The sequence below is a fragment of the Daktulosphaira vitifoliae genome, unplaced genomic scaffold (genome assembly GCF_025091365.1).
Source record: "Daktulosphaira vitifoliae isolate Bord-2020 unplaced genomic scaffold, ASM2509136v1 Scaffold_4, whole genome shotgun sequence".
In the NCBI taxonomy this organism is placed as follows: domain Eukaryota; kingdom Metazoa; phylum Arthropoda; class Insecta; order Hemiptera; family Phylloxeridae; genus Daktulosphaira; species Daktulosphaira vitifoliae.
Window position 1 is genome coordinate 24047513 of NW_026099575.1, and position 106668 is coordinate 24154180.

At 26.1% G+C, this 106668-nt stretch overlaps 4 protein-coding genes and 1 long non-coding RNA gene across 11 annotated transcripts in view; 1 reads left to right on the forward strand and 4 right to left on the reverse strand.

The window, feature by feature from the left end:
* Positions 1–41367: 41367 nt before the first annotated feature.
* On the forward strand, positions 41368–64189 carry LOC126904001 (activating transcription factor 3). 2 transcript variants are annotated; one of them, XM_050682618.1, is made up of 4 exons: positions 41368–41503; positions 59477–60111; positions 60286–60393; positions 63522–64189. In XM_050682618.1, exons 2-4 carry the CDS (start codon positions 59710–59712, stop codon positions 63948–63950), a joined length of 939 nt encoding a protein of 312 aa, XP_050538575.1. In that variant the 5' UTR covers positions 41368–41503; positions 59477–59709; the 3' UTR covers positions 63951–64189. The 2 variants fall into 2 exon arrangements, with proteins under 2 accessions (XP_050538575.1, XP_050538576.1); XM_050682619.1 differs by lacking the exon at positions 41368–41503 and adding an exon at positions 45808–46012.
* Positions 64190–64994: 805 nt separating this feature from the next.
* Positions 64995–74733, reverse strand: LOC126904014 (zinc finger protein 182-like). 2 transcript variants are annotated; one of them, XM_050682639.1, is made up of 11 exons: positions 74477–74733; positions 74191–74304; positions 70354–70719; positions 70161–70263; positions 69983–70102; positions 67504–67650; positions 66597–66766; positions 66110–66297; positions 65848–66019; positions 65593–65711; positions 64995–65486 (listed from the first exon to the last, which is right to left on the reverse strand). In XM_050682639.1, exons 1-11 carry the CDS (start codon positions 74531–74533, stop codon positions 65276–65278), a joined length of 1767 nt encoding a protein of 588 aa, XP_050538596.1. In that variant the 5' UTR covers positions 74534–74733; the 3' UTR covers positions 64995–65275. The 2 variants fall into 2 exon arrangements, with proteins under 2 accessions (XP_050538596.1, XP_050538595.1); XM_050682638.1 differs by lacking the exon at positions 70354–70719 and adding an exon at positions 72187–72552.
* A 2359-nt stretch (positions 74734–77092) lies between these two features.
* On the reverse strand, positions 77093–81795 carry LOC126904015 (uncharacterized). The gene is made up of 2 exons (XR_007703649.1): positions 80552–81795; positions 77093–77460 (listed from the first exon to the last, which is right to left on the reverse strand). It is a non-coding gene; the product is annotated as an uncharacterized LOC126904015 (long non-coding RNA).
* A 5222-nt stretch (positions 81796–87017) lies between these two features.
* LOC126905194 (synaptic vesicle glycoprotein 2B-like) lies at positions 87018–99024 on the reverse strand. 5 transcript variants are annotated; one of them, XM_050684690.1, is made up of 12 exons: positions 98821–99024; positions 93509–93580; positions 93033–93171; positions 92609–92770; positions 92379–92541; positions 91934–92052; positions 89087–89325; positions 88495–88646; positions 88161–88423; positions 87842–88001; positions 87265–87392; positions 87018–87194 (listed from the first exon to the last, which is right to left on the reverse strand). In XM_050684690.1, the coding sequence occupies exons 4-12, from the start codon at positions 92724–92726 to the stop codon at positions 87139–87141; spliced, it is 1398 nt and encodes a 465-aa protein (XP_050540647.1). In that variant the 5' UTR covers positions 92727–92770; positions 93033–93171; positions 93509–93580; positions 98821–99024; the 3' UTR covers positions 87018–87138. The 5 variants fall into 5 exon arrangements, with proteins under 5 accessions (XP_050540647.1, XP_050540644.1, XP_050540648.1 ...); XM_050684687.1 differs by lacking the exon at positions 93033–93171 and adding an exon at positions 95353–95395; XM_050684691.1 differs by lacking the exon at positions 98821–99024 and adding an exon at positions 95353–95395.
* Positions 99025–104572: 5548 nt separating this feature from the next.
* The window catches only part of LOC126905208 (uncharacterized), a 10354-nt gene continuing 8258 nt past the window's right edge, over positions 104573–106668 (reverse strand). The window contains exon 4 of the mRNA XM_050684721.1: positions 104573–104586. The gene's annotated coding sequence lies outside the window, so the exon portion shown is untranslated. The remainder of the gene's footprint in view (positions 104587–106668) is intronic.

Sequence of the window (106668 nt, forward strand, 5' to 3'; positions counted from 1 at the left end):
ATTTTGATTTACAACAAAAGCATGTCGGGTTGTTTTGCAAACGTTACGAAACACTGTTCCGAAAGGACCTTAGGTCGTTAAAAAAACAATGAATAAAATGCCCAACAGAACTTCTGTTGAAAAATAATGCACATTATTGTGATTTTTTTTTCATAAGTAAAAATTCAAATTGTTGGCAAATAAAACCATTAAAGACATGTGTTCCGATACCGCCGTTAGATCTCAGATGGGTGACCATTTATGTATTTCGACGGCAGCGTACGCAGTTTTTTTATTTTTCCTCAGACTGGGAAAAGATGACCCTCAAACGCTTGCGCCAAGTTTACTCATATACAACCAAATGTTCAGTACACCGTTTATTTTTCAGCAAAGGGTACAATAAAATACCATACGCCATAAATATAAGTTATTTTATGATATAAGTATTTAAATGTCATGGGCACTTAACATGAGTTTTCCTAGTACAAAAACTTTAGGTGTATAAATATTTTCTAAATTAAACATTTAAACGTAAAACTTGTGTGACTCATTTCATAAATTCTCAACATTTTGTTCTAGATCATCATCTTGATATCAGTAAACAAATTTTTTTACACATCAATGTATTTCAGTGGTGTATGCAATTTTTTTTATTAAATATCTAGTAGACAGAAGTAATTCCGAATTTTAAATTTACGGTTGCACTTAAGCATTAATTAATGAGTATGAGATGTTCTGGTCACACACTTTGGCTACAAAAATAAAAAATATTTGTGGCATTTAAGGTTATTTATGAACTATAATTCAAACGCCGCTATATGATATGCCGGTAATAGATCATAACAGACAGTACACGACCCTTGAAAAATCACAAAATATGATAAATCACATTGTTTTTACTAATTATACGACTAAAAATAACTTGTGATGAGATATATCGAACTATTCGATAGTTATCCAAACTATTCAATAATCTATCAAATAAATATAAAAACTATTTTTTAAATATTTGGTAGTTTTTGAAAAATATTTGAAAATGTCTAACTGTAATAATGTAAGAGATATAATTATCAGTAAACATAGAATTTAAAAAAATACATAAATACTTGAAGTAAATTTAAATAAAATGTCACTGAAATTAACTTTTTATTATCTAATTATTTTATCATAATTATAAAATTCAAGAATAANGACCTTTGATTGTATATTAACCGAACGAGTGATAATAGCATACACTAAAAATTTTTAAATAAATATGTAAAAAAACCTTTAAAATTTACTATAATTTTTTGGCTTACTGTAGTAATGGGTTTTTATTGATAAAATTTATATACCTATTAAAAATCTATTATCTAAAATTAATTTCTCAGACAATATATCAATTTTATTTACTTAGATGAAGGAATTTCACATTTATATTTATATATCATACTTTGACTTAGAATTTTATCTTAATTTCAAAAGTTCTTTAACTAGTTATGATGTAGAATTATTATTCAAGAATTGAATTCAATTAAAAACATTAAATACATCTTATTAACAAAACTTGTAAGTATTTAAGGAATCGCTATTTTTAAAATAAAAACGTAAACAATTTGTTATATTCGTGTTATTAATAAACATGTTTAAATGAATTCTCTAAAAATAAACCGTTAGTTAGAAAATTATGAAAAAAAAAACACATATATAGACGTATTTATAACAGTTGTGATGCTTTATTACATTTATTTACAGAATTCATTAATGATAAATTATTTGCATGATCATCATAATTATGCTTTATTATATTAAAATTCAGTAAATTCTTTGTGCAATTGCGTTTCATGTGATCAGATTTATGCTTGTATGGGTATAATTTTTATTGTAATGGAAATATTTCATTCATAAATTTCATGTAGTAACTTTTTTATTACAAGCCATTTAAAAAAAAAATACTAACGTATATATAATTTCCAATTGTAGCTTATATATTAATATAACTAGACTGCTAGACTTGGGGTAATAACATGTATATCACTAGCAAAATGAGTTTGTTAAGTTTACTGTCGTTATCAATAAATGTATCTGGAAATCAATTATAACTTTAAATACTGAACAATCAACACGTGCCGGAATGGCGATCCCGAAACATAAAGCTCATTAAGTGCTTCGTTTGTGTGGGATATAAGAGTTCAGATTGATTTTCAAAAAACATGTGGAACTGAATACTTAGAAAAATTATAGTTATCAATGTCATACGTCCTACAATAATCAATGTGAACACTTATAGTTGACATGCTCTAATTAAAACGTAGACATTTAGGTACTTAGTTATTCAAGTACTTCTAACGGAAAATTCACAAATATTTTAAAAATCATAATTGGTCACTCGGTTTGAAAGTAAAAAAAAATCCCAATTAAAACATGAAATAATTTTCTTACGCAAAATATACTGTTGTTTTAAGCATCAAAAAATACAAAAGGCCATTAAGTTATTTTTTGTTTTTGACTCCCAAAAAACTGTACCGGGTCCATGTAGGCTAAGTGATCTATCGATAAAATTTTGATGACATTATTTTGGGATGTCTCACAAATATTTAGGCTTAACTGTTATAAATGGTATAGGTACATCTGGAAAATTATAATACTATGATAAAGTAATTAGTAAAAATATAATATAAACCGTAATCTACGACTTGCGTAATTTATAAAACAGCTCAATAAAATAGGTAAAGTTTACTTATAAATAACCCTTAGGTTTGTATGGTGTTTATTGGAGACGATTATCAAACAATTTTTAAACGAATATAAGGTGATAAAAATTTACATAGCTTACATCGCACGTTATGCTATTTACATTGAGGTGTTAGATTTGTTTTGTTTTTTGCATTGAGTTCATGTGATTTATTAAATAATATAAAATGCATTCTATGTGCAAAAATGGCCTTGAAAAAAGGCGCCTACGAGAGACAGCACTTTTTAAAATCACTGACTCAAATTCAAAAAAATTAAAGTTAACAAACTTATAAACATGTTATCACCAAGTGTTTTTTAAATTTATTTGTATTTATTATATTATAAAGATAAAAATATCAACAAGTTTTTTGTTTTTAGCAAAAATGAAAAATTTTATTTTAATATTGTTGTTTTATTGCTTCTATAGATAACATGAGATTTTGATCCTTTCCATAAATATGAAACCGAAGAGTAATTTTCGAAAAGAGTAAAAATAAAAAATTAAATGATGAGCAAAAAAGTCATTGAGGAATTAGGTGTGAATGGATAAAAATCTCAACGGATCCTTTTTTCTCATTCGGTGATGAAATGTACTAAAAAAATACTAAGATAATTTTTCCGAATTATTGAGCTTTAATATTTTATTTTTCCTGATTTCGTTTTCCCAGGTTATTTTCTATGTACAAAACTACAATTTGATACATTTGAATCCTCACAAAATTATTTATTTGTAGGTAACGATTTATTGGTAATTTAAATATTTAATCATACAATTTTACTAATTTTAAATCGGAACAATGAAGTGAATAGTTTTCACTGGCTTAGGGATGTTATTTACTTTGAAAAGGAATGGTGTGATCAATCTGGTGTCTGAGCTGTTATCAGGTAGCTGTTGGATCGTTTCCACTTACGTATATCCTCTAAATGACCTTTGATTGTATATTAACCGAACGAGTGATAATAGCATACTAGTAATCCATCTTGGTAAGTGTTTCATGTATTATTCAAGTCGCAATGATCAAACATAATGTTACTTAGGCAATAATATCTACACTCAAGTATGTTTAAATGCAAAATGCTATAGTATAGGAACTCCGTATCAGTACACTTCATCAGAAAGTTAATGTAATCAAAAGATCATCCATACAAAACCGTAATTCGATCTAACAGAATTATTTATGTAAATCTACCTTATTGTATTTTAATTGAACATACAAAAATCAATTTTTGATTTGATTTGTTGGAATTCAATTTAAATCGTATTCATTATTTTGAGCTAAATATTTAATTAATTAACAGTACATATGTTCATATTATTTATTATTTTCGTTTATAAAATAGTTTGTATGGCTAAATGATAACACTAATTGTCTAGCAAATTTATGTTTGTTTAACTTACAACAAATGTGTAAAAATGTTTAACTTGAATTTCATGTGCAACAATATGTATTAAAATTGCCACTACTCGGTTAGACCGTTGAACTAAATGAGTATGCACAAATGGTACACATATCCTGAATGTATTGCAACGATAATATTCATAGCAGTTTTAACGAAAAAATTTGCCACGAACATTCTTTCTAATTACAAGATGGGCTTAGGTAATTATTAAAAATAACAATCTTGAATATTTACTCATAAGATTACGATGAAAATATGCAAAGCCATTATGTTAATCGAAACCATAATTTTTATAATATTTTCAATAGTTAGTCGAATATTATAAAATCGATTGATTTTCAATTATGAAAAATGACATTAACTTATTATTAACATTTATAATTATTCCTTTCGATCGAAATTGAACTGATTTTTAGTTTAATGAACTTAAAAAGCAAATTAATGTTCCTTAACTAGCTCGTTTTTTTTAATGGTTAAATTTTATATAAGAACAGTATTATATTACAATTGAATAAAGTTATTAGGAGACATAAAAAAAATTGCATGAGTTATTTTACAGATTTCATTTGAGAATTATAGTCATTATTCAGATATATTTTATCACATAATATATGAAAAAATATTTCATGGCTTCGTATACCACCTTGGGCTTTGGCTGACTCTTAAACTTTTTAGCAAATTCAATAACTGAATTACCCATTTACATAATAAAAAATGTCAGCTATTTTACACACGCTCTACTACGGATGATTATTTTTTTTATTACAAGTATTTACTATTTCATTGTTTCGTAAGTAAAATTATCATAGGTGTTGCTATTAAGAAATTAACAACAAATTATTACTAACTTGAAGGGCAACAAGAAGATTCTTGATAAAAATTAATATTTATAAGAAATATTTTTATGTATGTAATTAACTGCTTTTCTTATAATTTTATTCAATTACTGTTTTTAAACTGTTTATTTGTCACCTATTCATATATCTTCCATACATGAAAATACTTAATAATTCCACAATTAATAGAATATTGATCAAAAATAACTGAAATTAAGAAAAAATTTGCCGATTTGTAATTTGCAGTACTAAAAATTTACACTTATACGTAAAATTATTTTAGCGATTGCCATAAATTAAAATAAAAAAAAAAAGATATTTATGGTAAATATAATAAAATAATTCAATTTATTTCAAAATAAGGACTTTTATAACTTACATGTCTCATCATATTAACTTAAAAAATTTTTAAATAACAAATGTTGCAAATCATAAAACGTTTAAAAATATTTTTTAATAAGTATTATTACAAAATAATTGTTTATGTAATTATTTATTACGTTTTTGTATAATATTTACAAAAACGAAGAGTTTATATTATAAACTTTATAAATAAGTAAATATTATTTTATACTTCCCATTTAATTAAAAGAAAGTATTTACTTTATCTAAATTAACTTGAATATTTTCCTAGTTTTTCTTATAAGATATTGAAAAATTCTTAGCATATTAGAAATAAAGCTAATTCTCTGAATTTTTTTATTTTGTCATGTGCATTCACAAAGCTTAATAGTTTCTTTATATACTTGACTCAAAAGAAAATTTCAGAAATTCAATTCTATTTATTAGAAAGAGTTTTTAAATGTGAACTATCACATAGTAAGTAGAAATGCAAGAAAGCTTATAATACTTTTAAATAAATAAAATTATTAATAACATACTTCATTTCTGATGGGCTAAATAGAAGAATCAATATTTAAAATTACATCAAATGTCATATTCAAAAGAATTCTTATAGAAACCACTACTTCATGACTATTAATATCTGCTACCTATTTTAGCTGTTTTTTTTTACCTGTCAAAATGCGTGTGCATTACAAAAGATTTATTTTTAGTATTAACTTTTACAATGATACTTTATTTTTTATTCATTTAAATTTTTCTTATAAAGGCCAATATAAAATAAATATACCTACATGTTAAAATTATGATTTAATTTATGGATTCTTTTTTTATTGTGTTTAGACGACGAAGATCAGATCAATACGTATTTATATATCGATGAAGATGATGACCAATGGTCCGATAATTCTACTGATAACGAAATGATTGATCAGAGCGATTTTAGCGATGAAGACTTGGTATCACTTTACAGGTAAAAAAACCATATGTCCACCAAAATAAAACTCAAAGAAAGTTAAAGAAATCGGCAATTCGTCGTTTAGTCAAAGGGCGTCATGTTAAATTATCACAATCGTCGGTGACGATAAATAATAATACAGATAAATTGTCATCTCCATGGGAGAAAAATGAGTTTTTCAAAGCCTATTGTGCTATTGATGATTTATCTTCAGGCGTGGATGGCGAAGATTTTGTCGATGAAAAAAATTAACGAGAGCCTATTTTATTAGAGTTTATTCAACAACAAAAATCAGACGAAAACAACAACAACGCAACAAAAACAACAACAGATAATCCACATGGATGTTATCAGTTATCAGTTGATATAAAAACAAACTGTAAACAAGTTTAGACGACAGTATAGTTACAACCACGAACCTCTAACTATCGTTTGCTTGTGAAGATGGACTCCATCAACAAGTCCAAAATGTCAGCCCAAATATGAAAATATCGATATATCTGTAAACATTTCAAATAATAATTATTTTTATGATAATAAAAAATAATTTTATTGGTAAATAATGACAGTTACATTTTAAGTAAGGAGATCATATTTTCTTATTTATTGTGTGACATTTTTATAATAGAAAATACAACTAAATAATATTATTATGCAGTTTTAATATTATAGGGCAGTTCATCTATCACAAACCCATTCATTATTTACAAAATAAAAGAAAAGTCAGAATTTTTTTGGCTTTTTAAGTTTTAAGTAATTTTTTAGTTCATCTATAACCTTATAAGGGTATTAACTTTATTTTTTAGTGGCTAAATACTAGTTTATAAAATAATAAATGGTCAATTTATGGAAATGTCCAACTTTTGAACTAGTATTTCGAAAGTATTTATCTATTTAAAATAAAATGTTGGTGAGATAAAGGTTTTGAATTTATTTAAGGTATCAATTTTTAAATTATCAAATGTTATATCAGTCATAAGCAAATTTTTTTAATCTTAATGCTCAGTCATATTTTTATATTAAAAAAAGTTTGATGTAGGTGACATAATGTAACATCTACATATTTTCGTAATTAGAAAAAATCGCAATAAAATTTATATGTAGTTGTATGGTTATGAATATATTTTTTTAATAATAATAAAATGCCCATACTAATGATAATTTAATTTCTCCATATGTAACATATTTAATATATTCATTGCTTTCGTGGTATTTAGTAATAACTATTTTTAGTTTTGGATCACTCTGTAATCCGCTGTAACCGGCTTATGAATTATTTATCAGAGCATTTAATGATGTCACAATTTTTACAAATATAGTACGTTTGTACATACCTCAAGTCAACTATTACTTCAATTATCTTTAAAAATCAATATCCTTTTGATCAAAACTCAAGTTCACAAAAACTTATTATTAACATAGTATCACTGTAGTTTATAATTGAAGCGCCTATAGAAGCACCTCGGATATTTTATTTTAATTGTTATTATCTTTTTATGAACAAAGCAGGATAATTGGTTTAATTTATATCTAGTAGTATACATTATTTCTAAGATAATAATCAATGTTAGATAATTATCATACCTCGTTATCTTTCAAGAGCTAATACTTATTTATTAGGATAAACAAGCGTATTATTCTGATGTTATAGCTTTGATGAAATGTTTTTATTTATGAATTATTTAACGACTAATCAATATCATTTTTTTATACAAAAATAATACCAACACTGTTTTTTCGGAAGTATTAATATTTATTGTTCAACAACCATAGACTTCTAAACTGAAATACATCAAATACATGTCTTTTAATTAATTGATAAAAATTCATCCCAGTACTTACTTTAATTAAAAAATACCATTTCATATCTTTTTCGCATAAATTATGTAAGTTGATCTAATTTAATGTAAAAATGAATTTAATGATTTTTAAAGATTTCTTATCTTGATAGTCAACCAACATTAATTATAGTACCTATCAAAATTTAAAACTATATTCATGATATTTTTTATTAATAAGTGGGATGATTTATCATTAAAAATGCTCAATGACACTGTTTTTTTTTTAAAATTAAGTTCGTATTACTAGTATTTTTGAGCAATAATGATTTATTTTTGAACAATTATATTTGTAAATCTTCGATGCAGAAGGTTACAATTATTCACAAATATCTTATGTATTATCTGTCATATTAGCTTATTTTTTACGTACATATCAAAGCTGGTCACGATTTATGATTATTTGTCGGCAAACCGAACATTATTAGGTAGTGGGCTATGAGTGTTGTAGTTTATGCTTTATGTCTTTGCTTGAAGGTTTATAGAATTCCAATATATTATGATAACTCTATTATATTAATCGTAAAAAATATTTTTCAGGTTTAGATAAAATATATAAATTAAGGGAGCATTCAATGCATAAGTGTGCCCGTGTATTTACACTTGATAGGTTTAGTAATAAAGTATAGTCAACCAAGTCCATTCATTTTTACAGAATGGTTATTTTTAACAGTAAAGAAAAACTAGAAAACAGGAACATGTAAAAATATACATAAATTTAATGATTATATAATAAATCATTCAGAATACCATAATAGTTGTTAATATTATGGTTATTATTATTAATATAAAGTTATTAATATTATTTGACTAACTATCCATTTAGTAATATTATCTGTCTTTGGTATGGTTGTCATAGATTTTTTTTCGTGTATATTGTACATGATTTATACATTATTTTAAATAAAAACTAAAATGAAATAACCATGTTGTCTATTAGATTACTTTTGATTTTTAAATTTTTTATTCATAAAATCCTGAATTATCTCAAATAACTTAATTTAATGTATAGTAGCTATTTATTTTGAAAGCTTTTAATGGAAATCTATACACAATATCTCAGAAATAATATAGATATTGTCACTATACTCATATGATTTACAAAAAAAAACACAATGTGTTCTATAATATAGTACAAAGATGTATGCACTCACACCTCTACATTAGCATTTGTACATGATACACCCACAATAACTTCGAATATATCAGATAATAATATTCAATATTAGCACAGCCTCTTTGAATAATGGAGATCAATTTATGGAATCTATAAACTGTGATTCACATTAGTGAGCTTGTCATGATCCCGGATCTAAAGACGAGCTATGACTCATAGTAACCGCTAGTTCTACTACTAATACTACGAGTAGAGTTAATAGTACTCTGCAGAGAATATTAGCAACATTGAGTTGAATCAGATCTACATTTAGTGGTACATCAGTGTTATTGTACAGCATCATTAATACTAAGTCAGTGCCGACTAGTTATTTTTTTTTTTAATTTGCTGGTCGGGCAGCATTTGGCCGGTCACCAATTTTTTTTTGGTGAATCATTTCTGGAGACCCGACGGCGACAGAGTTATATCGCTAGGGTACGATGGGTATATGTTCATTATTTATTAATAGAGTTCTCTATACGATTTTCTCTCTAAATTTCGGACACAAAATGTGTCCCTGTTAGTTTGTTCAGCATTTATATTCAATATATATAAATTATACAAAAGTATTTTCAACAGTAAATCATCTTTAAACTACAAAGGCGTACTGTCTCGACAGTTCTGTAAAATTTAAGTACACTGTGATAGTGATTATCAGACAGAATTAAAATATTTGAAGAATGTGTCGAAAACAATACGTTTTCTTTGCTATACTTAGTCACGTCATTTTTGTAAAACATAATAAATTTCAATAAAATAAGTAAGTGAAAAAGTGTGCCAAAATAAATGTATATATATATAACCATTTTAACAATTAAAATTATAAAATTTTATTGTGATGATCTTATATTTTATAGTAAGATTTATGTTTAATTTCAAAAATAAATAGAATAACTCGTGTACATTTTATACATATTTAAATTTTTTGTTGACAACTGTCATTCAAATGAAAATTTTAGAAGGAATTCCATCAATTTTACCATAATGTATTCAAATTTACGGGTTATTTAGTACTATGATATGTTTTAGCGAAATAAATATTATTTTCTCCAATAGAAATACCTAACGATAAATATAATTTCTTAATAACTCGACTATTTAAAAGACTAGTTTATTTTAAATAAAATCACCACGTGTAAATTATGAAGTGACGAAATCATTAACGTCTAAGTTAAATTAATCATAAATTCATACATAATTCTTCGAGTTATCACAATATTATGATGTTCATTTTTTAATGCATTAGTTGTGTTCGTTTTTATCAACAGAAACGAACTTAATAAAATGAACTCTTTGGTGGGCATTTTATAAAATACTAGACTGTAATAATGTTATTCATGTAGAACATAGTAATCGATAATATTATATGATGTCCGTAAATTTTTAATTTACTTGAAAACATAATTTATGATGGCAGGTGGTAAAATGAGAATCTACAAATGTATGTATTAGCAATAACAGCAGTGATATCAGTTCAGGGGCAGTGTTATACCGAAGACAATGTGTTCAACAGAAAAAATTTCAACAATAGTGTACAATACATTCTAACATAATTATGAGCATCGACTAAGAATGGTCACAGTAAAATTTTATAATGTATAATAACTATGTTGGCACACAAATGAATTTCAAGCGATAGGAAATAAATGAAATTATTGTACCTTGGAATAGTCACACATAATTTATGAAATCAACAAATCGTGACAGTAATCAATATCCTTTAATAGCTAATGGTCCTACTATATTATTTTCTGTAAAATATTTAAAAGCCATTGTATCACAAAAGTCAAAAAACATTAAAATACTATTTAAAAGTTTGCTCGAAAAGTTATTACATTTACAATCGAGGTCTTTTTGATTTTCCTTGTTATTAATTGATTTTTAAATATACTAATTCATTTAGATGATTCAATTTTTCATTAATATTTTTATGTTTTTTTTTTTTCTATATCCTCTATGTGACGTTCATTTTATCTTTACTTCGTAATGAATTTATTACAGTTCCTACCATTAGTTAGTTAGTACTTTATTTGTGAGACTCTTAGAATCTTCCAATTAATTTTTCAACTAAGCGTAACGTTTGAGAGATTGTTTGTCCTCGTTACTCGTATAAATGAGATTTATTTGACGCAGCCATGTAAATTGAGCTGCATAATGAATTGGCCGTGTATAATAAATACAAACAATTCATTCATAACTGCGTCACGAAAAAATAATTATGCTGTTTATTAATATATTAAAATTTTATGAAAAACGATAAAAATTTTTACAACAAATTATAACTAGCATAGGCTACTTTTAAATTGTCATTTGTGTTGATTCGCTAGCTATTATGATACTACTATTGAAATATTCTAATACACTATCAAACATTTTAACTTATTAACTATATAATTATGATATTTCATTAAAAAACGTCTTTAATTATATTAAAATTATTTAAATAAACTATCAGTTTATTATTATCTTGAATATTTATAGTACAGTATACTACAGTATTTCACAATAAAATAACTATAACAATATAATTGGGATCTTTTTAAGTAGCTTAACTTTCCAGACGTTCGATGAAATATTTTGTAAGGCGATGTAAAATTTTGGCTCTTAGTATTCAAATATTTTACGATTCATTTGTTTTTTAAATATTATTATTATCACTGCGATAGGCAAAGAAAGAAAACGTCGAATTCAAACCATTCCAGTAATATAATGTATAAAAGGTCGACGTTACGATGATATACGATTGTGTTCGTTTGGCCTTTTTGGCAATACATTTGTGTTTGGTAAATCAAATGATTACATGTCCTCCAAAAAAATATATTTGAACAGCATTGTCTGTATTTATTTAGTTATTAATATTTATATATTTTAAGAAAGGTTGTAGTAAACAAATAATTATTGGGTTTAATATACAGTGCGACTTATTAAGAATAGTAAAATCCCCCGTTATTTTCATTAAATAATGATTTTTTTATAAATAATTACAATTTAGAATTCAATTTATCTTTATGAACCTTAGTATCAAGTTAGTTATAAAAAAATTTTACACGTGGGGTTAGTCCCTTCAAACCCTTTCTGTACTTAAGTTTTTCATTAAATGATCGCAAAAAGCAGACAAAAGAATACTTCTTGGTCCAATATACTCTATTAAAATTTAATTTGGATTAATTTTATAACAATATTTAAAAGTATTTTTCTAAATTTAATTTTTTTTTCGATTTTCGTCGATGAAACATAAAATTAGATTAAAATAGGGTTTTTTTGACGCAGAAGTAAATAAAATCTGTCCAATGAAATCTGAGAATTTTAACGGACAGATATGAAAAACACAAAACCAAAACCACTTTAGCTACGCTCCAAAGAAAAAAAATTATAAAATATTACATAATAATATTTTTGATTAAATAATTGACTCCTCATTAAACAATCATTCTATGTATCCACAGGGGTGGGTTGTATTTCAAATAAAATTATTTAATATACGTAGTAATGTAACTAAAGAATATTTTTAAAAAAGTATTCTTCTGCAAATTACTATGGGACAATATATTCTTTAAAAAATATATCTGAATAATTTCATTAGGAGTATTTAATAAAAATTGAAAATTAATTAAAGTAATGAATATTTATTAGAACTGTATCGTGGCAAAATAATCATCTTTTACTTGATTAATAATAAAAATGTACATAATAATAAAAATATCAAAAATCTTAATAAATTATTTAAATAAAAAAATGATTCTATGACTTCTTAATATTTTTTGTATTTCTATAGACTTAATATTTTTTCATTTCTATAGATACTTCATTTTTTTCAGATTTGTATGGCTTCACAATTATTTTAACTTTTCCCAAAATAAATACTTCAGTGTAGATACAATTGAAAAAATATACAATAACATTTAAATATATATTTTATATATTAAATACATTGATTAACTAAATTTTGTATTTCATATTTAAATCTATTATTTCAATTATTTAAAAATGAGTATTTCTTTTCATAATATACAAGCTCTAAAACATATTTGCAAAAATAATTAATAATAATTATTTTTGTATTTAAGGACGCTGGGCCTGACTAGAATAAATTTAGATAAATTTCTGCATTTAAGCAAATAAGTATGATAACAATATCAACCTTTAGTAGTATTGCCAATAAATTTTAGTAATTGTAAAAATAAAATAAAATATTTTGAATTTCAAAAATTTTTTTTTATAGTATATTGTTTTTCGTAATATTGAGTATTTTACCTATTCCTGAATATACAGTAAAAAAAATTCATACTAATAAAAAATGTTTGAAAAAATCACGCGATTATATTTCCAATTTAAATTGAACAAATGTATCCCAAAAAAAGGTCTTTTATAAAATTGCCTCTCATTTCATAATAACACGTAGTCACTTTTATTTTGAACTACTATTATTTTTCTCGATGTCCGATTATTATAAAAAGTCTTATTTCTTTACCAAATAGTACGAGCATAGTATTTTCTTCATAAAACAGTCTAGTAAATATCACACGTTCCATACCTACACTTTATTTAGTTTCATGCAAGTGCATTATAAATCCATACAATGTTTTATCAAGCTAAGAAACTTTTTTTCTATATTAAAAAATAATATTAATCTATACAGTATTTATAAATAAAAAAAAAAATTCATAAAAATGTATACATTACTTACAAAAATAATGTTTAAAATGCCGCATGATTAAAAATACATAGATACTAATCAAATAAAAATACTTGAAATGTTAGAACTAGTAGTTTTATGTTTCTAATTATCATATAAACTTGAATTTTTTATGGTCTTAACAACCTGTTAATTCGAGAGTTGTCTCGAAAATAATATTTGTTGCTTGTATGTTTTACCAATCAAAAATACCGCGTGGTAGTTAAAGGAATAATTGAAAAATAGCGGACTACAATTTTTTAAACGTATACTTAACTAGTACACGCATGTGTTAAATTTTAGGTGCTGTTTATTGAGAAATATTTAAAATATTAAAATAACTGAGGATGGTGTTTGGTGCAGAACGCCTTTAGCAAATATCTAGTAGATATCATTTGCTACAAACATCGTTGATTATATCATGTCGTGTGACGGCTGATCTTCAGCGTTTTGCTTTACTTGCCCCTTTGCACACCCAGCACGGCAAATCGATGACCTCAGTGTACAGTTCACCGTCGTAAGTCGGTCAGTTTTATTATGTGTTATTCTTTTCTGTAGCAAGCGCCTCCGGTTGAATGATAAATTGTTCGGCCATTGTACGCCGTTTGTTTCTTTCACTTGTTTATTGCACCCTCGTGCTCAAAGTTTTCGTGTCCTTGCGCGCCACTAGTGATTGGGCCCTGGCCATCACTAAATATCTTCATTGCCGTAGTCGCTTTTCCGCCGTCTCTCCTCGCCTGCCATTACGTGCCTGGATCTACACTCTGACTGGTGATGTTCGACACCATTACCACAAGATCTCGTACAGTCCACTCACCACTATCAACAACTTCATCTATTCAGCAGAATTTTGTAATGTTATTTATTTATTTTTTAATTGAGATCAACTATTTTGTTTTATGCCGTTTCGCCGGCCGTTAGTATTCAAGGGCCCCCGTTACCCCTTAAATTTAAGATACTACCGTCATCCCCTTGGTGACTCACTCCCGCATTAATAGTAGTGATTTAAACAGGCTTAAGGTAAAACGGTATTCTAGTGAGGTGCACAACTAGCCGTCCTACGGTCTAACTGCCTCGTACAAAACGGATGGAATAAACCATATGTTGTTAAAAAAAATTGGTTTCTAAGCATTTTAAGTTTACCACATCATTTTGTCTTATTTCTTAGTTATACTTCAACCATGATATCTATCGGAGTAGTTATGGAGGGATTGAAAATTCCCAGATCTTCTTGCATTAGTAAATGCTTTCACTAAATAAATACAAATTGCTAGTATTACTATAACTATTAGAATGACAATCGTTTTTATTTTTTTTTTATTTGAGATTACATGCAATAGCTCATTAGTTTATGTGGTAACCGATAGAATGTTTCCGACTTACGACTCCATAAAACAGTTTTCGATAGGTTTGACACCAATGACGATACTCATAAGACACATTTTAAACAAAATATTAAGTATATATTTAATTGTCTTTAAAAAATATGCGATGTTAATTACAGCTGCTATCGAGATAAATTCAATGATATAAAAAATATATTTAAGTATCAAAGTTAAATATACTCTTATTTTTTGTTTCTTTCGTATAAAACGTATGAACACGTTTTTATTCTGTTATTATATTATACAATTGCTTATATCTATTTTTTTGATTGAGAAATATAATAAATATTAAAATAATATTTTTAATTAAAAAAATTAATTCACCTAGACAGCTAAATTTGTTCTTTTTTGATTATATTTAATGTGGTTCATGTATAAAAATTATTCTGTAAAATGTATTCTTCTGTACGAAAAATACATTATGCATTCTTTTAAAATATAGTGCTAATAATGTTATGATTCACTTAGATAATTTTCTCAAGAAAAGAAGTAACAAAATTTGGGGTTTACTACGTAACTGAAAGTTTATTAAGCTATAAAATTTTCCTGGCCTTAAATAAATTTTACTATTGTGAGAATATCTACTTTTTAAAATAAATAATAGTTAATGCATACATCGTAAGGTAAATAATTAATGAGATTGAACATGTAACGTATGATTTATTATTATTAATGTTATGAAACTTGGAGGAACGGGTAGGACACCTGTGATACTTTTCATAGAATTTTTAATATATTCTCACTGAGCAACATTCGAGTCCCCTAATCTACTTAGCTTAAAAAATGCACTGATAGTTCTTCAATATGATTTTGAAATGAATAGCACTTAACAGCACCTAATAATACATACGTCAAAAAAAATTGTAATTATGTTTTTCCTATCTTATTGTAAGCTAATTCTTTCAGAAAAATCAAAATTACAAAAAAGAAAAATTTGGACATATGCCTTTTTGCAACTGGATGTCTCAATTGTCTTATACTTTTCAAAGACTATGTTCAGTATGTTGTTCAAGATGTTTTTCCATCATAAAAAAACATTGCCAGATATATTAACAAAACACACACTGTGATTTTAAAAAAGGGTTCTGAAAGTATGTACGTGCCGATTGCGTTTTATCCGAATGTCAAGACCAAATATATGTTTTGATTGAAAACACCAGTGAAATTTCAAGCATATATTAAACGAAAAGTCCTTTTAAGCAAGATTGGAAAATGGCAATCAATAAACCTGAACATATCTCAATTACGCAATTATTTTTTCGCTCAAATACTCGAGTGTATGACAAACACAAAGGAGCATAACATATTTTTCAAATTTGTTTCATGCAATAGGCCTCAGTGCTTTATCGGATTGATAACTACTTTTACAGACAGATATTTCAGTCACTATAATTTTATATTATGCTGATCTTGATAATAGGCTTATTTACGCTAAAATATTTAGAACTTATAAAAGCAAATATTGTCGGATATAAGTGTAATAACAGTATACAAGTGATGCGTGTGTGTGTAAGTACGATTTATTTTAGAAACCGCAATCCCAAACGGAATATTAATCGTGACCCTAGGAGGTCATAAAGGTGTGTTGTGTATACCTCTGTTGTATGATGATTTTTCACTCTCGGCTGTATGTACAGAAACGCATTTGTTTGCCAGTTGGTTTACGTAGGTATGAGGGTAAGGAGGGGGAGTTACATGGTCTAAAGTGGTAGTGATGGAGATCGGGGGAGTATACTCTATGATAGCAGCCACTGATTTTCAACGCAATGTAATACTTCATAAATCAGCAGATCACGCCTTGTTTTCCTATACATCCGTACCATAGGTCGGACTTCCATCTACAGATAAGTTAAACGCTCAAAATCAATGAATTTGGTTTTTATTTTTTTTCAATACTGTTATTGAACACTTTCACATATCGTTCATGCGGGCGGTGCGTACGCGATACACAAGTCGAAGGTTTGTTATTTCGACAAAATGAATAATTACCGAAAAAACTGATAATATTTATGGATAGAAGATGAAACAACATTAAATTGTATACTATCCATTGAACAAATGATAGCTGATAGCCCATCGAAAAAATTCCCTTCTAATGCGTTCAGTTGAATATAAAACAAACTCAGTTCCAGGAAAAATACAAAAACTCACAGTGAATATGCAATATAAAATTTAAACAGAACAAGCTCACTTGAATGTTTTCAACAATAAAATATCCCGAATTTTTTCCATATAATTTTTACATGATTATATTGACCTAAACATTTTTTTGTTGGCCGACTAATATACATATATATATAAATATGTATTTTTGCAATTCAAACATTTCTTGTTAATTCCAGATTTTTTTTAATTTGATACAGATAAAGTAAAAACATAATGAAAATTATTTTTATGTTAATGGTGTAAAATGTTTATTTAAGAAGACTATTAATCCTCTTTTTTTTTTTATTTTTAAAAAATTAACATTAAATATCATTAATTAAGTTTATTTTTACGTCTTGCATGGTAAAAATTCAACCAATCAAATCTTCCATTTACATTCAAAATATTTCTCTTCCAAAATTATACAGTAAAAACTTGTAAATAATTAGTTTAGATGTAAATATGTTTTGTTGCATAAAACTTAATTGATTTAATAAGTAAATGGTGTAACTTGAACTTTGTTTGAATAAATTCATCGTTAAATTAGGAATATAAATGGTCCACTTAAGCTGAGCATTAATGAAGCAGACATTTATATGATTACTCGAAATAAATTTTGTGTTATTTTAGCATATGTACAATTTCCGTTAAAAATCATGTAATAAATAATTTTTTTTTGCATTAGTTGATCAACACAATCGTACTACAATTAATAGTACCAAGCAGAATACAGATGAAAACGGCAAGTCATTCCTGGGTTCTNCAAGCAGAATACAGATGAAAACGGCAAGTCATTCCTGGGTTCTATTAGGTGGGGGATTAACTTTATCCGCCCATTGAGGACCTTATAAACAATATTATAATACCCCTCTCCTGTTATTTATTTTATAGTGAATATATTATATAAATATATATATATATTTATTTACATATATAAATATTAATTGAAAACAAACCAATTTCATAAATAGCATCAAAAACTTTACCTAATAACCCATTAAGAAGGTCGAGAATAAATTGATTCAGAAATCTATTCAAGATTCATTAATGAATCATAATTTTTGATAGGTGTTTCAACTGTATACCTATCTCAAAAAGTCCTTATATTTTTAATTCTATTTTAAATTAGTTAACTAAATTACTTATTATAAAAATTAGTATAGAGTATAAATATTTTAAAGTATATAAAATAAAATAAAAATAAACAGCACAGTAAGATTGCCACTGTCAATAACATAATGTATTATCATCATAAAGTAGTCTTAAAAAAATTTAATTTGGTATAGGTTAGAAATTGTCATACTTCCCAAACATTTTCAAAAATCGAAAATAATGTTATTTTTGAATAATTTGTAAATTTTCATTATTTTACAGCCGATTTTACATAGTAGAACAATCGTTGGAAATTTTTTTTTTTTTTAATATTGAAGTATACTTCAAATGGCTTTAAGTAAATATAGATTAGAAACTAACAGACCTTCCAAAACATTTTCAAAAATCAAACTAAAAAAAATGACACAAGTTAGTAGTCTTTTTTATACTCTACCTGTACTTAAGTTTCTCAACGCACATTTTGAAGTAGTATACCAAAAAAAAGCTTATTATCTCTAATATTACATATTAATATTTTAAAAAAATATAACAATTTTAAAATGCAGAAAATTTTTTTTGAAAATGCTATTTTTTACTTAATGTAATTTTTAAATATTTTTTTAATTTCTAAATATGAGGGGATTCTCAAATTTTTGGTGCTATTAAGTTCATTTAATTTAAATTCAGGTTCCTTTAACATATTGATCGTTAAAATCAATACAGTAAAAGTTGAGTATTTTCATGGAAAACAAAAAAAAAACACACACACCATTACAAAACAGATAAAAATCTTCTCAATTTTACATCAAAGTTGAAAAAAGTATTAATGAAATTCTTAATAAGTCACAACATTTTGAAAAATTAAATTTTCTAATGTTTACTTTCAGAGTATAATGAATTATAGTTATTTTTCACAAATTTAAAAACTAAACTTGAAATAAAACAAAAGCCCCGAAAGGAATTTTGTATTTTGCCAAATAATTATTATCTACTTGGATTTCTGCTACAAAGATCCTTTGTTTATATGCCTATGTGTTGGGCATTTTTAATGATCTTCTACTTAATAATTCACTATTTTGGCCCAAAGTCAAAAAATGTCGCTCTAAAGATTATTTTGAGTAATCGGGAGCTTCTAAAGCTGATAACGCAGAGATTACATTTTTTTTTATTATTTTTTACTATTGCATTCTTTTGCACGCAAAATGTTCAATGATGTTTTATGTTTGGCACATCGATGTCATAGAATAACATCTAAAATTCCTTCACTATAACGATGATGACTAACATTTAATGATCTAATGAGCTGGCACGTTGTTTCTATGCTGGAACGTAAATTATTTTATTATTTGAGATTTTATTCCTTAAAAATTATATTAATATTTATTAGAGGATTAAATAGAATTATTTTTAAAAAGATAATGAAAAACTGAAAAATATTATTAAATTGCTCAACCTTTATACACATAAACTGCATAATACAAATATTTAAATCGGATGAACGCGCTAGTCTTAATAAAGAACATAATTAGTTTCAAAACATGATTTAATAATGCGAGCCACGTGGATCGGAACATTTCACCGTTAAAAGATAAAATTGAACTTAATAATGTATTGAAAAATTTATTATTGAGAAATTAAGAAATTTTTATATATACTAATAAGAGCATTTATTCGATCATCCAAAATTATAATTTACTTTTTTCTTTGTGTATCCAGTAGCATAACGGAAGCTCCATCCGTTTAGCGTTTTGAAAATATTGTTTTTTTCTTTTTTTAAATCATAATAGTAATAAATATAACCATCAGGACCATATAAATTAAATTACCGTAACAATGATCATTTTCCACTTAACTGTTCAATTTATTATACTTAATCCAAAATTTAATCTTGCATTTTTATTACGTTAATTTAGAAATGGCTTTCGTAACCTTTTTTAAATAAGCGTTGGCATATGCTTTAAAAGTATCTGTACGTTACGATCATTCGTTTTCATTCCAACTTGTTCCAAAATTACTACGAGCACTTATGACAGAATTTGATGCAGTTTTTAAAATAATCCTTTTTCTCACGATTTTACAACACAGAAAGTCGCCAGTAGATTTTTGGGTATTATATTTTAAACCGAGTTTAATGAAATAGTCAACGGTTTTTGAGCTTTTATTAAGTCGACGTGGAATTTTACTATTTGAGAGTACAATTTCCTTAAAAGTCATAATTTGATTTTTCATCTGTTAGTGGTTTTCCTCTACCCATAGTAATTTACACTCAAAAAAATTATAATATTCATTTGTGTGTATTTCATCCTACACTTCTTATGTACAGTGCTAATTTGACATATCAACAAATACTCTGGTAATAATAATAAAAAAATAATGCTTATAAAATTTTGCTAATTTTTATAAACCAAGTATTTATTGTATTTCTATAGGTTTACTAAATCCTTAATTTGTAAAATAAATCCTATCAATCAATTATATAGCAATATGAACAGACTACATAAGTTATTTATAGATTTATCTTAGAAAATATACTACTTTTATAATTTTATCATGCAGTGTACACAATATGCTAAAAAAAAATTCAGATTTAATATAACCAGCAATTTTTGAATCGCGCACAAACCATAGTCACCATTAAAAAATTCCAATTCACAGAAACTTTTCATTATAATGAACTAGGAACGTTTGAAATTATTCAAATAAAATTTATTAATGATGTACTTATTTAATTTTTCAGTAAAAAATGTTTTGGTGTATTAAGTTGCGTGATATTTTTAATGTACTACGTGAATTTAACGAAAACAATGAATAATCCAAATTTATGTTCTTATTAAGTTCAAAAACAACTTCATAAATTTCGGCATATACTTTTTATTTTTATTTGACGTTTTGTAAGTGGATTTCTTGTAAATGCACTGATCAAGTGAACAATACAGTAAGTCATAAATTTATTAAGGAGACGTCTAAATTAGTTTCCGTATAAAAATTTAACACGAAATGATCGTATTTGTTCGAAGTCAAGCTTAGAGACAAGAGTAATTTACGTTTATGGTATTTATCAAAGTATTTATGATAACATTCTGTATACGTAATATGTTCTCATTCGAACACCACTTAGTGAAACTGTAAAAATAAATTCACTTTTTATTCAAAATATTAACTAATAATAAATATAATATTTATATAAATTAACTATATATGTATTTAAAACATGATTGTGCAATTTAGCAATACTTATTTCAATAGCAGTCAGAAGTTTGTTATAACTTAACAGTTTATTTCTTTAGTTTTTAGAAAATATGTTATTTAACACTTCTATGGCTAGAACATTGATTGAGATTGACTGAGATGTGCTTATCTTAAATTAATATTCAACATCAACACAATTTTACTGTAATAATTAAAAACAAGGTCGTTGAAAGTGAATTTATGTTTTGATTTTATAAATCATTTGTCCTTGAGTAGTTTCGGTATAGATTATAGATGACTGCTCCGTTGAAACAAAGATCGATGGATCGTGACATACTAATTTTCTATCAATTAAGCATGAATTTACTAAGGAAAACAACTATAATGAATATCCCCGGCAATTGGTGGCCATTCATAGCTTTTTACAGATAACTGTAATTATTGTTATTAGAAAACAGCAGCTATAATATAGCTGCTGCTTTTATTATAGGCACAAACGAGGACCACTTTAATCAGGCGCATTGTTATTATAACTCCTAAAAGTTAAAGTTAAAATTGCCACCTCCAAAGCAAGTAAGTTTTTTTAAAGTAGTCGAGTCAAATAAAATGACCTCAATGTTTTTTTTTTCTTTCCGTTAGTTTTGAAGACAAAGCGGGTAGGCTGGTCAAGTAAAAAAGCATCAATTAAAGTGCACTCAGAGTATACGGGCGTAAAATTGAATTGAATGAAATAATAAGGTTCGCGCATTTACCATAATCATTATTGACAAATTATAACGAATAATGAAAAGGCTAATGTTCATTTAATATATTGTATTGGTGGGTTTAATGATTTTTGCTTAAAACAAACATAAAGTGTACTGTTACGGTTGACGGTGCGGCATTCTTTCGTTACTCTAGTGGCCTCGAACAAGACAATATTTTATTATGTCGTGCTATAAAATTGAACTTATCGAGGAAAAATAATACAACCGTAATATATGCGGTCGTCCTATTTTACATTTTCACACATTCCCCACGAATATTAAAATAATAAATAGTTGTAAAGTATAATTACATTGATATTAATCGATGTCGAGAGTATTCAAAGAATCATCGGTGGAATATGTAAAACAAACACCGCCGTCATGTACTACCCGTTCACTAATAGGTATACCTCTACGTAGACCACCATGTTGTGATGGGTCGTCAAAGTTCAACTGCGCGTTGTTGAATATGTTTAATTATCGGCAATTATTTTCATCGCTGCCCAACGCAAATTAATATTAATTACCAGTACGTGACCGGTCAGATGGGCAAAGGCGTACTATGTTTCTATGGTTGTTGGGTTTAACATTTGGTCCTCACGAGGTCACAACGCACCAGACGTGGGTCCGTGGATCAAACCGTACAAGCGATTTCGTATAAATATATGCGTTCAAAAGAATACAAGGTTGATCGGTTTGCTTAATCTGGATGTGATCGAAAACCGCTAAATTTAGGAGTATGCCATTTATCGCTTTCATTGCTTACCCATATTGTAAGATTTCGGAAGTTTGATCTCTCGATAGGCTTTAAAAATTAAGCTTCTAGTTAATTACTTCTAATTTTAATGGTGTATGTTTACAATGTTATCTTGAGAATTATTTTCTTGATTCCCCTTTTGTTCTACTTTTATATTTCAATTTATTGAAGAGACCACAAGTTTAAAAATAAAATGTTTTTATGTGAAATTCCCAAAACTGCAGTGAGCTTGTAAAAATGCAAAGCTTTCGTATATTTTTCAAATGCGTATTTCATGTGTACGTTATAATACAGATATTAATAACTTCAATGGCTTATACGGAGACTTGAGTTTTTCTATTAAATTTGTATATTTTTTCGGTAGTTCAGATATCATGTTTAATTAATAAAGTCATAGCACGTTTTTATTTTTGTATTCCTGTACTGGTGTAACATTATACTAATTAACTATTTTTACATTGAAGCAACCTATTACTTATGACAACAACATTTAAAAATATATACAATTATCAATTCATATTATATAAATAGAAACAACAGCAAAAGTGTTTAATAAAAAATTAGGAGTTTTATTATGATATATGCGTTTCCAGGAAGCGTATAGCAACCGCTGTGCAGTGATTATTGCCCACCCGCTGTGTTAAATGTCTATGATCAGAAAACACCGTTGTTTTTTATACCACGAAAATATATAAAATATTTAAACTTATCATGGATTAAACACGGATAAATATAATTTATGATTTCATAAAATGTAAATAAGCAATAATTGGTCGTCAGAGTACACTAATTACTGCTAAATTATTTGTGCACCCGTATTTGGACGGCTATTACAGTCGCTTACGTGAGTAATTAGAACTGCAAAACTTGTGATTTAAGTTGTGACGTGCATCAGATATAGTTGAAGCAAGTTGAGGCTTAAGTAGTCATATGCGCACCTGCATGCTTAAAGGGTATGAAGCTCTACCTCAACGCATAATTACCGTTTATCTTTGCTACATGTTAAACACGATGTGCGTAATTATTTAATATATTAAATGAATATCCTAACAACAAAATGTCTTTGTAAAGTTTAATATACGATTTTTTTTTATAATATACAATCTCCCATTACCATACGCCATAATAATTACTAAACATTATACCTAACTAAACTTTCCTCATCTTGTTCAAAGATAATCATGTATAAGTCAACGGCAGAAAATTGAAATGTTAAAGCCAGAGACATTTTTAAAAGTTGCAGTAAAACAATTGATTCTGTTATTTTAAGAATAATAGGTAATGTAAGGTTGCAATGTAGCATAATCGTACAACTTCTGTTTTTAATTTGATTATAATATAACAATATTTCTTGAACAAAATGAGTATAGTTGGGCATCAAATATAGTATTAAGCTTATTCGTCATTTTCGTTCATATTGAAAACATTTTAAATTAACAGTGATTCGATATGTACACATTACTAAAAATAGCACCTTCACCTCATTTATAATACATAGGTTTTTATAAAATCTATGTTCAGAGTTATCATTAAATATACCATTTTTCATTTAAAGATTATATTGTGATTTACTAATTATTTAATATCTATTAATGATAAGTTAATATAAGTCAATTAACATCAACAGTAATAAAATTGATATTTTTAAGAAGTTTAAGGCCATTAGCATTGATATTAGTTAACTTTTAACTCTTTTTTTGAGTTGAGAATTTTAGTCCTTAGTACATTGGCGTCGTTGGAACAATGCGGATCTAGTTTTTTAAAATATATTCATTTTAAACTCTTTCGTTTACTCAATTTAGTAAAGGACTTGTAAAATATTAGACTCTATTAAAATTTGAAATGATGCTATCACTAAAATTATTAGCTTTTAGCATAGTGGTATAGTCTGACCTTTCGATTTTTCAAGTATTTCGAATTAGAATATTTTTTAATTGACAGGACACCACTTAATGATGTTTAAAAATTTCTCAATGCTACATTATTAACTACATATTACAACATAAAGTAATCAATTTATTTCATCATACATTTAAATGCTGTAAAATATTTAAAAGTAAAATTCGCGTAAACTAAATTACATACCTTTCACTATAATTTTAATAATATTAAAGTTAATATAATAATAACTTAATAGTTTCTGTCTATACGAAAATTCCATTACACTGTTTTTTTGAATCTTTAAATCTAGTCTACTGTCTTGAATTAGCACAAGAGCCTTGAATAGTTACTTGTTATGTATTTTTAAAGGCAATATGTTGACCTACAGTTTATTACTGTTGCAAAATTTAGCGTAATTTTGCATCAATCAGAGCTTTTGTTAAAAATTATTCCACTTGACAAATCACATACGGTTTCTTGTAGATTATATTTGAGGTTATTAGTCGGCTCTTGTAATCTCCTCGGGGTATTTACCAAATTAGTTTTGTTTTAATAAAGATTATTCGCCATATTTTATTCGTGATTCATTCTGGATTACGACACGCAAGGATATTTTCTTTGTTTTCCTTTTTACAATTTTTGTCGGCTCATTGGTGCAACCTCTTTTTTATTAGATATTGAAATAAAAAATATTTGTTCAAACTATTTAAATCAAACTATAACTCTTCCATGGGGCAAAAGCTTAAAATTATATTTTTCAGAATGAAAATATTTAGTCTTCTACTAGTTTTCCTTGCCTTTTTTTTCAACTAATCAGGGTTGATCACCCTTATCCCAAACTTCAGTTTGATACGTTCTTTCACATCATCTACGCACATATCATTAGTTCTTATATCGCAATCAATAACATCCCTCCATCTCTTTTTTGGTCTTCCTCTACCTTTTCTTCCTTCAACATTTGTTTCCATAACTGTTCCAGTTATCGGAAGATTATAGCTTCCGATTCCTTTTACCTCATAACATGACCAAACCATAAGTTTATTTTCTTCATCTTATCTATGATTGATGTTACACCTATATTACATATATACTCTTATATATTCGTTCCTTGTCCTATCTTCCACTCATCCATCTAAGTATTATCTCATTTCTGCTCTATTCTATTGTCAATCTCCTATAAACCCTACATCATAGCTGATCTCACTACAGTCTTATAGAACTTACCTTTCAACCTCATTGGTATTCTCTTATCGAATGACACTCCAGACGCTTTTCTCTACTTCAACCACCCGCACTTAATCCTGTGTCTTATTTAATTAATAATTTAAATACATTCTAAGCTCTATGTAAATTTTTCTAAATCAAAATAAACTATTATTGAATCAATAAACATAATTAAACCAGTAAAAGTATTGAAGACTTTTACTAAATATCTGTGTTTATTAAGTTAATAATTTTGAATATTATTAAAAAGTCACTTCAAAAATGATCTTAACTTAATTTTTGAAAAAGTTAACTTTAAACTCAGAATATTATTATTATCAGTATTATTATCTATAGTGACATAACTAAAGTTTTATTTTGGGTGGTATATATATATAAGCAAATTTTTAACTAATCCCTTCAAAACCAAAAATCTAAATAAGTAGTATCTTAACTTTTTTGTTTTTAAGGAATCTATCTAACTCAAATCTCTTTAATCTACTTATCAACTTTGAAATACAAAATTGTATTTAAATTATATGTTTTGAAACTCAATGTGAACTGTAATTATTAATCAAGTATAGATTTGTTTAAAAGGCAGTTTATAGATAATTTAGCTTGGATGAAATGTTATAATCTGCATTTTTATTTAATAAACATTTTTTTATGATTTATAATTAGGTTGAAATATTTACATTAGCTAGTCTTTTCTAATTTTTTTCATACAATGTTATCTAATTATAAATATATACAGGGTGTTCAGTAAGTCAGGAAACGGGTTTCTATTGTTCTCATTGTTTGTAACAATGAGAACAATAGAAACCCGTTTCCTGACTTACTGAACACCCTGTATAATATCTATATATATACTGTATAAGTGCATGTGTAGTGTGTAATATAATATTAATGTTTAATATTCTTATTTGTAAGTTATTGAAATATATTGTGTAAATTGAAATCATATATTTTATAAGATATGTTCTAAATAAAATTTATATAAAAATAAAGTATAAAAAAGTACTTAAGTTTCAGTATAAATAATTTATGAAGTACTTAAATACGTAATCCAAATACTTTTTTATAAAGTACCTGTAACTTTATTTAAAATACATTTTCTACGTATCTGTTACAGATCTTCTATTGTTTAATTATAACTATATTTTGTTATCAATATTCTTTTCAATTTAACAATTTTTCAACTATAAGTTGGTAGTTCTTTAAAAGTTTTTGCAATAGAATAACCGCTATAAACCATTAGTTCATAGCATAATTTACTTAACGTTATATATTCTATAAGTAGAACTATAGTTACTTTGTCCGTGTTAACTTTTATATGAACTTTGACAGGTCTGATTATGATTTATGAGTGTTAAGTAAAACTTTAAGTACTAAGGTATTCTCTTAGTGACATACATTTTTAACGTATATTTTTTTATAGCTATATTAGGTCTAGTACTTAACTTAGGTAACTTTTATCTTGTTAATATTTGAGATACTGCAGGCGCTTCGTAAACACGAATGTAATAGATATATTTTTTATTTCCACTTTATTTTAATAATATTGTTTTGAAAATACAATAATAAACTATGATAGATTTTGTAAAATTCCCAAAGGGATTTTCTATACTTTAATGTTCAACAATTTAATCCGACAAACTCACTACAACTTAAAAATTGTTTTTTTAATATAAGTTAAAGCTATTCCAATGTTAACCCATTTTAAGATTATCATATACATTACAGTGATATGTATTTTACGATTTATTCTAGCTGCAACAATTTATTTACATTATCTAAAATATACTCAGTACAGTAGTATTTACACTAGTAATATAAAAATATTGAACTCTTGTAGTTAATATTATTTAAAACTTAAAATGTATTAAATCTAAAAAATATAAAAATAACTAACTTAGCTAATCACAAAAATTACGAAATATTTGTAGATATATATTTCTGAAACAACGTTACCATTATATACGTATATATATATATAATTTTTTCCCTGTGGATAGGGGATACGAATATTCCTCTACAAATCGTAAGAGGCGATTAATGAGGTTGCATCAGGTCTACAGCCAGTGTAAAATTTTTGTCAAAAAGTATGAAGAGCCCTGAACAAAACTTAGGCGGATTGTCCCATCTCGGATGTACGCAGGGATAAGTAAGAGGAAATAAAGTAGTTAAGACACAGGAATAAGTACGGATAGTTAAAGTGGAGAGAAGCGACTGGTGTGTTATGTGATAAGATAATTCCAATGAGGCTGAAAGATAAATTCTATAAGACTGTAGTGAGACTAGCTATGATGTATGGTTCAGAGTGTTGGGTAGTTGACAAGAAAGTACAGCAGAGAATGAGTGTAGCAGAGATGAGAATGCTTAGATTGATGAGTAGAGTGACTAGAGAAGATAGGATAAGGAACGAACATATAAGAGGAAATATAGGTTTAGCGTCAATAGTAGATAAGATGAGGAAAAATATACTTAGATGGTCTGGTCATCTTATGAGGAGAGAGGAATCGGAAGCGGTAAGAACAGTTATAGAAATGAATGTTGAAAGAGAAGAGGTAGAGGAAGACCAAAAAGAGATGGAGGGATGTAATTGAATGCGATATGAGGATGGCTGGCTGATGTGAGTGTAGATGATGTGGGAGATCATGTTAAGTGGTAGCTTAGGATAAGATTGGCCGACCCCAAGTAGTTGGGATTAAGGCGAGGAAAAAAAGAAATATATATATATATTTTATTATATTTTGATTTTGTCTGCATGAATAATAAAAAAGTGATTCAATTAGCATTATCAGTTCATTATACCATTACAAATTTACAACATAATTGTACAAATCATTTTAGTAAAGTATGCATAAGATAATATCTAATATATCAATCATTATATTATAAGGATTAGATTTTATTGGTATCATACACAATTTTACGACTATAACTTTAAAATAAATACTTAGTAACTTGATTTACAAAGGCCAAAAAAAAAAAATGCTATTATGCGTGATAATTAATCAAAAATTAAATCATCAAATCAAGATAATATAAAAAAAAACAGAATTTAATTGAGAATGTTATGATAGCCAAGTAATTCTAATTTTAAATGTGCCATATTTATAACAGCCAATGAATACACCATACATATAAAAATTTGTATGCATCGTATAATAAAATTAGGTATTAATTATATATTATGTATGTATTACTTATTATAAATTAAATTAAAACTGTCTATTTCCGTAACTAGAAAAATAAATAATTTAAATACAATCATTTTAATTGGTGCAAAATCGGTCAATGAAAAGCTCTTATGTGAATATCAATTTTATTTTTTTTATCAAACATTCTAGAGCTTCTTTGAGTAATAAAATTTTTCTAAGCCAATATTGTGAAATTCATTTGAGTTAAACGAGTTTTATCGGTATAACTTACAGCATAAGTTATGTAATATTTGCTTTGATATTTTACAAATTAAATTTATATTATAATTTATGTATAATCTTTTACAAAAGATTTTCAAAAAGTTGACTATTACAAAACACATTCTACTTGAAAATTATTTAAAAACTGAATAAATTTAATTTACCTATTTTTATTACATTATGATAATTAACTTGTGAAACTTTTAATTATAAAATTATTAGATAAACATATTTCAAGAATACATAAACAAATTTAAATTTTGTTTTGATAAACATAAAATAAAATTATTAATATTACAAAAACATATAGAATTTAAATTTTATTTAATTTTTCGTATATGCTAATGATCTTTATTGCCAATATTTTATTTTATTTTTTGTATTATTAGTAGAACCATATTTATATAGGGGTACTAAATGAGACCGATACTCAATACGAGATATTTTTTTATTTAAAAAAGTTACATTCTAGGAGAATAATTTACGTAATATTTTATGCACACGTTGCTTTGATTTAAACTGACAAAAGTATCCAGTGTCAATTGGGTAGAAACGCAAAAAAATATCTTTCGTGCTATAAACAAAAGAGAATTTTTTAAAAATAACTTTCTAAATGAGAATAAAAATAAGCGAGCAATATCCATAAGTTAATTCAACACCAAGAATAATTATATTAATGAGTCATCGATTTTAAAATTAATTATACATATAATATTAAGACACATAACAATTTAAAGAATATATGAAAGGTACACGGAAAAATCAAGGAAAGTCAACTTTTTCGAAATTAAGATTTTGGTGACAAAATTGACGATATGTTATAATGTATCTTATACGGTGCTGGACAAGTAGAAAAAGTAGGTTTTTTGATAATAATAATCCTTTAAAATTATGTTGTACTGTAAAATAACATTGCGTTTTGAAATTTAAAAATTGATTTTCTCCATTTCCAAAAAATTGGCTAATCTTGTTTTTTTGTGTACCCTTCATATGTTTTTACTGTTCTGCTAAATACCACCAACATAAAGAAAAACAAAGAAGAATAAGATGTTATGTCACTCCCAAAAACGATTATCACACAAAAAAAATTCTTTCTAATAAACAAGTATATATCTGAAGAACATTAAATTATAATTTTTACATATTATTTGTATTCCAGGAAAACAAAAGTTTACCTTAGGTATATGATAGTCAAACAGTATCATGACCTTCCTCCTGTATCATAGATATGAATGATATGAAAGTCTTTCAGGGTAAAAGACTACTGTGTGCATTTTTTTTTTGTGTAAAAAAAATAATGAATATTGTTTAGTTAAAAATATTATGGGAAATAAATTGTGTTATTAAATCAATTTCCGTCGTTTATAAACATCATAGATGCAATTTTCAAAAATGTCTATGACTAATGAAATTAAAGCTGCATACGTATTTTTAAATTTGGTGACACCATGGCCTATTCCAAGTTCAAATAAATTTTACAGCCATGGCATTGAGTTAAAAACTCAAAGTCAATTTTTGTCGCATAACTAATAATATTAGAATACTTAATTCTGTTTTTACTGAGTAAGGGTCATAAATATAATTTTCACATCAGTTGATGAAACAATAATATTATTAGGTTAACATTTTGTCAGTTATGATCAAAACGATATACGTTGTCGCCTACCCACTAAACATCAAGTTACAGTAGAAACAGTAAATGCAATGAAGGTATAATACACGATATGATGTCTTGTCTCACTAATCTCGAGGGTACCTGCTGATATACAATCGGGTTAACCATCGTACAACCTGTATACACTTCATTGTTGCTGTTATTGGATCATAAAATTGTAATATTGAACAAAATTCTCATAAATAACGCCTACGAAAACATTACAGCAAGAGTATAAAATATAATATTGTTAAACGTACAATGCAAACAATTTACAATACAACTTGTGGTGGTAGTTGAAGCGATAGCAATGTTATATTATGAGCATATGCGGAAAAAATTTGTAATTGCATATTAAACATACGCACGAAAAGACCTTGTACAGCGACCGGTATCTGGTCGAAAAACTAAGACCATCCATAGTGAATTATTAGTCAACAATCATAAAAATGACTCTACGGGAGATCCATTGGTGAAATAAAAATAATAATAAGGTTAATAAAACGCTTTATGCCAATTAATCCTGTTATAGGATATGAACTTTTAAATTCATCATACACTTCTCTGAGGGCTATTAGTCAGTACTAAAAAATAACTCAAGTCTTACACAATTTTAACGATTGGTTGAAAATTACTGAAACATTATAAGAAGTATAAAACTATTTAGGAAAATTATGAATATTGATTTACAGTAGGCTTAACCTTAATGGAAGTTAACTAAAAAATATTAAAACTCACTTATTTTTAATTTTATCTTACTGGATTATTATTAAACTACTTTAATTCAATACTATAAGTAACAGCAAATAGATTAAAAACTAGACAACATTATATCTACAACATTTTCCAGGCACTTGAAAAAAATTTGCTTCTTACAATATCATGACTGTTTGTTCATTGGAAAATTAAAATTTGCAACATTCATTATTTAATTAAAGTTTTTATGTTAATTAATTATTTAAATATTTTTGCATTAAAATTGTAGACAATTTTCCAGAGAACAAATATTAATTATTTATATGAGTGTGAGACCAAAAAAAAAACATAAAAGATGAAAAACTCAACTATTCAACATTGTTGAAGTCGCCCTAATTTAGTGTGATCGCACTAAATACATTGATTGATTGATTATAATTATTGATGATAAATACATTTTAATTTATATTTTTTGTATTATCAAATATTTAAATAAATATTTTTGTCTAACAATTTAAATAATTTATGTTTTTACTAAATTAGAGTTAAAAAGTTAGTTTGATATTTATAATGGACAATCGCATAATAGGTTACCATGACTACGCTAACCATATTATTCTATGACAGCAGATTAATAACTGATTATAAAGTTTTCAATTTATAGGCATTGATTTATTAGATTGACACGTGCAAAATTGAAAAATTTAATTTAAATTATGTAATTTTATATATTTATTGTTAATAAAAAATGAATAAAAATAAGCTAATCCATAGCCATATAAGTTAACAATAATTTTGTCACACCAATAACTATAGTACGTAAATGAACTTTAGTATTTAGAATCATACTTAAATAGCGTTAATAATAAGATATTTTTATTTAAAACTAAGATATATTCAGTTATTAATATAGACTGAGTTTTGCAATTTTAATGCTTAATCATTAATAACATCCTAAGAAAAAAACTAACATCTTTTTACCGATCAAACATATTGTAATCTATAATATACAGATTTATTGTGAAATACTTTCTTATAAAAAAATGTACAAATTTACACATGCATGTCCTGGAAGTTTTTAACTCATACAGCATAAGGGAAAATGTTGATATAAAGTGATAAAAATTTTATATTTATGTACGAATGTGTCAAAACTTTATGTCAAAATTACACTTCTTATGTGTAAACTTAACGTGCATATTATATAAAATTCAAATACTATAATGAGATATATGGAAAAGAAATTAAATTATTTTTTATTAAAAGGGTGTTTCAATACTATAGAAGGTTATGAAGTGTTATTAGTTATAAAAAGTAAAGTAAGTAGTAAGTAAATATATTTATGACTATGTTAATGTTAATACTCTAATGTTTGTTAAATAAAAAATTCCATTTCTTCACTGTAAGAAATAAAATTTCCATAGGTCAGTATGATACTTTTAATATGAACGTTTTAAACACAAGTAGTGAAGTTTCGATATAAAGTATCAAAAATTTGTATACAAATTTAATATTTTTATCAAATTTTTTCCTTAAATTGTATGTGTTAAAAGCTTCGAATCATGTATGTGAATATTCGGACATACTTTTTTTAAGTTTTAGATCGTTAATTTAAAAACATCTCAAATTAATTAACGATTCATTTTATACTATATTACACAATTTTCAACTCTTTCTTTGCAAAATTAAAAATTATTAAAGTTGTTAACCTATGAAATTTTTATTTTTATAAAAATTGTCATTTTCACCAAATTATTATTAATTTTAACTTATAAAAACGTGGAAACTTTTTTTACATTTTAGTCTAGAATAATGTAATAAAATCAAATAAAAAAAATTTAGCAGATATTTTTGTTATTTTTCCTTTTTTGAAAAACAATTTAGAGTTGAATGACGTAATGAGACAATTTAAAACATAAAAATTGAATAATAAATAATAATTTATAAACCATATTATTCGTGGACATGAAATACATCTTTCATCCAAATCAAACTAGGCCATATATATTTTTTTAATAGCTTACTAAAATTTGAATGTATTGTACAAAAAAAAAAATGCATAAACTTAATATTTTAATTAAAATAGAAACATCCTACGATATTAAAATAATAGTAATGACAATAGCTGTACCAACATTTGTAATAATTAATTAAAAAAAGGTTAAAGGTTGACTTTAACCAAAAAGTTCATAGCTTGATTATTATTCACTAAATAAATATATTTATTTAAAAAAAGTGACCCATGAGGTGTGAAGGATGTGATGTATTGTAATTTTTATGAAAGCTACTTATTTATATTTTTTATAACAACTATACTTATTAATGAACATGACAATAACAAAATAAATTTTATTGAAAGATAAGGTTTATTTTTCAATGATTAAAAGTATAATCGAAACATTAAAATAATGATCCGATAATTTTAACTAGTATGGTTGAGGAATTTTATCCATTTATAAAAATTTTTTTTGGATCACTTCAGAGACATTATTTCGGAATATATTTTTTTTCTAGGAGAATGATTCCTCCTACGCTTCCTCAAAAATAAAATTGTTATACATATACGTTGATTAGGATTAAGAAAAACAAAAGGGAATATCTATTTATTATCGATATACTCAGGATGACTAAAATTAACTTTATAAATGCATAATTTTCCGAGCTCTATTTAATTAGTATTGAATTATATAATAACATTAATTTCATACAGAATTCAAGAGTTCTTTTTTTAATCTAAATCTCTTCATCCATTAAGTATAAATATATTTGTGCTTATTCTTAAAACTGATCTATAAACCTTCTATTTGTAAGGAAAATAATTTAATTTAAAAGATTATATGAATTATTGGTAATTCCAAGGTAGAAATTTGCAAGATTAGTAAACTTTGTTTTATTAATTTTTCAAATGATTTCTATTATGTGCAAATCCACTTCGATGCTGCTTTTTTTTTACTTATATCTTCATAAAAAAAATTTATTCTATTTAAGAATTTGTTATTTGTCAAGTTTAAACAAGTTATAACTTTTTAACCATAAATGATTTTAATTAACACTAAATATTTTTTCCAATTCCAATATAATAAAAACTTTAAAATTGTTTAAATTTGTTAGAATCATTATTATAATATAATAAAAAAAAATTTCTTTTCAAAAATATAAATATCTAATGAAATATTTATAACGACATTTTGATGAATAATTTTACTTTTAATATATATATATGTATATATGTAGTAATATCCTACTCAATAATATCACTAATTTTATATAAAATAGTGTTAAAAAATATGAAGAATCGATTTTTTCAGTATTTTACGTAGTTTATTGTTTAATGGGTCATTTATTAAATGTCATTGTTATTATTATTATTATTTTTACTCTGCTGATATCAGCGTAAATAAACATTATTTTAATAAGTTATATTTCATTATATTTCCAATAATAATACTAATCAATTACCCTCTCATGCTCCAAAACCAAGTAACTATTTAAAATTTTAGGAAATAAATAATTATATCTGACAAAAATTGCATTCAGTCATATTTTATTTTATAAATGAACACATCATGTTTACCACATTATGTGTTTTTTTTTTAAATACAGAAATGTATCAAAAATATCTATTAAGTCATTTTTATGAAGGTCTTTTGATGAGATTTATCAAAATGTACGTAAAATAAACGAGGCCAAACTATGATACCGATCATCGACTAACATAAATCCAGATTTGTTAAATATTTGGAGATCTTTTATTTGATACACATTGCGCCTAACGTTTTTATACCTTTTTACATTCAAACAATATCGATATTTTTGTTTTACACATTGCTGATTATTTTACCCTAAAAATTATAAATTAATCAAGGAAGTACAAAACAAAAATGATTTTGTCATTTTACGGATTTTAATCAAATTAAAATTAGCGTACATATTTTAAAACTAATGATTTATTATGTTACTTTATTTAATTCGTTTATTATTAGTACGACGAAATTAAGAGTATAATTAATTTATGTTTTGCTTCAGCATCAATCTACTGGTGATTAGTTTGGATTAATAAAAATTTGCAATGCATTCGAATAATCTGTATTAAAAGAAAATATTGATTGAAATCATAATGAATTAATAAGTCACACAACATTAAACGATTGAATCATTTAAAAGTTTAAACAATGCCTATTTACTAATTATTATGACTGTTGAATTGAAAACCCTGTCAAATTAAATGAATTACCGCTTATTCAATTTTTAGATTACTATTTAGTATTAACGAAAAGGATAATAACATTGTCGTATAATACAAATAATTTTTATCATTTACATTTCTATTTAAATGTAAATCATTAATTATTTTATCAATAGTGAACAATTTGTTTAACAAAATCATTACAATGGAAAGTAGCAGATGTCCATATAAAAAAAATAATTAAACATTTTTCTCAGCATTCAAGTACTCCTGCATTGTTTTTATTAAAATTCTGAAATAAAAATTTTACCCAAGAATTAATTTTTTATTTCTGAATAATACGTAAATTTTTGACTTTTCAATTGTAAAACTTTAATGTATAATTTTTATTTAGAATAACCTGGAGCAAGGTGACGCATAAGTTAAGATGACTTAGGAGGGAATCGATATAAAGGCAAGTAAGTAACTATGTAGTAGAGATAAAGGCAAGGAAAAAGAAGAAGAAGAAGAATAAATTATCTTACCTATGCCGTAATTAATGTTGAATCCATCATTTTAATAAAAAAAGGGCACTTAATGAGAAATTAGATCTATATAATAATATATATTACTCTCATATTTTACAGGAAACTGCAGCTCCCTGAAGTATAACTGAATTCAGCACTTGCCACAATAGATACATTCTACTAAGTACATCTATACATTTCACCATATTAAGAATATTATTTGAAAAATCACAATAAAATAATACTAATACATTGAGTTAAAATTGTCAAAACGTGAATAAATTATAATTATAAGCGAATGATCATGTTTTATAATTTTTTACTTAACTAAACATTTTTCTAAAATTTTTTCATCATTTGGGTTACACTTAAAAGTCGGTGTGCTTGTAATGTTATAAGCTTTTAAGTTTTAACAATGGAAAGGAATTCAATGTGCCTAGACTTCCGTTGGATGTTTGCTCTTAGTAAATATCTCTCAAAACCTATCAACATATATTACTTGGAAATCCTTGTACGATGAGTACACCAAATTAACAAAATATATTTTAATATCTTATAAAATAATTTTCTACTGTCATTAACTGAATTAAAAAATCAAAGTTCAAAAAAAGTATACAATTTTCAAAATTAGGTTATCATTATTTTAATTGAGATTATATAAATCCATAAAACCTTTTTAATTGCTTCAATTAATATTCCTTTTTTATATTTGTTAATGCTAACAATTTAATAATTTTTATAAAACTTATTTTATATTAAATAGTTACATGATTTTGTAATTTTATTAACCCTAAATAAAGTTAATGATAATATTAAACTTTAAGTTTTATTATAACATAAACAGTTACTTTACTTAATAAATGTTAAGTATTTAAGATATATTATTTACAAAGTATATGAGAGGGTTATGATAACAAAATCACCCTGTGTATTATTTTATGTACTAAAATTACCGTACGTAATTATCATATATAATGTAATACTAACAAGGTATGATACCAAAAACCTGCTATTGTATATAAATTTGAGTGAATGAAAATAGTAATTTCATAAGAGACTGTACTTTTGTTCAGCAGAATTATTTAAAGAGGGTACAAAGAGATTTATTATTTCTTCAAAAAAACATGACTGTTTTAATGGAAGAAATTCTCGGTCTAAATAAAATTAAAAGATTAATTTAAATCCATGACAATCGTTAAATAATAACTAATTATTAGTTAATGACTAACAGCGGTTATCTATTCGTAGATAAACCAAATAATTATATTTGATGATAGTTTTCATTTTAAAAAGTGATGTCGTATAAAATGAATTATTTTTGTGTAAACAGAATAAATAAATTATAAAATACATGTGCAGAAATCTTGTTGTAGTTATGGCGAATAAATTGCTGAATATTGCTTTAAGTTCTTTGATATTTTGCCACGTGATATTTTTATGATAAACAAGCACAACTTGAACAACCTAATTTATATTTTCAATTATATTATAATATAAATTTAAAATATGAATTAATTCATTTTAATAAATTTAATATAAATTAAAAACCCACAAAAACATTTTAGGTACTAAACATAATTGTTTTTCAAGCGAATCGTATTGAATTAATTTTTATTAAACAAAGTCTAATATATGAGTAAATGGTTTTAATGTATAATTAAATTATGTTGGGCGGTGGACTCATTTTATAACTAAATTTGCTTCAAAAACTAATTGACTTTTGCTGAAAAATAATAAGTACTTTACAAGAACAACCACTTCACTTAAGAGTTTTAAGAATTGCTTGGAAAAAAATATTTAACAGCAATTCCATACCGCTCCAAGTTGTACTTCACATAACATACGTCACACAAAGGCCATTGTCTGTAACAGTATTTTAATAACGCGTAGTGTTGAAATATGCAAACAACAATTAATAGCCAATGATTAAACTTTCTTCTTTTATTCCATAAAACCATGTTAACCTAGTAGCTTATTTATCATTTAAGATCATAAAATAAAGTACTTTGCAAAAAGAGGTGTTTCAACTTTAATTAATAGTTTTAAATATATTGATTTTACATTGATAACTTTATTTCTGATTCCATGTACGTTTATATTATAGAAATTGTGTATTCATTTTATAATATTTTAAAAATTTAGTTGAAATTATTTTGAAAAATTCATTCGGAAATCGCGTGAGAAAACCAATAAAAGATACTTATTCTTAAGTCTATAAAATTTTAAAATAATTGTATAAATAGTACAATTATTTCTGCAAAACTTAAAAATAATGAGATACATACGAATTATTATCTAAATTTACTATTTTGAACATTTGCAAGTATCACTAAAAGTATAAAAATATTAAATTACAATTCAAAGTCATTTGTAGAAGGTACTTGTTATTAAAATATAGAATAATATATCATTCTCAAGTTTTTAACACTATATGAAGTAATATTATACGTGTGTACAAATTTAATTGTTATGCGGTTATTATATTATCAAACAAAATTATATTTAATGAATTTAAAAAACTTGATTTAATTATGTAATAACAACATTATACTAAGGACTTGCACTTACCACTTGAATATTTATTTGGTATTATAAATATTGTTTATATTTTCGGGTTGGATTAATGTTATTATGCATTTTTTGGGACATTTTTTAAAATGTATAACATTCTATGACGTTTCCAATATATATTAAACCATAATTAGGGTTGTAGCAGTCATAAATTAAAAAAAAAAAGGTTAGACAATATTTTTTAATTTCAAGAAAATTTTGTAACACGTATTTTTTTCTGTTTATAATGTTTCTAAAAATACTATTTTTAGGAAAAATTAGATTGTTATACGAATTCTGAGGAAAAGGGAATCACACCTCTCTAGACATTGGTATGTGGACAATTGCCTCTATGACTTAAACTTTTGCACATATGGGTAATTTTTCTGCGGGCGTCCATGTTTAAGTTCATTTAATGAGGTACACATTTTTTATCAGAAAGGAAAACATTTTTATTTATTTCCCTTAAAATTTACATATAAAAGCTTGACATTTTTTCAAAATTTGATATAATTTTTTAAATTCTACAATATTTATTAATTAATTTTAAACGTGATTACTAATTAAGTAAATTAAAAAGTTAGATGAAGTGCCGGGTTTTCTCAATTAAACACTTAAATAATATAGTATATTATGTGTATATATATATGTCCTTATCGCTGTATTATTTAATTAAAACACTGATATAAACAAGTTGTAGTTTAATCTTAAGATAATAATTTAAAATATATACGTATATGTTAAACTGTTCATTACATATGCGGTTTACTCAAAATTATTTTGAATAAACCGGAAAGTAATATTTTTCGAATTTTATATTTTATAGTTAATATAAAACACTAAATTCGAAAAACATCATTGGAGTTATTAATCATTCATATATAAATTTTTATATTGTTGTTATTGAAAAACAGTAAGCTGCATCAATAGGATTTCCAATATTGCTAGGCAAGCAAAATAACCGTTTTGCCGGAATATTAATCATAATATTAAAACAAACAAAAATAATATATACTACGGTTAAGTGATGATTGATTTATTTTTTGCCTTAAAATGAATACGACAAAAGATAAAAAAAATCGACTAAAAATTCTAAGAAATAGAGCATACATAAACTGGGAAGACCTCGCGTCCATAAACAAAAAACACGAATTGTAGAAAATATTACACACGATCGCACCTACTTAACTTGCACTGTCAGATTCTGATCGAAATTCAGCGTCAGATGATGACATCAATTTGTAGTTTTATTGCTAGCAGGACATCTCTTATTATAAATTATAAACAAGTTATAACATAGCTACTGATAAANCTCGCGTCCATAAACAAAAAACACGAATTGTAGAAAATATTACACACGATCGCACCTACTTAACTTGCACTGTCAGATTCTGAAGTTATAACATAGCTACTGATAAACAACCAGATGAAATGAAAATAAATATAAGCTTAAAAATTGTATTAAAAATGTTTTTCAATCTTATAGATAAAAATCTAGACAGTTATTTTAATGAATTGGCTCATCACAGAGGATAAATGATATCGTAAATCATTTGTCGTATTGGTTTAATGAAAGCTATTCTCCTTAATTGTTTTTTAGGTTTCTGATCTATTTCGCCTTCTGTAAACTTTGAACATAATTAATTGTTCTATTTACCACCAGTATTATTTCCTGTGTTTATTTTTTTCAACAAACCATAATTTTAAGGGCAATTTTTAGACCCTCGACGCCTACGCGTCTTCGGAAACACATCATGTAAACAAATTACCACCGAACAGGTTTTGCATTGCCTTTAATAAAATATACCGCTATATCAATACAACTCTGTGTGCGTAATATGTATCACATCTGTGTTTAAGGCGCGCCAACAACAGTTGCCGGGTATAGTACACCACGTGACAAGTGACAGTGGCGGTAGCAGTAAAATCGAATTTGCCCGCCAAACCCCGCCGAGCAATCCGACCAATAACGACGGCGGATAGTGATATCCTCCGACCAATGAGACGGCTGAATTTTGACGTCACTACTAAAATTAGAAACGTTCGAGTGCTCGCGTGTCAGCCGGCGTCCCCGTAACTTGGCTTAGGCAGTGGAGTTCCGCGATGGTCCGTAGACGTCGTGCGTTACGTGCTATTGTACCGACTGATTTATGTGTGCACGTTTAGCACGAGTTCTTATGAGTTTAAGGTGAGTTTTATTATTATTATATCTTTTTTGTAATAAGCTCGAATTTTATCAATTATTTCCTGAGTATAATATATTTGGTCGCAAAATAAAACATACCCACCTGCAATTAAACTACTCTCTAAGATCAGAAATATCTAATAAAATTTAATTATTCATGTAATTTGTAAGGATAAAAAAACTATTTAAAAATTTACCCCTTCAATAATGTCTCTTTAATATTTATTACGCAACAGGTAGATGCATATTGTACACAATCATAAACTACTCGAAAAAAATGTTTAGTTGATAAATTTACTAATAATTATGAGTAGTGTTAGGACAATCAAAACTGATTGTTAATAAATGTATAATTTATTTATTTATTTTTGAATTTACATGAATTAATATACTTGTATGACACAAATGTCGGCGATTTATTGTTTAATTAATAACTTATTAAATTAAATAACACCACACATTAACATTAATATTACTTGAATATATAATAATATAAGTATTATGAATCGATTTACAATTTACGTTGGAAATATTATAAATAAATACTATATGTAATTAAATAGATTTTTTTTAAGTTATATTATTTTAATTGAAATTCAAATATTTTCATGCATAAAAAAAAATAAAATTCAACTATTGAAATTTAAACAATATTTGTCTAATTACTTAATAAAAAGGGAAATGATATAATATCAACAAATTAATTATGATTCACTAAGGTAATTGTTCACCATTTGTTAACTCTAAGGTAATAATATTTTAATTATTGAAATGGGAAAAGTTGTCAGCAAGTTTAAGGGAAAAATTATAATCTTTTTTTATCATTGATTATACTTGAAAAAATATTTACTCTCTATTGTTATAGGGTCAATTAGAATCTCTTAATTATTTTATATACTTCTTTTACTTTGAAATTGAATGTTTATATGTGAATTGGTAGATAATCTTTCCACGTAAAATGAGTTTTTAGAAATCCAAAATATATTACTTTAGTTATTTGAAAAATTAATAAAAATTATTAATATTATTATATACCAAAATGTATGTTCAATCAAACATACTTCTTACTCTATTAATATTTTATAATATATAACTATAATATAATATGTTAAGTGCTCTAACACTTAATTAAATAACTAGTAATATAACTATAGGTAGCATACTTTTACACAATCACATAATAATTTACCATTTTTATTAATAGATCGCTAAATAGTACTATAGTCGAGTAATTTCATTGTGTTTTATCTAAAATATTGTTTAAAGTAAAATTTAAAAGCTTCAAAACAAACGCGCTATCTGATACAGTATAATACAAACGTTGTTGAGTACATGCAATTGCACCTCGTTGTCATTTCACGCCCACGTCCAATCCAAACTGAGACGTTATCGGTTCATCCTATTACTTTAATAATAAAAACTTGGGTCTTTTAGTCTCTTAACTATCTTCGGGCTCAAAGTACACATTTGTATACATTTTTATTAGACTGTATTGAGACTTATTATTTGACTCTAAGCAGTCTTTCACTGATATTGTCGTAAAATACTGTTTTTTTTTATTATTTATTATTGTCGTGATAAAGATTTAATAAATACTTCTCAATTGAAAATCATTAAAATTTTCTTTTTCATTTTAGAACCAAAAATAATAATTTCGATATTCCATTTCAAATAATTTTAAAATATCCTAAATTATAAATTTTATTTAAAAAAAAAAATTAATCTTGCTTAATTAATTAAAAAGTTTATTTATTTGTTATAGTTAGTTGATCTTCAAACTCAATTCAAATAACACCTTATACTACGCTAATTTCCTTTCGTATCGTTGCACTCGAGATTTTTTTGAATTAACTGCGTAATATCCGTAGTAATTATCAATAGTTAACAGTATTGGAATAAAAAAATTACAATAATAAACGATAACTTTTTAATTATATGATAATAAAAGTGATACATTCTACTACAATTGTTTCAAGAGTTTTTACTTTAGATAGTTTTAGAAGAAGGCTAAAAATAAACATTAAATGTGACGAGTATTTTATTAAATCTATATATGTATTATTAATAATTGCATTAAACTTTATAATATTTTAGTATAAAAAATGCAAAAACATAAGTTTAACATAATAAAGTTACCAAAAACAATACCAATACGGTTTAAATGAGCTTTTTTAATAACTTTTATATTTGTAATGTTTTTATTTTTGGAATTTTGGTGATTTACTTGTATTTTTATTATATATTTATTATGAAGAATTTCAAATTTATTTATGGAAAATATTTTTCTTATGAAAATGAATGTATGAATTCGTTGAGAATTTTCATCGGTGTACTTATGCAAAAATATTCAATAGTTTTTCCTTTTAGTTGAGTGTTGCACTTTCAAACTAATTAAAATGTTTAATATTATTATAATGAAAAATAAATATTCAAATTTATAAAATTAAACAGATCTAAATGTTCAGATTTCATTCATTGTTAATTCAGGGTGTAGGATAAAATAATCATATCAACTAAGATCTTATTTTCCAAGTGATCATTATAAAATTTCTATGTTTCAGTTTAAGCCGAGTAAAAAAAATTACTTAATAATTTCAATATTATTGAAAGTGTACGACTTTCGTGCTTGAAATATTTTTAATTTTATTTGATAAAATAATTAGTCTCCAACACTCCGGCAATCGTTGTGAGTCCCTCAAATATTTTTCAATAAATGGGTCCTTGAGATTGCGCTTCCGAGTCAAGGGATAAAGTTTTTATTATTTTATCTTCTATGGTAAATTTTGAATAAGCTGAATTTTTAAATACTGATGTAAAAGCCCAAGCATAAACCGCGCTAAACATTATACTTAATATTTTAACAAAAAGAAACTGTAATATTTTTTAAAACGAGCCTATTCTAATTTTAGAAATATATTTTTTTGAATTAATTTTGTATATATATTGTATACAGGATGATTGCATTATTATAAACCACTCAATTGCTTCAAACTAAATACAATAATAAGAAAAAAAAAGTTTGGTTTGTTTTAGTTACATAATCTTTTGATTTATTAGCTATTATTTGTTTTTTAGAATCATCACTTATAACTTACAGGAATGTCAACTTTATTTCATTTTTAAATGTCAACATACATATTTAATTAACTTATAAAATGGATAATTATTTAATTATGATAATTACCGGTCGCTAATAACTTTTCGATCAGTACTTCGGCAGTTATTGTAATTTTTATATCTAGGCAGGTTGAGTAAGACCAGAAAATGACTAGTCCACTAGTCATAGAAATTTATATAACTACATAGTTTCTTGTTACAACAAGAAATATATATAACTAAAAAAACCAATATTTTTTTTCTAATATTGTATTTATTTTGCGAGCAATCGAATGGTTTATAACAAACCGATGACTTTGCGTACATAAATTTTACAATATTATTGTAAAATTGTTATTCATGGAATTTAAAAATCTACATTTCGTTAATAATACTATTGATTTGCACATTTTTAAATTTTAGATAAAAATTGTCTTAACATAAATACTTCTAATGAAACTGAATGATACGCATTTTATTTACCATAATTAGTTAATACAAATTAATAAATTTTAAATGAATAAGTAACGTCTTTATGATGATCAAATATAGCTTTATTCTACACATTGAACTGATAATCTTTGTCATTAATCAAATGAACTCTGTAATCTTTTATAAATTCAAACAAAATATCGATTAGGTAAATGTATTATATGTACATTGATGCAACTATTCTACATGAATTTAATGGACTTCGTTTAATTAGGTGTTTACCAGAGACGTATTTAATTTTTTTCTGCATAAGTATAATATATTTTCAACATTCATATTCTCTTAAAAATTCAGTTCCTCGATTTTTAATTTATCTAAATACTTTTTTTTTTTTATGAAAAAAAATTCATTTGCTCCTAAATACGACACTGCGTGTTACCGATTTAATCGATAAATTTTAATTAAGCGAAAACCCAGTTAAGATAAAATAATTATAATAAATTTTTAAATATTTTACTATATAGTTCTTTTACATTATTCTATTCTTTCAAAGTTTATAATTGATAGTAGAATAAAATAGTTATTCACATATGTTTTGTATTTCAAAATAAATGTGCTGTCAATTTTATTATACTATAGCTATTAATTTTATTTTCAATTTTTTAAAATAATTTACCACTATTAACTCAGATTATACTACTTTTTTTTTATTATTATTCGAGCAAATAATAGATGAATATTTAAGAAACATAATAATAGTCTGACGCTACAAGTAGAAATGGTACAGTTCATTATTGAATTACACGGCGAGATATCCAAAATCGTCTGTTGTATAATAACAGTGTAATTTAGGTGATTAAACGTTATTTTATTGCTTTCTATGAAAGACGTACTATGCTAATATAGTGTGTGAGAATGTAAGTGACATTTCGCATAGGACATTGGACCACACATCTTCGAAAATAATATAGAAAATTAAAATGTGTAAGTAACTGTATATGTTATCATCTATAATGCTTTTATAACTAATATTTTATTACCACGTGGGAGATTTCTAACTTAAAAATTAATAACTAGTCAATAATAAATACTCGGCTGGTCGATCAAAACATAAAAAACTTAAAACGATTGTATAATCTTACTGAAACAGGGGATTAACTGTTTTATTGAAAGCAGACTTTTATTACAAGCCCATTTAAATTGCGACAGCTATGATAGTATATCGTCGTCGTATCTGTGTCAATTTGGGCCTTCATATTCTATAGTTCTCTATTATGAATACGAATATGCGGTTTCAGTCTTACTATTTTTTTTTTTAATGGTGAAAGCAAATTTGAACAGCCGACAAAGAATGATAAATCGAATAGGTCAAGAATTTTAAGAATATAATTAATATGAATAACGAAAATTTTCTTCATATTTTTTAAAACAATAGTCAATATGTATTTGAATACCTTGAAACTAAAAAGTATTCAAGAACATGCTACATATATGAGTATGTAAGTTATAATTGTTAAAATATCAGGGTCCCACATTTTTAGTAAATAATATAAAGAAAATAAATAAAAATATAATTTTTTACCTTTTCTCATGATAATAGAATGGCAAATAATTATTATTTTAAAAATTGCTAGAAATTTTTAAAATGGTNTTTACCTTTTCTCATGATAATAGAATGGCAAATAATTATTATTTTAAAAATTGCTAGAAATTTTTAAAATGGTTAAAAAAAAATTTTTATTTTTTAATCATTTAATATGTTGTACATCGGCACACTTATTCGTTGTAATATTTGTCAAAAACACTTGGTTCTTACTTCTTGGCAGTGCACGTTTGGCTACAATTCTTTTTATGCTCATACTATAAAAATAAAACTATAATTAACATCCAACACCTGCCATTTAGATCAGACACTTTTAATTGAAAACAAGTTTATCACTAATAAGTTCTGTTTCAAATAAATTTTTTTAATTAGTTCATGTTCACTGAGCTATGTATTTAATTAAATTGTTTAAATTAAATTAAAATATTTTAAGAAAAAATTTAGTAATTCATTAAAACAATGAAACAGCATTATTATTTTGTATTTTATATATATATACATTTTAATTGACATTTGTTTTCGAGGGCGAATTTATTACACTTTGACGACTTCAAAATGAACATCGTTGGAGTTTTGTTAAAATTATGTGTATACCTATTTATATATTAAGTATAAAAAAATTTACTTTTAAGTTCAGCAGAACCTAAGGTTAATTAATTTTTATTTGACATAAAAGTATTATTTTGTATCTTTTTAGTAAAAATTTCTAAAATTATTTTAAAAAAATCGTTAGGGGTGTAAACATATACAGAATGTTCAGTGAGTAAGGTAACAGATTAATAGTTATAAACTCGTTTCATTACTTACTGAGCGCACTATATACCGACACAAGGATACTACTATCTTTAAGATAAGGATAGTAATAACCTATGGAGGTGTTTGGCCCTCCCTAAAAAATGTTTCTGAAAATTTCTAAAAATACTTTAAATCTAGAAAACATTTCATCAATGTAGGGCGTTTTTAGTTATAACATTGATACCAAACTCACTGTTTTATAGTATATATTTCGAAATTGAAAATGATGAAAAATAAATTATTAAGTACGTGTTTGGGGTAAATATAAACGAATGGTAATTATAAATTCTTTTTTTTATTTTAGAATATTTAACAGATTTTATTTTAGATGATGTAGTTATATGTGTAGAGTAGTGTATGTGTTGCTATCATATCAAATATAAGTTCAAATTAAAAACTTGTGCATTTATCTAAAAAAATGTATTTACACCCCAACTGCTGCTGTGTAATTTTATAAAACATTTATTTAGATTTTATACACACACATGTTTTGACATCCTTTCAAGCTTTGTATTGTCAAATGATATTTTATAATCAGAATCTTTTCTGATGTTTAAAACTTCATAAATTGTGTTTACATTCTCTTTTGTTTGTTAGACGACATATACTTATTCTATTTAATATTTAACGTATTATATTTTTATTTTATCGTATACATTCCTGCAGTCCTCTACGCCTTACAAAAATGGCTTGACACGCAATTTACCCAATTACGGTTACTTCAAAAGAATGTAAACATAAAGTAACATTAGTGACATTGAGATCCGTATCTATATACACTATATTGATCAAGCAAACAGTATGTACTTGATGTACCTATACTTTTTTAAGCTAATCCCAAAACTTATTTATTTATTGACGTTTTGAACCCATCAAAACGACTGTGGAATTTCCTCCTATTATTGAAATTTAAACGAATGAATCAAGCAAACTCCTGTGAAAAACTATTTTAAACTGCCAAAACGTCTACTTTTTTTTTAATGTACGTCTTATGTTGATATAAATTTGCCGAAGTATTAGAGGCACATTTAAAACTTTTTTAGCGCACGCGTAACTTTTATAATAGTGGGAAGTGAGCAGACCTTCTCGTTGTTTGTCTATAACAGATACGACAAAAATAAAGATAGAAAAAATATCGAAGGTCACAAATAGATTAGAAGTTTTGAAAAAATAATATCGTATACTTTTTAAACGACGAGAAATCCAAACTAGCCGTTATCATTTGCCACGAACACGACAATGAAGCCGTTTCCTGATTGCGTACAAAGCCTCTGTTTACCGAGGAATTTCAGTCAGGTCGCGCCCATTGAGTTCTCATGAACCGTTCTTTCTCCGCATTTTAGCGTTTCTGACGCATTGACAACCTCAACACAAGTACAATACAAACACATTCGATACCTTGCCGTTGCAATATTGTGTGCGTGCCGTATCGGTCACGATAATCGCGGGATAATGTTTTTTAACTGGATGGTTCTCGGTAAAAGTGTATAGGATAAACAAATTTGCGCAATAATAATTAGTTAATGTTCGGTAATTGCGGTAACCCATCGCGAATGCATACACTAGGTTAGCTCAAACTGCACTCTATGAGTACAAAAAACTATTACGGGCGATGCAACGCGAATGGCGTTATCTCGTTTATGTTGTGCCTGGCGTGGGGTAATGTCAAACCAGACGCTTAGCATTTTTCTGATATGCTTATGAATGAAAATATTTTGTAATTAACTACTTGGGTTCGGACTATTTTTCTAGAGGACTGCCAGAAAGGAAAAGTGCATCGGACGTGCGGCCTGTCTCAGAGGATTTAAATTGGTCGCATACACAACCGCATCCCACAGCTCGATCGATACATCACTTATTATTTGACTCGTTTTTTGGCTACTGGTCCAGCGTATAGTTAAAACACTGCATGATTAAGAATGATGACTATATTATATCATAACGTACGTTTATCATCCATGACAATCGCTATTGTTGTTGTTGGTAAAAAACGAGGTCGTGCATCTAAAATGGTTCGTTACTTTGGACGGTTTTACGCTGAACTTTTTTATTGGGCATTTCCATAATTGTTCGAACCATATTGGTACTTGTGAAATAAAAAATCACAGACCTCTCGCCGTATACACTCTTGCACGCAATTATAAACGACGTTTTTATCTTTACTGTTGGATCGTGACGATAAGTGATAACTACACTCTCAGGGCGATTTACCAATGAAATCGATCGATAATGCGAATGTTATCTGTACCGAGTAAGCGCGAATTTCTAGTAACTGCTTTTACGAGCACGTGCTGCTGTGATTTACTGGTGTTTGGTGTGATTGTTGATTTTAGACTTAAATCTTCACTCGTGTACGCATTTATGTCTTCAAAAGACAGTCGGCTGACCAACAACAACATCAACCTACTGGCGACGAGATATTCAGCCGTGGCAGTTCTTACGCACAGACAAAAGACGGCTATTGGACCTCATCCAAGTGTACAATAACATTGTTGTCGTTCTCGTTGTCTATATACGTTATCATTATTTTTTTTAAACTATCATTACAACGACGGATTATAGCATGTGTGAACCATTAATTCGAGTTAACATGCTCATACGTCTGCACAAAGAGTCGTACCGAAAATTATTTATGACGACCATCGCTCGATCGCGGGGAATCGTCTCTTTTAAATTGTTTTTTTTTCTCATTTTTTTATTAGTATTGCTTTGGCGTTCATCGTCACACGTCGTTCCGGGAATTCGAATCGACCGATTAACGACGACCCAACATAATATACGTTATATTATTGTATAAACAATACTTGTGATTATGCACCGGCTAACTGTCGCTGTTACATGATGCGCTACATACCATATAGGTCCGCATAACAAAACGATAAGTCCAAAAAAGGTCTGCAAATTTGGGATATTCGATATGTTCAATGTATTATATTTAAACCATTACAACAATGTACACGTGTGATAGCGTTTTTAAAATAGCTAATTTGGTATTCTTTGTCATGAGAGGTCCTTATTAATTCAATAAATCTTTTTTTTTTTTTTTTAAAAAAACAAAAGATTATATTCGTACTTATAATCTAAAAATTTGTATTTTTTTAACGATTTATTACATTGCTCTAAAACCATAATAATAGAAACATACACAGGATAATTATTTAGCATGTTTACTTATTATAAATAAAATACTATGTCGTCTACAAAAATCTTACAAGGCGCATCGTCCACATACCTTTACAATCTATGAAAATGCAATTACTGTACAATAATTATTTATGTCTGCATATGTTTTCTCGATCTGCGTAATTTTAAGTATTTATTTTGCAAAAAGAGCGTATCGACAATAAAATACATTTGTACTGACAACTTTTAAAAACCATTAATAGTTCTTTATTAAATTAATTGTTGTTTTGAAGATATTATTAGTCTAAATTAGCATATATTATTAGTCTGAACAAATAAAACAAAAATTATAGCACAGTTCATAGAGTGGACCACGGAAGAAACTACGACTTAAGTTCACTAAAAAAAATTTATTTTTATCATGACAGAAAATCAAGTATAAATTAATATTAAAAGTAGGTCGTTTAACAAGAACGCACAAGTGTACTGGAGGGACAATGTATAGAACGTCTCCTATTTGTACCTGTCTCACGTGGGTCCATTAGAGTAGGCAATAAAGTAACAATCGGTATAAAATACACAAGTATAACAATACATAGATAATAATTTACCTTTTGTTTACTCGGAAATCCAACATTTTTTATGAGTAACAAATGATACTGTCATTTTTTTAACTCCAGTAGACAAAAACCGTATTGTTACAAACGCTTCTTTTACCAAATACTTGCGGTCGGTCATCCTTATCCTAAACTTCCACTTGACACCATCTCTTATTATCATTTACGTACACATCAGTTGTCCTCATATCGCATTCAATCTCTTTTTGGTTATCCTTTTACCTTTCTTCCTCCACATTCATTTCCATAACTGTTCTTACAACTTCCGATCCCCTCATAACATGACCAAACCATCTACGTCTATTTCCTCTCATCTTATCCACGTATGTCGTTCTTTGTGACAAACGCTACCTATCAAAAAACATATATGCAAATTAATCTCTAACGAGCTAATAATATTATATTTTATTACTTGTCTCAATGATTGAGACAAATCAGACGTCTTTAATTATTAAAAATATCGTTATCAGCATATAAGTGGTCAAAGTGTTTTAATTTCTTTTATATTACTGTTTATATTACTTAAAAATATACTCTAAATTTTGCGCGATCTCGATTTTTTCACTCTTTTATATAGTTCATTCAATAACATTTAATGTAATCAATTGTTTTTTAGGTTCTTTATTTTTTTAATGTTATACTTAAAAAATAACGAAAGTATTTCTTCTGGTGTGCTATTTTACTATTATTTGAAGTTAAAAATTAAAATATTATTTTTATTTTTAGGATTATTAAAACCTTTGTTTTGTGTCTATCTATATAATATCTAAAGCTTGAATTTTTATTTTGATACTGTTGTTACGCCTTGTAATATTTTTCAGTTTAACGTGTCATTGCATAAAATAAATAAAAAGCTGTCGTACTTGTATAAAGTACTAACGACTTTGTAAAGAAAATTTTAATATCTCATTTTCTGTGAAACAATTTTACTAATGTCTCTAATTGCACTTGTTTCGCCCTCTCCACTTCAATCATCACGACACTTTGATATTAAAATATCCTCTCGAGTATCTGTTAAATTTTAATAGAAATTTCAAATTACACACTGTCTTAACACACGAAATTGGTAAGTGTTGATTTTTTTGCGCTTAATCTTTCATATAATTTACACAATTTGGCACATTATAATACGAACCGACCGACATTGTTCTTCCTCTGTACAGCGCGTTAAAAAATTTTATGAACATCCCAAACACGGTATAAGTGCTTTTGTCTAATACTTTTTCATCACTATAAAAATGTATAACTATAAAAACATTCAAATCCAGTTTTTGTCTTCGACCTCCAAGTGTTTTCATACATCACAGTAACGCGTGGATAAATAAAACTTGTTTTGTTTTTATTTTATCAGTATATAGATGCATTTCTATGTAAGTAAATTTAAAACTTGTTCGTTAAAATTTAGCTGCAATAAAACTTTAAACAAAAAGATGGCAATAAACAGGCTAATTCTAGTAAAATGAAAAAATGGTTATATAATTATAAAATCGATTGTGGAAAATGTTCAGTTCACGTGATGGAAAATTGTACATAGAAAACTCGTTGACAAACGTGAAATTTGCTGTTTTACTGTTTGTGAATTTTCAAAATACTTGTTAAAGCCGTTCACGTTAGTTTTTAAATTTGTTAGTGATCATTAATATTCTGGTTTATAATTACTAAATTATACAGTACTAACTTAATGTATTATTATTGAAATCATCTTTTTTAGTACTAAGCAGTCGGTGAAGGTAATATTTGTCTCTTGGCCTAAAGTACATTTCAGGTTAATATTATTTGACCTCTCCGATGGGACATTCATTTAAAGTATACGAGCACGTTTTGTTATTATCTGTAAAAAAAACTTGTACTGTTATCGCGTGGCTATTATGAGCTAGACTTGTCCCTTAAAAACCTAAACAGCTCGTTTCTAATCTACCTTAATCACTCTACCGGGGTGGTTTTCGGTAACTAATGGATCCGAATCATCCTTGGCCTCTAAATGGATGTTTCCAGTGACTTATTCGTGTAACACATTATCCGTTTAATTTCCTCTGTGCACAAAAAAAAAAATGTTTGCTGCCACTCCGTACGCGTCAGCTCTGTTGCATGCAGATATTCGTGAGAACGCTGATTCTCTTTCGCATTTGGCTCTACGGAAGATTAATGGGCAATTTGGTCGGTAATGAAAATTTTCGCAATACTCCTGACGGTTATGATTGGTCGCGGAGGGTCCAAGGACGACACGACGCCTCGTGACTGCTGATACATACTCAACTCGTGTGTGTAAAATGAATAATACACACTGTATATGTTTAGTATTATCAAGTATACGACAAGTGTGTATAGGTATACAAATACAAATTCAAGCTCGTCTTGTCACGTTGAGGCTTTTTGTCTGATAATCGGGTCACACCATTCGGCTCTGTATTGTCTAGGTGCATAGATGCGTGGGAACACCATCGTGGTAAACGATGGCTTTGACACGTATTCAATAATAAAACAAAACTATTACCATATTNACACGTATTCAATAATAAAACAAAACTATTACCATCAGAATTATTAAGGCAACACTAAAAGAGTTGTGTGTGTGTGAGTGTAATTAGTTCATGATCTAAATTACTGTCGTGATGTTGAGATTCGTTGTACCACATCAAAAAAAAACTTTGCATTCACTGCCATAATATTTAATTAGTGTATAATTATTAAGACTTGAGCAATTTCCTTGTAGATATTATTTGATTATATTACCAGAAAAAGGTAAACTCACATTATTTTTAAAGCATTACACAATTTTTTGAGAAACCAAATTGTTAATCAATCCAGAAAGTCATTACTGTATTCATCTTTTGTTAGTAGATCTATGATGGACAAAGCTTGTAAAAGTTTTAATATCTTTGACGGTTTATTAATGTGGTTCATAAAATATTTAGGATAACCAGCGGGATATATTCACTACACAACCAATCACCAATAAATAATAATTAAAAAAATTCTCATGCATAAATTGTGCACTACCTTAGAGTTATCTAATAAATTCAGATGTTATCCATCAATTAAACGACCATTGGCCATTCAAGTGGTACACTCACACCAACAGAAATTAAGTGATTATTGCCAATTAAAAAATGTTTACACAAAGTGATAATTTATTGTCTGCGTGTCTTTTTCATTTAAATTAAACCCTCTGCCCCGTCGTGTTTTTTTTCAATATGTCGTTTTAGTTATAATTCTTGGGAACCCGCATAAGGCCTTGTAGTTTTATTTATTATAAACAGTTATTTTTCAGCAATGTATTCCATTTTTTTATATCTAATAATACAAATAAAAATTAATATTATTTAAAAAATTCATTGATTTTATCTTGCAATCCACATCCACTCTGCTGCAGCCATACTTGGCTACCATCTAACTTTTCTTATTACTTTGATATTAAGTGACACGAAAATATATTCTCGTTTTGTTATTACATAAGTATCCTTAAGGCGTGCCGAGACCCTGAATTATTGATTTACATAACTATACCTACTATATTTAAAGATTATAAATAAATATAAATTTATATTTAGAAAATTTAATAAATGTATACATTCACATACATATTAAATATTTATTATGTTCATTTAATTATATTTAACAATTTCAAATTGCGTCTAATAAATAGTGATTTTAATGAGTAAATCATATAAAAGTGTCGTATAAATACACGTACTGAACTGAAAACGTTTTACGGCGGAAATCTATACACTTTATTAGAAATAAAAACTTTATAAAATTATTCACTTAATGAATTTCGATCAAATATTGCATTCAAATAAATCAAAAGTCATACCTTGTCCGAGAAAAATGTTTAAATTTTTAGAAGTTCTATACCACATAAATCGAGTGTATACCATTGTTTTAATAGTGTGATTAAAAATAAGTTAAAAAATATTCTTATAACTTTTCTAAATTTAGAAATATTTAGACAATTTTTAATACGTTGGAAATATTGAGAATTTTAAACGCGTAATTACTAATATTAGGCACAAGATAATTAAAGAAGTCTATAAATTATCTATATTTTTAAATACTGTGCTACATTTAAGACTAGGAACCGAAATAATTTCGAATTTTGGCAATGTTTCTTCTTATACCTAGTAAATAAGTTCATCTATATAAAATTTTATTTATTAGTTACATGTTGAAGAAATTATTACAGACACCAAAAGTATAATGAGACCGCATTTGAAACCTTAATCGATTTTAAACTTTATAATGTAAAATTTTAAGTTTGGTTAAGATTTTAAAAAGTTTTTGCATAATACTTGTGTTTACAACAATTCTTAACCTTAAAAATTGTCGAACACATTTGAATATAAATCAACTAACTTACGAGATACCGTAAAATTTTTCGAAAACCAGAAATCATTTCAGCTCTTAACCCTTGTTACAGTTTAGATAAAGATCTATATTTTTGTTGCCTTTCATTGATGTAACTTACAGTCATATTGCGAACTACGTCTTAACATATAGAGTATTGTTATGCATTTGTCTATTTGAATAGACTTTAATGTAAAAAATGTACTTTTAACATTCGCAGAGCATTTACCCCATGAAAATGTGTCTATCAAAATCGACTTCTCCGACTAACATACACATAGTGTAAAATAAACTCATGTGAGCGTCATTGTGACATTGTAAAACCGATGCGGCAGCACTTTGTCACATGTAAAGTGTCATGGGATAAATAAATGATCGTTAAAAAAACCATTCCATCATTCGGCCTATTTTTTTTTCGTTCCTGGAATAAAAAGCCAATTAAACAGGCGCCTATTTTATCGTAATAGTAGTAGTAGTAGTAGTAGTCCATGTGGTATTTCCTCGACACAAGTCCATTATTGCAACTTATGGCAACGCTATGTGTGTGAATGCGCACATTATTTTTATGTGCTGGTATAGACCGCGTAATTAACAGCTTACGACCCTGGTGGGATGGCATTACATTGACCGGAAACTAAGAGTCTGTCTTGCAAAAAGAAACGAAACACTTGCTGTTATGTGTTATAAAAACATTCACACGACGATTAATGTTCCATGTTGTTGCAGTAAAACAATACAAACAAATATCGAATTTTATAGATTGTGTTTGTCAAAATGTCTCGGCAGACAGTAACCTTTTTGTGTGGGCGATTACAAGTTATTGGCGATAACTTTGTAATCCGCTGTCGGCTCTCGTGAAAACTTTTCTATAGGAACGTCGTCGCGTGTGGAGACTGTTAGATACTGTTGTGTACACACATTGTTTACGGCTAATAGAAAACAAACGAAAAATAAACTACTTTGTATGACAAAAAATTGTAATCTTAACTCTTTCTCGGTACCGAATACTCGAGTATTTATAGTATCAGAGAAATGCGACGTTACGATTGGACGATATTGCTAATCCTCTTAATCTGTTCGACTTGGGGCACGTAAGTCGCAAAGGATGAAGTGATGTGTTAAGAGACCGCGTGAAAAAATGCATTGCAATGTCATGTACACACCTACTTGTGTTCGTTGCACTTGGTGTATTATTATTAGTTCTAATTATATTTTATGGAGACTGATTAATTATCATACCGAACTCGAGAAACAATATTTAACGCCAACACTTTCATTCTGTAAGCGGCCAACATATATTATCGTTTCGATGTACGATATCATAACTAATAAGCTAACGACTGTTGAAAAATTGTAAATATGGCGCGAGATGATGACACTCTACACTAATCATTGTTTGTATTGTGTTATCAATATAATATTTGAGTGTTTCTCTTGAGTAAACAAACAGACGGCACTCCATAACAAATAAAATATACTTCATGTACATCAGCCAGAGCACTAACGTTATTCATATTTTCAAAACGGAATCCTTAATGAATATCCGGTGCTCAATGGAATAGTTCATTTTCCACCTAACAGACGTGTGAAATGGCATTTTTATTGGTTTCTAATGAAATATTAATCGAAAATACACGCGGCTGATTCAATAGTTATTACATTATAACAGTATACGCCACATGTAATGCCTTCATAATTCTTTTGAAATTCTATTAAACCGTGTTGTGAATCATTATCTTTTCATTAAAAACGAAAAAAAAAAAGGATAAAAAAAAAATAATAATAATTTACTCGAAACAAATAATAACATGTTATTGTATGCTGCTCATGTCGAGTCTCTGTTATTATGATGAATGTAACTCTTGTTAATTTCTTTAAATTGTGTTTAATTAGCATAATACCTGAATTAGGACAGTGCGCTGTGATTTATATTCATTTCGCTTATCGATTTAAAGATAACCCTGCCCTTTTGATTAATCAACAGCAATAATTTATCATATTCTAATGAACACGCTAATTTCTATTAAAATAAAAGTTAACCAAACATGAATAATAGTCCGTTAAAAGGTATTTTATTTGTACCCATAATTTATATCTTTCGCGTGTAGTAGATTTTTTACTGAATCTGAAGTAAATAGTCCAAACAATTAATTGACAGCTGGATACACGATCGCTTTTAAAAATCAAAACATAATCGTTCACTTATTTTGTTATTAAGTTATTTAAACAACAAAAGAAGAACTTAATATAAAAAAAAAAAAACATTAATAGAATCAAGCTATGAAATTCAGTAAACTGAGTATTTCGTGTCTCGATTGAAATAATTTTAACAAATACGTTAAATATTTATTGTATGTGTTCTAACGGAGTTTGATCAAGTATACTAATAAAATATAATGAAATATGTTCTATCTCATGAAAATAATCGAGTGTAATTCTATAAACGCTCGCGTAGTGTAAAAACTATTTAATAATACATTCTTTTCAGAATTGCAAATTCAGATTGAAATTCGATATCTAACAACTATACAAATAATTTACACGTTTTCGACTGTACGCCGTTTTTGGCTGTTTTCCCATGTTACTGTACATAAATTCACAGACATCACTTCAATATATGTGTAATGTACAAACATTCGATTTCCTTATGCGGAAGTTATTTTTTTGTATATTTTTTATTTAACTTAACGAACAGCTCTACGACAAATTTGTTTGGTTGGACAAATGGCATAGAAAATGAAAGTTCAGTGCATACGTTTGAATGATGACCAGTTTTAGCGAAATTTTTATCTACATAAGTACTTGTGTACGACAATCGTGGGCATTACTAGGGAGTGGTATACGATGATGTTACTATTTTTTATGATACAATGATATTCCTTAAGAAAATATATACATAATTTTGGGTACATATTATTATTAGTATTGGTGTCCTTTTGCTTTCGTAATGATTGGTTTATCGATAATTTTTCAATATCTATCGACATTACAATTGTACCAACTCGCATTTGAAACGATTTAAATTCAACGGCACATGATAACCCTTGTAGTATCTAATACACTATATGATTCAGTATCTTCCATATAAAGGTTAAGTGAAGGTTTTTTCATATAATTTTCATTTTTTTATGTTTTTAACTACAGCTTCAGTTTATTTTTAATATTTTTCAAACTGATATCGACAATCAATCATATAATCGTTTGACTCTAGTATTTTATGATAAAGACATGTCTTTTTTATTTATAGTTTCATACCATGTAATTCTATACATTTTTACCGAATACCAATAATACTCAATATTCATTGCTTTTAAGTAAATTTAAATTAGTAAATATTTTTAAGGAAAAAAAATACTAAAATTACCTATTTGATAATATATTCTACAATCAATTCTAAGAATTGATGTACATTAGCATACAAAATTAAAATAGCTTATGTTGACATTAAAATTTATTTTATATTCAAATCCTATTTTAAGATTAAAGTGAAGTTTACAACATTCTGCTATGACTGATTAACTATTTAAGTACAATTCTTAGATATTATAAATAATTCAATATATCTCGTGACTTATTCAGTATGACATCTTGTTTAGATTCCATGCAGTGATGTCCATTAATAATTATTGTTCCAAATGGACAAATAATGTGTGTAGTTACCCGAAATTCCTTTTGAAACAATTTGAAACTTACTGCCTATATAGGCAATAAAATAAAAAGTGTAATGACTGAGTTAATTCTTTATCATTGTTTCTCTACATATGTAATCATTAAATTTGTACAAAACATTAGTAGACAAACTACAATTGATATTTTATTGTTAAGTAATGTTAGACTAATGGATCTTAATGTTTTTTTTTTAGGACCAAATCTGTGTGTGTGTGTATTCAGTTGGTGCGTTCTCNACAATTGATATTTTATTGTTAAGTAATGTTAGACTAATGGATCTTAATGTTTTTTTTTTAGGACCAAATCTGTGTGTGTGTGTGTATTCAGTTGGTGCGTTCTCATAAATAAATCGTAGTGTGATAACAAATTCTTCCATTTTACCTCATTTATAATATAACGTTTATAACGTTGTCCAAAGCATTTGCCAGTCACCAGATCTCTGTTTTCAAATACAACTAGCAGGCACCACTAGAGCGCTGTAATAAGTGTTGTACTGCACTTCATCAATTGAAAATTTAATAAAAAAAATCATGTATTCAACGTCATCCAACCACCAGGCGATAAGTGGGGTAAGTGGTTGTTCACAAATCCCCAGGACTCCTGAAGTGATCAACTCTATCATATCCATGATGAACCCGTTCGACAGGTTTGCCAGTTCACCAGTGTCCGAAGACTCCTCCAGTTCGTCTTCGCCCATATCTCCGCCGAGGATGCAAAACATTTGCTCCAGTCTTCTCATTAAAGAAGAACTTAAAATGGCTATCCGACAAAAACAAAAGAACGCTGTAGTGCAGACCGCCGCTACGTCACCTGTCAGCTCTGTTTCTGCTGGTAGTTCAACGGGATCTTTGAATAGTCAAGTCAAAAAACGCAGACAAGACGAAGAATCACACGGCGATGATGACGATGACGTGTCTTCTTATGGGGAAGGAGTAAGTAGCTGTCATTTGCATTGTAATAGTTACAGAATCATAAAATATTAATTTATTTTTACATCAAAACACTTTTTTATAAATGGTTGACATTAATGATAATAGTAATTCATTGTTTTTTGAGTAATCGCCGTTTACTTTTAATATTAATTACATCATCTTTGCTTTTTGTAGTTGACAGCAGAAGACGAAGAAAGGCGGAGACGACGAAGAGAAAGAAACAAGATAGCAGCCACCAAATGTCGACTAAAGAAACGAGAAAAAACAGTGAACCTGGTTCAAGTTAGTGTCTTTTCTAGTATTGTATTTTAACTTGCATTTTTTACGGTCATTGAAGCGATGGCTCGATGCCAAATAGAAATTGTACCACGTGCACGTGTTTCTACTCTTAATATTTATGGGTATCAATTCGGAAAATTCCTAGAAATAGAATAAACAAAAGCGTTATTTAGGCCGTTAATCATGGTCAAAATAGAGGGATCGACTGCCGATAGAATTATGGTATGGAAAACAAAGAAGCAATAAAATAAATTATATTTAATGACAAAACCAAAAAAACTTTGAGATATGTTGTTTATAAACAAACAGATGGTAATATGTTATTATACAAAATTGCTCATACTAAAAAAGGTTCGGGTGTAGTCCATCCCTCCTATCCATTTCTAAGTATGTGCCTCTAAAGTACCTCCTCATTTCAAGCCATAAGTACCATCATTATGCATATTTTTGTAATTTGCCACTGTCATCTATCTACACGTCCTTTACACTCCAATTTGAATGTTTTAGGTTAGTAAAAATACATTTTTTATAATATTCAGTAACATGGTTGCTGGGGATTGATAGTAAAATTTAAGGCCTTCCACTTGACGTTTGACGGCTTTTTTTAATATCGTGTATATATATTCCATTTGCGAGATTTTAACAGTTTGGTTTATCCTTATTAATTGGACGTTTTTATAGTAAACCATTAAAAGTTATAAAACTGTACAGATAATTTACTTTAGGCGTTTATTAATTTCAACTTAAGGTTAGTGAAATAGTTTTTTTAATTATGTAGTTCCATTCACTTAGTAGCAATATAAATAGTTTTATGAAGTATCCAATATACAAGGTGAATCTTTAATGTTTTTATTTGCAATATGATAAAAATTAAATGTTTCATAAAATGTATTACAAAGAAATATAACATTCTTGTTAGACTTTTTAACATTTTATTGAACTATTTTATTATTAAATTTTTATTTATTTTTACCTTAAACAATTGTTATTTTTGTGTATTATTACATATATTACACCTACAATAAGTGACTTCCCACTATTGACTTGCTCTTAAGTCAAAATAATATTTGACTGTTTTTAGTGGACATTTTTGTATATTTTATATATTTTTTTTACAAATCAATTATCTTATATTATTAATTTGTAGTTTAGAACTAAGGAATGTACTATATTTTTTGTTTCTAACTTCATTTAATGGAATTTAATTTAATTGCAATTTTTCTTCTTGTAAGTTTTACTATTGCACAGAATTTTCAAGTATACAAATTTTAAACTTCTTATTTATTATTATTTTTTTAATGAAAAATTTGGAATTTAATAGTTATAGAAGAATTTACTAATTGAGATAAAGACATTGTTTAGTTTATAATAAATTCTGAAGTCAATGATTATTTACATTATACTTGGAATTTAAAACACAGTCACTCGCCGTTAATAATCAATGAAGTACCTTTCAATATTACTTTTATATTACAAAGTTCACTTTAAATAAGATCCAAATTGAAGGTCATAGGTATTATATTATAATTATTGGTCTCGGATGAGCTGTTAAAACAATTTCATACAAAATTTTTGTTTTTATAATAACAATTTGTCTTCCAGAATTCGTTTTTCGTAAGCTGTTTATACATTTTTTCCTGTCAAACTATCAATATTATTCAGTTTATTAAAGAATATAATGTTCTATATAAATTGATTTTATTTATTTGTACGCCAAGTGCAATGCAAATGTTGTTTGATAACAATTTGAGATTTCCAAGACGAACAACAATTTATCATGATAATATTATTGTCGACACGTACACTGGAATATTTTTTTAGTGTAAGAAATCATAATTACCGAACGTTTCCGATCGACAACATTACTTCTATGTAAAAACAATATTTCTAAAATATTACTGACGGTGCCTAATGTACTTTCCAGTAGTTAACTTAAGTGTTTTCTGTTCCTTTTAAATGAACTGTATTAATTATAACACGTGCGTTATTTTATGTTATCTGCTGGCCGCTTAAGAAGATAGCATTTTTCTCAGAATCCCGTTTACTCGATAAAGTAGACACAAAGGAGAGTTCGTTAAACTTACACAAACAATAATTGGTTAAAAACCTGTTTTTAGTTGGAAAGTCGTATTATAGTGTAAATTCTGAAACCGACAAATTTATAAATTTTATTTCGTGGGTGTGGTGCATTTAGAAATGGCAAATTATCGTCGAGTTGCGATATAAGAAGGCAATCCCATCGGAATTTTTCTTTCAATTTTAAAAGATAAGAAAAAAAAGTTTATCATCATAAAATACATAGTGATATGTAATTTCCGTTAGTCATTTATTTTAACGCTTGAGGTGAATAAGCTAAGCAATTTTGTTAATAAACACCCAATTATTAATTATACATGCTTCATTGTTTTATTTATTTTACATAAATATAATAATTTGTATTAAAAATGTTTATAACAGTAGTTTTGAAAATAAAAATATTATATTGTAAGAACTATAGCAACTTAGAGTAAAGTGTATTTAATATAAATATTTAAAAACATAATTTTAATGTAAAAAAAAGCATAGATAAATTTGAAAAGAATGCGGGTATAAATTAAAATTTATCTATAATTGAGTAAGAAAATATAGTTCACAAATATTTTACAAAGACAATTGATTATTCAACTTTGTGAAGTGTTTCCGTATACAATGTATACGTTTATCATAATCCACTTAATTACTTATAATATAAAAACAATTTCGCAGATATTTTTATTTGTTTTTACTTACACATACTTTTTGGTTTATCAATTATTAAATTCTTTTTCGTTTCATCCCTCATAAGATCGTCTACTTAATTTTTTTAAGTAGAATATACATACTTAATTTGTTAGAAAATAAAATTGTTTACATATTTTTTATTCTTTTAAGTCCCAATTTTCATTTTAATGGGCAAATCTCTCTTTTGGCATAATAATCTTTAAACTCGTCGACATACTTAAATAAAATTAAGACAACTTTAAAGTTGGCTGAATCAGTAGCTGCCCCTACAGGAGTTATACCGAAATCCTAAGTTAATACGGTCTATACCTATAGGCTTAACGACGCGTATTCTAATGAGGCCTAATTATTATTCTTTTGTTAATCCTTAGGAATCAGAATCACTCGAAACGAAAAATTATGACTTGAAGACTCAGATTCAAGAATTGGAAACGCAACGCAATAAATTGATGAAAATGCTGACAGTTCACCCCTGCGCCAAAAGGCACTACCAACACGAGTACACCGACCACCACGCGATCGTTGGGTCCCCTAACATAGTACACGGCGGCGAAGGTGGATACGACTCCTACGGTCATCAGCAACAAGCTGAACCACTTGTACTCAAAGACGCCATGTTCAACCCCAACAGTATCGGTGCGCACAACAACAACGTGTACACCGACCAAACGCCGTACCACCATCATGTGCTCCAGTACCAAGGGGTCGCTACGGGCTACGGGGGAGGCTGTGTGGATGACGTCTATGGGTACAAAGAAGGCCATGACATGGCTCAATACTACGACCAGGGTATATGTTAACCAAAGACTAAAAATATCGTTTTGACTAAGATTTTAAGTGTAGTAATGTAAAATTGTTTAAAAAGACATGGCTTGGGAAATCTGGCTGTGCAATTGTCGCAAGTTCGTTTTAATATAATTACTGCATAGTTACCTAAACAAATGTGATTACTGTTGAAACGCACTAAAAATGTTTATTTTCTAAAATATTATGTATGTTTATTTTTATGTATGAAGTATGAAATGTGTCTTTATTATTATTAATGTTTTTTTTTTTTTACATAATATTAATGTTAACTACGCATTTGGCATTTGATTTTCCACCGAGATACACTTATAGTTTAAATTGGGTTATTCCATTTTTTTTTCTATATCAGTCGTTTAAGTTTAAAAAAGTTAATTTAGTAAACTTTCATATTCTTCTAAAAATTCTCATATAATGTTTGACATATTTCATTTTTGAAAAATCTTAACTAATACACAATAATTATATTATTGTATGTTTTCTATGAATTCCTGAATTGTTTTGTATTATTTATTTATTATTATTGTAATGTTAATATTTTATTTATTTGTTATTCACGATTAATTACAGAATGTAATTTTTATGACCAAAATTAATTTTGTTTGTTTATTTTTTTAACATCCTAAACTTTATTATTTAAAATTATAACTATATTAAAAATATTTAACATAGTTTTAATTTTAAATAATATTACCCACAAGTGATCAGTTTTTATTATCTAAACTTAATTAATAATTTAATGACAGAATAAATTAAATACATCTCCAAAACAGAAATTTGTACAACAGATTATGTCACATATATTTTTATATTGGATACTAATTTTACAGACATTTATATTCAAAAATTTAGTTTTAGTTTCATATATGTCACTAAAACATATATAATTGACATATAATACTATAGTTTTATATGTCACAATTGTTCTTTGATTTTATTTGGTCAGCACGGGTCTGACTATTACTATATAGAGTTATAGATTTTGAGTAGGATTAATTTTCTTAGAAACTATTAAATATTTTTAATCATTAGAATGAAAATTTTATTTCTATAGTTCTTTTTATTCAAACAATAGTTTCATCTTTTAGCATGTAACAGTATTATAATCAGTCTTAAATTATTAAACATTTTAATCTAAAGTTTTCTTAAATAAAAGAAAATCAACATACTTTTGATATTTAAAAACAAATAGTAATAATTATTATTATTATATTTAATAAATTCAATTCAATTAAAATAACAATAAATTTAATTAATAGGAACTTCATTATTTCATTAATTTTTATCTTTTCAGCTAAACTCAAAGTTGAAAACATTTAGATTAATTTTTAAAAGGTTCAACACTGAACAACATCCCAAAATCAAAAGTTTCTTGTTGGTGTACCTTTTTCCAGTGTGTAGCTAAGCGGCTTTTTTTACGAAATTGTTTACAACACATATTGCAAGTAAAATGTGTTTTTAAATGTATAGCAGAATGTAATTTATAGTGACTTTTACGCACAAATTTTTTTTGGCATACTTCACATTCATATCTGAAAATAAATCACATGGATTACAATTCTTCAATTAAATTTTGAATAAAATTAATTAAAATATTTATTTTATTATTTAGTTAAAAAAACAAGTAAATAATAATACCGGTATATATTATCGTGTTTTTCCGCAATATGATATCGAAGAGCTACTCTATTGTAAAAAGATGCAGTACATTGTTCACGGGGACAGCAAATACGTTTAGATTCTTTAATCTTCTCACTCTGTAAGATAAATTTGAAAATTAAATAAAATTAATTCATTTAAGACTAAAAATTCTTTTGATTAAATTAAATCATCAATTTTGTACAAGATAACTTAATAAAAAAAAATTAAAACTATGAATGAATTATAAATTACCTTAGGATGAGATTGCATATGAATATGTAACATTATGTCACTATCAAAACGTTCAGGACATTGTCGACACTTAAAATGAGGTAACCGCTTTGGTCCATGTACTCTAACAATATGTTTTTGCAAATAATTTTGAAAACAAAAAGACTTTCCACATTCTAAACAAATAACAGCTCTGAAAAATACTATACCACCTTAATGATATTGATCAAGTATTTATGTGTTTTTAAACTATTTAATCTTATTTTAAGTTAATTTCTATTACCTGTCTTTACTTTCATGTAATCTTTTTGTATGCCTATTAAGCAGTTGAGTTGTTGTAAACTCTTTATCACATCCTACAGAAGGACATTTAAACATTGAAAATGGATGTTCTTGTTTTCTATGTACAAGTAAAGATTTTTTTTGTTTAAATACTGATTTACATATATCACAGTGAAATCCTAATGTATCCTAAAATTATAATTATTTTGTAGTATATAAAGAGAAACACAAGAAATATATTATCTATAGAAACTAATAAAGTCTTAAAGTATTCATATTAAATACAAGAATAGTTCTTCAAAATTCAATATTTAACTATAAACAGAAAATTTATAAAAATTAAGTATCATTAAAAATTTATAAAGGAAGAATGACAGAAAATTTCCTTTTGATTATACTTTTATGAATTGTGGTTTATACAATTATAATTATGTAAATTGACCAAACATCTATAATATATTGTTTATACTATATAGAATTATAATAACCTGATCTGGATGAACTTTCATATGATATGTCAAGTATTGTTGAGTAGAAAATCGTTTATTACACACTAAACATTCATATGTTGCATCTTGATGTGATTTCATATGAAAATTAAATTTTCCTTTGGTTGCAAACCCTTTATTACAAATACTGCAGTTATACAAGTAATCACCTTTGAATAAACAAAAATTTATTAATTTACACATAAAATAAAAATTTAATAATTGCACTTTTTTTTAACAAATTTTTAATATTGATACAAATCAAATTTTAGCTTTGCTAAAATTAAGAATAAATTTTATAGTTAATTAATTATAAATATAGTAAAATAAAGTTTATATTTCATAAAAAAATGTTTTTTGTAGCTTAATTAGTATTGCACATAATTCAGATAATATATATATAAATTTTATTGTTCTGTGTTATTGATTGCATTTTTAATAAATTGTAAAATTTTTTTTATTACTTTCATAAAACAAACTAATAAAGCTTAATTGAAAATATTTAATATTTATAACAAATATTGAAATCTTAATTATAAGCCCCCAATTCCCTTCTTTTTNTAACTTTTTAGTTCGATGTACTTAAAAGCGTGTTTTTTTAGTTTTTTTAAACTATATTTATTATTTTTATTAAGACATAGTTATTATAATTTGTGTTACATCAAATATACATTTTATAATCAACATGTTTAGGTGGTTAAAACTGATTATTAAATAATGATTTATGTACCATTCAATTTTTTGAAGCAGAGTTTACCATATTAGTCAACTTTACAATTTTTATGACTTATAAAATTATATTTTAAAAATTATTAAATAATTTTTTTTATCATCTTTTAGTAGAAGTAGATAATTGAAGTTATACGTAATTATACTAAAATGTTTAGAGAAATAAATTTTTAACAACCAGTATGCTGTACTGTGTGTACATCTCTGGTACTTTTTTGAGCAAAATGTTGATTACAATATAAACATTTGTATGGCTTGATATTTTGATGAATCATCATATGAACACGAAGATTACTCTTTTTACAAAAAGTTTTTTCACAAAAATCTGAAAAAAAGAAAAAATTTTTTTAATAATGTATCAAATATATATCAAAAATAGATATATATTTTGGTTAGTTAAAATATTAATATATATATACAGTACAATCAATTTATCATAAACCACTCAATTAATCGTAAAATACAATAATGGAAAAATAATTCTTGAGTTATCAGATAGTAATTATTTTTTAAGATCATCCCTTACAATGTATAGGGATGTCAACATTATTTTTTTAATATGATAACATACATATTTAAATTACTTACAAAATAGGAAATAATTTAATTTAAAAAATGAATGGTCAAAAGCAACTTTTGGACTGACCAGTACTTTGGATGTTATTCTCATTTTTGTACCTATATAGGACAAATAGAATGGGCGGGTAATGACTTCTGATAAAAATAGCTGCACCCACTCCTCATCTCTAGTCATTAGTTTAAATTGTTCAGAACTGCTGAAATACTAGTCATAAAATTGTTATCTAAAAAAAAGGGGGTAGAGGACCCAAATATTTTCTCAAAATTATGAATGTAAGATACTACTAACTTCTAAAAAAAAATTACATTATATTTAAAATTTTTTAAGATATTGTGTAAAGATAATAGTTAAACTATTATTCTGTAATATATACATTAAAATATACAATGTACATAGATATTATAAAGTTCACAATTTTTGTAAATATATATGTGTATAGTATATAATCTACAATTTTAACGTAATAAATTATATATTTATTAATTTATATAAAAAAATAATGATATATGTAAAATGATTAAAAATTTTCATAATTTTCATTTTGTATACATTTTAATGTACATATTAATATATATACACATTAATTAATGTAATATTTGTTAATTTTAAAATTTGAAAAATTTTTATATTTTTTGTGTATATTTTACAGCAACAAACGATAATCATCTTGTGAAGAAAAGGATAGAATTATATGAAATGTTGTCATGGTAATTGTTAATTGTAGACTGTAATTTATTCCATGAAAATTATCATTACTTGAATATGTACTAATGTTTAAAGTTATAAAACATAAATAATAGTATTATTGACAAAACATCTAACTTACCATAATTTTTTTAATGTAATCAATTAAATAATTTATTAAAAAGATTTTTTTTTTAATATTTTAAATACTTTTCAACATTTAGTTGACATACATTATTTTACTTTGATTTCAACTATTATCATAGCAAAAATATAATTACTTATTTTTTAATCATAAAAGTTTATAACAATTGGTAGTTGGTTTGGTAAATAATTCAGGTAGGTTTACCTGCATGAACTTTAACTTTAGTATAAAAAAAAAAAATGAACATATATACAAGGTAATTATTTTAACACTAGCCACTCAATTTCTTTTAAAATAATAAGTCATTTGAACATTTTTTTTGGTTGTTCTTAATTTCATATATATTTTTTTTAATATATCAGTTATAAAATAATTTTTAGGGTCATATATTATAAGGGTAAGAACCTTGTTTTTTTTAATGGCAAATATACATATTTAACTAGCTTATAAAATAGAAAATAATTTAATTAAGAGAAAAACTAGTTCATAACTACTTTTTGACCAGTATTTCGGAAATTATTAATAATTAAAAGTAATGATAGAAGGAGAGGAGCGGATGCTGCAATTTTTGTCCTTAGTAATTTCCTAGTCATACTCTTCCTTACGCCTAAATATAAAAATGGGAATAATTTCTTAATTACTTAATTTCTTTTATTTTTTTAAGAAAAATTGAATGGATAGTGTTAAAAGAATTACCTTGTATATATTTATTAATTTAATAATCAGTTCTTAAGCTATCACAAAAATTAGGTATATCTAATTTTAATTTAGTCTATATTAATTGTATTCATAAAAACTATTGATCAATTTCATGGAAAAAATTCTGTACCTACAATCAAAATTTAGTGTGAAATAATTCCATATACATTTACCTTATTCTTCACAATAAAATTATACTTTGATACTGTAAAATATATACAAAAATTAACCATTTCAAAAACTTTGAAATTCTCATAAATTTATATATCAATTTAATCAATTATAGAGGATAGTGAAAATAAGTTTTTAATTTAAATAGTGATTAAATAAATTCAATATTTTTCCAATGCTAACAACAAATATTTTTATTTATGGACGATTTCTGACATATAATAGAAAATATATTCTTTATGCATATAATAAATTCAAAAGTTTGATTAGTGATTTATCATATTTTATAAAAGACATGAAAATAAACAACCAATAAAATTATTAGTAATTTTGTCATTTTAACTAAAATAAAATGAATAAGTATATATGTTTAAATACCACAAGTCAAACGATCATTTTGATAGTTTGATTCAGATTGGTGTATTTTCAAATGTGTTTCTAGTTCTATAGATGAGTTGAATTCATTATTGCATATGTGACAAATAAATGTCATTTCACCTAAAAATAATTAATGTTACACTATCAAATACTACTTTTTAAAATTTTTACCATTTACAATTGTTTTGTTGATAAGTAGCATTTGAATTTGTATCCTGAGCAATGTCTAATTCGTCTTTTCTATATAATTTAATATTTGGAGTTTGTGGACCTCTTTCATCCTATTTGAAAAATTTAGAATAGATTAAATAAAATAATTTTTTTAATTCAAAATTTTAATAAATAAATTTATTTTTGAACATTTTGTTTACCAATTGTGCATGATCTAAATTAAAATCAGACTCATGAAAAACATTCCATGCGTCTGATGATGGACTTCCATAGTCACCAAATGATGGTGCTATAAAGTCAGTTGGTGACTGTTGATCATCTATTTCAAAACCATCCTTTGATGTACTATCTTGTATTGGTCTTAAACCAACACTCCATAATATTGGACTAACGGGGTTTCTGAAACCTAATACAGAATCTATTTTTTCTTTAATTAATGGTGTTATATAATCAGGTCCACTAAGATTCATGTCTATTGTATTAGGGGTTAATGGTGGCTCAATTACATTGCCCAGTGAAGCTAAATCTTCAGCTTTCCATTCTGTACAAACATTTGTAAGCCATTTCTGAAATAAAATTTATACTCAATTATATTAAAAAATAAGAATTATTTTCTAAAGAATTTCAAAATTATTGTTATATCAAAATAAAAAGTTAGACTATTCCCTAAATTTTCCAGGTTTTTCAGAAATATCTTTCACAATAACTTAAAATGTTATTGAAGATCTTTTTAGTTTATTTTTTAATTGTCAGTTTCAACTTCTAATAGTTTAATAACATAAAAATACAATTTAATTTTTATAACGTCTCATGTAACTAATATTTATAATTCATGTAAACAAAACAAAAGTTTATTATTATGTAACATAAATTTATTGTAAATTTGAATTATTTTTGTAAAAAGTTGATTAAGTCAAAAATGATACTTTTTCAGGAGACGAAAAATATAAAATGTTTTCTACCAATGATAAAAAAGATTTTTTAATTTCTAATCACAATAAAATTATATCTAAGGTATCTATAAAAATAATACCGATACCTATAAACACATTTAACATTTTCTAATAAAGTACCAACTTTTATTACAAATTAACTAAAAATAACAAAATTTGATTTAACAAATTTCTCACAAAAACCATCCATTTATATTGTAATAAATTTCTAAGCATCTAAAGATTTTAGATGTTGAATATTAAAAAAATAAAAATACTTAATATAAATGTAAAAATATCTGCTATATATAAGATCATTAATTTATCACAAACAATTAATTAAACAGAAAATAATAATAATATTGAGAATATTTCTTTATTTTCTTTTAGGTACATGATTTTTTGAATTTATCAATAATAAAGTATTTTTTTAATGTTCATCTCTTATACCTTAAAAGGGTATCGATAATAAGGGTTTATTTTTTCAAATGGTAACATAAAATTATTAATTATTTAATTTAATACATAATGTATCTCATTAACAAATGACAGATCGATAAAAACTATTAGACTAGTATTTTAGTAATTATTTATTTTTATACCTGGAATGGAGGAAGAGGACATGTGTAGTCAAATAAAAAGCAGTACCCAATTTTTATCCCTAATCATTACCTAAAATTGTACAAAATTATAACCTAAAAGTTGTTATCGACCAATCATTTTCTTAAATGATTGTAGATCATTATTTATTAAATAAACCAGTTAATATACACATTGCCATTTGAAATATTAAAATTAACATCCTTTAAAGTAGGGATAAACATAAAAAAGACCTAATGATTGGTAAATTAAAAAATACATGAACCTAAATGAAATAAAAAAAAATTCTCAATATTATATTAATTTTTTGTTTAATATAAAAATTTTTGTACTATAAATTCTNTCCTGAGCAATGTCTAATTCGTCTTTTCTATATAATTTAATATTTGGAGTTTGTGGACCTCTCTCATCCTATTTGAAAAATTTAGAATAGATTAAATAAAATAATTTTTTTAATTCAAAATTTTAATAAATAAATTTATTTTTGAACATTTTGTTTACCAATTGTGCATGATCTAAATTAAAATCAGACTCATGAAAAACATTCCATGCGTCTGATGATGGACTTCCATAGTCACCAAATGATGGTGCTATAAAGTCAGTTGGTGACTGTTGATCATCTATTTCAAAACCATCCTTTGATGTACTATCTTGTATTGGTCTTAAACCAACACTCCATAATATTGGACTAACGGGGTTTCTGAAACCTAATACAGAATCTATTTTTTCTTTAATTAATGGTGTTATATAATCAGGTCCACTAAGATTCATGTCTATTGTATTAGGGGTTAATGGTGGCTCAATTACATTGCCCAGTGAAGCTAAATCTTCAGCTTTCCATTCTGTACAAACATTTGTAAGCCATTTCTGAAATAAAATTTATACTCAATTATATTAAAAAATAAGAATTATTTTCTAAAGAATTTCAAAATTATTGTTATATCAAAATAAAAAGTTAGACTATTCCCTAAATTTTCCAGGTTTTTCAGAAATATCTTTCACAATAACTTAAAATGTTATTGAAGATCTTTTTAGTTTATTTTTTAATTGTCAGTTTCAACTTCTAATAGTTTAATAACATAAAAATACAATTTAATTTTTATAACGTCTCATGTAACTAATATTTATAATTCATGTAAACAAAACAAAAGTTTATTATTATGTAACATAAATTTATTGTAAATTTGAATTATTTTTGTAAAAAGTTGATTAAGTCAAAAATGATACTTTTTCAGGAGACGAAAAATATAAAATGTTTTCTACCAATGATAAAAAAGATTTTTTAATTTCTAATCACAATAAAATTATATCTAAGGTATCTATAAAAATAATACCGATACCTATAAACACATTTAACATTTTCTAATAAAGTACCAACTTTTATTACAAATTAACTAAAAATAACAAAATTTGATTTAACAAATTTCTCACAAAAACCATCCATTTATATTGTAATAAATTTCTAAGCATCTAAAGATTTTAGATGTTGAATATTAAAAAAATAAAAATACTTAATATAAATGTAAAAATATCTGCTATATATAAGATCATTAATTTATCACAAACAATTAATTAAACAGAAAATAATAATAATATTGAGAATATTTCTTTATTTTCTTTTAGGTACATGATTTTTTGAATTTATCAATAATAAAGTATTTTTTTAATGTTCATCTCTTATACCTTAAAAGGGTATCGATAATAAGGGTTTATTTTTTCAAATGGTAACATAAAATAATTAATTATTTAATTTAATACATAATGTATCTCATTAACAAATGACAGATTGATAAAAACTATTAGACTAGTATTTTAGTAATTATTTATTTTTATACCTGGAATGGAGGAAGAGGACATGTGTAGTCAAATAAAAAGCAGTACCCAATTTTTATCCCTAATCATTACCTAAAATTGTACAAAATTATAACCTAAAAGTTGTTATCGACCAATCATTTTCTTAAATGATTGTAGATCATTATTTATTAAATAAACCAGTTAATATACACATTGCCATTTGAAATATTAAAATTAACATCCTTTAAAGTAGGGATAAACATAAAAAAGACCTAATGATTGGTAAATTAAAAAATACATGAACCTAAATGAAATAAAAAAAAATTCTCAATATTATATTAATTTTTTGTTTAATATAAAAATTTTTGTACTATAAATTCTGGGAATATGATAAATGAAGAATTTTTTTTTTTTTGATAGTATTACAACATTTTCCTGTTCATTATATAATGTTTTTTTAAATAATTTTATCATGAAAGAACTTTTTATGACAAATGATTATTAATTATAGGGAGTGTATAAGGACACATTACTAAGAAGTAATTGGCGTATATATGAGGGCTAAACACCATATTTGTTTATTAAGATTTTTAATTGTATTGCCACTAATAAATTTATGATTAAATCACTATAAATAACTATTCCAAACTTTTTAAAAATTTGTCAATTATAAAAATATATTAACACTAAAATATTATTATATTATTATACCTTTAATTCATCAATGGAAGTCTGAATTCTTCTTAAGAACTGTTCATGGTTTGAATTTATTTTAATAGCCGAATGCATAAATGTAAATGAATCCAGAACTCCTACTTCAGTCATCTAATGATATTTCAATAAGTATATTTATACAATTACTTAAAGAATAATTTCAATAACTACATATTGAAAAATAACTATAAAATTATGAAACAATCTTTTTTTTTCATAATAGAAAAATTAGTAAATAATCAATACACAATCAATAAACTACACAATTCTAAATAGTACTCACAACGTTTAATAACTTATTGAACAGATCTAACAAGTCAGAAATAACTTCCACGTACATTTCAATTGTTTTAATAAAGTTTAAAATATTTATGTGAACATGAAAAATTCAAATTTGTTTGTAAATATTAATTTAAATAATAAAAAGATTTTACAATTATTTAAAATTTTACATAACATTAGATTTGAAAGTTAAATAGTAAACTAGTTAACTTTTAAAAAATATTGTCATTTTTCTTACATTACGTTTAAAACCGTATAATTGAATAAAGAGTAGATAAGAATGTTATCACAATTTTTGATAGTAAAATATCACTTTGACCAGTTAACGACCTATTATCCTACTTACTAGTTGTTCTAAAAATAAAACAATATTTCTCAGATCAAAACATGGACATCCGCAGAGGAAAAATGAGGCAATTGTACTTCTTTAGTTTTTTACAGATAAATTAAAATAATTATTTTTTATGATATTTCATATACAATATACTATGTCATATATAACATAAAAAAATTAATTTAAGTATATTAAACTTGATTATGAACTTCTTATTCGTCATTTAACGAAAATCCTTCGATATTTTTTCAATTAGGGATCTATATACTAAGAACCCTCAAGCTAACTATAAATTAAATACCAGGGGCCCTAATGTGAGCCAGTCCGATACTGGATATAAGAGCGTTGTTTTNTCGTCATTTAACGAAAATCCTTTGATATTTTTTCAATTAGGGATCTATATACTAAGAACCCTCAAGCTAACTATAAATTAAATACCAAGGGCCCTAATGTGAGCCAGTCCGATACTGGATATAAGAGCGTTGCTTTTAAATATTTATGACATGTATGACTTAACGTTACTTATCAATTAATGAAAAATAATGCTACTCAGCTATAAAACTAACTTTGAACTAATATTATACTTAAGTCAAATAACACCTAACTCGAGTAATTTTACCATGTTTAATCAACAATCATGATTCATTTCTTTATTTAAAAGAAAGTGGGATTTTGCCGCTCTTTGACAGGCTCGGATCCAGAAGAAATTTTTTGGGAGAGCTGCTTTAACTAGTTTTGTTCATCATCATCGGTTTGACGATTTAATTGAGTTTAATATTTTTAATATTTTTTAGTTTTTTAAATTAATAATATTTTTAATATAGTTTTAATTTTACTTAATTAATTAGCCACAAGTGATCAATTTTTATTATATTGACGATTTAAGCTGCAAATATCTATATATTTAGTAAAATTAATTAATTTATAAACTATTACCCATTAAATATAAGTAACTTTAGCTGTCCATTGGAATTAAATATTTATAACCATTGTTATAAAATTATAAGCACTTAAACACGATAAAGTGATAATAGTTTTTAAAACTATTCGATATTTTATGCTAAAAATAAACTATTGGGTTGTATAAAAACAATTCGAATAGTTATTACATATTTTAAAATATTGGAAAATGCCAATCACTAGGTTAAAAAATGATTTTTTTGTTAAACAAAAATATTAGTGGTACTGGTTATCAGGAATACATAAAATATCGTTATTATTAACTAATCTGTGTACTTTTAACTTTATTTAAGTATTTAATTTCATACTTTTAAGATAAATTTGTTATTGTTATGGATCTACAAAACAATATACTTATCTATGCTACAAAATGATTTTCTAGTGCTAGTTACTCGATTTCTCTATAAATAATAATCATGTTATACAAATTTTTTTGGTATTTTCTATTGTCATATATTTATTGATTTATCAGTTATTAATTACTTTTACTTAAATTCACCAATTATTTTATAAGGGTATCAACTTAATTTTTTTAATTGTCAACATACATATTTGACTAGCTTATTCAATAAAAACCGATCTTACTAAAAAAATTACTGGTCTATAACAACTTTTGGACCAGTATTTCAAAAGTAATTAACAATTTAAAGTTATGACAGCAGGTGAGAAGAATGAATTTTGCTAATTTTGTGGAGGCTTTCCCTAAAGGAGGAGGTTTTTTAACTATTATTTTACAGAACGAGTGATTAGTCCGTCGCTGGAGAGAAAGATGGCAACTCTAATTACCAAACTTATCTCTTGCTCAGTAAATAAAACCGGTTGTGACCGAGAGTCGATCCGAGGCAGTGCGCATTAGACACTCCCGCGTGACCGACTTGGCCACACCGTCCCTCATAACAGTTTATTTACTGGAAAATTCAAATTTAAACATAGAATAATTGATTGAATCGTTTGTATTATTTAATTATAAATATTTTTACATTATGATTATAAAAAAATTATCTGAGAATAATATTTATTAACTTTGTTAATTTTGGGGCATCGAAATATAAATTATTAGCAAAGAATTTAAAAAGATGAAATACTCCTAACTTAATTTTACATGACTTCTACAAAGAATCCATCTCCTTAGTTCATTCACTTTTGGAGTCACTCAATATTTTATTGCAAATTTTCCTTAGGTAGGTGCCATTCGCCCACTCTCCGCTAAATACACGAACATATTTCCATATACCATTGTTAAAAATACGCACCAAATTATTTTTGCTTTAATATTTTATCAACTTCTAGTTAAAAAAAAATAGGAAAAATATTTATAAAATATTCGTTAAATATACATAATCTATATTAGCATATAACATTTTTTATAATATATACAAACAAATAATAATTTTAGAGCACACGAGTAAACAGGTATATTTCACACAGATCTTAAAAATATTCTAATGAATGAAAGAGGAGAAATATCACATTAAGGACTTATAAGTAGTTTGGAAACAGACATCCGCAACAACAAACAAAGTCCAATAGTTTTTTCACAGAATCACAAAACCCTTTCGGTGGACTAGGAATCATCACCGTGATGGTTTCCTCTGAAAAATGTACATGCTTTTTTCCATCGTTTTTTCGAGGGGTAAAAGTTGTGTCATCTTCTATATCTACTACAGTCACATCATCGTTGTCTTGATTTTCTGCAACAATACATTTCTTAAATTGAATAAACTCACTTTTAAAAATCAAATTTTTCTAAATCTCATAAGGCTAGTTTAAACACTTATCCTTATGTAATTACATAAGCCATTACTAAAAAGTATTAATGGCTTCAATTTAAATATTATAATTTTTTTATATTGATTTACATTATGACCTCGACAAGAAAATCGGATAAAAACAAGGTAAAGAAGCTCTACAAAATATTGTATACATAATATGTGCATAAATTAAATCATAATTCCGAGCAACAGTTTACTAAAAAAACCCTACAAATAGCTTTGTTCTAATCATCTGTAATGGGCGGAGACAATGATTAGAATATCGAATTTAGTTCATAACTTCTTAAAGTCTCTTTGTATTAAATTATGAACAATATTTTTTTAAGCTATTATGAACTTTAAAACTTATCTAAATCAGTAGATATAATATTAAATAAACCCTACAAATAAAAAAAAATGTTATAATAAAATACATAAAAAACAAGTTTTGTTAACTTACCAATGAGAAGTTTTAAAATTTATAAAAACAAAATACACAGATTTATATATTGACATTTCATTGAAAACAGACACGAAAATTAATTAGAGAATTTTTCGCTCCGTCACTTTTCAATTAGAAATACACTATGATAAAAATCCATCTATTGGACAATATTTTTCAATAATATTTCACTCTATTTTTAATTAATTATTTGATGGCTGTGAATAAAATATCCTAACATTATCCAATTAAAATCTAAATTGTTTTCGTCCATAAAAAATAGAACGTAGACAAAACAAACTGTGTCAAACTATAGTTATTATTTTTATATTGTTCAATAAATTTCAAAACTCACAATTTAATGGTAAACTTTATAAAATAACGTCGAAAAAATAGAGACAAAGTTAATTAAAAAAATTACTTTTCATTAATTATATTTTATTGACCTACAATATGTATTATGACCAATAAACACTACTAAAAACTTTAACGGAAAATATATGATACAGTGTAGTTTCTACTTTTTGGGAAATAACGCAATGAGTAACTAGAATATGGTAATTTTAACTTTTTGTTTTTATAGTAATCACGATTAAACTTTAATTATAAAACACAACGCCTTACAAATGTTTTTATTGATCGTGACATAACCGTACCACTTGAAAACATTGGCAACAAGCATCATTTTTGGTCTAGTGCAATTCATGACTATTATTGCTTATTCTTGGATTATTAGAAATAATAACATCAATATGATAGTAGCCCGTTTCCCAGAGCAATTGGTCTGTATTTAAACGATTAAATTACCCACATTCTAAAGGTAATGGCAAATATTAGCATGTTGAATTTTGCAACTAATGACGTACTCGGAAGATAAATGATTTTACATCTTTTTTTTTTTTATAATTTTAAGACGTAAAATAGTGAATAAATAACGTAAACAAATCAATTTTTTTTGAATAGGTACAGTTTAAAGTTTCTACATATCATTGTGACGTATTCGGCGGCCGCCAAAATAGAATAATCAATGTTACCATGCAACTAATTTTAGTATGTGTTCATTAATTGTTATTATTAGCTACCTGATTGTCCAGTTTGATTATATACCGGACAGTGGTGGACTGATAGGTATATAGATAAATCACACGCGGACGACCTTCGTGTTTATATTTCAATAAAATGTTGGCTGCTTTTTCTACCGCATTATCAAAAAATAGCTGTACAAAACGAGTCTTACTTAGGATGAAATCGAAATGAATTCGTTTAATTTTGTACCATTAATTGTCACAAATATTTTTCACCGGCATTAACATCTTTTTCAAATGAATTATCGTGATAGCCACACATTAACCGCAATATCGATTGGTAGGCGAGTGGGGCGTGTGATATTATTTAAGAAAAGTTGTTAATTGTAAATTCGGTCAGCGTTTGTGTATTATTATCGTGCAGTATACCTATAAACTAAACACTGCGTTGAACAAAAGCACTAACAAACCAAACAGCTATTAGAACACGTACGGTCCTATCCAGCAGCTAGTAAATATTATTGCACACATATTTTAAACGATTCCAGGCCTGTGCTTGCTACATAATTTATCGTCATTATTCGGTTGACGAACAATACAACAAAGTGTCACGAATTAAACATCTCGGAACTAATTATTAATTAAAATGACAATAACTAAAATAAAATGTAAAAACCATTATGAATAATGCAGTGGATAAAAGAGTTATGCAACACATTAGGTATTTTCAAACACTATTTATTTATTTTTCTTATTCATCAACAATGTCCTGCAACTCAATTGATATGTGTCAAGCTGGAACGTGTTAAAATTGCTATTATTCATTCGATACTGAAAATGCAAACTATTTTATTCCTGATAGTCAAGAAGCAAAATAAAATATTTAGCAATCGCTTTCGTACAAGTATAGTGCACTTGCACTACTTTACACCCTCTTTATGTTTACTATTCAATGGGTCTTTGTATTGTAATAAAAGATGACATCGACGTCTTACTAAGAAATAACGAACGGCTCCGTGGTTCATTATCCTGTTGACGACACAACGACCACTAGGAGTAAATTAATAGCCGGCGAATTAATAAAAGTCACCTGTCACGATTACTTTCAATATTTTGCCTTATATTTTTATACATAACGCCAGTTGTTAGAAAAATGACAAGTTCGAATGATCGATGGAAAAATGCATGGTAATGAAATTGTGGATAATTTTTTAAAGAATAATTTATCACCTTACTAAACGTATACAATTATTTTGTCATTAACGTTTATCGAACATTACTCAATAGTTAATACATTAGGTCTAAAAAAAAATAGCGTACTATATTTGTCACTTATAAAAAAAGTATGTGTTCGAGTTGATGTTTTCACACGTGTGCAAACGTTAACTAGAGTACATTGGAAGCGTTAAAGACAGCTGTGTTTTACAAACCGTATCCTTTCGTGCGTTTTTACATTACACCGATTCCGGCCGTTAATCAGAAACATTTCAGACCGGACCCCGTACATTCTAAGCTTAAGATAGGTAAAATTAATTATTCGTACGTTATCTTTGTGCGTTTTTACCTGAAGTCCTTAGTTTGGGCGGCGTACCCGGCGGCGTCATCACGTCTATCCCCCGGGATCGGTCATGTTCCCCTCGCACCACTGTGTAGCTACTTCATGCCACGCGACGGTATATCCGTGACGGTAAAAAGCATTTGCATGAATGAGCGGCTATCGCTTTTCGCATTTATGGCACACGGCGAAAACGTCGGAGAAGAGGCGCGCGCGTTCACCCGAACGTTCCGTTTTACGAACAGCCGTGGCGCGTACGTATTTGTAGGGTTTCCTAGAAAAGACTAAATCGATAATTGTGTAAAAAATAATACACACCTACACACATTTTTTATTGGGTAGACAACGAGGATGTGAGAATTGGGGTGACGAGCAAATGCAAAATTTCGACGAGTTGAACCGGCGTAACGCTTCGAAAAGTACACACACACACACACACCTGACCCGACAATAGGCGTTTGATCATTAATTTCACTGTCGGCGGCGACAAACATTAATATCGACAGCGATAACACCACCGCCACCACTGCCGGTGCGAGGCTCTTCAGTGGGCTCGGCTCCGTGTACCCTCCCCACCGTTTCACGCGTCGATGACACGGCTATAACAATATTTTGTTAGTGATGTATTGTGAAGCTTTTTTTTACGCGTGAATATGTTTTAAACGAGTACGCGACAGGTAGGAGAAATAAATCAGATGAGAAACATTTAAAAAATGAAAACACGTATTGTGTAGAAAAAAATACGAGGAAGAAAACACAGTGGCCTGTACGTATCGCATATATGTCGCAGAATGGAGAGGAAGTTATATGGTAGAGCACGTGACCTGCATGCAAATTAAGTGATTATGATCGGTTTTCTTAAATAAACGCCGTATTCGAAGGTTGGGACACCAAATCAACGAGAAATTTGTTTGCTAAACTACCATACATCGAAATACTATTTTTTAAGTATTACTTCTCGATTAAACTCTAACTCTAGTGATTCTCGAATATTCATCATGTGGACATATCTTTAGCACATCATTAAAAGTTAGTTTTATTGTGCAATTTATGGAGTGAAACGGTTCGACTAAAAGAGTAGAGTGATGGCAAATGATTCAATATCTCTTCGTATCGAATAGTATAATGCGGCTTCTTTGTCGAGTGAAAAAAAATACCGTTTGGTTGTTATAGAATTTATCTGACCATGCTCTCAAAACCAAAATTCTTACTTGAATATTTAACTATTTATTATGAAGTTTAGAATAAATTTTTTTTTTTCGAAAAGTAAAAAATATTAAAAAAATTATATTTAATTAAACAACGAACAGAAAAAAAAGGATTCATAAATAATAATAAAAACTTCTGTAGTAAAAATTCTTCAAATATTTTAACTCACATAAATTGTATAATTTGTGTATATAAGTATACATTTATATATTTTAAATTATGATAGTCATAGATATAATGTAGGAAAACATTAAAAATAATATTTGAAGTATTATATAGTAAAAAAAAAAAACGAATTCCGACAAGGTCACACTATAGTTTACTGATTAGATGATTATATGAAAATATGTGATATGGAATTATTATTTACAAAAATAATATTTCATATATAATATTTTCTATAAATAAAAATATATGTTTAAATTAAAGCAAGCCATTTTAAAACACAAAAAAGGAGTTTTTACGTGTTTATACATATATTTCACTTACAAAAAATATAGAAAATATAATTTTAAAGTATTATACACATCGTATACTATGTATATTTTTTAAATTTTATTTATTAAGACAATTAAACATACAAATATCTTTAAGTTTAGTTTTAAAATATAATTAATTATGTAATTAAGGGTATAAATGACGTATTAGAGATTTGTTTGACGGGGACAATAACAAACATTTTCACAACCCCCTCCAATCCGAAAACATATCTTTACCATGTAAATATTATTATTCTGGCGATATTTCCCCCTCAACCTTACAGGTGCGTAATTAAGAGTTAATTACGCACCAGTAAGGTCTCATTTGGTTTAGATTCAGCAAAAACAAACGTTATTACATTTTCAAAGAAAAATTAAAAGTTGCTAAAATTAGTATCTAAATTGTATAATTTTGATTTTATAATTATAATATAGAATTGTATAATCTAAAGTATTTAGATTATATTAATATTATTATATTTATATTTACTATATCGTATTAATTATATTTTATTATAATAACAAGTCTTAATTGTTTTACATATATAACTCAATTTTGGTTTTTACTTCCAAACAAGTATGAATGACTTTCTTTTTAAAACTAGTTGAATAGCTGAGTATGCCAAATTTAATTGAAATATTCTCAAAAACGTCAAAAAATACATAAGGCTGTTAAATTTTTTTTTCAAAATTCACAATAAATTGTACTGTAAAAGTAAAATTGCAGTTTTTACAAATTTTTAAGATTTATGTAACCATTTTTCCTAAAATTGCAATTTTGTCACGTAAAAAAAACAAATAAATTTATTTTTGTATTCTTCATAAAATTATCTAATTGTTCGTAGTAAATCCGTAATTATAAAATTAATCTAAAAATAGTTACAGAGATAAGTTCATTAAAAAAAAAAAAAACTATTGTAAAAGTCTCTAAAAAAGTTTTAACTTTATGGATAAGCCCCAAATGTTGTACAAATATTATTTAATATCTTTTAATTATAGTAGAAGAGCTTTAAACAAAAATATTTTTCGATTTTTTATTATGATTTAGTAGTTTAATTAATGCAAAATTATTAATTAGTAATTAACAAAAACTAGATGTTATGGATAAATTTAAAGCTAGATTCGAAGTCTGTGTCAATATTCCATATAAAATTCACCTAATTTTTGATACAGATTATCTTTAATTAATTGAGTAAATCACATCTATATAAGAATTTAAAAAATTTTGTTTGTAATTATGAATATTAAACAATATATTTATGCATTGAAATAAGCGCATTGCGTGTATAAGGAAAAATTTATAATTAAAAAAATCTTTTTATTATTTTTAAAATGCGAAACATGATACAACTAGTGTACAAGATTACTTTCAGTTGATATTGTGCACGAAAATTATAATTTTTATTACTTAAAACACTGGATTCATCTTAATATTAATTTACAAGTACAGAAATAGCTGTGTTCTGATAAAAAATGTATTATTAATGTAAATTTTGTCTGCAGACAATATTAATGAGTACTTATTTATTCTACTGTTGGTGTATGATTGAACATTGTATCAAGTAATAATTTAATTAATTGTCTCGTTAGTTTTAATCAAGTATAAAAATCAGGAATGCTGTTTGAGTTAATTAAAAAGAGATGCTTAATTTTTTTCAATTCCATTTTTTCAAAATCTGCAGACAGTAAATGATAGTGTTAGCAACACATAAGGCAGCTCATGAAGTCAAAACCTTTAGAATTTAATTATTTTTACTAGTGTACATACAGTTTTTAAAAAATGTTTCATGTTAAATAATAAAAAAACAGTTATGATTATTACAACATACTACTCACTTTAATTTTTATAAAACTACTGCATTAAAATAACTTTATTATAGTAATTTTAAATTAAAAAAAACTATTTTAGTATTACTATTTTGTTGGCGGTTATTTTAATGCATTTCTTATTTATATTTCAACATAAAATATAGTTAAAAATAGTTTTCCGTGTATATTGTGTACATGATAACGGTTACAATGATAGTTATCTCTCAATGTATCTACTAAAATATACATTTGTCGTCTAAATTACAATAGCGGTGCCCTATACAATAACTGTTAACTAGTACGCATAACAGTAATAAAACTGCTCAAACAGTATTCAATATTATTTAATAGAGTAAAGTTTTTTTCTTAAATCTTTAGGATTTTCGTAATAATAAACTTGACAAGTCATACATTGTAGTATTTCATCTTGTTTTAACCCTATAATTATTAATAAAATTGTTTTACATTTTAGTAGTATACATATAATAATATACTAATTTTGTTTAATCGCATAAAAATAAAGTTGCCACTACTTGTCATTAGTATTAGCGTAGTAAGAGGATGATAGGGATAGATCCTCCCGGAACAAAATTATCTTCATAGTGAACATACCAATTTTTGGTTTGGAGGGGCTAGTGAAAAATTTTTTGGGTGTGTTTATTTATGATCATTAGTGCATCAAATTTTGTTTTTCAAATAATCAGAGTAATAATAAAATAATGAATCAAATTAAGTAAATTACGTTTTTAAATACTTATTATTTGTAATATTACAATTAGTCATACATAATAAAGAATGCGCATTGATCATAAAAATTATTTCAATGCAACAAAACTAGCAACAAACAGTCTAGCTGATGTGGCTTTCAATAAGTTTCTGATCCTCAGCGCACATATAGATTTTAATTAATTAATTAATTTATTTATATTTTTTTTGTTTGGAGGGGCTAGTGAACATTTTTTTGTNACATACCAATTTTTGGTTTGGAGGGGCTAGTGAAAAATTTTTTGGGTGTGTTTATTTATGATCATTAGTGCATCAAATTTTGTTTTTCAAATAATCAGAGTAATAATAAAATAATGAATCAAATTAAGTAAATTACATTAAAAAAGTGTTAGAAAATTTAAATTCTATTTATTCAACATTTGAGTTGTAATTTAAATTATATATCCAATGAAAAAAAGATTCCGTAAATCAATTAACTTATAATATGCGTTATTTGATTTTCTCAAATCGAAGGAAATAATAAGATTATTATTTATAAGATTTTATTGCCAAGTAAAATTTATTAAAATACCTGATTTATTATAAAAAACGAAGGTTTTTTTTTTACACGCGAACAGCAGTAACTTTGAATATCTTTAAAAGTATTCTTTCTTGAATAAAAATGAAGTAGAAGTGTTACTGATTCAAGTTTACAGAATCACGAAATACAACCACCTTTAAGATAATAACAGAGAGGGGTAACGATAATTAGTTTTAATCATGTGATAATTATAAGACGTTTCCTGTATGAACTTTATTATGCTAATATATTATTAGTTGAAATGGAAAAATAAAAATTGTTAGATGGATTCCCAACAAGTTCTCTCGAATTGACCCTATTAATATTTCCTTAAAAAAATAATAATAAATTTAAAATATACGTAATATAGCTTTTTAATTTTAAATTAATATTTTTTACTATCGATCAAATAATAACATGTATGACGAAGATAGAAAACTTGACATTTTATCAAAATTTTTGAATTCCGACATTTATGATAATCATAAGCAAAAAATGAGTATAGCCAACAAGTTATATATGTATGTTTGAATTTTTTTTTCTTGATGTAGTAAAATTATAGTTTTTATAGGTGGAATATTCTTAATAGATTCAAGTTTAATACATTTGAATGTATGGTATATATGTAAATAAATAAAAAAATATTTTGATTTGTGGTTTTATTATAAATTTACTTTCAGACTATAATTGAAATTTTTTTAACAAAAAACTATACCTTTTAAATAATCNTAGTTTTTATAGGTGGAATATTCTTAATAGATTCAAGTTTAATACATTTGAATGTATGGTATATATGTAAATAAATAAAAAAAATGTTTTGATTTGTGGTTTTATTATAAATTTACTTTCAGACTATAATTGAAATTTTTTTAACAAAAAACAATACCTTTTAAATAATGTTACATAGAAATAATGTTTAAAATTGTTGTTATGTGTGGTGATTTTAACTTATTTAGTCTCTCCAATGTACACAGGAACTCACTGGACTATTATTCATGTTACAGTACACAGCGTGTCTATCATTGTAGCAACAACCGAAAATCCGCTACGATTAACAATTTCATTTTATTTTTCATTGNATTGTTGTTATGTGTGGTGATTTTAACTTATTTAGTCTCTCCAATGTACACAGGAACTCACTGGACTATTATTCATGTTACAGCACAATGTGCGTGTCTATCATTGTAGCAACAACCGAAAATCCGCTACGATTAACAATTTCATTTTATTTTTCATTGTCTTAATATTTGATTGATATGAAAAAATGTATTTTTTTCATTTTGTACAACAGTTAGATATTCAAACGTGTTTATAAGGTTTATAGACGGATAATTTATAAAGTGTTTAATGGGTTTAATGGGTTTAAAATAATTTAAGTTAATTAACTTCGGGACTTATATTATAATAACCAAACAATTGTAGAGGTTTATAAAGGTTAACTTCTAATGTTCATTCAAATTATTAAATTTGTCTCAAATACTTGAATTGATGAGAAAAAAAAACTTTTCCTGGTCCGGTATACACAGCTGTTCAGCCGAATACCCTTCAGTCAATTCCTGAATGTACAAATACTTAAAAAATTAATAAGTAAGGAAAACACATAATTCAATGAATTTTTTGGAATAACAAAAATTTAAGCAATGAAACATAACAACAGTAATTCATCATTTCAAATAAAGAAAAACGTCATATTATTAATAAACATTTAATTTTTAAATTTTATCATAAATTAAGTACTGAAACACTTTTTTTTTATTGTAAGTTATTTATAAGTATTCTATTCGAGAAAAATTTCCATTAGTTTTAATTTTCATTTAATTTAATATTGTTTTCTTTGTGTTTGGTAGGAAGAGCAATGTTAAAGCTGTAACTAAAATGGTTATCTATTTAATGAAATATTGAAAAAATGACAAAATGTAAAAAAAAATAGGAAAACTTACGAATGAGTAACAAACATGATATTATTATGGGTACAGCACAATATACATCAATGAACATACCAAGCATTATATTGCCCATAAGACCTCCAAATTTACCAAACATGCTACCAATAGATACAGCTACTCCTCTAAAAAAATAAAGTAATATAATTTATATAACCCATAGATGAAAAATAAATTCAAAACACAATTTAAACATAATGTGTATGTAAATATTTAAATTTTTTTAATATTAGAACTCTTTACTAAGCACAATTAGGGTTAAAATAATTTTATTTAATTTTTAAATGAGTTTTAAAAGATGTAATTTGTTCTTTTGGTTCATTTAATGTTTTATTATCCGGGCCTTGAAAATGAAACTGACTTAAAAAGTATTACCATCAAAAGAAATAAAAAAATATATTCTTAAAATGCTCCTTAACTATCTTACTACTTGTATATCAAAATATTAATTTATTTTATGATTTTGTAAAAATCATGTGAAAATTGAGTAAAATGAAAATGATCGAATTACACAAAGTTTTATGTCGGGGCAAAAAAATGTACAAATGTTTGTTTAGATAAACTCATTACAAACCTTAATTCAGTAGGAAAAAGATGAATGCAAATACAATACACTAAAGTTATTCCAATACTAGACAGAGCTTCGAAAATAGCCGACATCATAAAATTTTGGAAGGAGTTCTTCACAAAATAAAGGCAACCTGCTGCAATTCCGGATGTTAAAAAACACATAACTGTAATTATATATTTACAATGCATAAATTCATTTTTTATATTAATTTTTATAAGTTATAAATAATTGAAATTTTTTTTTAATACTAATTAGACATTTTTTATTACATTTTATTTATTGTTTTTAAGTATTAGGTACAAAAATATAACATTTTTTTCACCTGCTACTTTCCGCAAACCCCATCGTTTGACCATAAATGGTATTACGATACAAGGTGGAAGGCTTACAACACCGATAAGAAAAATGTTCAAGTAAACCATATTGTCGATTGTATCAATGCACACATTTTCAGTAGAAGTTGTTAAATTTTTAAATAAAGACATTATTTCACACATACTGATGTTAGAAGAGGGCGAGTTTAGATTTTCATAATATTTGAACCTATTCATGAGCTCTGGAGCCCACATTATAATCGTGTAAAAGCTGTATGAGGAAATATAAAACACTCAAGTTTTAATAAAATATATGGGAAAATTGTTTAAAATTTTATTTACCTGGTAGTAGAACCAAACTGTAGGATGAAAGATTGTATAGCAATCACACAGTATTTGGAAAACATTAAATTTCGTATGCCAACAAAAAAATTTTGAAAAAAGCCTATATTTGTGTCAACGTTTTCGGTTTCTTTTGGTATCAATGAAATAAGCTATCAAAATATAAATAAAATATTTACAAGTAATAGTGGAATTTCTCTACACAGTATTACAATTTAATATGAACTGTATTTAGAAACCTCAATAAAAATTGTTTTAGACTTATAACACTAATTTATAAATATATAGTTCTAATAGTTTATAAATTTAAATAAAAACTAAATTACTATAACTATCCTTTTTATTAAATGGCTAAAAAAATGTTGTTGGAATTTATAATAAAAGGTCAAAAATACCAAAGTGAAATTATGTTAATAATTAAACAGGACAACAAGTAACAGAGAACATCGTATATATACTAAAAAATTGTATATATATTAAAAATATCAAAAACTATATGTAATAAAAAGCCAAATTCTGAATCAGCAATAAAAATTGTAAATAAAAAATGGCTGTTATCCTGTATAATTTGTTATAATAAAAAATTACTTACATTGAAATCATGAGACTTTTTTATTTTATTCCATTTGCATATAGTTTCCAAACACTGAACAATTTCGTCTACTTTACCCTTAGAAAGTAAAAATTTTGGTGACTCTGGAAGTTTGTACAGCACGTAAGACAATATTATATTGGGACACGAGCATATTATAATGAATAGATTCCAAGATGAAAAATAAATATAATCATTTTTTATACTAAACGTCATTGGTATCACCAGCCATGCAATACCTAAAAATAAAGATTTATTTTATTAAATATTATTGAATTTTCCCGCAAGGGTACTCTATCTTAGAGGAACGAGCCTAACGAACCCGCGTACCCTAGTAATTTTGGGCACTCCATTTATAAGGGATGTTGTGGGATTGATCACCCTACACATAAAACATCAATGATTTCGGAACAATAACAAACAATGCCTCGTACAATATATCTTATGAATATACTAATTGGAACATGGAATGTGCGCTCGAAATGGAATTATGACGACAAATGTATCGTGTCTGGAGCGATACAAATTGGATATAACCACTGTTCAAGAAGTAAGATTGGATGGATCAAGTAGTTTAAAAACATTGCGATGTATTAACAACCGGAAAACTAAAAATCATCTTTAATGATTTTAACCCAAAAATTGAGAAGAAAGCAGTATATAGACCAACAATAGGAAAGGATAGCTTGCATATCTATACAAATGGTAATGGGGATAAACAAATAACTTTCATATTTGTTAGAAACTGCTATATGAGAATATGTAGTATAATATTCCCCCATAAAAATATTCACAAACAGACTTGGATATCACTATTTGGGAAGGTGAGGAACCAAATAGATCACGTAATGGTAGACTACCGAATTAGATTAGATATAAACGACGTAAGAAGCATAAAAGGAAGCAGTGCGGTCTCGGATCACTTCCAAGAATCAAGGTCAAATTTAGAATATCAATAAAAAGTACAAAAGAATGAAGTGTACAAAGAAAATTAACAAGTAAAATAAGGCCAAAGATTACAAAAAAAAAATAAGGAGTACTTAGATCGATAATAATATAGATATAAATTAATGCTGGAAAATAATGTGTAATCAAAAGATCGGCAGAAGTTTTGGGCCATGAACTAAGGATAAAAAGAAAATCATGGTTTTTGTACAATGTAAGGAAGCTATTGTAGAAAGAGATAAAGCACGTTTAAGAGTGGTACAAGACCCAACAGAGGAGAACAAATGAATGTCAGTCATAAAACAGAGAGGGACAAAAAGAATAATTAGGATGAATAAAGATTATGTGAAAATGTAAAAGTGAAGAGTATAGAGAAAAACAAAAAAAAAATAACTTAAGGATATTCTTCGAAAAGGCGAACGAGGCAAAAGGAAGTTTTAAACCTAGATATACAATCACAAGAATGGAGGATGGTACTTTGTTAACAGAAAATAAAAAATAGCGAAGGAATTAAAGAACATGTTTCAGACACTCTTAAATCAACCTAGAAGAGATGTAGTATCAGAAGAGTATGGCACGGTTGAACAAAATATTCAATGGCCATCAACTGAGGAAGTGGGCTATATATGCTAAAGAGTGGGAAAGCATCTAAAGCATAAGATATAGTATCGGAATGTCTTAAGAACGAAAGAGTATCAATTGCTTTTTTCTATTCTAGCTGCATAAGCTAATCTTAAAATCTGGGATCAAATGAAAATACCAATAGCATGAAGCACCTCTAAACTATGCTTGGTATTCAAAAAAAGCGACACCATGAACTGTACGAATTCAAGATGGATCTCCCTACTCAATACCTCGTACAAAGTATTTTAGAATGTTTTACTCAATAGATTAAAGCCGTACATAAAGGAAATTATTGGAGACTATCCAGTAGGTTTCATGACTGGTAAATTAACACTGGACCAAATTCATGTTGTTAAACAGATAATCAAAAACAGTCATGAGTTTGACAAAGATGTCCATTTACTATTTGAGGACTTCAAGGTTACATTCAATTCAGCGAATAGAGAAAGGCTATGGAAAGTAATGGACCAATTGGGGATACTTAGATTTATCATAAGAATGATTCGAGCATGTGTTCATAGGTCGAAATGAATAGTAAAATACGGAGGGGAGGAATCAGAAGAATTTGAGTGAGAACAGGCTTAAGACAGGGAGATTCTTTGTCACCAGCCCTTTTTAATATAGCGCTAGGATCAGCTATGAGAAAAACCTTGGTTGGAGCAACGAGAATCGAAGAAATAGGACTAAGACTGGTAGGAGCAAATAAATGTTATTATGGAGTAATATCCATTTTTAAGTCAAAGATAATGGATAACGAAAATAACGCTGTAAAAAGTTTTGATAAAACCAGTAGCACTATACACCTGTGGCGCATGGGCAACAACAAAGACGGATGAAAATAGACTAGCTACTTTTGAATAAAAAGTACATAAAAGGATATTTAAGCCAAAAAGAAACGCTCTATGGGACTTTGAATTAAGCACGAACTGAGAGGTAGAAGAACTGTATGGAGAAATAAATATAATTAGATTCCTTAAGAGTAGTAGGTTCGAATGGGCTGGACATTTGTGGAGGTCCGAAGGCCTTATTAGATTGGCCACAACTTGGATACTGGACACAAAAAGACTGAGAGGACCGCCCAGACAGCGATGGAAAGGCAGGATTACAAAAGATGCATCGAGGTTGAGAGTAAACGACGAGGAAGAACTAGCTCAAAATAGAGACGTCTGAAGGCAAGTGGTTGTTGCCGCAGTGGACCTAAATGGCCCATAAAAACTATAATAAAAAAAAATGTTTGAAATTACTTAAATGAGAAATTATTCTATTTTAAATTCTTACAAGGAACAATTATGATTCCAATTGTCCAAAATAATTCCGTAGTACTCAACAGTTTTTCTCGGTGATTAGATGGTAAGAACTCACCCAAATAACTAAAAACAACTGCAGTTCCGGATGTGCTGAAATTTTTATTTCTTAATATAATTATTTGATAGATATATAGATATGATGTATATACGTTATAAAAAGTACATTAATTCCAAAATCAAATTGATAGCAATGTTTATTTTTATTACTATTAATTATATAAATAATTATTTTTACAAATAATATTGTTAAATAAAAGAATTTACATTTTATAAATGTTAATATTCAAAAAATAGAATGGCATGTTGGTTTTTAATTGAACATCGATAAATTATTTAATTTTCAATGTTTATTTTTTATCAGAACTGTTAAAAAATATAAATTAAAAATAAAAGCAGTTAAATTACTATTTTCTTACCCAAAACCACACATAAATCGACATAGTAAAAACAGTTCGTAGGTTGGTGATATACTTGACAATATACTAAAAGTTGCATCAATTAATAAGGACATAAATAACACAGTCTTTCGACCTTTAACGTCAGCCCAGTTTCCCCAGAGGTACGAACCAAATAACATACCTGAAATATCAACAAACATTATTTTATTATTGTTCAAGCATGGATGGATAATCAGAAGAATAACTACCAAACATTGACATTCCACTCAAAACTCCCTTTCGAGACGATGTCAAATTTAAATCACATTGAGCTGATGGAATAACAAAAGATACGGATGTTAGACTTAAAGCGGTTGTCATAAACATTCCACCGCATACTACTAACAAGTAATATTGAAATTTTCCTACCCCTAAGAATTAACAAAAATATTGTTATACTATAACAACTATTATTACATGGTGATCCATTTAACATTGACCAGCAAATATTTTAAAAACTATTTATTATTTTAATAATTTTTTTTTAAAATTATTTTAGTTACATAAAACTAAAAAAAATAAACTAAAAAAACTAAAAAAATAAACTAAAAAAAAAATTATTAAAATAATAAATAGTTTTTGAGATATTTGCTGGTCAATGTTAAATGGATCACCCTGTATATATTACTATACTTTATTAAAATGTTGATAAATTTATATAAATGTAAAAAATGTTTGAATTCATCAATATATAATTCTGAATGGAATTTTACCGCTGACTTTGGATTTTAAATCTAATTTAATACAAATATATCGTAGTTTTCGATAATTTCTAAAAATGGGTAAAATAAGCAGCATTTAAATAAATTGTATTCGTTTTATGAATAGTAATATACAGATATACATATATATATATTTTTTCAAAAACTTCATAATTCAATAGAAAGCTTAATTTAAAGTAAAACATCAAATGTTAAATTTGAATTTTGTCATCCTAATTAATTTATAGTAATTATTAGATTTTTATTTATTAATTAGAAAATATTGATTATTAAAAGATAATATCATTATTGTCATAAATCATGGAAGTAGGAAAAATTTATAGTTGATTTTGTATAAGGACTGTGTTTTTAAATTATCACATGAAATAAAGATCAAAAGAATTTTACCAATTGAATTTAAAATTGAATCAAGTAATTTGTGACGATCAAGAGTTATCGGGTGAAGTTCAAGTGATTTTTCTGAAAATAAAATAAAATCGTTAAATCAGTAATTAATTATAAGTTTTGTCAAATTTGTATTCTATTTTCTTGTTAATTTGTATTCTCATATAAATGTTAAGGAAATTTTATTGTCAACTATTCATTTGTACTCATATTACTGAAAAATAACTTATAAATAAAGAACAAAAATATTTATGATTAACATCAATTTTATTTTCGGCTGATAAATACATTGTTTTTGTTGATAAAACGTTTAATTCAGGTATTATTAAATAAACTAAAATATCGTATGATTATTTTGTTTGAAAATTATTATAATAATTTTTTTTTCATATTTAAATTATCTTCTAAAGATCAATTAATTTTTGATATTATTTGTAAAACAAATATTACAAAATAATTGTATATTAAATGTATATAAACATTTTTATGATTTAAAAAATTACGATAGTGTAATTTTTAGGAAATTATTTTATTGGCTGTTAGAGCGATAATTTTTAAAAACTTATTAAATACGTAAATTAGGATTATTTTGCATATTTGTTTTGGTATACGTACTACAAAACACATTCAGGAAGATAATGTTTAAGAATATTTTTACACGTATTCAAATTAGATTTAAAATAATGGAGAGTTTATATATTGACTCCTGCTCATCAATAATCTATATCTACGCTTCTGTAGATATTTATTAATAATTAAAAATTGAAAGTTTTGTCTATTGTTTATTCTTATGTTTAATGATTATTTTATTTGTTTTTTAAATTTCTACAAAAAATTTAATGACCTAATTACTACTAAAGTTTTTTAAGAGGAAAAACATTGGTTCTTACATTAAAACTATAAAAAATTTGATATTTTTCTAATATTTTGAGTATTTTGATATAACAGTAAATTATCAATACTTGCTCTAACAATTCGTATTATTTATACAATATAATATAACTATTAAAGAATTGAAAGTATGATAGTACATTAAAAAAAAAATGTTTGTTAAATAACATAGTTTTCAAATTTACTGCGATTGACCGTTTGTATGTGTTATAGAGAGTTTGTGAAATTTCACAGACACTAATTATAAAAAGTAATACACTGCATCAGAAGAGTAATAAATAACGTATGAGAGGGATAAATCATCAGAATAAAAGTAATTGCAAGATAATGAATCATTATAATGTATCAAAAATTGTATCATTATTAATACATTTTTTTTCGTTTGGAGAGATTTTAAAAATTTTCTTTAATATAATTCTAAAACATATCCTATATTTTTAATTGCACTACTGTATCATACTATAACAGTTTTATAGTAAAAAAAGTTCTGTTTCTTGTTTATGTACTAGACCTTATAATTTAATATTCATACGTAAAAGTATTACTACATATTAATAGAAATTATATATAAGTATTTACATAAATATTTTTTAACAAATTCAATTGAGTATGAAAAGTTGAAAGAAATAATTGTTTTTTCAAATAATACTGTATAAAACACTATATGTTAATACAAATATACTTAGAGAATTTTTTAATTTACTTTAAGAATGTAATATTATACGATTTTTGTAAATATCGGCATGTGTATGATTTTAATGATGTCTCATAATGGCAACTATGGTATCGCACAGTACACTTAACTATTGCTATTCTTTAAGTAATCTAAAGGTTATGTCTATTTCATTAGTTTCAACAAATTATTTATTGATGATATTAAATATCTAACCATAGCTTTTACAATAAACTTTTATTCATTTATTTCTAATATAAATAAAAAAAAAGAAATACAGTACCATTCGTTTCTTTGCCAATTTCTTCTACAAGTAGACCCATTTTCTGAAAGTAAATTCTCAATATTTAAACATAGAAATAAATTCATGTAAATTATATATTTACAACATTATTCTAGGAAATTTATTTGAGAAGATAAGAAAATATTTTTAACACATCATAAGTGTTTAAACATTTAATTAAAAATGCTAGTTTTTCAATTTAAACCCAGAATTTTTTACCAGGTATGTGCTGAAACATTCCAAAGTTACCTTGAAAAATTCGTTGAAATCTATCGATTTTTTACCTAGTTTTTTTTTGTTTATTTTTTAAGTGCACGCGCATAGTTTCTATTAGGATATGATTTTGTTTTGTGTATGTCAATTTTGTTTTAACTTTATGTTTGATTATGTCGTTATCACTAATAACACGACATTTAAAATTTGTATTTAATGATTATTAAGTTTTCTTTCGCCTACCTGTTTTTTATGAATAATAATTAGTAGGATATTACGAAATATAGGGAATGCATCTAAGTATTTTGTAATGGTATTATTATTTAATTTACTAGTGGGACTATTTTTTTAGTAACTGCTTTTAGAGTTATACTTTGTTTACACAACACATATCGCGGCTGGCGTAGTCAGGTAATCCTAACGGAATCAGTGGCCTACATGTAAGAACAGTTTGAAGGGCCTGTACGCCGCGAGTTCGTGTGGCCTGCAGGCCATCGGGTCTGGAGCTCCACCACAGCTAGGCGAAGCTTAGTAATAATAATAATCGAATAACTTTATTTCATACGAATTAAATTGTCTTTGTTCATTAAAATTGTATATAGCTAAATTTAAAACAAATGAATAGAAAAATTTCCTTGGACATTGTTTTATTATTAAAAATTATGGATTAAGAATTTTTCTGTTGAGAAATTTAAGGTAAATTCGTGGTTGTTAGGTTTAATTCTTTTAATATGTTCGTATTAAATACTTTTAATACTGTTCTTATAAATCAATGACAACAAATTACTTAAATTTGTAAACTTTTTGTTGTATCAATTAATTATAACTTTACTATGAATAAATCGCGCTAAAGAAGTTAATGATATTTTTATACCTGGTCGGTAGGAAGAGAAAATGTTTAATAATTAAAATAATAGAACCCGCGTTTCTCTTCCAGTTATTTCTTTAAATTTGTAATTACTTCTGAAATTCTGGTCCAAATGTTGTTATCAACCAGTAATTTTTTTTGCTTCATCATTTTTTACATTATCTATTATGTAAGCTAGTTAATTATTTGTATTGTCATTTGAAAAATTGATAGTGTTAATAGGAGAAAATAGGGAGGAAATTAATCAAAGACTGGAGGTGTACAGATCAGCTTTTGAAGAAAAGGGTTTAAGAATAAGTAGAAGTAAAAAACAGTATATAGAGTACGAGTTTGACAAAAGAGAACACGAGGTAGGTGAAATGAAGAGGTCAGTGACAATAGGCGAGGACGTGATTGGAGAGATAGAGAGTTTTAAGTATTTAGGGTCAGTTGTGCAAACGAGTGGTGGTATTGACGAGGATGTAAGACAGAATTAAGTGCGGGTGGTTGAAGTGGAGAGAAGCGTCTGGCATTTTATGCAATAAAAGAATTCCAAAGAGGCTAAAAGGTAAATTCTATAAGACTGTAAGGCCAGCTATGATGTATGGTTCAGAATGTTGGGCGGTTGATAAGAAAGTAGAGCAGAGATGAGAATGCTTAGATGAACGAGTGGACTAAAAAAGATAGAATAAGGAACGAGCATATAAGAGGGAGTATAGATGTAGCGTCAATCGTGGATAAGATCAGAGAAAATAGACTTAAATGGTTTGGTCATGTTATGAGGAGAGAAGAATCGGAAGCAGTATGAACAGTTATAGAAATGAATGTTGAAGGAAGAGGAGGTAGAATAAGACCAAAAAAGAGGTGGGTGGAAATTATTGAATGCGACATGAGGAAGGCTGATGTGAGTGTAGATGATGTGGGAGATCGTGTCAAGTGGAAGTTTAGGATAAGTGTGGCCGACCCCAAGTAGTTGGGATTAAGGCGAGGAAGAAGAAGAAGATTTGAAAAATTTAAGTTGACACCCTTTAAGATATAAGAGATGAATATTTAAAAATTCTTTATAATTTATAAATTAAGAAATACATGTACCTAAAAGAAATAAAAAACATTATCTATTTTATTTTTTTTTATTAAGTAAGTGGATTATGATAAAATTATTTATCTGTATATAGAATTTTAGATAATTATCTATAATTTATAAACAACCGCTTATGCTATTAAAAAGTATGAATTATAGTCTTTTTAAAGTAAATTAAATTTTTCAATTTAGAAAAGAAAAAACCACCATTTGTTGAGTATCAGACACTTACAAGATTATAAATAATTTATTTAAAGATAATTATGATCGCCACTTTTATGGAAAATATTCAACTCATAAATTAAGCAAAGCCGGTAAAAAATGTATAATGCATTATACTTCACATATTAAGTATTAACTTTTTAAGTGTTTAATATATGCGTTTAATTTTTTTATGAATATTCATTCATTTATGTATTATACGTAATTTTTTTCAAAAAAAAGAAAAATGTTTGAAAAAACAATTTTATTATACTTGTTTGGAATTTATTTAAAATATTGTTTTTCCAGTAAGCCAGTTCTTGGCCATAAAAGTCATATACTACTCAAATATTGTCCGGGACAATGATTTTTCTTGTCCAACATAATTTATTACTAGACTTGTTTAAATTAGGAACCCAAAAAATAAATTTAAAAATGTCTAAAAATCATCATTTTAAGTTATATTAAAGTTATTAACAAAACTATAGAAAAAAATTGATTTGGAAAATGAATCTCATGCCTGTACGGTAAAAATAAATAGGCATCTCTACCACTTATTTAATTCCTTCTGACTGCTAATATCCTTTAAATATGAAGTATGTTTTACCTATTTACTACAATATATTTTTTCACTGTAGTCTTTGTTAAATTTCAATTGAATTGGGTAATTAAAAATAACATCAATTCTACTCAATTTAGGTTTTATGGCTAAAATATTAAAATAATATTTTGATTAGCAAATATAAATTGAAAAATATTATTTATATTTTATTCCTTAATTATTTATTTTCACTAAAACAAAAAAAAAAATATGTTGATGTGGTTATAAACTAAAGACGTGGTGAGTCAAATAGATTACTATTGATCATTGAATCAGGGTAAATATCACGCAAATCGGTATTTTTTGCTTTATTTGAATAAGGAAACAACGGATATATATATATTTTTATTGAAGATTTTATGGAATCCTTAAATAATTTTTTAAAATAATGTTGAAAGAAATTTCTTAAATATTTAGGTATAAAATCCTAACTTTTATTACAATTAAGGTTATAAATATCAAAATGGGCGCTTTTGTGTATTCTGTTTGACAGAATGTTTGTAACTATAATTAGAAAAATCTTACCTTATAAAACGAGAGTGCCGACTGATTTTAATTAATTTTAATCTTAATAGTTAAGTACTCCATATAAATATTTGATTAAGCTAATATTTCACTAACATAGACACGGCACATCTGGTTTTATCAATGGGTTACTATATTGTATGTATTAATAATGGAAACAAAAGATACGAGCACATAAACATGTGATTCAGGTTTCATAAACTGCAATATCGACTGCTACTTACCAATGAAGCCACTTTACGTATAATCGATTTTGTACAGACAGGTATCGATATTTTACAAAGATGTGATTTTTATGGGAGTCCGCCGATCAAAGATTGTATCCACTGTGTAAATTATTTGAAGGCATTAATATTTAATTGAAACTATTTTTCTATCAGCAGTTAGTATCAGTTACATTGTCGTTAATTGAAGTTGAAATTCTTTACAAGACATAAGAATGTTAGAAATATAATACTGAATACAGAAAATTTTATATGTATAAAATTATAGTTGTCATACATCAATCTTTTCACTTAAATCGTAGATTTAAAGAAAAATTGGACAAAAGATTTTTTTTTCATACAATTTTTATGATAAGTTCAATCATTTGTAAATACTTATTTTAAATGTTAAAGCATACAAATGCTTGTTTGTTGGAGAACTAAAAATATTGGTAAAAAAATTGTTTACTAGAGATATTTCTTATAAACTAAAATATTCAGGATGTGTGTTATAACTTAACAATGGGCGAAACTTGAAAAATTTGTCTGTGAGGGCTATTTCATAATATTTAAGAAGCTTCTTTATCACATTCCTTTAAAACATTTTATTAATTTATGGGGACTGAAGATCATACAGTTAATAATGCTAATGAGTTTAACTATGTTTGAGAAATTTCATCATTGTTATGGTCATATTTTATAAATTTAGGATTGAATTTATTGAGGTTCATTTATTAAGGCATTACAATCAAAACATTTAAAGTATTATGAAGTTTTAGAGGGAAATATATATATTTAATTAGATTAGAAATAAGAAAATGGCTGGTTGGTAATAACTTTTAAATAAGTTATTTAAAAGATAGTAGCAGTGTAATACTATACAGAGATAAAAATAAACAAAACTTCTTTACTCCCCTCTGCCATTTTATAAAAGTGCTGATATCTTTATAATAACTGGTTCAAAAGTTTTTAGTTAGTTCATTTTCCTATTTTTAAGTTAAATAAACATCTGACATTGCCGCATTAAATATTATTAAAATATAAAATACCTTGACACCCAAATAACATTTTTTTTATGATGAATCAAATACTATTATGATAAAATATTTTATTTTGTATAACTAAAACAAAGAACAGCGTGCGTAACATACAATGTTACCATTATAAAATCCTTAAAAAAGATCGTGATAAATATATAGCGCTATCTAGTTTTACTAAATAGGATTACTAAACAATTATTTTAGTTATGAATACATTTTAGAATGATTGTTAACTCTAGATTAGTGCAAATAATATCAATAATATAAATAAATATATATAAATTGTATTTTAGCTTCGATGCGAAGCTGAGAATATGATATGTTAACTAATTTGATTTGTTTATCTTTGTCAACACTTTTTCTCAGCTCTCACTGGACCGATTTCTTTTAACGATACGTTAAAAGATTGCAAATCGTATCTAGTTGAAAACATTGCCCTCAAAAATCGAAGAAAAAAATCCGTAATTTCCTGTAATTAGGAGAAATCCCCTCAAAAAATTACGATTATAAAAATCAGAAAGTGAGTCATTTTTTAGACTTTTTTTCTTTAAACTGCTAACATAACTGTCAAATGAATAAATCAAAATAAAACTATAACATTAAAAAAATACTATAGGTATTACAATTTCATTGGTATACCTTTTTGAAAACCTGACTCTTCACTCGTCACGTGCTAATTCAAAATAGCATTTTTTACGCGATAAGTTAACCATTAGATATTCTCTGACCTTTAAAAATATGTTGAAGTATAGCTTATGGTACACCCCATAAGTTAAAAAAAAATTTGTTCCGATAGCTTGTATTTTATAAATGGCATTCGAAGTTATACAACAAAAACTGTTATTTTTGTAAAAAAAAAACAACGTTTTTTGTTATAATTTTCTATTTTAACCATTTTTTTTTTTAATGATTTGTTTACTTTGCAAAAATGTTTAAAAAATGATTTTACATACTTAAGATAAAAGATTTAAATACAGTATTCAAATATTTTAACTCAGTACTCAGGTATAAGTACTCAAGTATGTTTGTTTAAATAATAAATATATAGTATTTTATTTTAGAAAGCTTGAGATAACGCCTAATGCGTGTTCAAATGATTTTTCATTATTAGTCACAAAAATAATAAATTTTTATTTTTATTTTTTTTCCAATATGTTGAAATAACCACAGTTTAGTAAAAGTGGGTGCAGTTTTTGGTGGCGAACGAATATTCCTCCTGTATTCCATACTCATTGTATGTATTAAAATAATTAAAACTTGTCCTAAAATTATTATCAGCTTATCAACATTTGTGTAAGAAATGGGATAAAAAAATTTCTGTTTTAAAATTCTGAAAAGAGGAAAACAATTTTGTTTTTTTTATTATAGATAATAAAATATATTCATTAAACGTATACTAAAAAGTAACAATTAAAAAAAAAATTTATACAAAATCATAATTATATTATATGTTGTACGCGTTAGTTAGATCGAGAGGCACTTGTATAGACATAGTAATCCGTTTATTATAAACCACCAAATTATTCAACAAATAAATACAACAAGTAAAAAAAAATATTTTTTGTTTTCAGTTACATAAATTTCATGATTTATCATCTATGAATTACTTTTTAGCATATTTTCTTATAACGTATAAAGGTGTCGACTTAATTTTAGCTTCGATGCGACGCTGAGAAGATATTAATTTGACCACGATGTATTTACTTTCTTTCAACTTTGACTACACCGATTTTTATCAATGATATTTAAAAAGATCACAAATCGTATCTAGCTGAAGACATTATCCACAAAAATTACATTTTTTTCCCTCGTTCACCGTAAATGGTGAAAATCCCCCAAAAAATTACGATTTTCAAAATCGGTAAATTTTGACATTTTTTTCCCTAAAAATTACCGTAACTTATTGAAAAAAGAACAAATCAAAATAATTATTTTTTTTTTAGAAACCTAAGATATTTCCCTTTTATTTGATGTACATTTTTCGAAAATTTGACCTTTCCTTGCCTACAGAGTGGGGATTTAAAATAGCAAAATAGCACAAAAATTTAACTTTTTAAACTTAAGTTTTGAAAATGTTCCGGAAATACTTCGAGCTTCAAACACATGTTAAAATAAAGCTAATGTTATGCACTATTAGTTAAAAAAAAAATTTATCTCGATGACTTATTTTCTGTAGTTAAAAAACATGCAATTTTGGTGTTACAATTTACGATATCATATTTTATTTGTTCAAAATCATATTCAAAAATATGCTGTTTTTTCATTCAAATTCTTGGTATTATATTTTAATATACCTTATAAAGGGAATACACTGATTTTCATGAATATTATATAAATATAATTGACATTATTTATTAGTTAAACTTATTTCAATTTTTTTTCTTTTGAGTCAAAAAAAGTAATTTTAACATTTGAATTAGCTTAAATTTCCAATTTTATCAAATGACGAATGCGACGAACGTTGGTTGATTCAGTAATTGCCTGTGGTAATAATTTTTTTGCAATATTTCCATAATTCTTTTTGGGTTAGAATTTTGCTTTTGAATAATTCACCAATTTCCTAAAATTAAACACTATCTACAGAATTGCATCGAAGTGTTTCTTATGATAGTGATTTTAAACACTGTCAAATATCATCTATACTTGTCCTTACTATGCTACGTTCACACTGTGCCGCGACTTCACTGTGTTACCGTTTTTTTAATTGAATATATTCATACATAATTAACTTATAAAATAGGAAAATAACCAATCGATAACAATTTTTGAACCAGTATTTTAAAAGTTATCAATATTTTTATAGTAATCGAGTGGTTTATGATAAATAGATTAAACTATTAATTTTATTTTAAACGTAATTAGATTATATAAATATTTTTGTCAATGTAGTTAGATCACAGAAATACTTATATATGTGTTCATAAATTAATTTTCAAAAGTATGTAATTTTGACAAATTTGAGTTGTTAATGACAACTCAAATTTCTAGTAAGATGAACTTTTGTTTCGTTTTATAGAAAAGAAAAAAAAATCGAAAGTCATCTAATGCTAAGAATTATTTACATGATTTTTTAAACTACTAAACAGTTTATTTAATCTAATTATACATTATTATATGATGTATAATTTTGTGTTTTAACAATGCATTGAAACTTAAAGTATTCCAATGAATTACACTTGGACAAATTACTCCCATTTTGTGAAATTTATCTATTCAAAACTTAAGTAATGATGTGCATAGCTATACAATAGGTCTAGACACAGCACACAACAAAATATTTCTTCTTCAAAACTGTTCCCTATTAATATTCTGCAAGTTTACAAACACAATATCCGTAAATTCAATCGGTCAACTAAAATGAAAATAGAACTGAAAACTCATTAAAATACAAAGTAGAATAGTAGGCGATGTGTGTATGTAAAAAAACGTTTAGAATTTTAAAATTTCAAGAGTTTTTGAAATACTTAATTATTTAAATTCTTTGTTGTTTGATGAAAATTCAAGAATTAACTACAATTTGCATTTTTTGGCGAGATACGCATGTAACTTGTGTAAAAATATTCAAGGTTAATATGTTTTTAGTTTTAATACATTTTGTAAAATATTATGCCATTTCCTTGATGATTTCGGCATTATAAAATGACGTTATGTCAGAGTGGTGGTAAAAATGATGAATGCTTGGAATATATTATTTTATTAGTGTAAGAACTGTATGTAGGGCGCGTGTTAGGACTCCTTGTTATGCATGAGTAATAAATAAAATATAAATATAAATAAAAAAAAATGTCAAGGAGAAAAGTCTTTAGGGCGTTACAACTCTTTCTTTTGTTTTAGATATTATAAGATTATTTATTTTTGAAATGTGTATACTTTTTGATTTTAGGCGTAATTTAATAACTTTAAAAAAATTTTTTTGTCCAAAGTATCACATATTTTTATTTATTTTTAATTAGGTATATAAAATTATAATATTTTTTTTTGTATATAGAAACTAGGTTTTAAAAATATCATACAAAATTACAATTATATAACATTTTCAGCACTTATTTCATTGTTGGTGCTTTAGTTGCTACTGCAGCTAAAACTAAAAATGGTAAATTATTATACACATTATAGAAATAACGAGAAGTAAATAAATAATAAATACAAATTTATTGCAATTACTTAAAAGATATGAGTTTGAAAGAATAATAAGCACAGCACAATGCAAGTCGATAAACATTCCAAGGACATCGTTCTCCATGAGAGCTTCTATTCTACCACAAATAGCACCAACGGACATGGCTAATCTCTAATCGTATTAGATTTGAATACAATATTATACATTACTAGTCTAGTTAAGCCCGATAAATTACCAAAATAAATATTCTGTAGCTTACCTGTGTTCGTCAGGAAACAGATCAAAGCAAATAGAGAGTATAAAGGTTATTTCTATACCAGATAGTGCTTCGAATATTGATGATAAGATTAAATTTTGAATAGAGGAATTAATAACGTATAAGCATCTTGCTGCAATTCTAGAACTCAAAAAGTTGTAAACTGTAAATAAAATGTCTCATTAGTAATTTTATAATGAAATTGAAATTGACTAATTTTTAGTAATGATAATATAAGAAGTTAATCAAGAAATAAATAGGGTGTAATATTAAACTTTTTTTATAATCTTAGAATTATTATTTATAAGATCAAAATATTACATAACATGATTCTCGCTACCAATAACTTTATTAGAAATGGAATACCACTCAGACCAATTACAATTACATTATGTAAACATTATTGTCGATTGTTTCATCGTTAAATTTAATGAATAGTAGTCCCGTTTTTGTGAGATGACATTATCTTAATTATACTGAAATTATGTAACTTTGGATAATATTTTTTGAAGTAAATGTACCTATTCATTAGCTTTAGAATCCACATATAATTATCATGTAATAACTAAGCCCACCAAAAATAAAAACAATAATTTTATAATCGCCATAAAAAAATAATTTAAAATAATAATTAATTAATAAAGAATTAAAGATACAAGTCTTTTCTATTTATGATAAACGTTTTAATGAAAAGTGTACAATATTTAATACTATGTAATAAACAATACTTCATGAATTAAGTTTTCAGTACTAACATAAAATCCTTTTAAAAAATTTCATTTTCGTAAAAAATTCATCGTTTACACTTATTGTCTTAAATGACTGCATTTAAGACAATAAGTGTAAAAACACATTCAAAACAGTTATTTCTGAATTAAAATTTTGTAAAATTTTGAAACCGTTTTCTTACTTACTGAACATCTTATATAATTGATTTATAAAGAAATCTTTATTTTAACATAAATCTTGTGTGCATAAATATAATGTTGAAATCGATGTGAGGGTTGATTTCATTCTGAAAAGTGACAGCACATTTTGATACTTTTGAGCTGACTCGGAAACAGGTATTTGGAGCAGAACAAAAATATTGTGTCCGGATCGTGAAATTTTGTTCCGTTCCAAGTTTGCTTCGGAACGGAACTACTAATAAAATTCGTTCCGACCATTTGCTCCGGAACGGAACTTTTCCTAAAAATAGTTCCGATTATTCGCTTCGGAACGGAACCTATGCTAAAAATTGTTCCATCAATTTACTTCGGAAAAGAGGTTATTCTAAAAAAAGTTTCGGATGGGACAATTTTTATTAAGTTGTATTTTCACCAAAATCATCGATATTAAAAGAAATTATAAGGAGAAAATTATCTGTGATCTAGCGTTTTATAATTTTGATAACACAACTAATTTAATTTAAAAAACCAAAAAATAGGAATGTTTACTAGAATATAAAATATTAGAAATTATATTAATGAAAAAAATAAAAACGCTAGGTCACTGATAATTTTCTTCTTTATATTTGGTAAAAATTTTGAGACTCTAGCATCAATACAGATCAAATAAAGTTGTGCAGACGGAAAACATGTTTAAAATCGTTTTATTCTCTTAATGACATCCTCATAATAATAATATTTAAACATTAATATTATACAATAAACATTTTTTAAAATATAGAAATACATAAGGCTTATTTAACTTAAATTTTTTTAAAAAATACGTATTTTTAAGGATTTTAATTTCTAAAATAAAATAAATCTAGTTATAACAATGCAATTTGTTAAAATATTTGAATATGATAAATATAACGCTCCCCAGTTGGACTTAAGTACATGGATCTGAATCCGTAAGAGGCCCACCTCTAAAAAAAATATTAAAATTTAATAGTAGATTAATATGAAAAAATTTAATAATAATAATTTAAATGTGGTTAATAAATATCAGAAGGTTGAAACTAAATGGGAACGTTCCAAAGCATTTTTGAGAAACCATTTTTAGCTAGTGTTCCGTTCCGGAGCAAATCGTCGGAACGGAACAAAATTTGATCCGTTCCGAATCCTTGCTTGGAAATATATTTGATAATTAAAAATCTACGTATCATCGTGTTTTCGTGTATGTAAATATTATTTATAAAATTACAAAAAATTACAATATATATATAATAAACGTTTTAGCTTCGATGCGAAGCTGAGAAGGTATTGGTTTTACTAAGATGTGTTTTTTTTTTTTTTTTTTTTT

Coding starts and splice junctions, on each gene's coding strand:
- LOC126904001 (XM_050682618.1), top strand. CDS start 59,710: ATGTATTCAACGTCATCCAACCACCAGGCGATAAGTGGGGTAAGTGGT. Junction 60,112..60,285: donor TGTCTTCTTATGGGGAAGGA/GTAAGTAGCTGT, acceptor TGCTTTTTGTAG/TTGACAGCAGAAGACGAAGA. Junction 60,394..63,521: donor AAACAGTGAACCTGGTTCAA/GTTAGTGTCTTT, acceptor GTTAATCCTTAG/GAATCAGAATCACTCGAAAC.
- LOC126904014 (XM_050682639.1), bottom strand. CDS start 74,533: ATGTACGTGGAAGTTATTTCTGACTTGTTAGATCTGTTCAATAAGTTA. Junction 70,264..70,353: donor ATTTAGATCATGCACAATTG/GTAAACAAAATG, acceptor TTTTTCAAATAG/GATGAAAGAGGTCCACAAAC. Junction 66,020..66,109: donor TTACATGAAAGTAAAGACAG/GTAATAGAAATT, acceptor AGTATTTTTCAG/AGCTGTTATTTGTTTAGAAT.
- LOC126905194 (XM_050684687.1), bottom strand. CDS start 95,392: ATGGGTCTACTTGTAGAAGAAATTGGCAAAGAAACGAATG. Junction 93,581..95,352: donor AATTGGCAAAGAAACGAATG/GTACTGTATTTC, acceptor TTTTATTTTCAG/AAAAATCACTTGAACTTCAC. Junction 87,195..87,264: donor ATCATGTTTGTTACTCATTC/GTAAGTTTTCCT, acceptor TAACCATTTTAG/TTACAGCTTTAACATTGCTC.